This window comes from Diadema setosum, chromosome 4 (genome assembly GCF_964275005.1).
Source record: "Diadema setosum chromosome 4, eeDiaSeto1, whole genome shotgun sequence".
Classification (NCBI taxonomy): Eukaryota; Metazoa; Echinodermata; class Echinoidea; order Diadematoida; family Diadematidae; genus Diadema; species Diadema setosum.
This window is the reverse complement of record NC_092688.1, coordinates 6,609,076-6,714,044: the sequence shown is the minus strand read 5'-3', so window position 1 is coordinate 6,714,044 and position 104,969 is coordinate 6,609,076. Positions and strand designations below refer to the sequence as shown.

Here is a 104,969-nt window from a genome sequence, read left to right as displayed (position 1 = left end):
ATTTATGAACATTGAGTGAAATTTGCAAGAAGTTGTTCATACACGTTTGAAAAAAAAATGACACAAACACTAAGCCTTTGTCTGCAATTCATCAGGAATCATGTATACCTGCTGTAAATATGGTAGAGCTGATAATGGCATTTCGCTGAAAACACCAGATGTTAATCAAAATCAGTGGAGTTGTCAGAATTCTTCCGATTAAAAAAACAAAACAAATAAACTTCAAATTTATACTAAAATCTTCAAGCTGTTAACTATTTCATGGGGTCAACTAACATAGACGATTCAATAAACGATGTGTATAGTCCTACAACCTAGTAATTAACATGTCTGATACAAAGAAGAAATTAACCGAGTTGTAATTTTATTGTGTACACGACAAATTACTCCTGCTGTTGTGTTGTATTTGTGCAGAATTCACGGCTGAAATGTAATTCTTATTCATTTTTATCTATTCCTCGAATTTGTACGTTCATTGTCCGACAAATTCTTCTTCGATATCAAAGCAAAGATTGAGAACGATTAAGGGACACACATGCACGGATCCAACCTGAAAGATACGGAAAATTTTCAAATGATAATTCTAACAAGAATGTCAAACATGATAGAAAGATGCAAAACTAGGCCTCTAGAGACATTAACACTACATCTCTTGTCTCTTTCTCACACACCATACAAAGAAAAGTATACTTTTCGCATCAAATAAGAATAATAAATGATTAAATAACATATCAGACATTGCTCGTGTTACGTAGTGACTGAACAAACACAGGGGCCGAGGGATTAACGCTAAGGAATCACTTCCTTCAGCACAAAGGTCAACAAGTAGAACTATATTGCTGTTCTGTGATTGTTTTTTTTTCCAGCAATATATCTTCTTTTTAGCCATTTGACATCTCGTTAAAATCCAAAATCATCATAACACAAACGAGAACAAATGATCATTGTTGCAAGTATATTCATTGTCAGTTTGTTACAATTTTGCGGAAAAGGAGTCAAGACGAGTTAATACGGATATCGATTATACATAACATTGATATCATTGTAATAACACTTTCCCAATATGTTGTCTATGAGTAGTAAAAAAAACCACTGGTTCCCAGCAAAGTCATTAAAATTCGCTGGAAGCTGTACAGAGACTGTCGCACCAACTTTGTCATGACAGCAGATTTTGTGCTGAGTTCAATAACGGAGAGTACATATGGGGAGCATAGGTTTGGAGATATACATATAAAAAGAAATCAAGGTTAGGAGCAACAGAAACCAAAAAAAAAAAAAAAATCATCATAGACTTTGGCTAGGGAGAAAATTCCAGAGAGTAGTATCGATAGCATAACCGAACACTGTACTTTTCTTTAAAAAAAAAAGTGTCTGCAATGTTGTCCTTTGTCGACACCTTTCACCAACTCATGATAAGCCTTCTGAGCGTCACGTCGAAACTGGATGGACTTGATGTCGATTTCAAATATAGACAGTATCGGTCCCTTGATCGATCAACTTCAGTATTGTTGATAACCTCTTGATCTATAGTTAGACATTCTCTCTTCCAAGATAAAAAAAAAAAATCTTTCATGCCCCATCTATCGACGCGATGTTGAGTCAAGAAATACGACATCATCAAGTCACCGATTTAACAATCGTAGAGAAGAATAAACAGAAGCTGCAGGTACAAATAACTCTCATTGGTGTCGATAGCTGTTCCAATAATGAGCAAGCAGCGAACGTCTTGCTCTCAAATTTCGATACATGTACGATACTATGCGGGGCGCAAGAAGACATCGCTACAGGATTCACTCGTAAATTCGACGCAGACCAAGTCTATTCCCCACTGGCACTTCGCATGATTCCTGCGCATTTTCCGGCACTCTGCGACCAGCTTATCCAAACATGTTTGAAGGATATCGCTGTAAAAGACGCATGAACACACCTTTGCGATTGTTTCATCAATGCATGTCAATAAAACACCATGGCGTCCTGATGTTTATGATTGATTCCCCTCGATCTATCGCTCGTCATCGTCGTCATCAAACGTTCTCGAAAATATACTCTGTGTAGATCATCCAGCTTGTCACACGGAGGACGGCTGGTCGTATGATGTCGATGCTAGCACGCGCTCTCTATAGAACAAGGAGAGTGGGCATCTGATGAAACTTCTTAATACAAACACATAACATCTCCTGACATTTTCACTTATGATTTGTTTTCTCTCTTGGGAAGCTGTTTAATTGACAACTCATTAATTTCCACTTTCGGTCTTCAGTTCTGACAAAATATATGAACAAAACTTTCAGAGTTAGAAAGGAGAAACGACACAGTTACTATCCGAGTGATTTTTATCCTCGGTGAAATAATGAGAACTGTAAGTTTGCCCAGGGTTGAATGAATTTGAAATGACCCTCGAATTCCAAATTTCAGTTGAATAAAAAGGCGCAACCGTGAACAAGACTAGTGAGGAAAAAAAAAAAACACTAATGGCTCTCGTTACATACATATATATATATATATACATTTTGCTTCTGAAATACGAATTGCAAGAACCACTTTTATTTTCAAATTATGTAAAAAAAGTTAGATTGTTCAACTGGAATTTACCGAGGTAGTGTAAGCTATATGGGTTATCTAAAGCCTTTTTTTTTGCAGCTGTTTTGTAAACTTCTATAGTGACACGAGATCATGTTGTAGTTGTTACCTTGATTTGGTTTATATTTTCCATGAGCGTGTTGTGCAAGAATACAAGAATATCCTATGCATTTCTGTTTTCTTTTTACAGCAAACATGTACAGATGTAAGGATGAGATATTTGATGAGACCCAGACTCGACCGACAGGTTCTTTACTTACCCGTTGTGCTCCAAGGAGTAGGTCTGAGGGGTTGAAGAACCATGCTGTCGTTTTCCTGCACAATGTGTTGCTAGAAACATACAAGACAACCTCATATCAAGTCACGATTGTAGTTCTCATTGTTACCTTCTCAATTTTTTTTTTTCATTTTGTAAATGAATTGCAATGAGCGTCAAAATGGGAGATATTTTGACGCTCCGTTCCTACAGTCACGGGCTTTAAAGATCCCCCCACAAGCACAAACTTTGGTCTTTAGGCACCCGAATCTTTAATCTTAATCTCGGAAATGAGAAAACAAATAGGCTACTTTCGCTTCAAGCAAGGACTTACATACATCGTCTCATCTATTTCACTGTATGATTTGTATGTTTATGATCTGATAATTTGGTAATTTATATGCTTCATTATCGCTGTTAACATTTCCTAGCGTAAAATAAATGCAGAAAACTACGAGCAAAATGAAAAAAAAAATGAGCTGTGTAATACTTTGTCCCTACGACTTAGGCAACAAGGGCATCGCAGTTAGTAAAGCAGAAGAAGCTGAAAGGGAAAAGGATAAGGTAAGTTAATCATATTTCATTATATATATCATTTTTAGTTTGCTTTTTTTTAACAGGATTTCCTTCTTATCATTATACGTGGGAGTCAGAACTGTTGAAGGTTTTAGGGCCATTTTGATATATCATTAGACGCATATAGCAAGAGCTGTTGAACTATTCACATGTAGCTTCGAGCTTAGCATGCCACATGGGATGAATTGTTTGTCGTGACCAAATTCGGCCGGAAGAATTAAATTGTTTACAAACGATTCGGATGGCAACAAGCAAGTAAAAGAATAATGGTTGGCATCGTCAATTTCATCTTATCACATTTCTTTCACTTCTTTTCATTTATTTCTTTCTGCATTTCCCCCCCCCCCCCTTGGTAATATATGTAATCTAGCGGTTGACACCACAACCCAAAGCCGTATTCGGTAAAAGGAACTAGATCATACTCCTTGCTTTACCTAGACTAAGTTGGTTTGTTTTTTTTTTTTTGTTTTTTTTTGTTTTTTGCTCTGTTGTTTTTGTTGTTTTTAAGAGGCATATAACAAGATCAAATGAAAGTTCATGGTGATAATAATGTCTCTAAGCAAATCAATACGTCTGTCGCTTCGTTTTGAATATTAGTTTAATATTATAGGTGGAGCAAGGTATTGGAAAAGGTTTTAGTTGTTTCGAGAGATGGCAACTCGCATATGACAGGTGATTCTAGGGCTAACCTATGCTCAATCGTGGCGTAGGTTCTAACATTATCGGTTGGGAGAGATGAGAATACAACGAGGTCAATGAACAGAGTTCTGCCTCATAATCATGCTCTCATTCTCACGTCTTGAGTGAAATATGCAAAATACCTTACTGTTGTTGTCTTGCATAGCGGAGCCATTATTGCGTGATGTGGGCAGCTTCTCTCCCCAGTCCTGTTCGTAATAATACGTCAATTGAGGCAAGAGCAATGGTTACCACAGTGTAATACGTCATATTGCATAGACACAGGCCAGTGGGTTAGTAGATCACAATGAGAAAATGACGAGAAAGACACGCATGCCACTTTACAAGCCAAGAACATCGGATACTAGAAGAGTACGTCACCATTCAATAGCGCCGGAACAGGTGACAGCACGTATATCATAATATTGTGTGCGTTTTTCACTCACATATACACGCGTCAGTGTGAATTGTATTGATGCATTGTATAACACACGTAAATAAGACGATAATCAATCCAAAAAACAAAACTTGACGCCGAAGCTTATTGCCATTTCATTATCCATTTGATGAAAGACATTTTTTTTTTTTTTTTAAATCTAAGTTTATTGTTTTTAAACAAACGTCAATGCCCCGGGGAACACGGACTTCAACTTTATCGATGAAACTGAAATAATACGTGCGACCCTATGTTGACGACGAAACTTTAAAGTCCCTTATTTACGCATGTCTTTAATTGCCGTTAAGTTTAGCGCTGTAAAACAAAAATCCATCCCCGCATTTAAACCTGATATGAAAATTTTCTCTCAAATCATGTGACAAGGGTCTGACAGAAAAGCGACAAGAATAGAAAAGGGATACAATATAAGATAAAGAAAACAATGAAATAAAAACAAAACTCTATATTCGTTGTGCTGGACACCCTAGAAGTAGTGCAGTGTTGATATATGCATTTTAAAGACGAAATTGTATTGTAAGACAATCGGAACAAAGACCACGAAACATAGAGAAATGATTGAACGCATACGAAATATATAGAGACATAGAGGTGCATGATACCACTGTGTGCTGTGTGTGTTTACAGTGGAATTCTTTTTAAGTTATTTAACAATTAGCTTTATGTCTTGTAAGAAAAAGTTGCACCCACCCCTTTTTTCTTTCTTAGGTTAAATATGCTTAGCTGATAACGTTAAATGTTCATCTATATATATATATATATATATATATATATATATATATATATACATATATATGTATATGAAACCCTTACCGATACAGTTAATTTCTAGTTTGGTTATATTCATTTTTTTTAAGTGAATTCTCTTTCGCAACATCCATTCCCACTGAATAACTATACATTAATTACACCCAGGTACTGTCAATATCAAGTGCAGAACTCATCATGATTATAATAAGCATGTGTGCTCGTAATACGTCATAATAGCTGTGAACAGGGCGTAACGGAAACAAAGAACGAAACAAAGCAAAGGACAGGTAAAGAAAAATACATCATCGTGAGTTGAGCACTCAGAATACAAAGCATGCATTGTTAGTAAGAGATTGCGTGAGGACAAGCTTGGACAGTACGAGTTTGATAGGACAGCCAACAAACGAGGCAAGCTTTCAGCACTTACAGAGATGAAAACCACTTTGCGCTGTTAGTAAGAGATCGTTACAGGCCACACATACGACATGGAGAGAAAAACTGTTAGAAATGAGTTTGCACAATACATTCACTTAATGTTAATTGCTGCTCCATTTCGTGTGTGTGTGTATGTGTGTGTGTGTGTGTGTGTGTGTGTCTGTCTGTCTGGTTGTCTCTTGTGGGAGAGAATTTGTAATAAATATTGCTCGTTGCATATATCTGTTTGAAGTTATTTCCTTTTATCCCAAAAAAAAAAAAAGAAAAGAAAAGAAAAGAGATTTGACAGATTTCATTCGTGTTCCATAAAGATACGAATTTATTTTTGGAAGTGAATCTTTCGTGCTGCTTTAACACACAAATTCTAAGGTTCTTATGGGCACCCAAGGGTAAACTCTTTATACGCACGGGATAAGATTAGATTCATCAAAACAAACCATAATCATGAACACTCACAGGATAAACCTCATCAGCGTTAGGTAATGATTGCTGAGACGAGTCAGTAGTATTGTTCAAAGTTAACAAGGATAAAATCTGACATTGTCTGAGCTGGTATATGGTATAGAAAGGGCACACAGTCTTATTGAGTTCTATGATTTTTTTTTTTTTTTTTTTTGGCACGGGAATGGAGTTTCTTCAATCATCTAGCTTAACTGGATAATTCTTTTTTTTTTTTTTTTTAGTCTTTTCCTTCAAGTCTTCTGATTCCTATGTCGGAGTTCGGTTCATGTTAATGTAGAGGTATGTTATACACCTTTACAAGCTCCTGACATTACATCCAATGTAATTAGAAGCAGCGTGTTAGTAGTTAGGCTGAAATGACAGCGAAGAATGGACGTGTTAGTAAAAAGTTAAATGCAGTCAAGGAAAGCAGATGGAAGTTTAGTAGCATGAAAAATGAGATGAGGTTCTTGATTTGCAAAACATTACCCACCCAGTAATCGCATGATGCATGTTTAATATTGTCGTCTCATAGGGGACACAAAGATAATCAATCTGCAGTGCTAGCTTCTTGAATGGATTCCGAAATAAGGGATTGCCAGCTCTGTATTCCGATTTTGTTTGCATTTTGTAAGAGGGTTTATCCCGAAAATTACCAATAGATTGTTTGAAAGTTATACGGTAGATCAATTAAAGGGACATTTGATTATCAGTTTCTGGCAATCAACTTTTGATTCTTTTCCGTGATTTTTTTCTTCTTGGATGTTATATAGTTTGATGGCATGGTTGGTATGTATTTGCAAATCTAGAACACGAGGTTTTCTGAAGAAAATACAGTACGACAACACGCAGTGGAATTGATTTTAAATCGATGTCAAGAATTAAACAGCAAAACATTTAATTCCGACTTATTAGTCACGCAAAAGCCTTCACTATTATTTTCTTTGATACATAGATGGTATCTCTAGCAATGAGAGCAGATGTAAAATCAAACTTTTCGTTTGTCGTGAAAATAACACCTATAATGGCAATCAAAGCATATCTACAATTCAGGAATTTTGGAGACAGTATGAGTATAAAGTCAACATATTTAACTTTGAATATAGAAAAAAAAATCACATACGATTCTATTTGAAAATATTTTATGTCTAAGAATAAGTGTATTCCCGGACAAACCCCCAAATGCGGTCTCGAAATCATACCTTCTCTTTGGCCTTTCTCGCCTCCATCTGCCGTCGCCTTTTGTAGAATGACGGTGGCTTGTGCCACATGTGTTCGATGATGACGGCAATGAAGGAGAGGACGGCGCCGATGATGAGCACGTAGAATGCCCCGGCGATCTTACTGAGGCCGATCGCCGAGGCCTTAGTGTTCGGGTTACTGTTGACCACTTCCTCCGGACAGATGGACTCTCGCTCAAACCACTTTTTCTTGATTTCCTCCAGGATTCCCTCTTCCTGGAGTTTTAAAATCCTTTGGAAACGATAGAAAGGGTACGGAAAATGCTAAAGTTTGTAATTTCATGACATATACATGAAATAGGCGTAATGTTTTATTTTTAATAAATAGAGAATATGACATTATTATATAGATTAGACACGTTATCTCTTTACGATAACCTCGATGTATTCAGTGATTAAAAAACCCCAATAAATTCCTTACCAAGGATATGACATTGACTCTATAAACTTTGTTAGACAAGTTGTATGCATGCCCTTTTTAGGACCAAGTGTACAATTCTACGGATGCACGATACGAGACGGACACCCATTATACAGCCCATGAGTCATTCAGCCCATGAGCCCTACAGCCCACGAGTTGTAAAGTCCACGAGTTATACAGCCTATGATTTCGACACTAAGCAAACAAGGCCAACGAGACCGATACATTAAGCCCCGTGCTGTAATGTCGAACTCGTGAGCTGTTTTACGTGGTGTCCACTGATGGGCCTTATTTGCCTTGTGTCGAACTAATGGGCTGTATATCTCGTGGCATGTATGACTCGTGGACCGTTTTTTTGTTAATTGTCGAACTCGTGAGCTATATGACTCGTGTGTGTCGGTCTCATACACCCTGACGTGTTTTGGCAACTTACGCAACTGACAAATTATCCCTGTAGGCCGCCCCCTGCGGTGTCGCAATGCCGTATCCCTTGAGATTGAACGGCTTCCCAACGGTCATCAGGTCGCATTCGGTTTGCTTGATGTAGTCCAGGATGGGTGCGTCCCAGAAGAATGCGTATGACTCCTGCTTCACCCGCCTGTACCCTTCCTTGTCGGTGGGCACCCACGGACTCGTCTGGCTCGAGCTCATGAAGTCCCACATGCGCTCATAGATGCGCTGGTTTTTCCTCTTCTCGAAGAACCTGTGGAGGCTGCTGTTTTCGATCGTGCCGTAGATGATCTTATTCTGATTGGCGAGGTCCTCCAGGGAGTTGATGGGGTTCTCCATGCGAGTGACGGTCAGGAAGGCGGCGAGGTTGGCGGTGTACGTTGCGATGATAATGAGAGCAAAGAACCACCAGAAAGCACTCAGCATCCTTCCCGACACGGAGATCGGGGTGTTATCGCCACCTACGAGAAGTGGTTGTATCAATGATTATAGTGATTTTTTTTTTCACAATAATACAGCATTGATGCACATAGTCGCTGCATTGACAACAATGTAAATGATAATAACAATCATGTCAATCCCTTTCGGCACATTCAAACACCCAAACACCTGAGATTTTTATCTCAGTTAATGTTTCTAAATCATCTGCGGACCTTGTGCAAAGAACATTAAAATGTCTTCCACTCCAATTTTCTTTTACCGTTATATTTTTGCATATCATACACTCTAGAATTTTATAGCTGAAAGTCAGAATAAAAAAATGAGAATTTCATGTAATAACTAAAAGGTTGATAAATGAGATATTTGCAGTTACACTACCAGTTTTATCAATGGTTTTCTTCATGCTCTCTCTCGAACATTCAAATACATATCAGTGTCACTACCGTTATATATTATCAGCATCCAGCACCTTAAAAATGTCATATTCGCATGACAGAAGAAAAAAATGCTGTGCATGACAAAAAAAAAAAAATCTGCAGAGTATTTAAAGATACATCTCGGTAAACAAAGCAAAATACGTCGTACTATCTTAGCATTGCATTCAACGATATTATCCGCACGGGATAGAGTACGTAAGAATATCATCACTAATAAGACAATAAAAGCTTTTTATTCAGTAAATATCAAACTGTTCTATCTTTGGGAAAGAGAATAAACGAGTGATAAAGATATGAAACCATGGCAAATCTTCATTCCGTCAAATATCATCAACATACTGGAATGGAAAAACCAAATTCATCGGCACCCGAACAATTTATTTTTCATGTTTTTTTTTCTATGTGCACATGCACCAGCTCACTCCAAGTATCCCTGATAATACTTTCGTCACCATGCAGGGCGTGTTGGTAGAAGCCACTCGTGGAACACTCCCATTCCCAAAGATAAAACGTAGAAACAATTCTACCCTAATAATGTGAAATCGTTTCTGATATTGTCCTTTTTTTCGAACGAACACAAGAAAGAAATGATAATATTTGCCTTCAACGGGATGATTGGTTCTCACATTCCAGTAGGCTGATGATGACACCAAATATATCGGGTGGAAAAAAGAGACGGAGAATGGATGATGGATAAGATTAAACTTCTTGAAAAATACAGTCTACACAAGATTACGTTACATGATCAACTGATGCTCCTGCTTCATTCTCGGCAACAGTTTATATACTTCATATCATTACTAGCATCTGTTGTTACAACTGCCTGAATCAATCTACTACAATCTTCGGATAATACGTGTAATATGGAGAAATATATATACTGATGGTTGTGGCCTAAGTTACCCAAAGGTAACTTATTAATAATGCATACATACGGTTTCTATAACGCCATTTTCCATTCTGATTAAATACTCGAGGCGCTTTGCATCAAAACAAACAGACTGCAAAAAAAAAAAAAAAAAAAACCATAAAAGAAGAAGCAGAAGAAAAGAATGTCTGTCTTCAAAACCCAGGGTTGAAAAAAAGTAGGATTTTAGGTTGCTCCTCATAGACGTTATGGAGTTTGAGTGTTTCAGCTCACGTGGAAGTAAATTCCGCTGCGCTGGTCCAGCGAAAGCGGAAGATGTAAGAGACCAGCATCAGTATTGGAACTTCTTTGAGGCCCTTGTCAGTTTTATTACCAGAGCAATGACTGATACCATTTTTCACACTGGGGGCAATAGTGACATCTTGGGTTAAACCCTTTCTTGATGGATGAACGATTTGTGGCTGACATCAAATAAAAGATCTCTTGGACTTCGACTGAATAAATCTGCTAATAACAACAGTACAATGGAGAAAATGGTATCAAAGTTGACCTTCAACCGTAGAAAGATGACCATGGAAAATATGGTAACTTGTCTGTTCTGCAGGACAGAACACTTAAAGCCGTTTTTTAACCTTTTCAAATGAGGTTATGAAAAGGAGGTTCTTCTATTCGCAGCTCCAATCGAGAACCCAAGGGAACCGCTTCTGTTGTCAAGGTAGACGGTTGCTCGACAGATTCGTACAGCACCAATCAAATTGCAATAATTCTTGACCCGAACTGATATTTTCTAGGCGACATTACTTCCGTAGCCTTTTTACCAGTGCTCTGTTCGCCTGGCATGTCTTGTCGTTATAGTCAGACCTACCTTTGAACAAATTCTCACCTTCTGTTAAAGACACACTTTCCATCACAGCTTTATCTTGGGGAATACAGCATCTTAATCACTCACCTCTCGCGAAATCTGGAAGCCACCACACTTTGGCTCTTCCAGACACATGCACACCAAAAACAAAACAAAAACAAAACAAAACAAAAAAGAAAAAATAGGACAATCTACAAAAAAACTTACAACAAATCCATCGATCGGTCTCTCCTAAAGGGATAGGCCTATCGCAACTGATTGACAAACTGCCCTACATCAAGCACTTCATTGGCCAGTATTTTTAATAGTAGTAGCTATAACAGAAGAAACCATGGGCATACACACTCGAGCAGGATTCGAACCTGCGACCTCCTGATCACGGGACAGGCGTCTTATCCACTAGACCATCCACTTCCGCCTGACAGCCAGTGCTGGCTGTAATCCTTATAGCGTGCAGCGAGTACTCCGTAATTATTCAAATTGATGACAGCCTTTTTCTTTGGGTAGGTCTATCATTGAACCTTGACCATTGCAACCTCTCCGCCCCTCATTAAGCAGAAGAAGAAAAAGACGGAGGAGGAGGAGGAGGAGAAGAAGAAGAAGAAAACGTCCCGCGGTCCCTGTATCGTATCTCTTGGAGTTGACTTGAAAGCTTTTTACTGGTCTGATTCTGGCGTGCGGCACAAGGATTTTAACAGTTCGAAATGGTTCAAAACACCAAATCAAACTGGATCACAATTTCCCGTTAAAGTCCGTTCATCCTAACGGCTTTCAAAAATATTAAAAGCAGCTATAAAAACTGGCTTTCACCCAGTGAATCTTGGCTGCTAGTCACTTCACTAATATTCTGGAGGCACTAAAAAGTACAGCATAGATGATATGTATTCTATATACTAGATCTGATGTTACCAAGGATGAGAGTTTATATATATATATATATATATATATATATATATATATAGATAATATATACATATATATATATATATATATATATGTATATATATGTGTGTGTGTGTGTGTTTACTTGATATACAGATATTTAGATATGTATTATAAACATTACTTAGAAGGAGAGAAGGAGACAAGCAGACAGAATGACAGTGCCATAGTTTTCACCTTGTTGGAGACACGACGCGAAGGCGAACCAAAGACTGTTCTGCAAGTTGAAGTCGTTGGCCTCGTCGCACTCCGGACCACCCTTCCCGTACGAGCTGTACGGGCTCAAACGGTCCAGGATGTAGATGAGGAAGCCGACCACGAACAGGGAGGCGAGCACGCAGCCCCACACCTGTAGAGAGAGAAAGACAAATTTTCAGAGAGAGGAGAGGGCTGACCTATGCTGATTTGGTATGTGCAACTCTCAATGCGAATGTTGATGTGGATGAGCAGTTTGATAAGTTTGGAAAAAGTAATAAGTGAATCACTTTGGATTTTATTAGTTTTATAACTAATTGTAGTGAGATCATGTAAAAATTTGCTTTTTTTTTTTTTTTAATCTCACAGCAGTTTAATCGTACTACAGAATGTTCAGCAAGTGGGTGTCAAAATATTCCGCCAGTTTTGAAAAACACAGAGGAATACGAACTGCAGAAACCGCATACTCAAACTAAATAAAAAAGAAAACGGTCAAGGACAAGGAACGAAGAAAGTGAGAATCGATGTAAATGTTTAACCTTGATGTCGAGAGGCTCCAGGAAGGCGAATACGTTGGACTTCTTCTGCGGCTTCCGAAGCAGAATGCCCACGCCATAGTTCATGAAGGGTTTTGTGAAGTCGACAACGGTCTCACGGTCCGAGTTTATCACCATTCCTGCTACAGCCATGTCAGCAAGCTGTCAAAATGTTTGGTTTGTAGTTGAAGGATTAGTCATCTTACGTAACCATTAAGGAAGAAATCGTAGCCACTAAGGAAGAAATCATAGCCTTATCAAGGAAGCATCTGCAAATTCGATTACTTTAAGTCTCCTTCGAAAGACTAGAAAACAAGATAAAGTGCCTTGCCTGAGGATATAAATACTACAACTGTCGGGAGACTAGAATTGAGAGTTCAGGAATTAGGATCCACTTTGTAAACCACGCAGCCACAACACGTCAAACTGATGCAGGATAGCATGTGAATTTCATTCGTGAAATATGAATAGATATATGTCTAATGACAAGTAGATACCTAACGGCTTAATTGATTAGAATTACTTCTCTTTTGGTAAACTGGAAAACATCTAAGAACGTGCCCAAGTGGGGCATTTTGTTGTGACTGAAACTTGTGACTGAAACTTGATAGGATTGACTCGCATTTCACAGTGCTTCTTTGGGAAAGCCAAAAAAGGACAAACCTATCAAAGGGTCTCAATGTTCTTACTGATAATCAATATCAAGATCCAATTTGAATGGTCTAGAAAACTCAACATGGGCGAATATGAAAAAAAAAAATGAATCAAGAAATCTTATCAAAGTTGGTTCATATCTACGGTAGATAGTAATGACTTGATAACACTGGCACCATTCACAGTATTCCGGTTTATGCAATGTACATGAAGCAGGGACCTCAAGACGTGGTCTTTACCACTTGGCCACAACACATTTAGCATTCTTCGTGGGAGCTCACCCCGTAGTAGACTTGACCGACCAGCCCGTTCCACGATCCGTCCGCCCTCTTTCCGCCGTAATTACTGTCTGGGGTCAGGTATATGTCATAGGTGAAGTCTAGCTTCTCCGCGATCTTATCAAGCATATCAATGCAGAAACCCGTGAACTTCGGCCCAGAGACCGTTTCCTCTATTGTCACAAATGGGGCTTCCTGTCGGATAGAATTACACGTTATGTTTATACGCAGCGCAGGATTATATATATATATATATATATATATATATTTGTATAATATCTTCCACGTTTTCTTTAACTTTATGGCATGAAACTTGTGTTGATGGATGATTGAAGATACCACAGTTACAATATATTGGCTCTAGGTACACGGGATTAGTTGTTTGTTTGTTTGTTTGTTTTTTTTGTTTTTGTTTTTGTATGTCAATTATACCACCACGGATATTCTTCCGTATGAGAAATCGGAAGGAGAGCTATTAAATTATGATAACTGAACAACACACAGGCACTACATTACACTTGCGGCTACACTTTGTGCTTGTTTGAATGATAGAATGGCATTGACTCCTAGGCGTCCTACCAAGGCTGTTGCATGATTATGTTTGTGCACTTGACTTCAACCCCCTGTTTCTATAATATTGAGGCCAGGAAGAAAGACTGACCTCTCTTTTCCTTTGTGTGTGAACTGCCCCCCCCCCCCCCCAGGAAAAAGACGTCACAACCCCTGTGGCCTGGAGAGATGGGTCTCTTACCTCAATGGTGACGATGTTGAACCTCTTGTTACGAATCTCATCGAATCGTCGTGTGAAGGGAAACTGTGAGAGCGTTAGCTGTGCTTCGTGGTCCCACGAACCGATCTGGAGAGAGAGAAATTTCCCGCCATTTAACGAACTTTGTCACTGCCAAGACTCTACAGGCAGGTTAAGCAGTTGCAAGGGAGTGTGTATGTGTATTTGTATGTGTGTGTATGTGTATGTCTGTCTGTGTATTTGTATGTGTGTATGTCCTTGTGTGTGTGTGTGTGGGTAAGGGTATAGTGTGTTCGAAAATTCTACGACCGGAAGGGCGCCTACACCTTACGCCAAGGGGCATTATGCGAAATTCTGAGGAAGCTAAAACGTTTCGTGATGATTCTACAATACTTATGAATGGCGCATATGCTTTCAATTATATGCATGAGTCATACCCGAACTTTCAAATTACGTCACGACATACAAACGTTGGTTCACACTTCCAATATTGTCCACTGGAAGTACGACAGGCACCATTTTTTTTTTCACTGGACTGCGTAAATGTGGAAAAATGATTGCAGAGACATCAAGAGCAGTATATCACCTTCCAGGCTTTTGTGACGTTGTTGTGACCTTCCACACTGATGATGTCGATAGCGACCTCTTCGTTGTAGCCCGTGCGATTAAATTGGATCACTCCCATAAGACCGTCTGTTTCTACCTATGTATGCAAAGACAGACCAGTCCAATAAACATAAAAGACATGGTCAAATACGAACAGGTCATGTACAACTCAGCGCATTACCAGAGAAAGGTCATTCTCCATTGAAAAGTGCGTCAAAGCTTTTATCTAGATAGAATCATATCAATTATAGATAGTTACAGTCGGAAAACTTGGCAGAGTAGAATTTCCCGGGACCTGTGACTGAACAATCTTGCTTTTACGTAGGCCCCACTATAGTATTTCTCGCACTTTGAATATAGATCAATACTACTGTAAACAGTTCTTTGTGTTTTTAGAGACAGTTGTACATTCAGATGAATTTTCATCTAATTTGTAATTTGTAATTCTGGTATTGCATTACTGTATTTTTGTGACATTTTCATGAGAAATATGAAAATAGATTATGAAAAACTGAAATTAAAGTTACAATTTGTGATTCAAATGCATTTTATCATTTTTAGTTGGACTCCTTTATAAAACCGGCTATTAGCTGCTACATGAAAACATCTAACATGAAATCACTATTTCATTTCTGTCTTAAAATCTGACACCTGTCTCCTTGTTTCTTTCGAGTATTTGACGTTTTACAATTTCAATTGTCTTGCGTCATTAACTCAAAATCAAATGGTTGTTGTATACCAACAAAGGTTTATATTCCCGGAACCACCTCCCCCTTTCTATCTATCTCTCTCTTGCTTGCTTACTTTATTCAGGGCTTTCTTGAGGCGGTTGGAGCCCCGTGAGTTACTGCGATACTTGTTGTTATAGCAATGCGAGATTTCTGGCTCCACAAATCGGCCCTTGGCTACCACGTCTGATATAGACACAGCGAGTGCGCGGACTGCGTCATAGAGGTAGGCCTTGTGATACTGAAGAAAAAAACAACAACAACAAAGAAGAGAAAAGAATAGGAATTTTCATGGTAAAGATTGTAAAATTGATATACAAAAACAAAATCTCATCGGCTGCACACTTCTAATTGCGGCGTAATATTGCAGCTGCAACACAGACATGAAAATACTTATGATTATCTCGTCGCAACACCTAAAAAATGAAACGTCTAATATCAGAATTTTTTGTTGTTGAAACTTGAAAGGACTGTCCTGACCCAATGTCAAATTCTTGCAAACATTTCCATGGTACATGATAACAGAATATCTTGAGTGATTTGTGCGCACAACCTCTTAAAACAAATAACTTCTAGAGAGCCCACATACAGTAGGCATGACAGTGGCTATAACAATGACAACGAATTTTATTCTTGAACGGCCCACCCGGGAGCATGGAAAAATAATCAACAAGGTAATGATAACAATAATAATACATACACTGGCAGTTCAAGTAATTATCTACGATACAGCCCTATACATCTTAAGTTATCATTTACTTTGTGTAATGAATAAGAGAAGAGGGTCAAAATAACATCCCGGCGTATGGATGTTTGAATAAATGGATACATCAGAATCTACATGATTTATAACAACCTGGCGGAAAAGTGATATTAGGGATGTGTGTGTGTGAAACTGTGCGTGTGTGTGCACAGTATTTGCTGCTGTGAAAGGGCACTCTTACCTCCATTGGTTGAAGGTAGTCTGGCATAAGCTCCGTGGAATTTTCCGGCATGTCGCTGCCGAGTTCGGGGTCAAGGGTCAACCAGGCTTCGTAGAAGTCCTCTCGGGTCGGGTCGATGGAGACACGCTGTTTGAGCAGTGTGAGGATACCACGTGAGCCGTTGAAAAAGCGGAACTCGTCGATTGGTTCCTTAAACGATATGACGTCACAAAAAAAAAAACAGAAGAATCCGTCAATTCAAGTCTCCTTATAAAACCTACGTGTACGCTACTCAAGTACTGAAGTACTGCGAATACATGAACACGCACAAACATACTCTTATATCAATAAAAATTATACCCATCTGTAATTACAAGGAGAGTTTAGAACTATATATGCTGTAGACGGGAGAGTGTATAAATGGACTGATATACATAAAGCCACTGAGAGAGAGAGAGAGAGAGAGAGAGAGCTAGTGTGATATAGATATAAATTGCAGGTCATGCCATGGTGAAATTCGACTTTACCCAAATCATAAAAAATGATGGCAATTTAACAATTCCCTTTGTGACAGGTAAGAAGGAATTAGCATGTAAAAGAAAACTTTTAGGTAAGTTTAATGATCTATTTACGTCAACCTTTTTAAGAAGAACGTTCAGGCGTTTTGCATCTCAAGACGGTGAGTCATTGGCGTCGCAGAATTGAGCGGAGACTACCAAAGCATTTGCCCTTTGCGGCGCGGGAAAACTGTACACCCTACTTTCTCCGATCTGATTAAATTAGTACGAGGAAGGGATCGGAATGTTTTCAGTTATTGTCGGAAAGGTCTTGTGATCAATTAGGCGAGTAAATCATGGAAAATGATAACCACTTTGGGATAATTTCCGCCGTTTGCATTAACTTTAAATGAAGAATTGAATTATTGATGTCCAAAAACATTTATGCCGTCTGTTGACGACGGAATAGCAAATGGTGACGGCACAGACGTTCGCGTCATAGACGGGGTAAGGAGGTTCGATTTTTTAGAACAAGTCACGAAGATTTTTTTTTTTCTTAACCACCTGAATCCATTTCGAGGATTTCATTGCCAGACGCTAAGTCGTAGGCTAAAAGCCAACGTACTCCAAGTATCTATTCCCTTCAATCTCCCTAAACCTTTTGTAATGGCATTTTGGTTCACTGCAGAGTTTTTTGTCAATGTTTTCTTTCAATGCTGAAATGATTGTCGTTTTATTTGTAAAGTGTTTGGTTTGCCATGAAAAAAAAAAAACAACCCAGAGAATAATACTTCACTTTTGCTTTTCATTCCGTTCATTGTTGATGTTCTTAGACTGTAATATTTAGGTCCCAAAGAGAGACTCTACTCGATTTCCCAAGTTTCCACCATCTCGTGAGCATGAATGAAATATTATGATTTGATCACATTAATGGTAAATGGCAATGAAGGGTTTTTTTTTTTGGGTTACATTCTTAAAACATTTCGTTCATTTTCTCTTTTTATTTTTCGATGATTTGTTTTCTTTTCTTTGTGTATGTGTTTATGGCATAACCTCAAAGGCTCAGCAAATGGAACAAATACTCATGGGGAATGCACTTAGCAACGGAAGTTGATGTCACCATGGGATCAAAAGTAACTATGTCACAAAATGACGTCTGCGGAAATAAAATCTGTAGTTTGCACTAAAATAAAAAGGCCACCAAGAGGACCGACACTGTAAGGCGTATTTCATCTTGCCTATTGCTGGTGTTTTCATACGGTCAGCATTAACGGTCAAACTGAGTTACAGCTGTCGGAATCTTCCCCTAGAATCGAGCCGAAAGCATCTCTGTACAGTTTACTGCAGTACCGACTTTCTAGGACAGTCAATTTACACAAACGCAATAATAACAAAACTAGTAAAAGCAAAGAAATGCCACGAGGTTGCATGAGGGACTTACTCTATGTGCGTTGTCGTGGCTATAGTAACTGTCGTCTATTGGTTGACGAAAAGCGTTGCTCCACTCCTGTAGGGTAAGGTAAACGGTTATAACTCGACGTTTAGCAGCATTTTCAAGATGTAGATATTAACGAAGAATACGCAAGACGTTATTTATCTGTCTTAAGGAGCCTTTTCCTAGAGGTTGATATCTGTCGAGAATTGGTAAAATGTTATACATCGACTTCACATGCAGCCTTTTTAAGATGTTGATGACGGCTGAGCACTCGTTGATTTGGGTAAGAATTTCTGGAAATAAACCAAACCAACAACATACTTGAGTGAAATACATCACAAGCATTGCGACTGTACTGATTATGTTGTTTGTATCGAACTTTGGATACAGTAACCGCAATGAGGTGTGAAATACTCGATTAATACATTTCAGACAATGAAACATTCCAATTATATATATATATATATATATATATATATATATATATATATATATATATTCTGGTGTTTGTTTGTTTGTTTGTCTGTTTTTTTTTTGGAGGGGGTGTCCTCTGAAGTATAAATATGTCTCCTGAGTAGAATGATTCCACAATAGCCTAAAAAAGACAAATTCTAACAATGCTAGATAAATCTTAATATAACAGTGACCTCATATTCATTTCTATAACTCATAGTTTATGGCAAATTTCCTCATGAAAAGATCGGGTCGTGTAAACTTCCCTTCTGCAGAATTGGGCCAAAAAATTGAGGAAAACATTTACTGTTCAATGTAAAACAAAATTATCTTGGTGAACTGTTGAAATTATGGCTAATCACATATGAACCTGAGGATGACAAGACAAAAGAAACTGAAAAATATTTGTCAAAGTATGGGCTTAATTCATTTTAAAAGCAGGAAAAACACGCTGCAAATGAATTTAAAGGGTATGGTGAAAGGATGTTATTGAGGTTATTGGGACAGGGAGGTTAATGAAACAAAAAATATCTGGATCATAGTTAACATTATTCGTCAAGGACGTGGCTCAAAGTGGAATGAAAGCACCCCGGCATGAATATCGACGTTAGGAGCTACCCGTGCGTGGTTGTAGCAAAAGACATGAATTGAGCATTAAATCAATACAATGACGAAAAAGCTATTTCTGTGTCTTGTTTCTACAATCGTAATTGGCTGGTCTAAGCAATAGGCTGCAAGTTAAAACGTGAAATTACAGGAGAAATGGGTCGTAATTAATTACAACATGGGAAAAAAATCCACAAAATTAGCAGACACAGTACAACACAACAAAAACTAATCAATCAAATAGGATTTCTCCTTGTTGAATTAGAAGCGCACGTTAGTCATCAAGTAAAAAAAAAAAATAAGGTCTCGTTGCAGTTTCAGGAAATGAGTTATGACATGAAATCACGAACTGGCACAAGTCTTAAAAAACGAAAACAAACAAACAAACAAAGAGATACGTGAAATCATTGTTGCTGCATTGGCGGGGGAAGGAATAGCGGATGCATGGCTGATGGAGTCGCATGTCATCGATGAAATAGTTTGGAAAATGGGGGAAATTAAAGAGAACTCAGGAATGAACGAACCAACGAACCATTACGTCATCATCAGCTGATTCTGACACATCACTTTCAAGGCAGCTCTGTGTGCAGGGGACAACGGAAAAACATGTCACGTGAGAATTTGACGTCATAATGACGGATGCTCAAGGGAATCACGTGACACTTGGAGACCGGAATGAGTGAATTGTATCGTGGAGAAAACCAGTGAATGAGCAGCTATAATCTTCCACCATACTAATCTGGCTGTCAACCAGTCGCAATCAATGAATTTCAGACTTGCAATGAATTTTCTTTGATGCAACCAGGTCCATCTACAGCCTCTGCTTGATGGCGTTGAGTGTGGACGAACTGTTCATGCAATTCAGAGGTTCGCTCTGTCTTCACGTAGAATCTTTGGTTGGCAGGTTTAACGTGAGTCAAAAAAGAAAAAAAAAACACGGCTTGATGCTACTTGATCGAAATCCATTAAGAATTCCAATTTGCTATTCTATTTTATTTTATAGCCAGATATCAAACGCTTTCCAACCATGTGGAGGACTTCACCCTTGTCATAGCCTTAAAAACTGCATCAGGAATTCACGTAAATACCAAATAATTATATTGAAAGACAACCCCCCAAAATCTTTAGTTTCAGACGACGAACATATGATTTTATCAATGAATGCGTGACCTTAACACTCGATGTTCAAACAGGCTAGCATTGATCTTAATAGATATTGAAAAAATTTGAACAATGTAGTCATCTCAGAAACGTGCAGTGTCCAAACGAAAAGAAAACATATACATACTGTATATCATTAAGCAGCTTCTGCCACTATTACAAGCATATGTAGCAATTCAAATAATGAATGTTGCACTATCGACTCGTCGCTTCGAAGTTGTTTATGTTATACCACAATTACGTAATCAAATCAATATTTAAAAGGTCCATCCATCTTCTTTGAATCTAGTTTGTTAAATATCATTTAGCCAGCTGTTTCTTAAGGAATACATGCACGTTCGTCTGACTCGAGGCTACTCCAATAAAGGAGCGCATTGGTAATCATTTTTCGCTATTTCATCCAAAGCTAACGAAACAAAACGATCACACAAAACGAAGGAACTCAAAATGTCACTTAAGAAGTAGCTGCGGTGATTAAAAAAATATTGCACATCCTTCCTTAAAGACTAAACTCATCAAGGGAGTGTCCTTGAGTTTACGTTATGAAAGACTGCCATGCGATAATGCACATAGGCCTAATCAATGCGCACGGGATGTAAGCACGACATCACCTTGTACCTTGCCCGGAAATAAAAGAGGAAATGATGACGTCATGGTTGTACTCACGTGAGACGCTACGATCCAATGATATTCGCCTGAGGTCATTCCAAACTTGGCGGCCTGCAATCATCGGTGAGAGGGAGAGAAAAAAGAGAAACCTGCAGCGTAACGGAGCAGAGAAAGACTACAACAACAATATCAATATAAAAGCTGCAGCGTCTTATTAGAATTCGTAGCATCGTAGCACCATTGACGTATGCCAGAAAAGAAAAGTTTCCTCCGCCCGATGGTCTCCGACGACCACCAAAACCTCTCATTGCTTTCGTGTCAAGGTAACTGTCGTACCACCAAAGTCAGTTGTATTTTCGAAGTATTGCTGTTTAGTTTTGAATGGTAGTATTTCGCAGGAAAGGCTGATAAACTGCACTTCGTAATTGTGTCATGGCGAAGGTATAATGCTTGCACTCCAGCACGTACGAATATCAAGTTAACTCATGAGCAACTCCAAAACAGGAAAGATGATGGAAAAAACAACAACAACCGGGCTGTAATGCACTGCAAAGGATGGCACGAAAACAATTTAGAAAAGCGTTAGAGAGACAGTGTAAATGTACAGCTCCACGGAAAGGAGAGTTTATTGACATCTTATTAAAAACCTTTAAAGACTCTCATTTCACAATGTTTCTTTAACATTGTTGTGACAAGAATCACATCGTGTTAAGATATTGAGACCCAGTTTGCAGTGTCAATGAAAACTATGACACCAATGGTACTGTTCTGTGTCTCGGTGTATCTCACGTTTCGAGTGAGGTGAAGTTATATTGACCGTACTGCAGTGTCAAATCGTGTGTACATTTACCATGACACCAGTGTTTTGTTAGCCGGTGTTTAAGATTACTACATCTTACGTTTCGAATGAGGTTAATGTTGTTGGCCGTGCTGCAGTACGCCACGCTGTTGAACATGTCAGAGTCCTTCACTGTATGCAGCGGATGGACGAAGTCAAGTTTGCCCGTCGATGGGTTCTGCTTCAGCCGGAACAACCGGAAGTGCGGCGGGTATGTCTCCGTGAGGGCAGCAGACAGCAGTAATAAATCTTCCACATTTTTGTATGCTGAAAGTATGGGTTATTAAGTACAGTGTAAGAGACAAACCCAGCATGTAATATGCACGACCAAGATTATCAATCTTAACGTTAGCCTCACGCATCACCTCACCCGTAGAATATGGTTTTGAAGAACATGTACACACAAAACAAGAAATGATAATATTCCAACGATAAACCTTTAACTCAACTATCCAAATATGTAAAGATATTGCCTAATATATGGTACGATAACTGCCCAAATATCACTGCTGTTTGAAATATGAAGAATATAGTATATATCGTATCTTCCAATAACTCAAAGACCTGAGCCATGGTGAATAATCACTTTCCGAGCAGATCAAATCTAAACAAATTTTGCCAGCTGGGACCACTGGGTTAATTGGAACTTCACAACCAAACATGCCTCTTGTGTAGCAAGGTAAAGAAACAGTGGTGTGTGTTAGAATTAAAAAAGGAGAGATTGATTTTGGGTGGTATTTCTTGGGTATGTATGTGACCCTGTAAACGGCATACCCACTCGAGACGTTTCAGCAAGCATGTTCTTGCCGTTTTCAAGAGAAGCATATAACATACCCAAGAAAGAATACGTAGTGTACCGTTAAGCCTTCTACCACCCAGCGTTCCACTGCACGGAAACCTTCAAAGTTTTTAATATTGATTTTGTTCAGAAAAAAAAAATGGAAATGAGTCTCCTATAGAACAAATCAAAGTAGTCGTTCAAAGGAGTGACAGGGCAAAGATTTCTTATTTTTCAGCTTTTTGAAAACTTTTTTAAAATTACTTTTCAAGACGTAGAATCAATGCGGGTGATTATTGTAGATGGGGCGTGACATAATTTACTGGCACCGGAATTTCTGATCTTTCTATTGTTCATAAAGGGCATGCAAATCACTGTTCGATATAAGCTCCTGTCCCTAGTAAAAACAAGCAACGACAAACAAACACATAAATAATATCTCATTGATTTGTTCAAGTCATTAAAGCAAACACAGTCATGTATTCATTCATGTTTCTAATAGAGTGTTTACTCATTGAATTTTCAAATCGACAGTGATCACTAATGTTGTTACTAAATCCTCTGCCAGTGTAATAAATCATTTGTCATTCTTTGTACGTGTTTGCAATTGGGATACGGGCAAGAATATTGTCAAAACACGGTTGACATGGCAACATACCTGTATCGGAATCGTAGAAAATCGAGACTTGGGTCCAACCTAGCTTAAGCATTAGATCCAGTGTGGCCCGGCTAATGTGCGAGTAGTCCGGTCGTATGCTGACGCTGAAGCCGTTTTGTCTCTCCACCGAACACTTCTCTCGCGAGACCTCTACGTGTGGAATTTTAAGAGTTTCTACTAACGACTGGACGGCGAGACTGGTCTCGCATGACGTGGAAGACAAAATGGCGGTGATGTTATCACTAAGCTTCGAGCAAACTGCAGCGGAGAGAAGAGAAAAGAAACGCAATTCAATAAATTCACATCATAAATAGTTACTCACACCTTCATGTACGGGGGCATCTTCACTATACCGTACGTAAAAAAAAAAAAAAAAATGCAGCGGCAACCTCCGCTAAGATAACTTTAAAAACAGTGAATCAATCCAAATACAATTTTAGGGTATGAAACTATGACTCTTTGCCCACATCTTACAGAAAATCCCATTCGATTTGCTTCAGTAGTCAAAGAAAAATGAGGAATTTTGTAGAGCATGCCAGGAATCTCTTCCCTCCAAGTTCTGTCTATTGTGTTCACACATTATGCAACTTGGAAGATTCAGATTCATGACATGCTTTGCAATAATCCACATTTCTCTGTTACTGCATTAGGCTCGGTCACAAATGCCTTTACGAACTGCTACGAACGCCGTACGAACGATTTTTAGACAATTTAGTAAGATCTTCTTAGGAAGGCCGTACGAAACCAGCATTCGTAGACCGTTCGTAGACCGTTTGTAAGTTCGTAGCCTGGTCGATGGTCTTGTCCAAGATCTTTTTTAACTTCGTACGAAACCCTCTCTTCGCAAGGCGGATGTACGAACGTCGTGCGAACATCGTAAGAACTACGCAAGATTTTGCAGGGTCGAGAGACAATTCTAAAAGCCTTAAATTTTTACGATGATTGTAAGAACGCCTTAAGTCGTTCATAGAGGGCTCTTACGTCTTTCGTAAGAATGCCTTACGAACGGAGATTCGTACGGCGTTCTTACGAACAACTCTTCGAGTTTGTAAGGCGTTCATAAGGGACTCGTAAGGCGTAGGTACACAATATTTTGTGTAACTGTTGAGTTTTAGGGGTATAAAGCCAAACGTGCGAAGTTCAAATCCTCACTTTGTTCTAGGTGTTCGACCAGAAAGCATTTCTGTTAAATATGGGACCAAAAGGGAGGCAATCAAAATGGAAAAGAGGGAAGGGGAAGAAAAGAAAAGAGGGAGATGAGGAGGAAGGAGCGAGAGGGTGAGAGTTGGGGCAACAACCTCCTCCTCCTCTACTTGTAGTTGCAGCTGCAGTTTTAGTCTCCTCTTGGCACTACTGCCATCTTGAAGTATAACACTTTCAACTGTTACAGAATTTTCGACAGGACACGGCAGCGTCTTTTTAACAACCTGACAAAATATACAAAAAATCGTAAATCTTCTTACGAATGACTTGAGAGTGCCGTGAGTTGCACGTACGACCATCTTACGACAAAAAGAAATCGTAAGATGGCCGCAAGTGTGACGGAAGAATAACTCAAGGCATTCTTACGAAAAACGTACGAATTCTTGGGCCATAAATCATTTCGTTTCTCTAAGAGGTCTTAAGTTGTTCTTGCGAAATAAACAGTGTTCGTACGAAATTCGTAAGAAGGCCGTATAAGAATCTGTGCCCCATCTACGAATCTCTACGAACTCCAAAATTCGTACGAACAGTGACATTCGTACGAACGCATCGTTCGTACGAACATTTGTGACCGTAGCTTTAACCAAATTGAATAGGGTTTTCTGCAAAATAGAGCTAAGATGTACGACCATGAAGTAGCATTTAGACGGTCTAATCGCATTTTCTTTCACTACAATCGTTCTTATGCATTTCCATTGACATACAAAGGATCCGTGAGTCACACCTTGCATTTAAATTTCTCAACATTAAACGTATGAACCATGCAAGAGAAAGTCAGTCATGAATATATTTCATTATGATATAAATTACAATCATAAAAAGAAGTTTATAGTACAGTAAGTAGAAAAAGAAATGCGCCAATGACCCGTGGAAAAGTTTCTATGTAGTGTAACTTTTCCATTTCATTTAATTTCAAAATGATAGAACATAGGAAGAAATATACATGAAACCCAGGCAAAAAAGACTAAAATATACGTTATTTTAATTGATTTTTTCTCCTTTTTGGTGGGGGGGGGGGGGGAGAGGTTGGGCTGGGTTGCTGTCGATCCTTGCCAGGGATCTCTGTATCCTATCATGGTATTGCGTGTTCACCATGCACAAGAAAGCCTCAGTTATATCTTACCCTGTAAGTGTGAAAGCGTTTTGCAGAGTTTTATAGGCGTTACTATTCTCTATAGTGAGTTTGCTCCAGGCATCTCAATTTGGTAATTAAGTCTGGGTTTAGATAGTTCTCATCCCTTAATGTATAGCTTTAGGCCTACATTTCATTTACAACCTGGTCCTACGCAAATGCGTTTCCATTGCGATTGAAGACCAACCAAGGAAACGTAATATCGTTATTTAGTCATTTTCGTTACAGTGTACCATGTTGGCAAATGGAGGAAGAATAAAAAGAATCATTGCAGAAATAAATGTACAATTCTAACAGCGCGATATGACCAAAATTAATCACTTCTTGTGTATAATAGTCGGAAACCTTAAACAAACAAACAAAACAAAAAACGGAAAACAACTGAAAACTGGCATACTTGTGAAGATAAGGTGAACAAAAATTGAAGTTTTGCTTGTTTAATCTTATTTCTTTTACTCCATTCATAAAGGAAATCTTGAGTAAATTATTTTAAAAAAGACTCATAAAAATATGAAACATGTAATGAAAATATGCACGAAGCGCATTCAATTTATGCAGTAAGTTTTGATGATTATAGCACTTGATAACACAGATGGTATGTTTGTCATGCATTTATAAGTATTGCATCTATAACAGTATAAGTTTTTATAAGTTTTACGTGTGTAATGGTATGACTTCTTTAGTACAATACTCTATATAATGCTATCTTACTATCACGCTTGTAATGTATTTAGAGGAGGGGGCCATGACTCAGTATAGAGTCTTCACCCTTACAACCATACAACCTATTGGACATGAGCAACATTCCATTTTCACAGAAATGTTGTCATTTCGCGGTTTAACTTCCAAATGCGGAAAAATAGAACAAAAGGGGAACCCAGCGTCGTACATTACATGTAACTGACAAAAAACCCAAAACACCAAACCCAAACAAAACAACAATAACAACATAGAATAAAGAAGATATAATAAACCCTCATACATATGGAACTTTAAATAACAACACAGGGAAGGTTTATCGCTTCGCTGTATATTGGAGAGGATTGGCTCACATATTATGCCTCAGAAGAAATAAAGGAAGGTAAAAAAGAAAGGGAGATTACACATATAGCATTACAAAAATATTGTACATCGCTGGGAAACGATTTTGTTTTTGTTTGTTGCTGTTGTTGTTGTTTTTTTGACTGAGTAAGATGAGGAGGCCACGTGTACTTTTGCAGTCAGACGTCGACAGACTGATCCACCGTGGCGGGTGGGTGAGGGTGGGAGACATGGCTCCCCCCTTTTGTCTGACAGGCGATGGAAGCCATGCAATAAATCTCAACGCCACAATCAGGGATGAGGAATGGATGTAGCATCCGAGCTGGATTGTATGGAACAGGCATCTGTGGCAATCATCCCACGACCGAAAAGATTTGAGTTTGTTTAGATGAATCCAGGCATGGCACCAAATGACGAAGAATACGAACCCTTGTTTTTTTTTTTTATATGATTTCATCTTTCCCCGTCTAAGCTGCATCCTCCCAGATGATCTTTCAGGCAACAGCCATGGTATTGGTTTTTGTAGATCGACTCCTGCGACCCCCAGACGAAGCGCTGGTTTTTGGAGTATTTGAGGTCACTTCATCTCTATCTTACGAGTAAAGTGATGCAAATGTTTGATAAAAGTTACAGTCCACACGCCCTGGATGATCCATGAGCAAAGATTTAATGTCAAGCCTTAATGCCCTTACATCATACTTTATTTAATGAGAACCGTTACTTCTGGCAGTATTTTCAACTGTTTATTTCTAAAGAATCTTGCCGGCGTATTGTCATTTCTCCCATAGGGTTGACTTTCGATAGAAAGAGAATAAAGATCAAGATGAAACAAAATGTCATCTTTGTGAAACCACAATGCATTATGTTCCCGCTTTCTTCCTTTCTCTGTTCTCTTTCTGTCTCTTTCTTTTTCTCTTATTTCGTTTTCCTCCAGTGCTAGCCGAAGTAATTTCAGTATTTGACTTTGCGGTGCAAAGGCCGTCATGGGTTGCATTCCTATACCAACACTTCAGATTTGACAGGGCTGTGTCGTAATGAATCACTTTCAAGCACCAAGCTTCATTAATTTCATCCCTAAGGAATTTATGGATTACCGTCGAGAGCAACAACACCGCTACCTACCAACTATAAAGTCACCGATACTTTTGCATGGAAAGACAAACTCCTCAAAGCAAGCCCCACTGATTTTGAGGAATCTTATCAATCATCAAATTTTGGACAGTGATTCATTAATATTCGATGAACAGGTGTACATAGTCCAAATGATGGCATCACATTGCAAATGTCCCACGTATGTCACACCAGACTACAATGTTGGAACAACTGTTTGTGTTATATTATCTTATACGGAGCACAAAAACAAGAGATGGGAATATGCATCAATATGGCTTTTTCAACAACAAAGTGTTAGGTTCTGATATCAATTGCTGATATTGCCTTCTCCAACGGCCATTGTCTCTTTTCTCTCCCTCTATCTTTGAGTGTGAGGGTGGTTGTTATTTTGATAGTATTTTATGTTGGAGTTTCCGCTAGGGATTAGTGCAACAGGAAAATAAAGCACTTGCCCCTTGCAACTACATGCGCGGAGGCGTTGCGTGGTCAAAACCCCTGCTTGCAGCATCTCGTCTACAACCGTTACAAATCTCAGTCAGCCATTACTGCCACTGGTTTTCAGGAGCCATAAAAGACTGTCAAAGAGACCGGTATTTGCTTCGTTACACCACAGAAAAATCTCCTCAAGATTAGAAAAGCCAGTCATAGAGAAACAATACTTTATAATAATCATGCTATGCTATTTCGAGGAGTTATTCTATCCATTTGCATCACACTGATTCAATCAGGGATGAATGGCAAAAACGTCGACTCCGTCTCAGCAAAGGATGTTGCGAGGCTCACGAAACCTCGCGTCGATAAGAGTGAAAGAAAAGAGCTCCCATGTTGAATAAACAGCGCGCCAGGGGCCCAGCGTATATCGACTGTGGAAAGCCGAATTAACAAGGTGGGTAACCTGACGTTGACTAGATGCCTGGGAGCTTGAGACAGGTTGAGTGACAGGGGGAGAAGACGTGAGGTGAAGAGCACTGAAGAGGTCAACGACATGGCAACAGTCATCGGACTTGTCGAGGAGGGATAGAAGATGGAACGAATACAAGATAAAGAACTAACAACATCACTCACTCACAATCATAACAAACTCAAGAACACACACACGCAGAGATAGAGAGGGGGTAAAGAGAAGGAGGGAGGGGGTAGAGAGAGGGAGCGGGGTAAAGAGAAGGGGACAAAAGATGATGATGATGATGATGTCGACGACGATATAAGTGGTGTTTGGTGGCGGTGGTGATAGTGAGGATGATGAAGATCATTGTAAAGCATTTATATGTGAATATAGAAAATTGAAAGGGAAGAAGCAGAACAGATTTGGAGGCGACGCATAGTGAATGGTTTGTTTGTTTGTTTGTTCATTTTCCATCTGAGAAGATGGCTGGATAGCCCATATTCAGCTACGTTAAGCTGGTCTTCCATGGGGTCCAGTTGGATGTGAGGTGGGACCACTTCACCGGGTTAAACATCCTGCTCTTTGCGATGAATGAATGAAGCGGGATCTTTTGCGTGCATGAGTTGTTACTCTCTCATACACGGGACCTCCATTTTATGTTCTATCCGAGGGACAGAGTGTTTTGCCTCTTGCTAGAGGGGACGGTATGCTTACACACAAAACATTGCTCAGTCCAGACTCCGGTTCGAACCCGGGCCGCGTGATCGTGAGGCAGACGCGCTACCGACTGAGCCAACTCACCGCCCTTTAATGGTCATGATGACTAGCATGAGTATTCTGAGGTTTTACAGCGCAGATGAAACAATATCGGTCTACTTTTGCGTTCAGTGATCTCCGGTGATCCCAGTGATTGCTTGAGGAGATATGATTGATCTTGCAAGAACTGATGAGAGGGGAAAAAAAGTTATCTCGAATCAGAATGACTTGACATACTTGACCTAGAGAAAGAAAAGATTAAAAACAATTTATTAGAAAAGGAAATGAATGCATCGGAATTATTTGTATTATTTTCCCCTCGTGACAGACCATGGTTTTGTAGGACAGTAGTGTAGAGTTTAGAATGAAAATAGAACAATCTGCTCTTCGCTTTGGGTCTTTTCCCCTAAACAGTCCGTCTTCATAAGACCGCATCATTCTTAATTCTCCTACATGACTCTGGATTTCCACATTGGGCTTTGCACATTATGTAAATAGTCATTATTATGTGTGTGAATATGTGCGTGTATGTGCATGTGTTGAGATATGTTTCTGGGGATGGGGGCGAAGCTATGTGTCAATTTGCTAGACTATGTATGAAAGCAAATCCTCCTACCAGCTGTGATTATATTATCGTGTTGTTCCTCATGGATGATGTATTAGTCATTGAAACCCGTATATAGAAACATAGTGTGTGACTACTTGGTTTCATTGTTGTGGGATTATCTTTACGTAGAGGTTGAATCAACGCTAAGAAATCTAGTCAGATCAGTTGAAGTGGAAGTAAAGACGGAGACGAAGAAAATATAAGAAATCGAATTTTCTCAGAAAAAAAATTCTTGCTACCCCTTTTTTTCATTTATGTCTGGATCAATACTCCTCGGGCCTAGGTGGAAAATGTAATTCCGCGCGAGCAATCCTTTTCCCTGTAACACACTATGAATGGTGACGTCACCCCTCTTTACTCGATACGTCACTGTCATTAGGCAAGTTCTACTGGGGTTTCTGCCACAGCCTTTGAGCGAGCGGCATCTGCCTTGAAAATGGAATTATCGTCCAACCACTGTTTGTTTATTGCCCGCTAATCATGTAAGGATGCGGCTAATCGAAAGAAAAAAATGAGAAAAGGAAGGAGATGAAGGGGTAAAAAAAAAAAGAGAGGAGATTCGTCTTTCGGAGAAGAGTAATCCCGCGCAAATGACAATATTGTCAGCAAACTCATTCCCAGAGGACTGATGAGGGGCGCCAAATTTCGAACCTGGTGATTATGTCGCGTCATTAGAGGAGCTGCTCACCGAAGCTTTAAGGTTTGGTGAGTAGCTTGCTTTCTCTCCACGCCAATGTACTGTTTTCTCTCCCTCGCACACACACACACACACACACACACACACAAACAAACATAAACACAGTAAAAGAAACCAATACAGTGGTCTTTAATCTAACCTGTCCTTCTGATTTTACTATTTCATTCAAACAACTTACTCAAGGTGATCTTTGGGAAACCACTGATTCGTAATTTATCATTTATTATTGGGTATACTAAATTGATGTCATCTGTGGGAGTAACCATTACACACCAAAAGCATGACTCCATACATTTAAAGGGATGGCATAGTTTTGGTTGAGGTGGGGATTCAGGCTTTAAATTTTGTGGATAATTAGAAACTCCTTATGTGAAATATTAAAGAGCAGAGTAAAATTCTAAGAGGAATTAAATGTTTATTTGACGAAAAATAATTTTGAAATGGCTGAGATATCGAAAAAGGGAAAAAAAGTGGTCCGAATAAAAGGTGGACCAACCTTTTTTATTAATCTTCTTTGTTTTTGGATATCTTAGCCATTTCAAAACCATTTGTCATCTTAATTGTCATCTTATAAAGTTTGAACACCTCTTGAATTGTATCCTCTTTGATATTTCGTAAGAGTGGTTTCTAATTATCTCGCAAGACCTGAATCCCCATCTCAACCAAATCTATACCATCCCTTTAAGCATTTCATCCTCAGATGTATTAACTGTTCTCAAAAATATTTTTGGGAAGTTGTTAAAAAGGACCTTAAGTTGCTCAGGATTCAATCATGCATCAGGAACTGACATAAGGAAGCGTGAAATATGCAATGATCTTTTCAAGGGGAAAAGAGGAAAATGTATTTCTTCTCCAATTACCAGTGATTACAGCGTTATGTAAACCTTATGCGTGAGAACTAAAACATAATGATCTTCTCTTTCAGTGGTAGCACTACGTAACTTCTTACCTTCCTCAGCTTGAGTCAAACTTTTCAAACTCTCCTGCATTCTTCCTGGTAAAAATTAATAAAAATGCTAAAACAGAGCGTCAGATCGTGCTTACAAAAATTCATTATCATCATCACGTATTACAATGTCTTAAACCATGTGCTTCATTGTACATAGTATAGACTTTTCCTATTAAAATCATAATTGTTATGATTTATTTCATTACCTCTTAATAATCATTATAATTGCCTCGTGAGAAAAGTGGATTCGTCTTGTTACCCGTGTAATTTAATCTTGTTTCGGAGACATAAGGATATAACGACTGAAGTGAAAAATTGTTTCACGCCTGGCACGGCTGGCTTCGTTTTACGCCGCGTTGCATAGTCGCAACTTGAATGGTCACTTTTTGACACCTTTTTTTTTTAATCTCTTGTCGGTCTTCACAATATCATGAGTATGTTTATAATGTGTTACCTTGTATTCTATACCATTTTCGAATTCAAAATCAAATTTATTCAGAGGTATTTTTTTTTTTTTTTGCATTGGACATAATCACAATCATAATAGTCACAAACAGTTATGTTTTTCCATTTTGTAAAGACGCATTTTCTACATGACAGTGATTCGTTTCACCACTAAACAATACCATGCATTACAGAAGGCGAAGCTCGACGCATCTTATCTTGTATCCCGCAATTTATGGATGTGGTGGATTTACAGCATCCAAGATCTTAAGGAATTTAAAGCAAAAGAAAACCCATTCAGTATTCTATCAGTGTTTTTCATCTTTCATGAGATGTAAATTGGGACTGTAAACGCCACCATTCTAGTATGAATGGAATATGAGCATGATATTATGAATAATAATGTTTCATAATTATCATAATTATCATCATTATCTTCATTGTTATTATCATTATTTTTCTCATTACTATTATCGTTGTTATCACCATTATAATAATAATAATAATAATAACGACAATAATGATGATGATAATAATAATGATAATAATAACAGTTATTATTATTGTTATTATTATTATTATTATTATTATTATTATTATTATTATTGTTATTATTATTATCATTATTATTATTATCATCATAATCATCATCACCATTCTTGTTATTATCTTCATAATAATAACTGTCATCGTCCATGTACCAAATGTCCATTGATATACTTTAATCTTCTCCTGATGGCGTCTCTGTCACGTCTGCTTGTTTAGCCTTCGGAGAAATATGTTACGATGTAGCCTTGTTTTCCGAACAGTTAACTGACTGGAAATCGCCCAATATTTTACTGTCTGCAGGACTATTACCATGGCTCATCATTATAATGCTTCTCTATTCCTTTAAAGAGGACAAAAGAATAACAGAGACTTTATTCTTAGAAGAAATAATTCTCCCTTCATCACTGCAGGTGGTGCTATATATTCAAAACTAGGCCTATAGTTTCCAATGAAGATTTGACAGACGGAAAGGGTCTTAGAAATCAATTTGTTAAGTGGATACTTCTCGTTACCGCCATTGGTTTAGAGCTTTAAAGCTAGCCCTAGGGCGACGCGAAGGAACAGTAACATTATTAAGCTCGGCAGCTGCTCAGCGTAAATTGATTTCAATCGTTAAAAGAGCTTGTATGAGGTGAAGTTGGAAATTGGAGATTTGTCCGCAATATCCATACTTTATGTGTTCTCAGTCGATATTTTTTCCTTATTTAGCATCAAATGTGATACTACGAATTTTTACTTTCATTGTTATTTCATTCATTCTGTCACATTTTTATCATAAACAAAAAGAAGTAGGCTCTTTTTTTCCCCCAGAAATACATTTCCTAATAATCTTTCAGATTTGTCATATGGATAGGTTGAAGCAACTTTGCAGCATTTTTTTTTAATCAATAGAGCGACTACACTCAACTATGAGGTTATCAAAATTTGTGTTCTTAATCACTTTTTTTTTTAAGGAATCAGTTTTTTTTTCTCTTACAAAATTCTTCGTGCCGAAAACAACCCTGAAATGTATGTGTATTCATCAGGATAGTAGCAAAGCAGCAAACAATTTTTATCTCAATTTTTCAACACTTAAAAGAGACACTGGCAGTATGTGGAACCTTCAGCTAAGAAAGTTCATCTGGAACCATTGAAAAATATGTCATTGATAAGGTATTAACTATGTCTAGGATTATCACGTTTAGCGAATGTAGTTTCGTTTTAGGCCGTCAGCAATGGGCAGGAACTATCTATGGTGGCTATAAAAATCAGGAAAAAGGCTGTTGGCAAATTTGATTGTGGATCTTTCTAAACGAGTATGTTAATAAGAATTTCTTGGAGGATGTAGGGAAGGAGGAATTGGGGGTGGGATGTCATGGAATACAACAGTATGTCATACAAGGATGCTCGTGTCTGCGTCCTACATATCAAATGCCACATTTTGTTATCAGATGATGCAAAGAAAAATAAGTGTAAAAATGATTGATGTCATGTACAATTTGAAATACGCTGACGGAGGTATGTATTTGCATAATGAGGAAGAAAGAGCTTCTCCCGTCACATACTCCTCCGACAACTAAATTCCATCCAGAGCTACGCGCGCAGAACACTGTCGGATGAATATCAAAGGAGGCACTTTCTCACCCCGGGTCTTTACGTGTCCCGCCAAAACGCGTGACTCGCATCCAGACGACCGGACGAACAAACTTTCCTTTCCTGAACACAAGCACGTATTGATCTCACGTACATAAATTGGTTATCAAGTGCGCGTGCGAACCCGCGTTCGCCCGCGTGTGCGCGTGTGCGCGAGTGCCGGTGACATAGTCTATTGAATGTCAATATGGCATGGTATCATTATGTTACCTATACAAGCGTCACATTTTACGTCAAGTTGCAACATCAATCAATGAAGAAGTCACACTCGCATATCAAGTTATCTCGAGCTGAGAAAGAAAATAAATGAAAAAGATAAAACACAAAACCAAGCAAACGCCCACTCTTTCGTCATATCAGATCTTGTCAATAGCAGGAAACAAATCAAGAAGGCTCAAGTTATCCCGATATCTACTGATCAACACAAAGAAACGGTGATTATCATTTTGAAAGTTAGGAAACGAAACACTTGGACCCTAGAAGAATACATACAGATATAAAGAACTAGATGGCAGACGGGGGAAAAAACAAAACAAAAACAATCTTGTCTTTTCAATGTAATACACTTCTAAATTACCTTGAAACTTTCAAAGAGCAAAGATATTGAAAGATATAAAATGATGTAAATGTCAAACTGTGAGTAGTGTAGAATAAATATATCGCTTGTTTTATTAACATTTTCTTCTCTTCAGCCCTTTTAAAGCGAAACAGTAATTCTGTAACTGTGTACCCAATAAGAAATGCAATGCAATCTAATCAAGTAGTATTGATTTGCCTGAAATATTCTAAAATATACACTTGTTATCAAGGGACTTGTTATAACTAGGCAATTTGAAAATCGGTAAGTTGAAAATTAATAGGTCGGAATTAGATTACATGAAATCAAGTCAATTCAAACTGCTCTTATTTGTTTTGGGTGCAGGGCAGTCTTAAAAATAAATCAAGTTGAACCTCGTAAAATCGAGCCATATCAAATCGAATTATACTAATTTAATTGTTTGCATTAGGCTGAAGTTACACTCAAATGAAATGAAATGAAATGCAATGAAATGAAATGAAATGAAATGAAATCAGATCAATTCGACTCAACTCATGTCATCTCAACTCAACTCAACTCAACTCAAATAAAATAAATGAAATGAAATGAAATGAAATGAAATGAAATGAAATGAAATGAAATGAAATCAAATCAAATCAAATCAAATCAAATCAAATCAAATCAATATACACATCAATGCGTACTGGTCAGCTTGTCATTTTTTCCCCAACCAACCCGATGTAAACCGGTTCCTATTGTTTCCTATCGCAAAATTCTTCCATCAAAGTTTTGATACGCTCTCCCATGCATGATTCGCTCGATGTCGAAGACATTCCTCCTCTATCTAACTCACTTTCTCTGACATCTATGACCCTTCATCCTTCCTACTATCATCGTGATGATGGTCATATCACCGTGTGTACTCAGATGGTTGGTGGAACGTGATAGTATGAGACGAACTGCTTGTGTAGATTTAGGGGGAATGGCGGCTATCGACCCATGGAATGATGGTGAAGCTGGGATCTCAGTAGATGTCCAGTCGTCATCTTTAATCTGCCTGACGAAATATTGTCGTGTTGTCATGGTTACAGCATCAAGGGAAAACACTGTGGTATAAGTTTATAAGGCTCGCTTCGGGGGTCTTACACAGGAGATTACAGGATCAAATCCTACCTGGTGTGTACATTTAAGGTGAGTGTGTACCTAGCAGTGGTGGAGTTGATTTTAGGAACATTTTTCTTTTGAAAATAGCATTTCCACAGAACACTGTATAGGGGGCTTACGTTTTCATCAAGGAATGAGTTGCATTAATGACTGAAATATAGAGTAATTAATAATATGCATTCTTTTAAGTACTCTTGACATAAATGTTATCGTTGATTTGTTAAAAAAATAATGACTAATTTGTACAAGTGGAGAAGTAAAACAAAATGAAACTAAATACTGTAACTGAACGATTAAAGAGAACATCATCATTTTTCATTCATTTTGATTGCTTGCTTTCAGAACTCCTCCAAGATACACTATGTATTTTGACTGACCTATTTGTTCTCACTGTTCTGTCTTAGCATGCAGCGCACAATTGAGCAATTCCCATTGCTCTTCACCATTCAGAAGAAAGGAAAAATCAACTGAATCACAAACTGGCTGTACAAGGTTCAGTCAGCACATTCAAAACGGACCACCGGCCTTCAAAAAAATGCCCTCCTTCATGCTGTGGCTTGAAAATAAAAATAAAAAAAAGACCACTATAATGTACCGGATATCATGTGTACCTCATTTGGCTTTGATAGAATGCTACAGTGAAGTTCAAACCACGTGTTGCTGTAGTTGCGCCTGGGTTTCTTTTCAGGCGTTCGATCCGCGGACGGTGCAATCATAATTATACCACTCGCGCACGTAGAGGGCGATCAATACCCTTTCGATCATTTCTATTTGCGAAGGCTCTCCGTCAAACCGTGGAAGAATTCTGTCTGACATTGATTTTTTCTTCTGGCGGGAAACGATTATCCTGACACGACAGGCATACAAGCTCGTCCTGGTTAGTGTCGATATTGACTTTTGAAAAGCTGCAGACAAAAAATACAGAGAGAACGGAGCAAATATTTCTGATTAAATCTATAGCGTACTTGATCCGTAAAATGACGTTGTAGGATTTATGAAATAATCAGGTTTTCGTTTACTTTATTGCAAGATTCAAATCAGCATCATGTTGCTTTGACTGCCCTTCCGAAAAAAAAAAATGCTTTTGTTAACTGAGGTTGCTCAGAGTCAAATTACTGAAAGTAAATTTACAAAAACGCTAACATTGATTTTATATGTTTGAAAGAAGCAAAAACAGACCCTCAAAAGCACAAATGTGTTAACATAGTCAACTTGTCTCGATAGCCACCTCATCATAACTGGTCATATCGTATATATATATATATATATATATATATATATATATATATATATATATATATATATATATAATATATATATATATATATATATATATATATATATATATATATATATATATATATAAATATATATATATATATACATATATATATATATATATATATATACTTGACTTAGCTCTAGGGAGACGGTACTTGGTCATAGTTATGTGTCTCCTTGTTACTGCTAATAATGCTTTGTACACTTTTTTCGTACGTCTCCCTAAAGCACTGGATCCAGAGTTATACATATCAAATATTATATCATGTGTGTGTGTGTGTGTGTGTGTGTGCGCGCGCGTGTGTTGCTATGAGGTGACAGAGAGAGGAGAAAATGAGATGTTAAAGGGGAAGACCTAGAGATAAAGGACCACCACGAGTTCTACAGTATAATAGAGCGCTTGATGTGAATAGCCCTCCTCTGCGACGATGATTTCTCACTGTTCCCATGGCAACCCACGGTAGATGACTTTATCACTGGATTGGATACCTCGATTCCCTACTCCCTTTTCTTGGAACCTGTATGGATGCACGGAGTCCCCCCACCCCCTCCACACATTGCTTAATCTGGTTACCCCGCCGGGAGAGGTCGGTTTGAGGCGCCTCGATGCGCCCAGGGCCCGCCATTTTTCTTAACGCTGGAAATCAATATTTTCACACTCCTTCCTCCAATTACGGAGAAAAATAGATTATGTACATAGGAAAAATAACAATTATGCGTGCACTGCGGTTTGATGTTTGTAGAGAACATCAAACAGTTCATTGCTTACCAGAGAAACAGCGCCATTTTCACTCCATATACAAGGTATGGTCCTCGATCTAACAAGAATGCATTAAATTACCCCATTCCAAGAAAGTCCATTAGTGATGGTATTATCATGATCGTTTGATAATTATCTGAAGAAAAAAAAAATCAGGGGCTCTGGTTCTTGCTTTGATATGTTATCCTAAAAATTTCATTGAGGTATGTTTATGGTGACATTAGATTTGTTCCTGAATTATCTAAGCATAATTTCATTTAGATAAACTAGAGCCAATATGCTGTGAAGTTTTACTTTCTAATTAAAAAAAGTTTAAATAATAGGGATAGACTTCAAAACTAAATCGACCTTTTGACCTTTTTTTTTCAAGCATAAAGCTGTTGAAACATTTTGTAACCGAATGATGTAGAATGCAATTATTTTGTTGTAATAAATGGCATTAAAACATAGAAGCTTTCATAAACTTTACTGCAGAGGCTCGTGATTTTCATTATTCTTACTTATTCTTGCTAAATGTGATCAGTTTTCAAAATAATCATTCCACTCTAAGACCCTGACTATAGTATTACTATTTGTGCAGCTGAAATGTCATCTATCTACGCACCCATCCCGAAAATCATCTTTCAGTGTGTGTAAGGTTCACGAGCGGTTAATTCTGGAATCTTTGTGGATTTAAACTCTCGGCGAGCGTGTACTTATTCGTATTGACTCTGTCAGCGATGTGCTTTTAGAATGTTTGTTAGTCTCTCGGCCAGTCGCGAGATATGCAAACCATTTTCACCGTTTTAGATTGAGTGTGATTGAAGATGCTGTGGTATTGACACGTAGAGAACAAGTTCACGACGAAGTGGAGAATACCGCGCCAGTGGCTATCTTTTGATGCGAATGTCGCGGATGTAAGACTATCTACATAAGGTCCTCTTAGACGATGTTAGTATGTGGTTGTGTTTATCTTCATGCGTCCCACCAATCAGAACATTCTCACAAACATTACCTAAAACTCAATCCCCACTCCTTTCTCGCCTCATCTCCTCTCTCTCTCTCTCTCTCTTTCTCTCACACACTCTTGAAAACAATTAAGTGGAGAACCCGCTTTCTTCTCAAACGAAAATAAAATTCTTATCAGTGCGATTCTCCCTAAACTGTATTCATCGTTTTAAAAACCAAGCGTTCTTGTTGTCATTATATTCACATTACACACATTTCACAAACACACACACACACACACCCGCACACACACACACACATGTATATATATATATATATATATATATATATATATATATATATGATACTCTCTCTCTCTTTCTACTATATATGTATATATATATATATATATATATATATATATATATGATACTCTCTCTCTCTTTCTACTATATATGTATATATATATATATATATATATATATATATATATATATATATACATATATATATAGTGTGTGTGTGTGTGTGTGTGTGTATATATAAAAACAAAGTCTATGCTGTGCATCACTTGCAGTTTCAACTTTATTCTCTGGATGTATTCAGCTGAGCATGCTCAAGATAACACGTATACTGCACTGTGCTTTCTCGAAGTATAGGCTATAATGCTTGAGAACAAGTTCTCCATTTCGTGGCGTTGCTTCAAGCGATGTATCTCTTTGAAGCAAATAATGCATGTTTAAGTGTTTGTCTTCCATGAAGCTTCGAAAGCACGCATAAAGGGTTAAGGTCCGGAACACTGAAACTTTGCTTATAACTAGTTTTCGAATAAAAACAACTCCTACACAATTGGGACACAAATATTAGATGTAAAAGCAATCGTCCAAGAAACCGGGCATGACTGCGATCCTGTGTTTTTTTATTCCTATATTTACTTACGAACTAAAGTTCGTGGGGCAGGCAACAAACTTCCTGTCAATGCCAAAACAATTTATAAGTTATCATTTTTTTTTATGCGTTATGTTATGTCATGCTTTCTTTTCTTTTGTTCTAGTTCAGTTATTTCTTTTAGGGAGTTGCGGGGGATGCTATGTTCTCTGCAACAACGCCATTCTGTAACATGAATCTCCCGTCGCTGGCATGGCTGGGAACACCTGTTTGAAAACGTCAACTTCAGTTAGTTGCTTGGGACATACTCTTAAAGGTCCTGTTAACCTTTGGGAACAGTGATTTAAAAATGTTCAAGATATCACATTTGATGCATATGTGTAGACCTGTTGTATCACAGAACATTCTACCATATTCGCAATAAAGCCTAAAATATAAGGAGATATCAATATTTTTCTTATTAAACCATAACTGTAGACGGTTTAGTCTGGCAACATATTTGTTATGACTATTGTGAATATTATTTTGTTTATTTAACAATACTTAACATTGATTATACAGATTAAAATTTTTGCAGTGGTTGTTTCTATCCCACACTCACATTTTGGAACTATTTTAAAGCACTAATGCTGGGTTTTTGTTTCATCTGCAAATGGTAAATATTGCCTTTAAGTTTGGACCATGGTATCCTTACACAATGATGATGGTCCCACAGAACTCAGAGTTTTAGTGCTGATTCAGTGATGAGCACTGACTGAGCTCCCAGGGAGCCCCGCCATCACCACGCCACCCCATCTTTGCCAGATTATCCTCATTTTTTCTTTCCCTCTCTCCTCTAACGTCCTTCCGTTATCACTACCAAAGTGTTGACCAGTACTCATCTATATCTAAGAAAAACTTTGCGCTTTGAACGCCTTGTCCAAGGATGTGTGGGTATATTGGGCAAGAGTCGAACTTTAGGATTTCATGTTTAAGGGTCTGTAGAGCCTTTTCCACTAAACCACCGATCTCGTACGAATGATGGTACAGTGTACTACCCATCAAAAACCTCAGTAGATTACAAATTTCCTCCCCGTACTGCGTATATCATATCCTTATTGTTTATCTTGAAAATAGCGCCTTCATAATGATTCGGGAGACGTTCCATGTTGATCGATCGGTCTGACATTTACATCGATCCCGTAAAGGTCAAGTTGAGTAAAGGCACATAGAGTACAATGTTCAGGGTCATCATTATCACCACCTTAAATATCTCATCCATGTCGGTAGCCTTGGGAATGAATAAAGGGAAGGTTTTTTGAACAATGCGCATGATGAGGGTGCGATACCATTTTTTTTTCTTCACCTACAAGGCGGAGGATTCTGTGCTATCGGAGGATTCTGATTGTGACATGCCTTTACCACGCGCTACTTTGAGGTGGACAGGAACGGCGACTCCTAGATCGACTCTCGCTCGGACACTGGGGCGAACGCATCGGTGACGATGTCACACCTCACACCTCTGAGCTTTGTCAGTGGGTGTAACAGATCCCCGTCTATTCGGACACACAAGTACAGGACAGCCACATCTGGCCATCGAGCTAGAGTAGACTTTCGGCAAGGCTGTCTCCGGTAACAAAATTCAATTATTTTTCCGATGATCACACGTTCCGCTTTTTACTTTGGCACTTTTTCGCCTTTGTCTGCTTCTCTTGGCTTTTCCTCCAGAGTTCTAGTTACCCCAGCCATAGCTCTCACTGTCATATACTTTGTCTAGATTTGATTAGGTAACCAGGAGTTTCGTTGTGAATTCAGATGAACAATTTAGATTGTTTAGGTATTTTCTTTTCGCTATCCATGACGTGTAACTTTTGAAAAAGAATATGTATACCTTCCGCGTGATTATCTTTCTTGCGTGTCTTCGCGGATAGGTTTGAGATAACTACTGCAAAGAATAATTAATTCATCTCGCCTTCCCCCAACCACTCGTGAAACCTGTTGGGTGAGGTAACAAAATGCTAGCCAATAAACCATGCCAAACAAACAAAACCGATTTGTATTGTCCTTCGGCAATCTCCTCGGATGCGTTTTTCGATGTAGCGCAAAATGTCAATAACGATGATATAGGTTACCTGGGCGATACCTTGATTAAGTCTACATTGTACAGCTATTCTTCTCTTCTCTCCCTTTAGGCTGAATCTCTCTCACTCGCCCCTTTCTCTTCCTCCCTCCCTCTCTCTCTCTCTCCCCGCCAAATAAACCTGACTATTTGGGCTCTCGCTATTTGCGTCATGAATAGGTCACGTGTACTGGGAAAGTTGTGTCCAATTTTCACAACTTCGGTTTCGAAAAAAAAAAAGGATTGGAGAAATGAAAGTCCAAAAGGTCAAGAGAAAGTATGCTGCACTGTGAAACTGGATGGTTGCATTTAAATCAAAGAGTCAGAATAAAGAGTGAACTTCAACCCACACCATTTTCCTGCACCCAAGCAGTTGAAGAGCCATATAATCTTAAGATTCCCTAGAACAAATATATATATGCACATGACTGTGTCTCAAACGACAATACTGTAAGCAGTGCTAGACAATTTTCAGTTTCCTGGGTCACGTATGCAGCTTTCGTGCTGAGGGAAAGTAAACAAGGAGTGATTTCAATTTTATCTCTGAGATTCAAAGTGACTAAAATCGTCATCGTTCTGTGTACATCCGTTTCATTACGTGAGCTCTCTTTTTCTCTCCTTCCCCTTTCCTCCCTCCTGTGTCTTTTCTTCCCCTCTTTGTTTTTGTCACGGTCTCTGTTCTTCCGTCCTTGTCTTTCCCATCCTCTCACCTCCTTCATTATCTTTCACCCCTGTTCATCTTCTCCCAAGATATGCATAAAAAAACATCAGCTTGAGGTATCCTCTTGATATGTCATTAAGGCATTAGAAAAATATGAAGACATGATAAATCTAGGTGTCATTTTTACTTGCTTTCGACGATTCTTGTTCACTTTCTTTCATTTCTCTCTCATCTGATTCGTTTGCTAATTAATAGCTCCTTTGTCTTTGCACATAACAACCAAGAAATGGCTTTGCTTGATTTTCTTTTGTACTAATAATACAGAACTGCTTGCAAGCCACCGATCACAGACTGTACTTAGCAGTGCGGGATGTGTGTGCCTCGAATAAATTTGTCTCAGGGTCGAAGTTTTTTTTCGCGGCGGACGATCAAGCCATCCCAAGTTCAATCTTGATAAGTAGCTGAAATAACAGCCGGAGTGCTGAGCAGACGATCACCAAAAGCGCGCCAAATCGCCAAGGTGTTGGAATTAAAGGTCGCAAGCAATTCTCAGGTGACCAAGATCGGAAATAAAATCCAATTATATGGCTTTTCTCAGTCCATTTGCAGACACGTACATACAATACACACACACACATACACACATGTCTTTATGAGCAACGTTCAACGTACGAATGCACACAGTCTCGGCACACTCAAAATACACGCCTGCCGATGTGAGATGGGTCTGATTAGAACACATCAATGTACTGATGCTAGATAATTGAGGGAAAAAACTGACGAGAAATCGGAAAATTCTCTTAGGACTACACACCAAGGAGTGAAACATTATTACAGGTTTAGGTGGAGGGCACCATGTGACTTCGGTCTAGCCATTGTCTTTATACACGTATAACATCCGTGCCAGGCTGTGGAATGCATTATACCACTCTCTTTAGACACATTGGTGCTGGTATACGTCCTGCCTCTATGAATGCCGTATCCACTAATCTCTAGACAAATTGAGTGAGATTCGATTACGAGGTATATTATTGACATTACTTTAAATTGAATATTTGACGCAAAAAGTAAAGAAACAGAGAAACAAAGATGTCTTTGAACCATGTGTTTTACGAATGTACAAGAAGAGAAGATGAACATTGTCAAGGATTTTGCTTTAGGATTATTTATATCGACACCTGACTGCAGTTTTGATTTTTGATTTTGAGAGATTTTTTCTTTCAATTCATACAGAGTATAAGACTTTAAACGTACGTCCATTCACCACAAATTACATTCAAAATATGTTTTGTGAGATAAATCTAACTCGGTCACAACACTGAACTAAAATGGGAGAGTAATCAACGGGCAGGTAAGGAGAAGAGCCAAACAAATATCATAAGTTTAGTGAATTTTAAGAGTGCAGACAGCACGCTCCTAGTTTAGTCTGTTCATTGTAAATCGCATATTGGGTACCTGCTGCTTCTTGCCATTTAGAATACATTTCTATTCTGTTATAAATTGCTAATCTTGTACCCATGGCATCATAAAACAAACAGATCATGAAAAAAATTAATGAACACACGAAAGACATTGAGTGCAACAGAATTTGGATGACATGAAGTTTGGTTGTTATAATCTAGTTGGTTGTCATAATCTAGTTACGGCAACACTCTTGAGATGCAATTTATCGCTTTTTAGAGAAATTGAGTTTAGTCCGACACTGACTATGATTAAGGCAAGGTATGTCATAGCACGCGGAATAATCAAAGAACAATCGAATTAGTTCCCGCAAGCTGGTAAATTCAGCACATGATGAAAGTGCAATTAAATACCTAGGTCAAGAGAGTCCCTCTTGGGAAAAACAACACATTTTCAGTCCTAATTTTGCTGCGAACTCCCGTGAACGGTATACATAAGCTACCCATAATGATGATACGCCGATATTTTATGCTCTTCGCCAGAAGGCCAAGAAGCGATAATTTTCGGGAGCACAGCGCGTACAATAGCGGTACGAATGAGCCGAGTTTCCGGGATTGCGGACGCTTTAGCTGAAATCCCTCCTATTTGAAATGAACTCGTGATTGAGGAGGAAACCAGATCGATGTGGTATTTTGAGAGAAAACATATCCTTAACGATTGCAACTCATGCCACAAAGACTGCGCAAAGAGCAGTGTTAAAAAAAAAGACATACAGTTTTGAAGCTCTAAGGGGTTTTAAGTATCAATTCCAGTCTTGATTTCCAACAAGAGGGTGAAATGACTTCTCTTTTTAATAATCATGTGTCCCTTACTCAGGGAAAGATGGTATTTGATATGATGTCGTGCCAGTGTTAAGGGTAGTACGTTCAACTTTGCCCCGGTTTTACATCATGATTGTCATTTGAAGCGGTTCTCCTCCTCACAACTCGTTCTGTATCTAGTCATACCTTGCAGATCCATGGTCACACTTGGCTTGCTGTGAAGTGAAAGCATTCGCTAATTTGATCTGAGTTGAAATGGTACTCAGTGTTTGTGCAACTCGAACAAAGGATGCTCGGCTTTTTGGCCCCAGAGTTAATGACATGATTCAAATCTTTTGTAAATCAGAAAACATTAGTCCTATTGGTTATTAAAAAAATCAACTAAGATTCACATAACTATCTAAGCCATTTCAACTTGAGGATATTGGGCTAGTATAAAGGAAAATAGTTATGTGAGTTAGGGATAGAAACAACCAATGTCAAAAAAAAAAATAATAATCAGGATCATCAATGTTAAGTATTGTTGAATATACAAAATGTGAACAATAGTCACAATAAAATGTGTCTAGATGAAGCCGTCTACAGTTATGGTTTATTGAGAAAGATCGTGTGATATCTCCTTATTTTAGGTTTTATTGCGAAATTTTTATATGGTAGGATGTTTTGTGGTACAACTGACCTATACACACATATGCATCAAATCACATGCATCTCGGACATTTTTTTTTTTAAATAACTGCTCCCAATGGTAAACAGGACCTTTAAGAGTAGGGTAAAACTTAGTCAAAGTGGTTGCTATCCCGACATGCACCACTTTCACACTCGGTACAGTCGCGCCGCTCTCCAGGCTACATACAAGTGGTCTCAATTTACATGGACTATCGCTCATTCAATCAGATCCGCTGATTCACGGAGATAATTCACTCACATTGCCAAGCAACACTCAGACGGGAACAGCGGAAAGAGAATCAGCGAGGAATTTAGCTGCCTCAAATTATTTGCTGTGTGTGTATGTTTTCATGTTTGTGTTCTGTGTTGAGACGTTTGAGTACTGTCGAAGGTAAGCAACAGGGTAATGATTTACGTTAATACAAAATAATACAGATAAAAATCTTCAAAATTACACCTTAAAGACTTCGTCAAGACTAGTCCTCACGTTCATTATACGTTCATCTTATGAAATCGTTGATTGCCAAGATACGAAAATACAGACAAGAAAGTCTTCGCCCATCCTGCTAATAGCGAGCTTTAGATCTGCGTCGAAAACGCTATTCAAGACAACGCTAATAGGCAAGCCATGGTGTTCTGCACATGCGCGAGACAGCTGTTTCCATTGTGCAGTCCGGGAGGCTGCGTTGATTTAACGTTCGCGTCGAGGATAGCTAAAGCTCGTCAGTAACAATAATAATAATGATAATAGTGGCCTCTTATAATGCGCTGAAGTCTATCAAGAATGATGCTCATGGCGCTCTTACATAACCAGCACGAACAGTACATAATACAACCATACAATAAATATTCAAATACGACAACTTATCAGAGCAAATGAAATACAAACAAAAACAAAATGCTTTACTATGAATAACGAAATTAATCTCAGAACATAAGAAAAATCCATCATGTGCGAAATATGCAATAGTGTATACAAAAGAACTCAAATTAGAACAATCATGCTTCATTCACAATTAAGAATTAAACAGATGTGTTTTAAGGAGTTGCTTAAAGGAACTGGTTGAGGAAGCCTGACGAAGAAAAAAGGGGAAGATTGTTCCAGAGAGAAGGACCGGCGTGGGAAAAGCTGTGGTCTCCCCAAGAGTGAGAGGATCGACGAACCTGTAGAAGTGAAGAACCAGCTGAACGGAGTCTACGAGGGGGTGGATATGAATGTATGGAGCTCTGGAGGTAGAGTGACGAGGATCCATGGACTGTGTGGTAGACCAGTAAGAGAACTTTGAATATGATGCGCTTTTCGACTTGTAACCAGTGAAGGGACTGAAGACCGGTGGCCCGTTTCATAAAACTTGTCACCAGTGACAAGTTGTCATAGATGTGACAAGCTACTGAAATCCTTGCATCTGATTGGCTGAGAGCAAATTTGTCATAGAAATGTGGCAGTTGTCACTGATAACAAGTTTTATGAAACGGGCCCCGGGTGTAATGTGACAGGACAGGTTGAAGGTTGGAGAGCTGTCGTTGGGAAAATGAACATAATCGACAGTGACGCATTCCAGATCTCTTCGCTGATCTATAGCTTCATGGCTATTACCATCAGTTTTCCAACTTGAGCCATGACTCCATACTGCAAACGATAATATCCAGATTGTAACTGCACGCCGGGATTTAGTATGACTACTGTATAACGCCACTTTAATCCACGGTTGTTCGAACAATCATGATTGTAAAGAAGCAGTTTAGCGGTGCACAAGTATTCATGTTTTACGTGTGAGGACAGCAGCAGAAGTATAATCATAGCCATCAAACCGTCTCGTCATATAAAAGATGGACGGATAAACATAACAACTGTTTTGCAAATAATCGGCAAACATAGAAAATATGTACTCAATTGATAACTTGTAACGTGGAGACAGATGCAGAAAGGTAATGCCGCTAGTTTATTGTATCTGTCCGACTAATTTCTTCAAACGGGAGGACTGAGACCTTTCATACAACGATTTTGTATTCACATCCTCTTTTGCTCTATTTGATAACGAATTCGAAACATTGCTTGCAGCTCTCTTTATATTGCGATGATGCTGTCTGAAGGTGACTTAAGGAGGCTCGCGCGACGAAGTCATGGCCCCGATCGAGGCGGGCAAAACTTCGGCGGACAGAAAGAGGCTAATTAGTAGTGTCAACACCGCCGAAACAACATGAGCGTTATTCTGTACTAACTTCGCGGCAAAACGTTTGGGTTTTGAGGAAGGGGAAACACCACTATTAGGGCATGTCAATACACTGCTTGCACAATTGACAGAACCTGAATTTCAAATACTGGCTTGATCACATCTGATTGAATAAAGAACAGAAGACCGGGGCGCCACACAGAAAATAAATGTTCCATCTATTGAAAGAGACATGAGTGTGTCTTGCATTGCTGTGAGAATTATGTCTTGTCCGGGACGATAGCGTGAAGAGCACAAGAGTATTCTGATTCTATATCTAATAGCGAATGAAAGTTGCAAATACCAACTGAGAGTCAGAAAGAATAATGAATGAAATGCTAATGAGAATAAAAAAAGTTTACTCAATGAGTTCACCGAATAATGAATATCATATATATTATATATATATATATATATATATATATATATATATACATATATTTCAAAATCGTGTGCGTTGCATATCTAACATTGTAGCTTAGCCACAATCTACTCATAATCATTGATGGAAAAGAGAGAGAGAGAGAGAGAGAGAGTAAAAAAAAAAACCAAAAACAAATCCTGATCTCATCATACATGAATTCGGAAATAGTAACGAGAAAAGATCGTTTATTCGGCCCATGATTATTTTTTACTTGGGTGGTTCTTCTGGGTCAGTTATCGTTTTGGTTGATTTTGCATGTTTGAGGATATAACTATCTATTTATCTTATACATTATCTATCTTTTCCTGAATATTTCTTCTTTTTTTTGGGGGGGGGGGGAGGGAGTCGGGGAGGGGAAGGGATAGGGAAGATGAGGTAAGAGGGAAAGTAATGTAGTTGCATATACCACAGTGAGAAAAGGTCGTAGAACTATGGAAATAAGGAGTGGGCGGATCGGTCTACGAACAAGAGCCGCCATGACAGCGATCCGAGTGAGGCCTAAGCAAAGTTCCAGTGTCAACGAGAAAATCATGTCAAAGAGCGTGAAGTGATGGAAGTCGAAGAGCCATCCATCAATATTACGAACACGTCGACGAAAACTGTGGCCACTCGGCGTGCGAGGACGCCGTCCCTTGATAATCCCCTTCCCCAAGCCCAATCAGCTAGTTTTTTTTTTTTTTTTTTTGGGGGGGGGGGGGGAGGTCTTTCGATGTGCTTTATAGAGAGGAGCTTAATCATGTACGGACATAACCCGAACTATGGACCCCATGACAATCAAAGATGAGGACAAGTTTGTTATATAAAGCCGACTTTTCGTAACGTTATACGGGTCACGAGAAGCAAAAGGAGTAACGGCAGAACCAGAGGGGAAAACGATGTTAACTTCAAGAATATTACACGTTGATATTGACAATCGCACGGTAAGACAAAAATGAAATAAAAAATAATAAGAAGAAGAAAGAAAGAAAGCAAGCAAATAAAATATCCCAGAGCTATGCTACCTGTGTACGCCCCTACTTATTGACCGGGACCGATATCTCTTCTTTTCGGGAACCCCAAGAGTTCAGCTTCATCAAAGATCTACATCGATGGCGACAATTTCAGTATCAGACAAAGTAGACCGGAAGCGCAGTCGCTTAAATGGACGTTGATTAATGCCGACGCCGGAAATGGCGCGAAAGAGAGAGAGAGAAAGAGAGGGAGGGAGATAGAGATGGAGGTAGAGAGAGGGAGAGAAAGAGGGGGAGAGGGAGAAAGAGAAAAAAAGCACACAAAAGAGAGCGGCCGAAATCAGAGAGGGTCGATTCTTTTGATACTCGGCGTGCCCTTTGAGGGGTGAGTTGTCAGGAGCCCTTTTTTCGCTGTTCAAATGAGGGCGTAAATCTTGGCGGGATTTCATCGGGTGCAATCAGATATAAACCATCGTCGTAAAAAAAAATTGGGTGGGGGGTGGGAAAGCAAACTCGGTAGAGTTCATGGTACTGCTTCAACCACCAATCTCTGGCTGACAGTTGGTTATGGACATCGTGTCAGGTTTAGGGAGCTGGGTATTCGTTTCTTTCTACTCTCTCTATCACCCTTATCTCCCCTCCTCCTCTCTCTCTCCTCTCTCTCCCTCTCACTCTCTCTCCCTCTCATTTACGACATTCTCGTAATAGTCATGATAGCTCTTCCTTACCCACATGTAACGTTTACTCAGAACTACTGTCCTTACCTTACTATGGGTGGGGGATTCTGCGTTTGACAGTGGTAAAATGTACCTTACAAGTCGAACACAACAAAAACATTATCATCATCAGAATTCGAATGTGGAAATTTCATGTATATTGATGCATCTTTTTGAGTCGTAGATGTTATTCGGATGTTCCTTAAAATGACAGGAGAACGTTCAAACAATGAGAACAGCGTATCAGTAGGCATAACATTTTCCCCATTTCCCCCATAAACAATAACAACAACAACACTTCGTTACGTTTTAGCTCTCTTGTAGACTAATGGGAAATGTTAAAGTACTAAAATCATGCATACCATGCATCACCATGATCACCATTACTTGAAATAGAAAGTCTATCAACGGTTTCAAATTGCCTCACAACAGATGTTACTGTAATAAATGACGTACTTGTAGCTAAGTACGGCACTAGCTCATACGCCCTTTTGTCAACAAAACAGGCACACATTCCCGTAAATTAGATATGCCATACAAGACTGTTCAAGGAAGGATCAAAATCGAAAATATTCTTCAGAGTATATTATATTCATGATATAATGATGAATGAAAATTCATCTCATTCAAAGCCGCAGGGCAGTGACGCAATAATGCACTCACGTCATGCTATATCTGCGTGAGATCAAACTGATAAGCCCTCTCGCATCGACCTACCTATTCGCGTATTCCATTGAACAAAGAAACGAGTTGGTTGCAGTGGACATGGATGGAAATACGGTCAAGTTTCATCGCTTCACACTAGATGCAAATTTGCAAAGGCAAGGGTATCTCACACAGAGAAGAGGAGAACGGAAATGGGTCGCAGTGTACGAGTTCCCCCCCCCCCCAGCGTTCATTGCCCCTTCCCCCGTTTTTTTTTTTTTATATTCAACCTGTCTTCGACCACAATATCTCAAAATTAATCTAGAGTGGAGTGTTACCTAACATGTCCTATAACAGTTCAAGGGAAATGAGAACACGCCAGTTTCGCGCATCTGCGGTGCGAAAGTTTAATTTGGCGGTGCGTTGCGTCACCAACCTGCCTTTTTCGTTTTATTCCCTCTCTCTACCTCTTTTTCTCCCTACCCCCCCCCCCTCCTCTCCATCTCTCTCAAAGTGACCACGCTAAGGGTAAGGTGGAGAAGAATAAGGTAGCTTCGACACACGGATTGGCTGCATGGTTTGGAATATCATAAACGCACTGCACCACGTAATTAAAATGCTACAGTCATGATAATGAATGCGTTTTGCTCTTCTTCAATATTTGTTCGAGTTATCATTCTTCGTTATGATATATATATATATATATATTGTGATGATCCACACCACTTATTTACAGAAATGTTTGCATGTGATAGTGCATATGCGATGAAAAGGGCTTTTCTCCTAATGTATTTAGCAAGGCTTATGGAGCAACCAGATTCTGGTTCCTTCGACAATGAGTCTCTTCTCAACTTCTGATGAAGGGAAATGCAATGATAAGAAACAAAGGGGGGGGGTGATAAATAATAATGATAGAATGGTAAGAAAGACACCCCTTCGCTCCCTGCCCATGCTTTGCAGTGTTCTCACGGTAAGTATTACTTCTATAGGCCCTGCATTCGCTCAGCGGGCAATCAGATTCTGCAGTGAAATTCTTTCCATAATCTGGTATCAAAAGTACAAGAACACCTTCGGCGGCGCCTCGCACACTGTCCTGGTCCAGGGAAGAATTTGTTGTTGTTGGTGGCGGTGGTGATGGTGTGTGTGTGTGTGTGTGTGTGTGTGCGTGTGTGTGTGTGCGTGTGTGTTTGTGTGCGTGTGTGTGAATGCGTGCGCTCGTGTGTTTGATTGTTTGTGTGTTTTTTCCTCTCTCCGTTGTCTTCTCCCAAGGTTAGGGGAACCCGAAGTAAGGGGGGGGGGGGGTCTGTCTACAATGTGACCGTTGCTGAGAAGGAGAAGCATCATCTGGCTTCACTTATCAATAATGCTAATAAATTTGTTTCTTTCTCTCCTTCCTTTCCCCCTCTTTCGAACCCCTACTCGAATACCCCCCACCCCCACCCGCGGTCCATTCCAATGCTGTTCAGTCAAGGTCGATCGCGCCTTGAATTGCGTATAAATTGCCTTTCAAAAAACTATCAGAAGAAACCACAATACACAGAAAAGAACAACAACAATAATAAAGAAAAAGAAAAAAAAAGAAAACAATCACATGCACACACAATAGGCAAACCAATGGAAGGGTTGGGGAGGGAAGGAAGGGAAACTGCACTTTCATGTTGTTTACCATCTCTGGTCACGTGACATGGGACTTAATTCCCTCACTTTCATGACTTTCATTGATACTTGACTCGTTCAATTGAAGCAAGGAAAAAAAATCGTCTTCTCCCGTCATGGTATTCGATGTCTGCTGCTCATTGCATTTTTTTTTCCCGGCAGTAACTTAAAGGGATATGGGTATGGTCTTTGTTGAGATGGGGGATTCAGATATCAACTTTGTGCAAGATTAGTAGAAACCAGTCATGAAATATTAAAGAACATACAATTCTACGGGTATTATAAATGTTCATTCGATGAAAATCGGTTTTGAAATGCCTGATATATATATATATATATATATATATATATATATATATATATATATATATATATATATATATATATAAATGATCATAATAAAAGGCGGGTCCTGAAATTCATTAAGACCTCTTTGTTTTTGGTAATATCTCAGCCATTTCAAAACCAATTTTCATCAAATAAACTTTGAATTCCTCTGAGAATTGAGTTAAGATTAATTTGATTAAGAGATTTTTCATTATCACATAAAGAAGTTGGATACCTGAAGCCCCATCTCAACTAAACCTCTACCATCCATTTAAGATCACATTAGACCACCTTCTCACTATTACCTCTGCTCTTTTGAGCAGGACTTTCAACCTTTTGAATCCCAGGGCAATACTCTTCCTTGCCATTAAACAAATATTCAACGTTGATGAAGGTGATTGGAAAAACTATCACATTTGAGGCGATCTGGATGTAGCTATCTTTCCGAAGCGCAGCTGAGGAAAGATAGCGTAAGCATTCAGATCGCCGAGAAAGTGATAGTTTGTCTCATTGCCTGAAACGAAAAGTTGATTATTTGCTTTATATTCCACACCTATAGGGTCGTGGATATTTCATTCTATTCCACATCTGAAACAGTTTTAGCTGTCTATGGGTATCCTCAGCGCTTAGGCTACGTAGTTTACTTTATGACGTATGCGCGTAGATGACAAAACAACAAATTTGCTCCGCGCCCCGCGCGTGGCACCGAAGTAAAAGTGCATTGCACTGTGGTCTATCACTTGACCCAGGTCAAATGATGGACCACAGTGCAACGCTCTTTCATTTCGCGCGTACTCAAAATTGTAAGTTATATCCAAAGATCACCCGTTAGGACTGTGTGGACTAAGAGATCAGCGAAACAAAATGACTATCATCATAGAGTGTAACGAACTTTCCTTCTCGGGTGATCTACATGGGCAAAACTACGCTTTATCACGTGATCAGCTCTTGACCAATCCTATAGCAAGATTCTTAGTATGTGGAATATAATAAGTTATCACGCGTTAGGAATGCGTGGACTAAGAGATCAGCGAAACAAAATGACTATCATCACAGATTATAAAGTGGGTTCAAGAATGTAGCCAATAGGAAGCGCTGAAATGAGTCACATGTGCTTCCTCTATTCTAGTCCCATTGCACTGCGTGTTAAATCCTATTGCCGATCATCTGTGCGCGCGGCGGCTCCTTTGATGAATTGCATGCATACGCGCTGTCAATCCTGTAAACAACTTCTAGTTCGGCCGGCTTTCTTCCCTTGTGCATGTATGGTATGGCACATGGCGTACGTACGTATGTACAGCTAGCTATAGACCAAGCGTTGTGGGACTGGACGCGTACATGGAGTCACTTTGAAGGGCAAATCCAACGATTTAGCAGGTTAATTCTCACGCCGTTTTCAGAGTATGTTGTCTAGTAGGCCTATATGAGGAGACTATATCAAGTCTTTAAGGTAAAGGGTGCATACTCTATGTAAAATTAGTAAGTTTTCATGCGGGAACTTAAGTGTCCGGAAACCCAACCCCTATACTTACTAGTATACTGTAAAATGTTACTAGGGGCCTATGTGCGGGATTTCCGAGTGCGACGTGCGTAAATGTTGGGACGAACATCTTCGGACGTCTTGACCCACAAAGGTACGTGAAAAACGCTGAAAAATGCTGTTAGTTTTCCGACCCATTTTATAAAACAAATGATGCACAGGATTATTTCGTGGCGTTAGTGGAGGCGTAGCTCACTCTCGGGTATTTACAATGTAGTGCATGTTTCACAATTGTAAATACCCTCGAGTGCACTACGCCTACATTAACGCACTCTATCCTGTGCATCATTTGTATAGTGTAACGAACTTTTCTTCTCAGGCGATGTGATGGGTAAAACTACGCTTTATCACGTGATCAGCTCTCGACCAATCCTATAGCAAGATTCTTAATATGTGGAGTATAATTCATTCTATACAGTCATCTTTAATCCTCTATGTTGCCACATTCATTTCCTGTTCTATAGGTACGTGTATGATAGTAGAGAGATAAAAGAGGGAGCTCTGCAAGTCCTCATTAGTATTGCTATAAAACGAAAGAGACTGACGAGTCTTACCAGTTTTAATGGCGGAAAAGGGATCGGAGCGTGGTATCCGACCCCATCTCGGCTCTATCGTTGTGTCGGGGAGTATACTTTTATCGTTATTGATGTGTTCGAACGCCAGCTCGATGATTTCCAGATCTTTCTGAGTTGCATCTTCCAAGATAATTCCTGCATTCAGAGGAAAAGATAAAGAAAAGCACAAAAATAATGAATAGATGTAATCATATCATGTACGATGCCGTGTTGGCAAACGTTCAGTGATGCAAATAGCTCCACACCACAAAATAGTTCCTGATTTGGAGAAGCAAAACGAACACAAGTTTTTTTTTATATAATATATGATGGGATTACAATGATATTTTTGATAAATTGAAATGAAATAGATTGATAATGATATGTGTAAGCCTACTGTGTTGTTACCAAAGTGAACAAAAACGCACACACAAACAATCAGGAATGCACCCACTTAAAGACAACGGATGATAAAGTATGTCTTGTACTTGAAGAAGTTGCTGTGGTCATCTATTTTACTAGCGGTGTCCTGTTTATGCTATAATCACATAATGATCAGATTATTTTGTAATTCGTTTAAAAACGCAGTATGGAAGAACCATGCCAAAAAGTTACACCAACAGGGACGAGCGAATCACCAACTGTGAGGATATGCATTGCATTATCTTTTAATTTTCTGTGATGCAGGTTTACACGGCCAGAAGGTCAACGGCATGGGCGTTTTTCATTTCCCGTTTTTCCTACTCTCAAACTATCTCGTTCTGGGCACTAAACCTTTTCTCCGTAGTTTCTTTCTTTCTGTCCTCCCTCTTTCCTTTTCTTTCTCTTCCTCTCTGCATCTCTTCCTTCTCCGTTTCCTTCCTCGCAGCTCTTATGTACCTTGATGTACATCGATATGTCACCTGACCGATTCCATTAATGTATTTGTAGCCGAAACTCGATGTTGACACACGTGTCGCTGCTATCGGTGCGTGATACATCATAGGAGCGTGCATGCAGCGACTCTTCCGAACTTGGTGCTTCCCTGTCTACTATGGATGCAACCAAACGTTTTTTAAGTCGTTAAAATCGCTATTCTACACTCTTTGGAGAGAGAGAAAAAAATGGCTCCCTCACGCACGCGTAGAATTAATGCAATTGTCACTGTTGTTCCTGCTGTCGCGAAAACTTTAAATTGGTGAAAGACAATTGGAATAGGAGAAGAAGTAAGTATCTGAAAATGTTGCAGCCGAGAGATGAAAACTTCCCAAAGCTTTCGTACATTAAATGGTAGATCTGGCTCCCGTAAGCAAGAGATTGAATTGGTTGGTCTGTTAATGTTTGCCTGTGTGATAATGTATGCATTATGTTTATGCACGAATATATGAATTCAACTTAACATGACATTTTCTACTGGCGTCTGAATACATTTTGTGCCTGAAAACAGACGATCGTCGATGTTTTACGATATACCGGAAGTCGGGCAGGCACCAGGCAGCATCCCACCGAAAGATGTACTCAGCCTTTCCTATGCCTCATCTTCACCACACATTTTTTTTTTCTTCTGATACTGGTTAAACGATTTAAGTACTTACAAACTAGCATAGACATGGCTGACGTCACTGAAAGTGCTGGTGTTTAACTGTAATGACCCCAATAAATTGGACAGAACAAACATGTGATAGCAGACACGGCTTTGTCTCAAAATCCCTCATCACTTTCTTCACGGCATACCACTAACTTTCCACACTGAAGACTAAGCGATGCCCTGAAAGAAAAAAAGAAACCCCCTTCCTTTTCTGTATTACTACATTTCATGCTTAAACTATATGTGTCACATACTATAACCTATGTAGGTGAAGTCCTTCAGGATTCGGAGGGTTAATCGTGCGCCATCGCCTTTTTCTTTTCCAGTTTAAGAGTCAAAGCCCGTCGTAAAAAGTTACTTAAAGTCGTCTGCTCCATCGCCATCTGGTCATATCAAGCAGACTCTCAGATGGGTGACGCCAAGGACTACATGGACACTCCGGCAGGGAGAGAGAGGGAGAGAGAGAGAGAGAGAGAGAGAGAGAGAGAGGAGGGCTGGAGGCAGCGAAGCCTTGAACTCTGACAGAATATGGGACCTGATCCCACCCTAGCTATTGAATCACCCCGAAATTTTGGGGCAACTTTATGCCGAAAAGAGCAAAGAAGGCCAGAGAACGTTGTTTTATTGTTGTTGTTTTGTTTTGTTTTTAGCTCATTAGAAGTCCTTTTTTTTTTGGTGCCCAATCCGGGAGTAAAGCTAGTAAAAAAGTGAAACGTTTGTATGAAAAGATTTGTTGCTTTTCTGTAAAATAAGATAAATACAAAGAAAATGTGTAGTTGTTTTTTTGTACTTCAAGCATTCATCTGACTGTCTTTCTCACTCCATTTCGGTAAAATTACTTTTAATGATAAGGATATATGTATATATATATATATATATATATATATATATATAGTCTATATATATATATATATATATATATATATATATATATGTCTATATATATATATATATATATATATATATATATATATATATATATAATGTGTGTGTGTGTGTGTGTCTGTGTATGTATGTGTGTTTTGTGTGTGTGCGATTGCACTTGACGTTTGTGTGTTCTAGCATAGCATCAAACAGTATACCGGGAACTGGATGCCACTTTATCCGTCCATTTGCTTCCCCGCAGAAAGTGAGATGCTACTCACGACGCCGTCCCTAAAGAAATGTCATGAATATCTTACACTATAGGAAGTGCACTTTCATAGCACATCCGCCATAAATCATACCTCGAATGGCTCTATGGATCCACGTCACCTTTCCACTTTTTAACGTACTATATGCGGTGTTCTAGTCAATGCCGACGCCAACCGAGGCGCCAACACAGGACACAACTCACGAACAAGTGAAAAGAAAAACCGCGAAACTAGGTGCCGCTTTTACGGGCAACGCGACAGTCTCTTCACCACGGATTGCCTACCAAATATCATGAATATCTTATACACACTGGGAAGCTTGCACTTTCATAACACTATCACAATAAATCATGTCAAGAAAGGCTCAACGGAGTCATATCACTTTCCGAATTACAGAACCAGAAGAAAGAGAGAAAGAAAGGGGGAGGGGTCAGAGAAAGGGGCTTGGTACAATGCACCGCAAACTATTGACTAACCAGCCGTCCCACCAGCGTGACGTCACCACAAACTCCCACACTCTTCACGACTGATAAAATATCCGCCGGTCATTTCTTTGGCCTGTTCAGCTTAGGATTCTTACCCTCGCGCGTCGCCGTGAAATCGGATACGGGATGGCACTCGACGCGGCGTGACCTCCCGGGCCCTCTGCTGGCTTTAATGATTTCAGGGACAGCCTCCTGTCCACCTTCGTTTCCTGACCGGATTTGTCAGTTTTTGTTTTTGTTTAACCTATGACATTACATCCGGGAAGCATTAGCAAAACCTATACGAGAATTCCTCTAGGGGTAAGCGTGCTTGGGGGTAAATATGCATGTATTCATAGCGATGGGCATCATGACAAGGCATTAACGAAAAAACAGAAACGCCCCTCCGGGGAAGTAAGTACCAAAGTTTTTGATTTTTTTTCCTCGATAATTCGATGGTATGGAAAGTCATTAGGTTCTCACAGAACTGGAATTCGAGGATATAGGGCCTATATGTAGAGAAAGGATACAAAAGATCGCATACATGTGAATCTATTCTGTGAAACGATAAGCTAATGAAATAAAAAAAAAAAGGAGAAAAACGTGAATTGAGAAAAAAAGTGAAATTGTCGATTTTTATTACCCAAACAAAAAGAGTGAGAAAAGAAGAAGATGGTTAAACTCTCATGAACCAGGAAGACTTTTCTTCAAAGTCAGAACGTGCTAAGTGTACTATAACAAGCAAGACATTTGAAACTGAGTAAAAATCGTACATACATAGAAGAGAGTGGCCGCCTGAAGCGAAGTTATCAAATAGAGGTGAAGTAAATCAAATCAGGCCACGGATTTCTCCTTCTGTGGTTTCCGTTCTTTTCCCGGGTATGTCATCTATTACATAAATCACATGGAGACATGTTGTCATGAAGCTACCTCGGTCTTTCCCCTCGACACACCGACCGCCCCCGCGGGGCCTGGAGGCATCGATTGTACCCCGTCCAACCTCTGGCCTTTATCTGCTGTGCATCAGGAGCCAACGCAGGGGGTCTCATCTGCTCCGGAGCACGATTCGGTGAAACTCTAGCCAGCTTTCGTCGGGGCCGCAACCGGTGGGTGTCAGGGAGGATTGTTTCTTGTATTTTAAACAAAATGTTTCCCCTTTCTACAGCAAAGCGCTGGCGTTTTGTTCGTCACGAAATTCCACCATATAAGACCTATTATCTACTTGGATCGAACTGAAGATATACCAAGTTAACGTCTTGTGAGATAATTTGTGCGCGAAAGAGAGTAGTGTGTATTATCCCTATAACGATTCTACACGACCCCCTGCGGGGCCCAGATGTGATAACAGTAGTCCATGCGCCTGCTTTCATGATTAGGATGAAAGAAGGGAACTGGGCAGACGACCTGAAGCTATTAGGTTTCAGAAAAGGAACGAAAATTATGTTTTGTAGACAAACCGCACTCAAACAAGTGACATGAAAGATGATACGATCATAGTCTAAAAGATTTCGCTCTTATTGTTCAAGCGATGATAATTTTTGTGTTGACACAATATCCTCTTCAGAGAATTGCACTTGTTGTGTGATATATGACGATGCCCAGAAGCGACAAAAATGTTTATCAGATCACTATTCAATCAGCGGACAACAAGTGGATTATTTTCACTTCAATCAATAATACAAGTACCAGGTAAATCAAATTGTATTTTGAGAAGTTAATGTGATACGAGGTATATTGTTGACGGTGCTACTATTGTAATTGTCATGATAATAATGAAGGATTCATTTTCATTGCCAAAAAAAAAGATAGTCAAAGCGATTTTAATGTGAAATAAAAGACAAATGCCCTAAAAGAGGGATTTGGCTTTAACAGTGTCACGTCGTTATCTGAATGAAAATAAAACAGCTAAGAATATAGCCATACAATCTATTAAGAATAAACATCAGTTGTTTGGTTACAAAACATTAATAATGTTCCTGAGTGGTAATATTTTAGTTCTGCATCATGTTTGTGGGGAAAGTTTGAATTTAAGCGTCTTGTATTTATTCATTTTACTTTTGATTCGTCATTTTTTAATCGTATACACAATGTCATAAATCATACACTCTTACTAGTCACGTTCACGTTCACTATAGTTCACGTGATAAAAGTTTTCGATATTTAGTCTGTTAGTACTTTCTTATTGAAGAGCTGATGTGTTCACTGTGTCAACACAATATCATTTGATAATCTTGTACCCATTTTCCAAAGAAACTTGGTAAGAAACTTGGTAGGACCTGCTCAGAGAACATATATTTCTTACGGTTACAGCTCGTTATTCCGTAGGTTCGTTATTATGAAGGTTCTCTGCTCCGAAGGGTCGTTATTCCGAAGGTTCGTTATACCGAAGATTCGTTATTCCGAAGGTTCGTTAATCCGAAAATGAAACAAAGCTCGTTGTTCCGAAGGTTCGTTACGGACCCTATATCACTTCGGATCAACGAACCTTCGGATTAACGAACCCTACTTCATGTTCGGATTAACGAATCTTCGGAATAGCGAACCTTCGGAGTAGCGCCACAAATGTTCGGATTAACGAACCCTTTTTCATTTTCGGATTAACGAACCTCTAGGTATAGGGAATTTGTGTGTTTCGGATTAACGAACCTTCGAAATAACGAACCTTCGGAATAACGAACCTTCGGAATAACGAACAGCACCCATTTCTTACACCCAAAACAGCTATAAGGTAACAAGCAAGTGTGTTTTTTTTTTTTGTGGGGGGGGGGGGGAGGGGGTGAATACATCATTGTTGAACAGACAGAAAATGGCAGTTACGCTGTATATACCACATTGCAATGCACACTGCTAGTATTGAGCTCCTTGCTGCATACGTTTCCAAACCTTCTCTTGGCAGTAACAAGTGTAGAATGTCACGTGGCGGGAAATCTGATTTGAAGGAACATGCCGTGGATCATGAGATACGTATCGCATTTAAAATCAGTCATGCAAATTCAAATCCACCGCGTACGCATAAACCGCCCGAGTGCACGACCAGGTTAAAGCATCGCCAATGGAGCGCGCGGGAAGAAATCTCTTCAAGCGCACTCACACGAAAGTAGGACGCGGTAGTTCGAGCGTGAGATTCCTGCGTTCTGTGCCGAACAGCGAACTCCATAATCCGGGCGTTGAACGGCAGACCGCGCAATAACCAGGACTGCCGTTTTTGAACGGAAAACAAAACATTCCTAACTCTGTGAACCTCGCGTAATCTAAGGGTGAGGGGGAATATTTTCAGAAAAGTGCGGGGATAGACTAACCTTGAGGAAGAATTACTTCATATTTATAAAAAAGAAATTGTGACATTGCAAAGCTATCGATGTGAAAGAACTTTTATAGATTACCAAAATATATGTGAACGTACCAAACCTTTATGGATGTGTACATGGCAATTATTCATAGTCATGCATGCAGCGTATTGGATAAGTTTATGCAAATACGCTGCATGACCCTTATGGGTCATCTACGTTTTTTAAAGAAGAGAAAATCATGTAGAATAAGCATTTTTTCACTCATTTGATTATAGGACGCGTTAGTAAGTTTCACTTAAAACATAAATACCGTCTTTCTGCTGTTTTTTTTAATAAACATCAAAATTTGACTCATCTAATCGATTCATTAAAAACTGTTCTTGGTTTGGAGTGTTTCATATAGATAAAGCAAAACAGTGTGTCAAAAAGATAAAGCAAAACAGTGTGTCCGGTCCCCCACATCCGTCCATGACAACCATTCACGAAGGTTGATGACGTTGACTTCATTTCGCGATAAACACAAACAGCAACAACAGCGACAAAAATAGCGTTCCACACAGGCAAGGAATGTTGGTTGATTTGTCAATTTCCCCTTCACACAATGGACTCGTGCCTGGTGATTTATTAAAGGCACCTTATAAGGACTCTGTCGTTGATATTCCGCAATGCACAACAAGCGGGTTGTGTTTATGCGTGTGCCTCCCGGTGTATATATGTGTGTGTGTGTGTGTGTGTGTGTGTGTGTGTGAGTGTGTCTGTTAGATTGTGTTCCTTGCTAATAAATTTCTAAAAAATGTATTTGATAGAACAGAAAGTAGTGAATCTTTATGTTTTCCATTTTCATCAAAAGAGAAATTTTCAAAAAGCTACAGCGGTATTATACGTTTATGGGTGCAAAACGTGTGTGTTTCTCTTTAAGATTCGCCCACAACTAGTACATATATCAGGGTATTTTTTTTTTTGTATCTTGCATTTGTTTCTTGCTTCTACAAGAATATCAATTGTAATGATACAGATAAAGCAAGCCCATCACAACTCCTGCGAAATATCCAGCTGAACAAGTGCTGAAGATGAAAGTAAACATCTTTTGTTTTCACAGGTGGGCGTATAGGAGCGGTGCATTAGGCTTATACCTGGAAGATGAGGAAGATATTTCTGAAATTGAGACGGGGATTTGTTTCCTTAACTCGTGGCTTTCTTGGACAAACAACACGTTTCTTATCTTTGTTTATGCCGGGTTTTCTTGCTACTGTTTTCCAATTCCACCTCCATTCTGCATCACTCTCTGGATCTGACTCTGTACATCTAGGTCTCACCTAATCCCTGTATTTGCTGTGAAATCAACTACCTCAAACTTTCCGCAACCAGAAATCCTTCAACATCTTCAAAGAGCATCTGAAAACTCACTTGTTTGATTAATAATTCCATTGTACATATCGTAAAGCGCATTTGAAGATGTAAATGGAAAATAAGTTATATAAATACATCATCATCAATACTATTTATCTCTCCATTTCATATTATGAGGCAGATGTAGGTCCTTTGACCTCTCGTATATCATAAAGTACTGTATTCATACTGATTCACTTTATCATGTGACAACATTGTGTCAATTTTGTACAGCACGCTACTACCAGAAGCATATCCATCTAGATCAGACTGACATCATGCCAGTCCTGTTGGAGCAAGGTGGATAGATTATGCGATTCCCCCTCCCCTTTCCTCCAGCATTGTGCCTTGTTGAGAGTATAATATGAGTGAAGCTGTGGAGCGGCTTACCACAGGCCATTCCACATAATAACAGTACACACATCGCTGGAGAACGGATGAAGATGAGCAGAAGGAGGGGTAAGGGTGGGGTGGGACTTGGAGGATTGCCGCCTCCAAACTTTGACTATATTACTGTACTGCGGAGGTCTCTCCGTAACATCACCCCATCCCCTCTCATCCACCTTCTTCCTCTCAACACCCCCTCCCCCACCCTCAACATCCTCAACTCATCGGCAGCTTTGGCGTCATATCTTATCCCGAGGGGGGTGGCATGTTCCGTTTCCGTTCGCAGGTGCATAATGAGGTAAATACAGCATTTTTTTTTTCTTCCCTCCTCAAACGAAAAGTAATTTTCTTTGGCAAGGAGAGTCCCGTCACGTTTGTGGCATCAGTTTACTAATGGGTCCACTGTACATGCAAACTAAATCTTATTGTATTGCGTCATAAGCAAACTCGAAATCTACATGCCGTTTGATTCGAATGGCAGTAGGCTTCGATGGTTCCAGAAATTTTACCGAATTCACATATTTTCTTTCGGTATAGGACTGAAAGCATACTTAGACATTTTTTTTTTTTCAACCTGGAAAATGATACTATATTTGAAAATGAAAAATAACATTTTAAATACACTTTGAGCACATTAATACCCTAGCATAATCAGACGCAACATAATACTGTTTTCATGTCAGCTGTAAAATCAAGACAAATGCCTCCATGTGAAGGCTCGTGTCCCTTGAGAACTCCTGTAACAACAATTTGTCGGAATCAATCTATTATTCCATTAAAGATGAAACACGTCTCGTATTCACGCCTTGTCACCTCGTGTACTCCAGCACTGGGTTCTATCTCTGCCAGACCTATAATGCGAGTTCATGCAGCGGGCTGTGAACGAACGTGTGTTGAACGCCCCGAGGCGCCATACGGTGCTATCTACCGTAGATATGAACATAGCCATGCGGACAGGGGCGGGGTTAGGGAATTGTCTTTTAACAGTGGCTTAGATTAACTTCTTTGTCAGTTATAATTGTAATGATAAACATATATTGGGAGTAAATCGGTTTAAATAGAAAACTCATATTCGGTCCATGTTGTCTACCATACAGAGCATGATTGTGGACAAAACAAAATTGTGACTATACTCGATGAAACTATCTTTTAAGCATAGAATTGAAGGCAGTTGGTCAAGATTCATAATCCCATCTGTCACTTGTGTCACTTGTGTGTCGTCTTTGTAATTCGGAGTATATATATATATATATATATATATATATATATAATATATACATACTTATGTTTCATATCATTTCATTCCTTTAAGCACGGCACATACTTCAGTCCGGGGACTGTTCTTCCCCGGGTCCGTGCGGATAAAACACAATATAAATGAACGGAAATGAAAATAAAACTCATACATAAAAAGCAAAACAAAGAACTGTGTTTAATATATATATATATATATATATATATATATATATATATATATATATGTGTGTGTGTGTGTGTGTGTGTGTGTGTGTTTGTTGCAGCAGTATACCCACAGACAGTTCAAATATTGCAAAATAGCCTATAAAAGATATTTCTGCATTGACATGGTGAAAGAAGCCTTTCCTTATTTGTATTATTCCGTTTGCAATATTGAAATTTAAGCACATACAAAAACAAAAAATTGGATCAATAATTAGTTTATGATATAAAGTAAGTGATCAATTTAAATGAAACCTAGGAATCTAGACTATTTAATGAAGTCTTGATACAAATGTTCACAAATGGATACGTGAACTCCTATGTCTCCGCATCCCTCTTTATCTCATACTGAGAAGATTTCCAAAACAAATTCAATGTATCATTAGAAAAAAAAAATATATATATATATTCCCCTCGCCAAACAAAAATTGTTCCTACACCTATGGCCACCGTATACATAATTAAAGTCCCTCCACGCCAAAAATAGCAAATTGCTCTGTGATAAACCAATTTCCCGTTCACACAGTGGGCCGGTGAGAATTGATTTAAAGGGGCTGTTCAAAAACCACTCATAGCTTTAGCCGTTTGCATAACAGCAATACACCTCTGGATTGTTCCATTTTTGTTGGCAACAATGCATACAGAATTATCATCAACATTATCTACCTGCTTAGACTTAATAAGCTGACAACTGCATAATCATGCATATATTGTGCACACAAAAACACACGCAATGTATTTACATAATGTTCTGTGTTTACATGCTGCGTCAATAAGGCCATAATTACCTTATACAAGAAAATTGCAGAGTCCGCCTGCTATTTGTGTTGAAACATGCTTACTTTTTTTATTAGGATCCCTCTGTTTTACTTTGCTTTAGGATATCTCAGCCATTTAAAAACTGATTTTCATCAAATAAACTTTAAATAGCTCTTAGAATCGTAAGATCATTGATATTTCATATCAGTGGTTTCTAATCATCTCACAAAAATTCAACTCTGAATCCTCATGTAAACCAGAAGTGTATCATCCCTTTAAAGAAGAAGATAACTCTACAGATTTCTGTGCTGAAAGAGGAGAAATCAGTGATAATAACAGTGTAAGCATGACATCTCGCTGGTCCGCAGCGGGCTTCAGCGCTTTCAAATTGTGTGTAAATGATAATGTTATACATATAGCTTTTTCCCACTCCCTAAATTGTAGAAAGTGTGCTGAAAGAGAAAGCAAGCAGTGATAACAAATTTGTGAATATCAATATTCCCGCTGTAGATTTGGACGATTAGTTAGGAAACAGACCTTCTAGCTGTAACGATAAAAATAGTCCCATTTCAAGTGTGTTCCTAATTAAAGCTGAAGATTGTATTCTAAGGTTAGTTAGTTAATGTTTGTGTATTCTTTTACGCCGCTCCAACCGATAGGATGTCAACCTGTTATTGTAGTGTTATGTAAATGTCGTGTAACTCTTCCCTAACTCCGCGGAGATTTTAATTGAAATGACGGGAAAATAACCCCGAGTAATCCGAATCCACCTCCAAGCAAGAATAGGTCGGTAAGGTCATCAAGACCAGCGTACGCCATCCCATGTGGGAAGATACTACGGCCTTATCTGAAAGATTCCTATAATGACAAGTACTCTCGGGGAATTAAATGTTCCATTTTGCATTATTAGCAGTAGATCTGACAATTTGCAAAGAGGATAAACACACACAAGGAAAAAAAGTTTGTGTGCCCCCTGCGACCTTCTGTCCCGGGATATTTCGACAAGAACATCCTGAAAGCATAATCAGCCCAATCAAAACAGCCCCGCTGGAAAAAAAAAAAAAAAAAAAAACTTTTGAAGAAATCAGATAGATAGATGAAGCAAGCATAAGCTGCGGGGATTATTCCAATTTGATGCAAATGAAATCAAGAACAAAAAATATCTTTAATGTGCAAGATATCTTTATGAGTTGGCCTACGTGGTCGAATGATTCAATTCTTGATAGATTGTACATAAGTCTCTTTTACTTCCGTGATCGTAACATGGACGCTATTAATGACGACAGTTGGTCGAAGAATTCAATTTAGCTAACTTGCAGGATGTATAAACATAACATTCAACATTGTTCATTTGCCGATTATTCTATCTGTGATGACGTCACTATCTAAAATCTGTATAAAGATCTAATGAGAACCCACGAACCTTTTTTGAGAGGGCCAAACATGCTAAACACATAATTGAAAACTTTTTGACCATTTTTTTTTCATCTGCGATAGAGAAAAACAAAATAGAGGAAAAAGAAGGTGGGAAGTGAAATTTGCAGTCGATTTCTGGATGATAACGCGATGTTCCTTCGCAGAAGAGTCGATAGTCATATCAGCCAGACTTCAAGTCTAGAATTATTTTGCATACTGCACTTTTTACTTCGATTGAACCGGGATACGCATCTTTGCGCCGTGCTTTTTTCCTCCTCTTTTTGTCTTCCCTGGAAAATCTCTGGCCCGACATCTGTCGCAATCACTCCGCTTTGCGTATCCATTTAGGGCTGAAGAAGGAACCTAGCGGGGAAATTAGATCGACACCCGTTTTGTTGACTCGAGCAGAAACGCTCCCAACCGAGTCCGAAATCCAACGATTAACCTTTGGACCTTGCCAATCGTCCCATCCTCCCCCCCCCCCCTTGGAAACAGCAACTTTTTAGTGTGATTGAACACAAACCTGGAGCGAAAGTGATTACTTTACATTGGAGCGCCTTAAAATGTGTCAGCTTGATCTCAAGAATTATGATTCGTAGAGATTTTACACTTTCTATTCCGAGAAAAAAAAACATTTCAAAAGAAGGTTGCTTACACTTTGATCAATGTACAGAGAATACAAAAAAAAAAAACCTCCCATCAGTCCATTCTCCTTTATTCTCCTACCCATTGATTTTATGAGCATGTTTGTCAGATTTGTTGTTTAATATTCTGGACAAAAATATTCTAGTCCACACAAACAAGTAAATAAGCAAGCAAGCAAACAAACAAACAAACAAACAAACAAATCAGCATACCAATAATAAGGGAAGATAGATTGAGTTAAGGACAGGGTCAACCTCTAGCAAGGTTAAAAGGGGTTAAAATCGTTGTGTCTGCCATCATGCGAACAGACAAGCAAGTAAAAGTACAATTTGAATGGCACAGTTCTTTTCATTAGTGTCATTTCCGTGCATTAAGGACCGCAGAGTTTTGTTTTGTGCGTTTGTCTTGACCTTTTAACAGACTGAGTTCCAAATTAATCAGGTCATTGAAGAACCGCCGTAAAATCAGGGTGAGATAATGTGAAATACCTGCATGGGACATCCGTCAATCTTCATGCTGTAATGAATTTCACGATATGTAAATACGATTTCGTCTCCTGATAATGATATAGTATATAACGTCATTCACCTTAGTTAAGTCCCCGCTCAAGCTTTCTTCGTTAGAGCCAGATGAAAGTCATCGAGGCTTGGCTCGCGAGATTATGAACTGAGTCTGATTTGATGATTATTAAAAAGCCTCGCTTTCAACCATAAAAACCCTCCTCCATGGCGTGCGACGATAGTGACGACAGTAATGGCCGAAGGTTGGGACACGGCGAACCGGAAATATCAAACAGCGCTGCTTGATTAGGTGCTAGTAGACAAAGTCGGTCCAGTTATTTGTGAGAGACCCCAAAAAAAAAAGAAAAAGAAAAGAAGAATATGTTTGAGCGATGTTTATTAAGTCAATTCCGCCTTGGTTTGAATATAACAGAAAACGAAAGCGCCTTGCCTAGGCAGAAGGGAAAAGCGGTATCTGCATTTAGTTTACGGGTCGAGAACAAGTAATTGTTGTTCAGACCACCTGGGCGTCATCGATGTTCGGCATCGTAAAAGCAAAATAAAAAGACGTGTTGGTGTTCATGTTGGTTGAGAAAAACTTACTCAGCCGTTCATATTTCTGTTCATAAGAGACTTAATTGCCTTTATTATTGTTAGATAGTAAAACAAACAAAACTCATTTTGATGAATGAACAGAACCTTTCAAAATATCAAAGCAGTCAAGGTGTTGCTTTTTTTTTGATCGCTCACATTTTGTGAGTCACTGAAAGTGAGCAGGATGAAAATGGTATCCGTCAGTCGACAAATTCCACTCGTACTGGCTCGGAACTGATTGATCGGAGCTCATTGTGACGTAGATACCGCCGTAAGAGATTGTCCTTGTGTTTTGCCCACTTTTGTTCCAACCATATTGCCCTGCAGTGCCTCATTTGCCAAGTTAACCGATATAAGACTTCAACTAAGGACAAATATCCCTGTCATTGTCACTGGTTTGTTTGTTTTGTTTGTTTGTTTTTTTCAACACATGCATGTATATGCAGAAAATGTATATGTGAGGAGTTTTACCGGGAAATGCCGGAGCAGCTGGTTGCCTGGGTAAATAGTATTGGGAATGTACACACACACACACACACACACACACACACACACACACACACACACACACACAAAAAAAAAAATGCGCATGCGCATGCGCACTGGACAAGTAAATGATTTGACTAAAATTAGCTTCAGTTAACTAAAACACCCAATTATCATGATCATTGTTCCCTCAAAGCATTAGGCAAGTTCTACTATTCCTGTATAGAAATATGCGCAATCTCGTGAAATAAATGTTAACTTTGCGCGATCTGTGCTGCTGGTGTTCACTGCCTGCTAGTGATCGCAGAAAGTGAGTGGGGGAATGTTGAGCGACATCCACAGTTTTAATGTGATTTAAGAATTCAAACGCAAAATACTGAATCCTGTGTAACTGCATTTAAACGAATCTAAACTGTTTAAAAGAAAAATAGAATCGAACTACGGGCATGCAGTTGATTGCAAAAATTATCAGGTGCCATTAATAAGAGGTGTATCGCATAATTATTATAAAATATATTATATTTCATCTTTTCACAAGAAAGTATTGTTGGCAATGTTAGCATCACGTTACAAGTAGACTGTACACATCAATACACGTCACCTGAAAGTCATGTTACACAGTGAAAGGTGGTTAATCTCCATTAAAAGCATGACATGATGTGTTACATTATTTGGTACCGTTGCTACTTCTTCAAGTTTTCAAGTTCATCTTTTCAGACAACCGTCTCACATTCATCATTATCTATATTGGAAGCTCTCGAAATGCAAATAGGGATGGCCTGCGGTGTCTTAAGGGTTAAGAGAAGTCAGTCGTGGGGCATTTTATTAAAAGAAACATCAAAGTTGGGTAAAAGAGATGGTCACAATCGTACCGCGGGGGGGGGGGGGGGGGATGGTGAGAGACAGTTTCCGGAAAACGTGATGTTTCAGCGATCCTTCCGCGCTGATTGCCAGGGATTTCCAGTCCGCAAGACATCACAACAGTTCTGGCTGTACCCGATCTCTGTATGGCAGACAAAGATTCCTTGAAGAGAAGTACTGCGTGCTGTAAAGTGGTACCTTAACATCCAAATGTCTTCCATCTCTTTCGTCACTTTTTCATATTTCATAATTCGTAATATCTTTGGGATGGAGAGGTGACTGATGAGAGCGAGCGGTTCATTTTCTGAGGAGATTACACCAGAATCGATGCTGATAACAGAAAGGACAAGCTGGCAGGTTTTTTTTTTTTTTTTTTTTTTTTTTTTGTACGGTGTTCTACGAGAACCAAGAATCTTTGTGAAAAGCAATTCATGTGATCTTGTCTTTTTTATCCAGAAATAATTAAATGACTAAAATGAAAGATAAATTTCGTTCGAGAAGTTCATCCATCCGTCTTTGTGTAAAGATTTGACAGCCTTGCAGGGCGCTGATGAGCGGCGTTTTCAGGTGCATTGATATGGTGAATTTCAAACAGGAAGGTGTCAGTAATCCTGTAGTTTTTCGTCGGTACTAACGATGGATTTGAGGGGATTTGAAAACTACTCACTGAATAAAAATTTCCATCTATGTCGAAATCTAAGGAGAGTTTAAACAGCTTTTGAAAGAGCCTTTTTCCCCCCAAAGTTGGCGTCGAGCTGACTGTCGATTTCAGACTTTCACCAAGTGGCAAAGAGTCGTGGGTGCTCTTTGCATTGATTAGGATCATACGGGTACAGTTGCCATGGCAATAATCAAAATCACCAACATCTGGTTTCGACATTTAATCGGTCAAAAGCGTCGGGGTCTCGCCGATTGTTTGCCAACGCAGTTATGCACAGTCATGTCTCCACAAAGAGCGTCTTGTTCTTCCTAAGAAGTACTCAGAATGATAATAAAAATGTTATCTGACTATTTATGAGGTCGAGTGCTCTTTATCATTCCAGCTTTGGGAACTCAATGCACTATCCTTGTAGCTATCGCAGTCGACCTCGTCAAAATAGAAAATGAACGGCACTAGCTTACATCAGACGGTGATGCGATGCCATGCGGTCACCCTATTATAGCAAATCAATAATCATACACACAAGGTGTGTCGTTATATAGTAGTAAGCATCACCCATCAGACTGTTTTGCAACGCGTGTATCAAATACAATGTATTGCGTCCTAAACCATGAACAAAATGTGTAGCGCAATATCCATCTATATTGTAATATAAATAAATAAATAAATAAATAAATAGATAAATATATATATATACATATATATATATGTATATATATATATATATATATATATATATATATATATATATATAGTGCACAGAATCTTTTTCATGATATTAATGAGGTAATCATATATATATAATATGCACACATATCTATCTCTCTCTCCTCTCTGTTTACCCCTTTTCTCTCTCACGTCTTGGCGGTGCCTCTGCAACATGGACGGGCAAAATCTGTACAAATTATTATGAATCGCGAAGGTATGATCGTAATTATAGTCGAAAGGATCCCACGGGGCGTCGTCTTATTAAAATACCGAAGCCTCCCACGTGACAATCAGATTAGTCTCATCTCAGACCAACATATGACTTGAGTTCGCATAGTCTTTTCGGCAATACTGCAAAACACGTCAGGAAAGGATTTTGATTTTCCTTGAAATAAAAAAAAACCAACCTTCAAGCAACAGAACGAAAACGAAGGAGAAGAAAGATAAATGCAATTTGTGGAGTGGTATGGAAAGATCAGAGCGAATAAATTGTATACGTACGTCGAAGAAGGAATACATATCGTCATGGTTGTGTAGACGTGAATAGCGTCCTTGAAGATAAAGCAAACATCATTATACGACCCGTGACATAATCCTAATAATTTCGATTTTCCGCAATGGTTTGACAATGAGACTGGTCGGCCGATGCTATTGCGCTGACGCAGTACTACGTAATCGTGTACGAAATATAAGTACAAACCATTAAATTTTGCTTTCACTTGTTTGTCCTCTTTGTTTGTTTGCTTGTTTGTCTTTCTGCCTGGCTTTCTCTGTTTATCTGCATCTTTTTTTTCCACTGTGTTTGTTAAGGTCATCTGTACAAGAAATACTTCAGTCCGTGTGGATATTAAATATCTACATGATCTGAAATATTTCCGACCAGATTTTGACATTTTGACATCCATGATTGATGACACCATCGGTATAATTCTTTGAATGAATAATCACTTCAATCACAAAACATGAAATGAGTTTCTAATTCTCGATACAGCTGACGAGGGAAAGAACTCTTGGAAGTGATAACATACCACCTTCTACACCCTGGCACAATTTCATCTTTCGGAAGTACCTTATGAAGGGAAAGGCAGAGTTGTTACAAGTAAGAACAGGCTTCTGGCATGTAGTCATGGTGATGCTGCTGCTGAGGAGACTGGTATAAGTGATGACAAGGATCATGATGTAGCTCAACATTGCAGGTAAGGTATAATTGCAAACCGCCGTGTAATGAAAACGAAACAATCAGTCGCGACACTTTAAAACATACATTGCGCGGAAAGCTGACTGATTATAACAGCAAGATGAGACGGTGCATGGCACAGCAGCGTGATGAAAGCCAGCAATCATTTTGTGACCGCAGGTATCTCCTGTAAGCACCGGAGACAAAACTCTGAGATGGAGTTTCTGCAATGAGAAATTCATGACATGGCTCTGATGAGACTTCAGTTTTCCCAGCTTTGTGTTCAGGGGCACCGTATCGGTTCCAACGATGAAAAAATCACCAGTTGTGGTGTTGGCTGAGGTGGTGATGATGATGCATTTGTAACAACAACATTTGATGTTGAAACAACAGAATGATATCGAAGACGATAATTTGATGATAATAATAATAATAATGATAATCCTGGTGTGGATGACATAATGGGGGACCATTTCAGGGAGACGCTGATGACGCTGATGATGTCATAATGATCAATGATAAAAGGAATCACAATGTCATACTTCAAGTATTGACCGTGAAGTTGCTTTATAACATTACAAACTCAAGCTCACAAGAATGCACCATTGAGTTTTTACGCAGATACTACACCAGGAATCGATGAAGCAAGGTCCACTCAATCATGCTCGAAGCTCTGACGTCAGGTGTGTCCTGACATGCACAACTAACTTTGATAGTAGAGGAAAACTGAAATCACCAAAATTATGTCAAAGAATGAATTGAAAATTTATGAGGTGTAGCTGTCTTGGTCATACTGTCAGTGGAGCTAGAGATAGTCAAAAGAAAACATTTTCGTTAACCAAGTCTTTAAAATAATAAGTACACAAACAATGTAAAAGCACAGCAGGTCAGACTTTTCTTGGAGCTAAAGGCACTGATATTCGATAATGAAATCAAATATATGAAATGTGCAACTATAGGCTTATGCAAAGGCCAAAGCCTAGTGCTTGGTCAAAGGGCCAGTTTTTAGTAGGAGCAGAAGTAGCAACAAAGAGTAAGTAATACCACGAGCTCTCTTTCACTGGCTTAATTCCAGCCGTCAGAGGAAGTTACCTTTGGTGATATCCTGGCGTTGGCATTTCGTTGGCATTTCGTTCCCGGCGATAATTGTCGTTGTGAAGGGCTGGTTGCCGCCACTTGGGTGCCGATATGTGTGCCGAGCAGCCTCATAGCCGAGTCGTGTCTTGATTATTATTAAGAAGTCTGTGATAAACTCGAGTGTTCAAACAGGGTCAATCTTGATTGACATACATAGATTCTCGTTTACGATGACAAGGTGTCTTGTTCTGGGGGCTATATGAAATTTTTGCTACGCACAGTGGCAGATTAATACCGCTGAATTACACGCAGTGACAAGACTAGTGACTCGGGCTTTTAGAAGTGCAGTCATGTCAACATACTTTTTGTCCATTTTGTTTCAGACCACAAATGTATACGAAAATCTGGAGAAGGTATACGGAAATGTATACAGCTAATGCTTGATTCCATGCAAAAGTGTTGAAATTCATCTCAAGATGAAATCTTAGACTCTATAGTCGGAAAGACGTGTTTGAGAATAATGTGGTTATGCATCTAATAAATGGCCGAAGCAACAAACATACTATCCACATCTTTTTTTTAACCACTTTTATCCTCAGTCGGAGACGGAGGTCAGAGTTTATGTGAGAGTGGCTCTGACGTCACACGTGATACTGCAAAAACTTCAATCGAAGTTAAGTCCGTCACTTTGTCTCGAACAAATAAAGCTCGTGAAAGAAGAAGTCTATGATGAATCCAAGAGACAAACTGGACAAAGTTTTCAATACCAAAAGACTTCGGACGTAAGGACGACAAGATGATTGTCTTCCTTGCTCGCTCAGGATGACATCATTGGACCTTATCAGAGAAAGCGAGGAACATGATATAACTTTACAATCATGTTATTGCCGTAGCTGTCTTTCCAGGAGCCAAACTCCGAGATTGAGGTGCTTGCGTATCGAGGCTGCTTCTCCTAGCCGAGACCATGAAAGAGTAAAATATAGTGAATGGAGTCTATTTGTATGAACTATCTAGCTCCTAGTCTTGTTTTGAAGAACAGCTGCATGAATTTCGTCAGTCAACAGGAGGAAGAGAGTATTTTTCTACTATATATTCTCTGCTATATTCTATCTTTTAATTTCGAAACAATACTGAATGACTAATGTCTTTGAAAGAACGTACGTAGCGTCGGTGACCAGGCTCTTGTAAGCAATTACAACTAATCACATTACAATGAATACCAAAGGTGATGTTGATGTATTACCGAAACCTGAGGCAACTTATGACAATGTCGGCGTCGCATAATTAGAAAGCAGAGACGATTTTGAAAAAGATACAATTTCAAACCATGTTTTTCTCGTGGCCAAAGTATATAAAGATGTCAGATATCAAGGGGAAAAAAACTCATGCGGACACAGAAACGCAATTCGAGTCTGACAGATACGCAGAAATGAGGCTACATAATAATATAGCATGCACAGCTCATAGACGACGATAGGAAATACGTGCGGAAAAAAAGCAGAGGAAAAAAAAAAGATTCCAAACAATCAGTCTCACAAGGGAGTTGGGAAAAAGGACAAGTGCAAATGATCTAGCCTGTCATTCAATGAAATGTAGACCACGGTGAACCCGTTTACAGATCTCATGAGATTAGCTCTATCGACGAAAGTAGGACGATAGCGCGTCATTGATCAGAGTTTGGGAGAATTAATACAGGCAGCTGCGTTCAACATGATCGGTATATGGTATGATCAACAGCCGCGAAAGATTTATCGAGGAGGAAAAATACATCCGAAAAAAAAAAATAGAAACACGTAACAACCATCTAATCTGTCTACGTCTGAGCACTCGATCTATACTAGCACGTAAGGATTTTGTCATGAAATTATGGTCACCACTTATTCACCATTCTTTTTTTTTTTTTTTAGCAACTGAGTTTCGTTGAATTTTGCTTGGTCTGGATAATCTCTGTTTCCAGTAATTGATTCCACATTAAGCACTTCCAAGAATCTTGGCCATCGGGCGATACATTTTGCCCATTACCTTTTTGTAAGTCACAACCACAATGTAACGGGTATTTTCCCCACTCTCATCTTATGAACGTTGAACGTTTAATATTGCAATTATTTCAGTGGTACATGACCAAACACGTACAGCAGTTTTTGTACAGTATGCATTGAATATTCACTGAAGGTGCAGATATAAGGAAATAGAATTTCGAGTTTTGTTTTGTTTTGTTTTGTCTGTTCCTTTTTTGTGTGTGGGGAAGGGTGCTCGTCACGAGTTCGACACTCACTAGTTATACAGCCCACGAGTAATACAGCTCATGAGTTCGACATGAAGCAAACAATTTAAGGCCCATGAGACCGACACATTAAGCCCCGTGTTGTAATGTCGAACTCGTGGGCTGTTTTTACCCAGTGTCGAACTCATGGGCCACATGAATCATGGGCTGTATGACTCATGGAACATGGAGATCGATATCTTCATACCTTTTGGTTGAGGGCAGCGTCATCTGTCGACATTTCTTTCTTTCTTTCCCTCTCTGTCTCTCTATTTCTCACATCTTCCTCTCTCTCTCTCTCTCTCGGTCTTCTGGGTATACTGGTAAAAATGGTACTGGCTGGAATTTTATTGTGAGCATAAAACTGTAGAATGGTGATAGCGATGGTGAGGGTTTTGATGCAAAGAACAACTCTGTCAGTCATTATCAAAACATGTGCGCAGATGAAGTTTACGATCATTTGATATTGTTACCATTTTCTTGCGTTTACCGCTCTCATAATATGATCAAATTCTAAAGAAAGATTTAAATTGAAAATGATGTTAATCTTACGCGCACGCTATTCTAATTCCACCAGAACGATAACGACATGCCCTGATAATTTGCGGTTGGGAATGAATTCACTAAACGTCGTGATTCTTATATTTGAACAATCATCACAGGAGATCGCTCAATGAGGAAATAACGATGCACACACCTCAAGTCCAATATTGCTCTCGGCATGACAATTAAAACTTGCCGTTTCATTCAATCAGCAAACGTATCCTGTAGCGGTTACTGACCTTAAAACAAGGCAACTAATATCTTCGGAAATCACACAAACCAACCAACAACAACATCAACAACAAACCAACATGGAAATATATGACGTAAAAAATCACATCCTAATGGGGAATTTTTCGACAGGAATAACAAGCGTGTCGTCAAAATAAGAGATAACACAAGACAGGGAGTGACTGTCGTTAATGTGCAGCCCCTTAAAGCGACGTCACAGCGTTGCCAGTTTGAAGACGAGGACCTCAACCCGGGGCAAAATTTCTTCAGCTGATCCCCCTTCAATCAACAGTGTGATATTGGAGAGGCTAACGTCCCGAGCGAGTACGGTGAATGCTTTCTTCTTGGCTATCACTTTTTTTATTCTCTTATCTCTTTTTTTTTTTGCGCTGGGGACAAGATGTGATATGCGTCGCATCGATTTCATTTCTAAATAAACAAGTAAACATACATTTGTGAGGATTTTGGGAAGGACTTATCTTAAAATGGTGCGCACGCTTTGTTCTCAGTCCCATGGACGTGATTTGAGATAGAGACAGATAAATCATGGCGACAACACGCCTCTACCGCATACATCGGCATCGGACCATCGACAGCAGCATGTAGCAGTGTACAGGCGTTTGTTAGAGTGTTTGTTTATGATAGGGCATAACAAGTCAAAGTTGATATACCCTGTCTGTCTGATGGCAATATAGCAGCAGTGAATGAAGCATGACAGAAATAAATGACCCCCAATAGAAGGCAAACATTCAGGAAAGATGTGTTGCAATCGGATAATCGTTATGAAAATCTTCATTTTAGCAAAATAACTATGTATTTGTCGTTTCAATTAAAAAACATAAAAAAAGTCCAACAACTCCAAAATGGGGAATCGTCTGCTGACGTTGAAACACCGAGTGTTAAGTGTATATCGTTTCTTTCTAGTACTGAATTTGGTCTTCCCAAATTTCCATCCGCAGACTCGCCGAGTCTTCACTGTTTTTTTGTCTCCTCCTCTTCTCACAGAATATCGCCCTTTCCTTATTGATTTTCCGCACCACAATATTTGACGGAATAATGGTCCCTCGTGACTTCGCATGCTATTGACCCCAAGCTACTTCAAACACTGTTTTCTTTCTTTGTCTATTTGTTCACCAGGTATCATTTTAGTGTCTTGATACGCAGACTTGTAGCAGCGTCCTCATTAACAATAACAAAGATAACAACAACACCACAAACCATCAAGATCAGCAACAACACAATCTGTCTCCTAAAACTTTGTCTTTCATGAAAAAAGTCATTTTAACTCAACTGAAATCATTGCTTAGTTATTCAAATCAAAGTTTCTGAACGCACTTTGTTGCACTTCGCACGAAGATGTGAACTTGTGAAATTTTGTAATGATTAAAGAAAGGCGCTCAAAAGAGTGCATATACTTAATCGTAAAACGAAGAATTCATATCATACCATTTTGATATCATACCATATTTGTTATTTTCTCTTAATGAAGGAAAATATTAAGATTTTACAAGAAAGTATTTAAGATTACAAAAGACATTGGCTTTATTGCAAGAAACAACATTATCATGGCGAACATATACAGTGTTGTGTGTCATCCTGCACGTATAATGTCTTTGTTTCCCTCTCCTTCCGTATACTACGTACAATGAATGTGTGTGTGTGTGTGTGTGTGTGTGTGTCCCAGCAGTAAGTCCATGTTTTCCATGAGGACCTTTGTATTAAAAAGAAAAAAACATTCTATGTCAATGCATGCGGGGAGTCAGCGAATCAAACGCCAGGAAATCCTTAAGCGAAGATCGATCATCGGAGCCTAATACATGTATATATAAAAAGTTTGAAATCGATTCTGTTATCATTTTGCTAGGATATTTTCTTTTTATTTACTTGTATGTCCCAGTTACGTTCGTTCATTATCTTTTCTTCTTCTTCTTCATATGATACTATTTGGTATTCGTATGCACGTATCACTGAAAGCTTATGCCACTGCAGTGGAATACTGGCATAATACGTGTAAATACCACATTTTTTTTTTTTTCTGAGAAATCAACGATTTACCCTTAATGAAGACTTTGAACAATATCGACGTAAACCTATTATTCGATGCCACACATGGAACGCTGCAAGAAATAGGAGGTTTCATATTCGTCCATAAACTGTATAGACAATAGCATAGGCAATTATAATGTCAAACGACATTAATTTGAAATGTATGCTTGGGCTAATAGATATATCAGAGAGCAACCTGGCTCTTTCGATAAAAATCGATGGCAGTGTCAAAGAGCAATATCCCCATCGTGCTGCTATACTGTATCCTGTTGAATAGGGATATTTCGAAACCCATTACGTAATATCGAACTTTGATAAGGAATGATGAAGCGAAACTATAATCTATTTATATCCCCGATTGATATTCTATTGCCCAAATTGTTAAATGCCTTGCGAGGATTTAGGCAGAAGGCCGCGGCCTTGTTATTCCGATTGAGCTCGTCATCGTGATATTATTGCGGTGACGGGTGCGAAATTCATTTAGCACCCGACGCCAATTCGGCCGTAACTGGATGAAGTCATGCCAATAAACCGTATTAGCAGCCCCTGCTAATATCAACTTCGCCAAATGAAGAGTCTCAACCGTAAGCTTCCAAATATGGTTTGTAGTCTGGGAAGACAAGATCTGTGATTCTTCCTTTCTTTCTTTTTTTTTTTACATATTCATTTCATGGTATCACATTATGATGAATGAGTCATCATTGATCTCAGGCATACGAATGTAAGGAAGAAATCATTATGAGGTGGTCACCATATCCGTCTTTCCCCTTCCTCCCCGGTGCTTTTCTCCTTCAGGTCGTATATAAACATGACAGAATAAATATCTCTCAGCGGGGTTCCTTGTCTCATGAAGAGAGAGAGGTACAGACAGACAGACAGACTGACAGACAGAGAAAAGGACAGACAGGGAGACAGAGGAGAGAGAATGAGATGGAGGGGAGGGGAACCCCCCCCCCCCCGAAAAAAAAAATGAAAAAATGCGAGAGACATTTTGAGGAGGGTAAGGATATGCCGTGGTTACCCGATCACACCGGTCTGCTTGCTTGTGTTCGAAGCACACGAGCGGACCTACACGATTGAAATGAGAATTATTTCACCAGAATGTTGTCAACCATGCTTGAAATACGTGATATTTCAATCACCGTCTGGTTTCGATATAAAAAAACAACGTCTTTTTTTTTTCCAAAAGGATTGTAACCATAGCCATGCACGATAGGAAGTATTCATCCCAGGATATCTTCCACGTCATGAAAATATGCAAATTGTCACAATACATACTACGCACATCCAGAAAACTCCAAACACAAGCAAGCGTAAGAGCCACAGGTACGCTTCAACAACAAGTGAAGACAGATGCTCAGAACGTTTGACAATAAAATCCATTTTCTATTTCGCTGTTGTGCAGTGCCATTTGTGAGATAGTGTGTACATAATATGGTTTGTGATTGGCTGAATCGGTGTCACGTGCTACTCAAGGTTTTTGTTTACTCGTACCATGGAGATAGCTCCATGCTATTACCAGAGCACACGATCGTGCCATATATCCACGGACTCAAGCACGGGAAATTGCACTTCATTTACTATAACAAATGGTGCATGTCCTGTCATGCAACATCGTAGACTATACACACTCCAAACGCATGATTAGCCCTCGTGCTAGCCTTTTGTCGAGGCCCTCTCGCTGTAACGGGCGAGCGAAGCGAGCCCAGCCGAGCGCGACCTCGCGCAACCCCACTCGGCTATAGGCTCTCTTCACCATACAATGAGAGGACCTTGACAAAAGGCTACCCTCGCGCTGGAGGGGCTATCATTCAGTTGGGTGGGTGGGGGATGTATTCTAGTCTAGTGCATTCGAGATCATACCCTCTTCAGAGAACATTATGTGTGCCGTTTATACATGAAGGCCAAGATTGAGCCCAGAAAGCTCAAAAGCAACGTGTTAAAAGAGTATCTTTTTTGTTTTTTCGCGCAAGCATGTTATAAGTCAAAATCACACTAGCAAATGACACGACAGTCATGATCTTCAGTCAGACCTTCACAAAATTCATCATGAAAATGGTTACAGCTGCAAATGCGTTGCAAAAACGATTTCCATAATACATAATTTCGTATGAAGGAGAGTTTCTAGGGCAGTGACATCATTATTTATATCGAGATTTTGACTTAAATCAGTGCTCCGCGAAACGACATGAAATTCCGCAACTCCCTCTTCCGATTTTACGTCCACATCTAATGAATCTTTCACTGTTCTGCGTGTTTGACTTTCACCCTTTAACACTATCTGTGCCAGTGAATCAAATATGCGCAACTTTCACACACATACCTATGAACAGGAAACCAAAGTGGCATGCGGGGAGTTAAAGACAGGACACTGTAACATAGTGTGGAGATCTCCTTTAAGGAGGAATGTTGTACATGCAGAGGGCTAATACTACTAATGACGAACGAGGACGTTTGACTTCAAGAAAAAAAGATTGCGATGTCGGGCGCCCCAGACACATCAAGCCAATAGATTAAAAAGGATGAAATAATAAGGCAATTACATGGTTTACATTTATATAGCTGTGCAGATGACACGAAAATACCTAGAATCTATTAGGAGAAATTTTCCCCTGAAACTTCAGTCTTTACACCGCTGCGATCCTGATGAACGCTGGCTCCACGAACATGAAAAGAAATATTTATCCAATGGAGAAGAAAAAAAAAACCGACTACAGGGGATGTCCCTCTAACGTGATGAAATGCACCGAGACTTGGTTGTCTTTTTTTAATTTTTTTATTTTTATGATCCACATGTTCAAAACACAGGCCTAAAGAATTATGTTAGTCATCTTCATGGCGATGAAAAACAGTCATTGTTACGAATGACCCCCCCCCCCACAAAATGAAATGGTTTAGATGACACCATAACATGCACACACACGTATACACACACACACATACAAATACACGCACAGAAACACACGCACTCAAACAAACAAAAGCACACAAACATGATGTCTATAAAGAACACATCTTACATCACCGATCAAAAGTCAATTTGAGAAGTGCGGTGAAAGATGACATTATAAAATATTGTGACACGGACAATATTTAAGTCTATCTGCCTGTTCCATCATTTCTACTACTCAACGTCAATTATTTTCCCCTTTTGTTATCGATAACTGGATGAAGATGTCATGCAAAAACTTTAGCAAAAGAAATATATATTTTCGATTGATTTTTTATTCTAAATGTGATTCTGTGTCTTACGTCATAGCCACGACTGACTTTGGCAATCTTTTTATTCAGTACGAATGGGAAGTCTCATTTATAGGTTTTGCTCATGCGCAATAGTTCGACGTTGGTAACCAACCTTGCCTAGACAGTGCAGTGAGTGTGAACGAGAGAACTTAAGCCTGCCCGGAGACTATGCAAACACGTAATATTTTATTTGGACAGAAGAATCCCGAGAAACACAGCCGATTGAGACAAGGATGACCCCCCCCCCTCCCAGTGTCTGCAAGGTGTTCCTGATCTGGAGAGTGACGTCATCAATCAGACACATCACCTTTCTGCTCCGGTTCATGTATTACGAAGTAATATCATGAGAGACGTCCTCTTATGTAAAAGCGCGAAGGAATCTTTTTTTTTTTCTTTTTTTCTTACGAATGTTATATCTTCCTTCTTTAATGAGTTAACAAAAGTATGCTGTAAAGATTTCAAAAACAGATCTTCCTCAAAGAAAGATAGAGAAATAGGTGCCATGCTTCAATTCCATGGCGTATATTGAAGGGAATACAATAAAATGAAATAAAATAGCAGCATATTTACAATTTACATATTGTCAAGTACAAACGGGCGATGGACCACAGCCTTTGGACTGAAAAGAATGGCAAAGGTATGCAATTTAGTTTTATGGCAATGTGATTCATCTATTTTCCCCTATCTGTTGCTTGTAGTTTTCTTTCCTTGGCATTTTTGGCAAGTAATGCTGTTTGGTATTTAGTTTTTTGTTCGAATCCTCTCAATTTCATCCTAAAAGGCATATTCCCATTAAAAGGAGACATCTTCCTATGGCAGTAAGACCAAAACAGAGTTTTGATTTTAGAATAAAAATAAGTGTTATAGACCTTATCATATTTCTTGAATGGTGTGTAGCGACGTATACCTCTCAAATATACCTCAAAGCTCAACTTACTTGGTTCTTCCCTGGCACCCTTTAAGTCTTTCAATCTTGCAATAAGGAAGCGGAACTTTTTACGGATCTCTGCGAAACCAAGTCTGTCAATGCGCTTTATCCATAGAAAGCTGGAAAAGATGCGCTCTTTTCAAGGCTTAGAGATATACGTAGGGTCTGATAGTCCAGAGGTATTTCAGTCGCGGATGTCTCCTTGGCCCCACCCACACCCTAGAGCATGTTTTGGCAGAGATGTTTTCGTGAAACGAACCAGCGTGAAGCTATCACCTCGTTTTTCAAGTCTGGTGACGAAGGAGGAGTCACGCTCCTTCTCCGCTTCAAACTAAACTGATTGGCTTTCATGCGCGTACTGTTTTCTGAGACAATACTCGCCCGGTGAGAGAGCTCATTCCACGGCGATCGGATGGAGTCTTAACCGACTGGCTGCCGCTCGCCCATCCATCATCGGGACCCTCATTTCGTCAGGTCGTCCCTGAAGTACCTTTGACAAACCAACCGAAGTGTACTCTCTTTGCCTACAGCTTCGGAACGGATGAATCGACACACAAACATAATACACCCGCAGGAGAGAACCGTTAGCATGCATGCGTACATGTCAAAGTTAAGCCCTTGAATATACCTGCAAAATAATCATCTCAAAAGTGGTTCACTCATCTGTGAAGTTGAAAATTGTCATGACTGTTTCGGCTTTCAGAAGGGGCGATTTCTTTTTACATTTTTGTAGGGTCTCTGTTGCCTCCTTAATGTGTCCCTGTAAATATTTGATTGTTTTCTTTGCAGAGTATAATATAAATTTATCCATATAGATTTGTACAAAGATATACAACGTACGTATTATGATATGCTGCTTATTTCGTTTCACTTTGATACACTGCACGTTAGAAGGCAAATCTGCGCAACTGCTGCAAAGAAAAGAAAGAAAAAGTACAGTGCTGCACAGGGCCGCAGTAGATAAGAATCTCAATCATTCCACTGCTATCTTGCTTAGATATGAAGTATGATGAAGTATAAGTTGGCCGACTCCTAACTGTGGTCCATAGCAAATCTTAATAGGAAGAACAAAGTCTATCCCAAAATATGTCAAAATAGTAATAAAAAGCCCAAACCCCCGAGATGTCCATGAAGCGAATTGCAGTGTATAGTATTAAGGTATATAACCATTTGATAAGCATTGCGAGGAACACAACAACTACAACAACAGCAGCAGCAACAAACTTTTGAACTAATCTTTCGCAAAAAGAGTATATTGGCATTTTGTGGAATAATCGACCTATATGGGATTCCACCTAGTACAAGTGATCGTCTTCTATGAGCAAGGTACAAGGACCGGCTAAATGCAAACTACTCGAGAATTTTTCACTTTGAAAACTGGTTTTTGGTTATGATCATCGATCCTTCGTTCTCAAAAATCAAAATTCCGTCATCTGTTTTCTGCTTTATTTGGGGCAAACCTGATGGGCGGCGGTAGCGGCGGAGGGTCAGCCATGCCGTTGACCTCCTTGGATCGAGTTTTCACCATGCCGGTCAAGAGCTTTATAGGGGCAACGGGCCAGATCGACTGGGCACACGGCGTGGAGACCTAAAGTCTGACCCATTTAAATTCCTTTCTCTTGTTGCCTATATGTCATGACACTTTCCAGGCTTTAGATAAGAGCTCAATTATCCTGTATTGATTTTTTTTTTTCGTGCTGATGTGTACTCAACTATTCATCACGTGCTTTGGTCTGCTTAGGAAATACAAATAAATCCATCCTCACAGAGATAAAGTTCACTAGCAGAATCAATCTGATTTGATTTCTGGTTTCTGTTATTGACTTTTCGTTCAACACGTGTTGAAGTGTATCGTCGGATGAGGACCTGTATTTTTTTTTTCTAGACCACAAATACACCACGCATGGAACATTACATCACAAAATGTTTTTTTTTTTTTTTAACTTCCTCCTGACTCCACAAAAGGGCAACATTAAATCGTGCTCTCTTTGGCGCTCTGCAGCGATATCTTTCGATGTGATCTATACAACGTAGAGCGATATATCGCTGGCTACTGCATGCATCTTGTTGCAACCACCGTGCAATAATGCGTGTTTAAATACCTGCTCTACACCATCTATACTAAGTAGCACATCTATGGTCTACACACACATTTCTGTGCTACACACCTACTGTATAGGGGCTTGTGCGCGGCTGATGCTTGATATTATCGATACTCTTAGTCCCGACAATATTGAGAAGCAATACGGTAAGCAGTGGACTTATTATTATATGGACGTATTATTTAAAAGCTCAAATAGACGAAAGTCAAACGCCATTGATTGTTTCTTGGAAGAAATTATAGCCGTGTTAGTGATATTTACTTCATAATATGTGTTTCAAAAACAAAAACTCATGGAGAAAAACTGACTTTTTAGCAGGCGATCACCTTTAATGCAAAGTATGAGACCTAGATAATGTTATTGCTGTTGCAAAACAATCCAAATAGCTGAGCACATCAAGACTGGCTCTCTGGTTGTTGTTTGATTAGTGGTATTACTCATAAAACAGAATAGAGCAAAATGCGATCTTTTTAAAATAGCAAAGGTAGGGAAGGTAAGAGCCAAATCGTTATATTGAGGCGGTCTGATTTCCCCCCATCTCAATATTTTTGCTCTAACACAATAGAGGAAATAAGGTGCTTTGATATTTTGGCATCACTGCTGTTGAGTTGGCGTCCTTTCCCCACTGAGAGCCGCTCCAAATGCCCCACTCAAAAAGTGAGAATTACTGTTTCCCTGATGACATGAAACTAGGATTCTGTCAAAGAATATCTCTTAAGATCATCAAACTACGATCATGGACCCCTCAGGTAGTGACGTCACAATCTATTTGAGGCTGTTTAGACAGTAAATGGAGCAATCTGTCGAACTGTAGAGTTACTGTAGAAGAAAAAGAAACTCTGTTACATTTCAAAGGATTAAGCACCGAGTTTACCGACTGCACTTTCACTTTCACTTGTAATGTGGTACAGTTTCAACTTTGCTGTCATTATGCATAGTCACGGTACGTTCTTGGCATAAGTACCCACCTTAATAACTGCAACCTGTATGGGTTTGTCATGTTTTGCTCTCATTTGCTGTGAATTATAGGATGCCAAATTGACACAATTCTTATGGATGAAGAGGAAGTAATTCTGTTAGCATCTTCCGTGGCAGAGATATAAATGCACTTTAGCTACTTTGCACTGCATGAAGTGCAACCGCGAGCAGTAAGAAAAAATCCGAGGCACGTTTCGAAAAGGGGGTTTACGATGTTGCGTAATAACTGCATTTACAACAACTTAAACACTCACAACTGAGTTCTAACAGCCAGTCCTCTGCCAGTTGCCATAGCAACTAAAACTAGTGCAGATTGAAGCAAACCCCTGTATAAAGAAACGGGCCCCTGATCTTAACACCGCGTTGTAGGACCCTGGCGATAGATATGTCCCACGAGATCTGCGCATGCTCCGAAGAGTTACCCCTCGATATTCCCTACATGTACGCATAATAGTCATTTTATAGTCACAAGAAAGAGTAATATCTTGAGCACAAATCCAGTTACCGAAACTGGAGCAAAAGCACAGATTGCTAACGCAAATCACAGCAAGCTTTAGAGTGTGAATGTTTTGCCAAGTCTTGTGGAAAGATAACCTGTCACGAAGCAATGTATTTAACACATAAATGAGTTTTTTTCCTTCTTTTAACAGTGGACAAATTTATACAGTTACAGTTTGAGGCATACACGGTATCACCATGCCAAAATAGATATTAGAGGTTAAGTACACATAACTTCTCCAACAGACATGACAGAAAGAAATATTCAAACGGTTTACCTGCAGACCTCAAGGCTGTGTCATCTATAGGCAGACAAAGTTGAACGTTGGTACAACTTGACCTTATATTTTAGTTGTGAGACATGTTTGCTTGTCTGTGCATGTTTTAATCAGGGGGGCATTTCATGAAGCATTTTGTCCGACAAAGTTGTCGGACAAATTTGCTCTCAGCCAATTAGATGCAAGGAATTCAGTAGCTTGTAACAATTTGTCAGAAAAATATCCGACCAAAACGCTTCATGAAATGCCCCCCAGATAGTGCTGAATAATACAAGAGTGAGGGTACTATAAGATATGTGTACCATTTCATAACTGAGTTACCAACACGACTGCCTGTCACCAGAATGCCAGCTGTCCTATAATAGTATACATCAAGGGAACAAACACACGCATGAATAACACCTGATGAGGTGCAAAGAAGCGGCATCATATAATTTCAAAAGATGGAAATACAAATGGGGTCATGATCGCACCGCTTATTTGTTTGTTAATTTGTGTTTGAATAAAAAAACAACAACAAAAATCACTGCTTTACGGTGGAATCTGCAGCTAATTATTCACCAAACGACTAGACGGGAGTATGCATAACAATTCTTGAGAAAATCCAACAAACTGAACTAAGTATAGGTGTACCAGTATAGAGTAACATAGACAAGAGTGAATTGTAGAGCAGATTTCGTACAATTTGTCTCTACAGTGACATCAATTATTGACATCGAATTAAAAAAAAAAGATGAGGAATTCCATCGATGCGGAGTAAAAATCTTTTCTTCTCGTATTGATATCGCAAACTTATCTGCCACTGTGTGACTGTGTTAGGTTGCGGACCAGTTTTCTCTTGCCTAAATCTTTTTGAAGCGAAAAATGAAACTCAGGTTTAATCTTTTGTTTTCTTGCCCGGGAGCGTATTTATCGATTTTAGCAAGGTGAACTTTTAGCAACGCCGTCACATTGCCTCAAGGTTCGGCGCTTCCTTTTCTGAGTTTTTATGTTCTTTCTTGACTTTGGAGGGGAAAAAAAAAGGTGTCAGTTTTCTCATGGCAACAAGGTAAAGGGAAGAGGAAAAGGGGAGGAGGAGGAGGAAGAGGAGGAGGAGGAAGAGGAGCAGGAGGAGGAGGAGGAGGATGAAGAAGATGAAGAGGAGGAGAAGGAGGAAGAGCAGGAGATAGAGAAAACAGGCGAAACAGCAGGTATTACACGAGTGCTTACAGATCTGATTTGGGTGAAAATAAAAAGCATAGCGATGATTGCCGCTTTGTACAGGTGGAGACAGATCATCCTTGGGACCTTACATTTCAAGTTCAAGTTCAAGTTGATGAACTCTCCATACATTATTTTGTGTGGAGAGGTCCAGACTATATACCTCAGGCTCCCCTTGACAGGTCATTACTTTTATCATGCATTGCACAGCTCGTCAACCAACTAAATAGGTATCCCATGATTTCAGCACCCTGAATCCCTTGCTTCTTTTTAAACTGTCTTGCTCTTTTTGTCTTTCTCTCAAAAGTTTGCTGATTTGTCGACTCGTGTCTTGTCGAATAGCGTCTGGAATATTATCTACGTATGCAATGTCTTTATTTCAGCTTGCTGTCTTTCATTGTGTGAAACTAAATATTGATGGCGTTTGCAGCGATTGTCTCTTCAGAGGAATTATGATTATATTTTGATTCAGGCATTACGTCATGCCTTGCGATGTACTGAAATCGACCATCAATACGCGTTACAGCTGTGAAACTGATATTCTTGAGGCTGACGCTTCCCGTAAACAAATACATTCTATTGATTTTAAACATCTGTAACAACAACAATAATGAGACAACTGCTTGGAACTGATTGGCAGGGAAATCGACCGTGAGGTTGATGGCAATCGTAAATTTCTAAGAAGCTACACGCGAAATTTCAACGATCCAATTATCTACAACACAACTCAGGGATAGGGTTTTTCCCCAAATGTTATAGAGGACGTTTCGGGAATAATATTAGATATTTAATCGCCACATGTGTTGTCTTGCACACACTTTTAGACAGACAGAAAAAGAAGCAGAGAAAAATAGAATCTACATTGAACCAGGATGACTACTGACATTGACAGCATAATGTTTCAGTGACGGAGCAACAGTTCCATAATGTGTTCTATTCTTTATAGAAAGATCAATGTTGTCCTCATTGCAAACCTAAATATCAGAGATACCAGGATACCTGAAAAATTCTCTCTATTTCTTTAAAAAAAAAGAAGTGAACAAACCAGAAAAATATAAAAACCTATCTAAACAGAAACAAGTTTCAAAGCTTCCTATAAAAACCATAAGCAACCTGTGATTGATAATAGTTCGTCATCCGGTGGATTTCGCCCAAACCTACCTTCAGATTAAAGTTCACTGAAATAAAGAACAAAAAACAGAACAAAAACAAAAACGAAAAAGATAAAAAGCAAATGTCCAGGGATAGGGAAAGGCGGGAACGGTGTATGAGCTGACCAACACATTCTAGTGAAGTCAGGACGTAATATCTGTTCAGAAGCATCTGTGGTGAAAATGAGACCATAAATCTTGACATTTTACGGACCAAAGTGAAAGAGGAAAGAAGTCTGAATGGAGTGGCGAAGCCGAGAGCGGTGTAAAGTGAGACAGAGCAAACATACAGCCCATAGGCAGGGAGGATAGAAAAGAGAAGAGGACATGATAAGAGAAGGGAATGAACCATTAGAGAGACTTTGTGAGACATTGAGACACGGGGCTGGTGGCCACTCGCTCATATTTCCTTCCAATAATGTCTAGACATCTATGATCCTTATTTAATGCCCCACCCTTTTCCAAAAGGAGGGAAACTACAAAAGGAAATGAGTTGTTCACATACCAGGACAGTACGGTCTTGCGACTAGTTCTTTTATCTCCAAGTTATCACTCGACATAACAAGGAAAAATACATGGAGATGTAATTCAGGAAGCAAAACTATCAGAGAGTTGACTTTTAACATGAGTTTTCAATGCATAATATCATTTCAACCTGCCTCACTACCGGTGGGTCGCAATTAGATTTTCACGTATCATTACATTACGATATTTAATACATTGAGATTTGTGCAATAGCGACTTGGCAACATCATTTACCGTCTCTCCTATATTTCAATTTCCTTTACCTAGTATGCTATGATATATCCGCTAGTATGCTATGATATATCCGGTAGGAAGATGATTGATTAGATGTGTGTGTGTGTGTGTGTGTGTGTGTTCCTGAAAGTGTAAAACTAAGTAAACAAACAATGCTTCATCCATACAAAGATGACTGAAAGAATATTTGCTTCACCGCACGGCTATTAATCTGTAACGTTAGACGTAGGAAATTATTACCATAGCACTGCGTGACTTTGTTTCTTCGGGAATCTGGGGATCCGGGAATCTAGGGATGGGTTTGGGGTAATGGCGCGGGGTAGGGATTTTGAGTACGACCAGAGAGACCGTGTAGGAACTTTATAGAAAGGAGGATAGAGAAATAAGTTATCGACGTAGATCTGACTTTAGAGATAAAGGGAATGGTATGTCAGGGTCGGATTGCGATGACTGCGAGTTATAAAACTACAAGGATTCCACGGAGAAGAATCAGTGAGTACCATGAAGAAGATTTAAGAGGTAATATAGACGTCCCGCTGAAAGACTGAAAGACTGAAAGGCTGAAAGAGGTCTGAATGTAAGATCCGGAATATAAGCCATTTCTTCCAAAACAAACAAACAAAAAAAAAAAAAAAAAAATTGATGACAAATATATTATATTCATGAAAGTTAAAGTGAGTAATATATATATATATATATATATATATATATATATATATATATATATATATATATATGTATATATATATATATATATATATATATATATATATATATATATATAGAGAGAGAGAGAGAGAGAGAGAGAGAGGTGCCCACATAAAATAGAGAGAGCTCGGTAGATAATATAAGTACATACCGGCATACGCATGAACAGGGACAAAGAGAAAGAAAATAAAATAAAAAGAAGGGAGGAAAATGTATGTTTGATCTTTCTTAGGAGAGAGGCTTCTGGGGTTTGAAGCAGTTTTACGGAGGACAATGACATCAGATAAATGAGTTCGGTAGACAATTACCAGAGGGAGAATACATATTTCCCTTATTGGACCATTACAAACTGTGCATTCATTGTCACGTCACGCTAATCTTAAGATCTGTCACGACTTGAAGGAAAACATTAAGCTTTCAAAAATAACAGCTGTAATCGGAAATGAAAACAGAGTGTGGAGGCTTATTAGAGCGTCGATTTGTGAGTGAATCTTATCAGTCCAGGTTAGGGAACTCTCATACGCTCGTGCGGTTCGCTACCATAAATCAGATTCCCGCCGTCATTATCGACGGGATTTTTTTATTATCACAATACAGTTAAATTTGTTCAGAAAAAAAAAACACAAAGTAGAATTAAAGGGCCATTTACGTCAGTCAAATTTCATGTCGAGGCAGTAATAAAACGCTGGATACTTTCCATCCTTATTTCTCTCTAAGATGCCTACCATTTGTCATTCAAAGGAACATAAATTATGCGCGTTTTCCATCAAATCACATCAGTCTTGATAGAATTGAAAACTATGTTTTGAAGGATTTCAGGCAAAGCACATGGCTTGAACCTGATGATAAATACTACGCAGTAATTCTTGAAATTGTTTAAAAAAAGAGAAGTATGTTAAAAACTTTTTAAAAATAAGGAGCTCGAATTATCTATGAAAACAAATATTCGTTTTTAGAAGACGCAGCTGTCAAGCAATCCAACATGTCTGCCCTATCCTTGAAAACAAGAGCTACATCACAAGCATGTCACTGAGCTAGATAAAAATAGAATAGCAACACACAAAAACAAAAACATGTTTTGAGATAGGGGGTGAATATGGAACTAGATGAAAGGTGATAGATTTGAAAGATAATGTAATGAGATGTGGTCCAGAAATCATTTCACCAAGTAAACGAACTAATATCATTTTTAGTAAGAACGCTTGAGTACAAGCAAATATTGCTATAATTGCCATAATTGATATAATTGCGAAAATTGCTATAATTGCGAATGTTGCTATGATTGCGAATATTATTGGCAAGATGGATTCTGAGACAAGAATTTTAAGTAACATCATTATCAGTACAACAAGGACACTATAACATGGAGGTTATGTGACCTATAGCAAGATGCTGTCATATTTCATCAAGGCTATCATTTTCTGATCTAGTGGTTTCTTGCTCAGGTGAATTTACTTCCTGTGTAGAGACATGATAAAGGCCTTGGAATATATATGGAATAAATGCAATAAATATGGAATTAAAATAGAAATAAATTAGAAATGAAAAATGGATCACGAAAAAAAAAATGAAATCCGGGAAAATCCCTGTTGGCACTCACGGAAGCCTCAAGTGCAGTGTCTGCTCGTGAGTATGGTGCATGGGAATTTGGAGGGGGGGGGGGGGGTGTCAGGGGTGGAAACATTGGGGCTTTGTACAGTTACGGGTCTCGGGCAAAGCTATGACATTACGTAAATCGCACCCACTGGCACACAAGCACAAATTGACGAACCAAGGTTTGATATTTGGCACATATAGTTCTACAACTGATGCACTGCCTCAAGCTGCCTTTGAGAGCTAACAACATGAATTTAGCCTGGAATTTCAGTTACTGAGTTCATAATCACTGGCCATGAATAATCTCACGCCGTCTGAATTTCTCGTCCCCCTCCCCCTTCCCCTTTCACCATCAGGTTGAGAATTTGTTTGGTTTGTGCGTTCATCCATCGCTCGGCCCACTCACTGCGGACTCGCTTACGACGTAATTATCATCAAGAGCCAGAATGTCAGAGCGACGTTCCCGCCGCTCTCGCCGGCGGAAGTAGTGGCGTCGCGATGTCTTCTGCGTTCTCGTTCGCTGAAAAGGGCATATGTGACAATTGCATCACATGTATCTATATTAGGCACGGATACAATGCAAACATCAATGGCCGAGATATAACATATGATGCTTGACTAATGAAATCACAGATAGCGGTAGGCACGTAGGTTGTCAGTTTAAATTTACACACACACACGCACACACACACACACACACATACACACACACACACATATTCACAGGTCATAGTCTTTGATTGTACAAAATGATATCATTCGGCAATTCGGTGTATGATACAAAATTCAGGGATTGCGTGAACTTCCGATAAAGATAGCATCAATACTGCCTCTATTAAAGATCTAGTCATTGAGCACCACGATTATAGATTAAGAGTTAGGATTTTCCCGAAGAGAAGAAATAACCTCTATTTATTTCTTCCACCACTTTCAAGTCAGCATGAGTTAAAGGGAGTGATGAGCAGTATAGTGCTATGAATGGCCATTACTTTTCAATGATTTGAAGTTTTTGGAATTACCCCTCAGTAAGTGATCTGAGGGGATAGTCCAAGTCTTTCATTGCAAAGCCCTATGTGAACACATTATATACAGTCTATGGCAATTTTAACATCCAAACTTACTCTTAGAAGGAGTGCTCTAACAAATTGTCAGAAAGCCGTATGATTCATTTCTTTCAATTGTACCTTTACTTTCAGAGACGTTTGTATAATAAATAATATGTAATTATTATTAAACACATTCCCTTTGCCAATTAACGCCGCCGTGTAAATCAAAGGCATTTTATGATGTTATTGGTCTCCCTTATTTCTTTGTTTTTTCAATAACAACCTAATCATTATGCATATTTTCCTGTTATATGGCAACACGTTGTGAAGAACACAATGTTCAGATTTGGATTGTTGTCACATTTACAATATCAGGTATATCAAAAGGTATACATACATTGTTTTTTACTTTCTTTATACGTCTTCGGAGAAAATGTACAAAAAAAAAAGAAATTGGGTGAAGTCACTTAATCCATCAATCAATATTATCATGTATAGCTCAGATGCCTTGAACGATGACAGATATCTTAAATCTCTTGAAGTTCTCTCATCATTCTTTAAAAAAAAAGGAAGACGGTGCAAGTAGATGAACAAATATGAACATGGGTCGTACAAGTAGCTATTCGATCGAGCGTGAAGGCACCGTATACAGCAGCCAAGTATCTGCCTGGGTATAGTGAGGAGAAAAAAAATACCATCTTTGGGCATGGATTTCATGTTTGTCAAGCCATTTCTGTAACATGGAGGCCAAAAAGAAAATAAAACGTCAAGATTTTTGAATGCTGAGAAGAGAGCTTCTTTGATAACGAGGAAATTGCATCTTCACATGAAATACCGTGACAATTGCATTATGATATTATGAAACGATTTCCGTCCATTATCAAGTTTCTAACTTTGGTGGCGAGAACTACCAAGACCTATAGAAATCCAAAAAAAAATTCTGAGTGCTAAAAACGTTTAAATTCATAAATTGATTATGAAGGAAAATGTCATCACATTGTGATTATGTACTGAGTGCTATAGCTGATAGATGTATAGTCGAACAATCCAAAAGAAATGCAGCTTCATCTCCTCTCCCAGCCACCGATACACACACACACACACACACACACACACACACACACACATACACACACACACTTTTTATGTTTATTCAGATTTCATTCAAATCTTAATATTATCACCATGCAGCGAAATTTACAGTCATGTGTTCAGAGTTATGGAAACAGAGTCCAGAGATACAAATCACACAGTACAAGGAAAAAACTACGTTATGCTGGGTGTAGAAAAAAAAAACAACAGCATTCAAACACACGCACACACACACACACACACACACATACACACACACACGTTCTATTAACAACAAAGTATAGCTGCCAACGGTTAAAGTGAAACTCTACTTGATGTTCATGGCTTGTTCAAGAATTTTAAAGCTGACTTTGTTTAATGTACTGAGCAAACTCAAGCTGACCCAGTGATAGATGTTTCATCACATTGGGTCATAATATAGAATTAAATCATAAGTTATGGAATTAAACGCTTTGGTTTCACAATAAAGTCATCGTACCATAACTATCCTAATACAAGTAAAACGTTTACCCTTTAGGACCAAATCATTGTTGTGCTGCAAATATCAAACTTCATAAATTTCTTGAGGTTGAGGGAGGGCTTGTAATTGTTACATAATCGGCCAAAAATATGCGTCAATGTTTTTGTGTACACACCAATGAGAGGGTCTGGAAGCTGTGAGGTGATGACGTCATCCCCTAATCACTAAAGTACTTGATGTGGTTACAAGCACTCTCGATGTTCTGGGGAAAACATATGAAAAGGTAAAAGCCTTGTAGCTATCTTATTTCCCGGTGTCTTCATATCTACCTCTGATGAAACTTCTTGTACTGCTGAGTCAATTTAATTTTACATGTCTCATAATTGGAATCCTGTTTTGTGATTGGTTCATACCAAGCGTCATGTGACTAAACATAAAATTTCCATGATGTTGATGATGTTGATAAATAGTATAATGCACTATATCGTGAATGTCCTCATACATATGCGACAAATCAATGTTCTGTTATTATTTTTTATAGGGTGTGTGTGAAGTGCTATCAGTATATCCGCCTCTTAGACTGCTGTGTAAAATCGCGTTGACCATGCCGCACTGGAATATAATCACTTTCTTTTTTTAAGTTGTACGGATATATATATATATATATATATATATATATATATATATACAACGAATATATTATGCAATTTTTCGAGCCACTATATAGTGAAATCACGCATGGATTCCTCAATGATAGAATTTGTCGTACTTAATAGTGCTATATCTGCCACCTCTGAATCCTTAATTTCAACTATATTAGTAGGACCTACATCATAGAGAGTCTCCGTGCATTTTCTATCGCAACCTACGTATCTATTACGTCACCTTGAACATGAAGTGGTCTTGCACTTTCCTTACATATACACGCTCTGCATTCAGCTGAATAGTTTGGATGGATGGTGGTGGGCGTACCATTACCAAAAACCGCAGTCTCATTGGCCCCTGCCAGCTTAAAACACATTCCCGTGAAATCAGTCCCGTAATTTTCACTGACGCACATGTCCCAGAATATCGCAGCTCGAAAGAGGGGGAGGGGAAGGGGGGGGGGGGTGTACTTCGTATATGAAAGAAATAGACCGTAAAAACCACGCATAAATTCCAGGCAAACCTGAGTTTACTAATAGGGATGAGTGGTCACAGATGTTGATTATCATTATTGTGATACGTACAGGGTTTGCTTACCTCCATGGTTCTGATTAAATGGCGGTCACCTGTCGAGGTTGATGGTGAGCAAAGTGATGACGAATTCGGCAGAATTACCCAGTAAGCACGTAGGAGATGATCGCCTTCGACTGACGATACTAATTATAACATTCCACACATTATTCAACTCTATCACTAAAAATAGGATGGGTGTAATTGCCATGACCAGAGAATAGGCTATGGCTACAAATCAATGGAAACGATGGAAACGCTGCTTGATACGATTACAAAGAATTTTGACTTTTTGCATAGGTTGACTTTTTCGTAGATGTGCTCTATCGCCACAAACGTTTGTTTCCAATGACCCTATTTTGAGCATTTAATGATATACCAGTAGTGTTTGTATTTCAAGAATCGTAATGCAAATTTTGCTGGTCGTGGTGTGGAGAGGAAGGTTCAAGGGCCATGGGTATTGAGTTGACTGTTTCTGTAACCCTGACAACCAAGACTGATGCTAATGATTTTTTTACACATAATGTTAGCAATCAATATATAGTAATGGTAGTGTAAGCCTTAATACCTGTGACAGGGGCGGATCCAGGAATTCTATAAAGGGGAAGCACCTTTTCAAAACTCGAGTGCGCCTCCATTTTTCTTTTTATTTCTTTTGTTAAAAAAAAAAATAAAGGGGTGGCGCGCGCCCGGTGCCTCCCGCCTGGATCTGCCACTGTGTGATATGCCGTTCGAGGATTGCCAAATGAGATTTTCAAATGTACTGTGATTTCTGCTATGGAAGCTGTATTATTATTTGCATTGTCCTGTTCCTTGTCTCAAATATTTATTACAGGGAATTTTCGAGCTAATTTTTGCCTTCATCACCAGTCTCTGCTACATCTGGAACCGCCGTAATAAGCCCCGCAAAACATCAACCCAAATATTCAAGGGACTACACTGGGTTTTGATCTGATTATAATTTACAAGTGCATGCTGTATGTTTGTTACCTATCCAGCCATTAATTCAGAGATAGACTTATCCATTTCCTTACATTTTGCGTCCCCTGAAATGCTAAACAGACCCACATCTGACGGAGCCTTCCTGTCATCACAATGTACAGCTACGATCACTAGGAGCGGGCGAAGGCAAACTTGAATATAGTCTTATCCATTGTCACTGCGCGTCGTCACAACAAACATAACAGTATTCCGAAATGAAAAAAAAAAAAAAAATCTGATTCACCAAACTCGTGATTATGAGCAAATCCTGCATAATCTTATCAAAAATCGTGCACTCTCTGAGCAGGGGCTTCATTTACCTAACGTTCAGTAATTGCTAAGTACACTGGCATTTTAGTCGAACGGTTAGCGTTCCCCCGGTCGAGAGAGACCTGCATTGATTTAGCCCCGTCCGGTAAATGATGAACGTCGCTTTACCTTCAAGTTGGGCATGACGAGTAAAATATCAATTCGATTTGGACCCTGTTTGCCAATTCGTATGCTATTTATAAGACTGGAGACTGCATGTCTGCATCAAGAATGAGATCAGTATGCAGAGGAATGTTCTACCCCCATCTTTTTCTTCTTTTTTTTTATTTCAAGGGGTAAACTCCCCACTTTAACTACCCCGTAATGACGAGATTTTGCTCATTATCCTTGACATGCTTGACACAATGATTGGATATTAGCAACGCAATCGACGCACGAGATGAAATAGTACGAGCATTTGGTATATACCTATTCTTCCATTTTAAGTGAGACCAGGAAGACAAGGTAATGATGAAAGTAACGTATTTTACTCGAATCTTCCTTTCCCTAGTCTATACCTCCGTTTTGAAATTATCGTTGTCTTTTTTCCGACGTAATTCTTTGTGCAGGTCAGTTTAATGATTGCGAGACATGTATATGTCAGTAAGATACCATTCATCTACCAATCCATGTACTTTAAGCTTATATCTCAAGGTATACGTCTATTTCTCTATTTTATTATTATTATTATTTTTTTTTGCTTTGGCAGCCGTTTTGCTGAAAATATTTATGCAGTACATTAAAAACACTCCTTGCGAAATAATTCGTCTGGATGGTGATTTCCTTAAAATTCTGAGTTATCAATAAAAGTAGATAACACTTTCCATATATCGTAATGATGTAACGCAAGAATCGTGAAAATCCATTTGTTTCTGCCTACTTTATGACGCACGAATTAATTCTATTTTTGATAATTTTGATTGAAACACTTTCGGCCTTAAAGAAGTGGAAAGCAATTCTTCTTCACAGATAAATGAAGCATAACTGCATAATTGCAAAACGGAAGGTATATAAGGTAATAACGATCGAGAGCAATCATTACACGAACAGTAACTTGATTTCTTCGGGGAACTCCCGATGTATCGCATACCTATGAGGGTTACCATCTCTGGTTGCGATACAGCATCTACTTTTTTGTGTGTAAAGAAATAAGTACACCCAACCCACGTAAAAAGAAGGGGAGGGGAAAAGAAACACGTGTATGGCACGCCAAGGCAAATGACAATCATTTTATGCCATAATCGAGTTTGGCATTTCATTAGATGTTGCAGGAACGCCTTCTCCGTGTGTCACCGGTGTGTCTTGCGCGACTCCGTGGATGGCAACTAAGCTGAGCACAGACTACTAGACTCCGTTCTCCAGGCTGTCATGTCATGTGACAAAAAAAAAAAAAATATTGTGTGTGTGTGTGTGTGTGGGTGTGTGTGTGTTTGCGTCAGTATTCTCACAAAAATGCTCACTGATGTGTGTAGCGGGCCAGAAACTCAAAGAACGTATAGCCTTTCATACAGACTGATGCGTTTGTTTATTTCAAATTACAAAGCAGATAGGAATTTGAACGAAAGAAAAAAGATACAGCCTTGAAGCCAGTCTATGCTGAGGAGTAAACGAACGACGAGTAAACACATCTCAAGAAGATAAGTGGACAAAGAGAGATGGATATAGGTAGGTACAAAGAGAGAAGGGGGGAGGGTGGGAGAAGAAAAAGGGGGAGATAAATGAGGACGAAAAAGGCTGATGAAGGTGTATTGTTTACTACTATCATTTTACAGTTTACTCACACAGCGGGGACATGACTGAGCACTGCTCCATCAAATTATCCAGATCTCCACTTTTCATCGTTTGGAGTAAAGTAGTTGTCACACTACAAAGACGGCCAGCAACGGCAAGAGCAACAATTAAAGGACGTTGCTATTTTGGCAAGAATTCAACGGATAGACAGAAAACGATTACTGCACTGACAGACACATTCCTCTACAAATATGTTGACCATCCAATGACCATTTCACTGTTCATCTCAGCCTATATCTGCAATGGCCAATGACCAATAATAATTTGCCAAATTTTTACAATATCATTGTAAAAGGGACATTTACTTACCTAGTATTCCCATTTATTTATTGTATTCTTATTCCAAATGTTATACATTTACAGCAGACTCTGAGTACTGTCCGAACGTACGAGGCAGGAAATTTACAAAATGTGACTTACATGTATCTACCTTATTATGTCCGATTCATATTGTCAAACAGAACTTTTTATTTATTCATTTCCATTCATAGGGTGGATAGCCCTTTCAGCTCAAGACTGATTTCCAAAGGGATCCACATACATGTAGAAATACAACGTATACAAAACAATGAACAAATACAAACGTATGATAACTCTTATATACATAACAGCAAACTGGGAAAAAACAAGATGTATAAGATTTTGTACAGTGGTCAAATGGGAACAAAGAAATTAACAAATAGATTAGACAAAATAAATGTAAGAATAAAGTCTGAAACATTAAATGAAAAAATGAATCATGCAATAATTTACCAATATTGTTAATCAAATATGGTTATAACAATCAAACAGGTTTAAGAAATACAAAAACATTAAATAAAACAATAACTGAAAAGAAATTTTAAAAATCTATACATATACTAAATCATCTTATTGAATTAAATCATATTTATCAAGGTGAAATCAATTAAAAATCAATCAAAATATGTAATTAACAGATTAAATAAACGATGTAAAATATGAATAATATTCAAACATATGAAATTAAATATAAAATGCTTTGCAAATTAGAAATCAAATATGTCTACAGAATAAAAAAGGAGTGGTTTAAACAGGATAAACCAATGAAAAATAAAAAGAACTATATAAAAACAATATTAAATCATGCAATTGAATAAAATATTACTTTCAGGATAAAACCAACTTCGTTGTTAGGAATAATAAAAATAAGTTCATAATTTGATGAATATTCAAATAAAAAAACATGAGTCATAAATAAACGGATACGGTTTTTAAGACAAAATTTAGTTACATAGTATATAAAAGAAGCATAAACAATATAAGGTCGGCATGGTAATACAAGTGGTTGGTAAAATTCATTAAAGGCAAGAAAATACATAAAATAAACAATGAAAAGGATTTGCAAAAGCATTGATAAAATTAACACAATATAATTACAACTAGAACACAAAATAAATATATTTTTCAATGACAGTATGGTAATCCAACGTAGTTAACCAAAATTTCATAATTTGTGAAACATGCGAAGTACAAACAATAACAAACAAACAAACAAACAAACAATTTGACTGAAACAAATGTGAAATTGTAGAGTACACAGAGAAAAAACAAAACATCATAAGAAGTTAGTAATAGAACACCTTTGAGTTCAACAACTACAAAGTGAACGCTAGTAGGGTTTCCTTACCTTAAGCTGAGAAAAAGTAACAAATAACACAATTATCTGATTCAACTTTCTGAATAAATTGCCTAAAAAGTTAAACTTCTGAGAGAGCGAGTAAAGGAGTTGACATTCTTTATGCTCCATATTTCTTGACATAAAGAATTAAATAACTTAATGCTACTGTAGAAAAAACTTCGCTTTAAAAACTCTGTTTTGGGTTTAGGTAATTGTAATTCTAAGAAACTATTTCTTATATTATATGAATTACTTCGTAGTTTAATCCTCGATGACAAATAAAAAGGGGCCATATTATGAAATACTTTAAATAACATAGTCAAATTTCCTATGTTCCAGCGATTATCAAAAGATAATATTTTGGTCTCATCATATAACTCATATGTTCGTTTGTAGGGACACGCTTCGTTTAAAATTCGAACTGCTCTATTTTGTAGGACTCGAAGTTTGTCTAGATTGCACTTGTTTGCATTGTTCCATACGATAGAGCAGTAATCGAAATACGATTGGATTATAGAGAAATATAACATTTTGGCGACGTGACGGCCTAGCTTTGCGGAAAAGTGTGTGTACGTATTTTATCATGTTAAATGTAGTAGGATCCTATGTGACATACTCGTTGTAGCACATGTTTTAATTTTGGTTGGATGCCTTGTCCTCTTTTGTCAGTAGTGATGCCCACATTATACCACACACAGCATTTTGGGACGACGTAAAATGGGAGGGGGTGATTGCTAATATGCAGGCATTCAATGTGTCCTTCTATCTATCTAACTCGCGTTCTTCTTATTTTTCTTCTCTCAATCTCTAACTAATAATCTTTTCATTTTTTTCTCTCTGTATTCTTTTTTGTTCTCCCTCCCTCCCTCCCTCCCCTCTCTCTCCCCCTCTCTTCATCTCTCTTTCCTGTCTTTCGGAGCAACGACAAAAGATGAGAAATGGATAAAAAGATTGCATAGCTGTCTAGCACCTTCAGTCTATAGACCCGGTTTCTCCGTCTCCATTTTTAATGCTTCCTCCAGGGAAGAGACACATTCCTGTAGGGGCGTGGCGGGACAGACTAACTTTTTTTTTCTTTCGAAAGGTAGCCGAGTTCATTCGTGATCGCTTGGGTTAAAGACAGAGGATCGAATTTCGCTCCTAGACACGTTATCAGACTAAGTGATTTTCCCTCAGTTGCGTGTCACACTAAATACCATAAGATGTCGATTTTATACCAGAAGACTTGACATACTCAATTGTATCAGAGAGAAATTCCAGAATCGATATTTTCGTATAGCGGGTATGCGGGGGAGGGAGGGGGGAGGAGTTTAGAGGGAAGGTAGGGCTGCAACCTCCCCCCCCCCCTATTTATTTAGTTATTTTTTGTTCGTCCACAAAATATAAAAAATAACGAAAATCACAAAACAACACTCATGAACTTCCAAGGGTTCCATTCTAAGATTCTTCACGTCTAAAAAAAGCGGGGTACAATATTGATCCCTGACCCCCAAGCCCCCCCCCCTTCCCTTAAACAGACAATTTTCTTTGCCCCTGATCTGTTCACGGTAATAGTGTAATGGATTGAACAAAATGATAAATTACTTCATGCATAAATCAAAAATGTAGATGTGTGAAACAGGGCTAGTATTTTTGAAGTTGAACAAGATCTCATGGAGATATTTATACCTTGTATTCAAGATGTCATCATCACAAAAAAAAAAAAAAAATCATGATCTCAATATCATTATTTTCATCACCATTGACTATGACCATCCTTCCCCTCCCCTGCTGAAAAACATTCCGGGGCCTCTGTTTTACTCGCCAGTTACCACCGCCGAGGCAGCGGCGTACAGACATGACATAACTCGTAATGTGCAAGTTAAGAGCGCAAGACATCGAAATAATATGGCGGCCTGACAGACCGCAAACACTTTTATGTTTACGAGAGGTTATCATTAAGTGTCGTTCGAGCTGGATCGGTATGTAATGGCACCTTAATCTTATTTTTTATGTGGTCGGTAGTTATATTGATGGTTATGTTCAATACTGACGCGTTTATTTTCGTAGTGGAAATGTTGTTTTCCCCTTTTTCAAAACTGCTAAACCGTTATTCCCGCCATGCAGTAAGTGGAAACTCTTCGCGGTGGGTGATTTTCTCTTTGTAATTGTAAGAAAGCAATTGCCATTTGCCAGTGTGTTTGTATTTGTTTGTTTGTTTTTTGGTGGCGTATATATTTCTCGGAAAAAATATGTTAAATAGTGTTGAAACATTAGTGATTGTAATCTATTACTTTCCTTCTTAAAAAAAAAACACTTTTGTATACTTTTTCCTAGGTCTGATGAATGTGTTTTCCTTTCTTGTTTTCGTCTATCTGTACCTGCTATCAAGAAAGGCTCGAACAACCCCACAACAAACATCATTCTTACTAAAAGAGGACATTAATATATAGTATATAATACGCATATAGGACTACACAATTATGTGTATTTGTGTGTTTGTGTTTGTGTTTGTGTTTGTGTGTGTACCACGACCACTGTGCAATACAGTGGCCTAGCTATGTGAATGAATGAATATAAATGCATATGTATGTATATATATATATAAATATATATATATATATATATATATATATATATATATATATATATATATATATCATGCATATGAATCGTGTGTATTTCTTTATATATATATATATATATATATATATATATATATATATATATATATATATTTACATAATAGTATATGTACATGTATGTATGGTGTGTATGTATGTATGCATGCATAGTGACATCTATGAGATAAATGGATAAGTGTTGACAATTCACATTATGCTTATAAATGGGAGCGTAGAATCCCTTAATGTGTGCTTTACTCACCAATGAATTGAGCAACAGAATAATCAATGTCAACCATCTTCATCACCATAATATCCCGTGGACATATACACCATTTTTAATGATATAATATCATATTCGAAATTTCCCAATGTCCTTCGTAGAGGCCGTATTCCCCCAACAAATTGTTGGTCCTCGTCACTTTATTTTGGGCTGGTGGAGGTGTTACCGCTCAATGGTAGAAAACTGACGCAGAGATCAATTTTGAGTCTGTGAGCAGGAAATGCATGCGCGATCACCCCACGAGAGCATTGGTAATGCTGACAATAACAGCACCTGTTGATTTGACCTTCTCGGCAGCTAATTTCTGTAAAGATCAGGGTTTTTCTTTCTAGTAATGACGTCATATTCACGATCACTCGGACTTATACAATAAATATGAAAGGGTCAATGGGCGTGGCCTTAATAACTATTGTCTGCATTCCGAATTGTGAATTCATCATTGCGAATGGCTGACAAAAAAAAAGAAGAAAGAGATGAAAGTGATTTAGAAAAAAAAAATGATCATCCGGTACTAATAAATAAACCAGGGTAGGAAATGGAATCACTCTCGAGAAAATGCGTTAGGAATAGAGTTAACAAAATATTAACATAGGCTTACCATACCCTTTAATATCATCGAATTCATGGGCTAGTTCTGCTTTTAAGCATCGCACAATAAGTCAAGGACGTTTACAGCGCTCTATTCCCGTAGACCCTTGGCCGTAACGAAGGCAAAATCTCAAAAAGGAAAATATCGATGACTCTAGCACTGGTAGAAAAAAAAAATAGGGCCATTGACAGAGAGCATGTGTCTGTCTTCACGCCTGCAGCAGTAGTTGCCAGTCCTCGTGGTGCATTCATGCACCCGGCCGCTTTACTTATTCGTGTGAAGCAACGGATCATAGATTTCTCTTACCCCGGGAAAGTGGAAGGGAAAGGAAAGGAGGGATGGGGGGGGGGGGGGGGGTCGGTTGATGTGGTTGGAGCGAGTTGAGTGGGTTCACTTTTTGCAGTTGTCCCTTCGAAACGCTCGTCACCTGCTAACGAACATTATTTTGTTCTCGGGGGCTAGAAACTGGGTGAAAGGGGCAAAACTAGAATAGCATGGGACGGAGAGTACATAAATAATACACTGTTTATAGTTACATTATTATCTATATCTATTGGCATAAATGTTATGTATGATATCTAGCATAAGTGAAATATATATAGCAGTATAAGCAATATATATGGCGTTTCCTTCTCCACTTGTAATTGTATGTAAAAATGTGCAAATCGTTGTTACACACAAATGCCAGTCCGAGTGCCAAGACTTGCGGAAATAACATCATATAGATCAAAGCATACAATTTTGACTGAGTCATTTGTATTAGTAAAACCAATGTCTTTCTTTAAAAAAGAGAAAAATGTAACTTAAACACAAGAGAGAGAAGAAACAGAAAACATTTAGAGAGCATTTTTTCATATTTTGACAGATTTTGAATGACCCTTCAACTTGAATTCGTCCTGCTTCCCCGAAGAAATGACATTTTGTGAAATGACAATAAAATATTGAGTTATGTCATCAACTTATGTCTCAAATGTCTCCTTCGATGCGTCTATCGACTTTTAACTTGAATTCCAGCTGGAGAATGAGTGTTGCCGAATATGCGATTAGACCTGAGGGAGGACATTTCGAGTGGCATAAAGAGCTCCCAA

The 104,969-nt window shown here is 38.8% G+C and overlaps 1 protein-coding gene across 1 annotated transcript; it reads right to left on the bottom strand.

The window, feature by feature from the left end:
- Nucleotides 1–2,832: 2,832 nt before the first annotated feature.
- On the bottom strand, nucleotides 2,833–95,719 carry LOC140227446 (glutamate receptor ionotropic, kainate 2-like). Its single transcript, XM_072307851.1, has 20 exons — nucleotides 95,714–95,719; nucleotides 92,280–92,393; nucleotides 84,064–84,170; nucleotides 82,613–82,695; nucleotides 54,778–54,933; nucleotides 23,536–23,793; nucleotides 22,161–22,366; nucleotides 21,319–21,372; nucleotides 18,448–18,504; nucleotides 16,522–16,710; nucleotides 15,654–15,818; nucleotides 14,830–14,946; nucleotides 14,247–14,351; nucleotides 13,499–13,690; nucleotides 12,567–12,725; nucleotides 12,010–12,181; nucleotides 8,266–8,743; nucleotides 7,373–7,643; nucleotides 4,234–4,299; nucleotides 2,833–2,910 (listed from the first exon to the last, which is right to left on the bottom strand). The coding sequence occupies exons 1-20, from the start codon at nucleotides 95,717–95,719 to the stop codon at nucleotides 2,833–2,835; spliced, it is 3,033 nt and encodes a 1,010-aa protein (XP_072163952.1).
- Nucleotides 95,720–104,969: the final 9,250 nt, after the last annotated feature.

Coding starts and splice junctions, on each gene's coding strand:
- LOC140227446 (XM_072307851.1), bottom strand. Junction 14,352..14,829: donor ACGTCACAAAAGCCTGGAAG/GTGATATACTGC, acceptor CTCTCTCTCCAG/ATCGGTTCGTGGGACCACGA. Junction 12,182..12,566: donor TGGAGCCTCTCGACATCAAG/GTTAAACATTTA, acceptor CTCTCTCTACAG/GTGTGGGGCTGCGTGCTCGC.